At 43.8% G+C, this 142,806-nt stretch overlaps 5 protein-coding genes across 15 annotated transcripts; 4 read left to right on the plus strand and 1 right to left on the minus strand.

Annotated features, from left to right (window-relative positions):
* Window positions 1–6,254: 6,254 nt before the first annotated feature.
* On the minus strand, window positions 6,255–27,522 carry FBXO9 (F-box protein 9). 3 transcript variants are annotated; one of them, XM_055571207.1, is made up of 13 exons: window positions 27,258–27,522; window positions 23,762–23,851; window positions 22,401–22,556; window positions 20,141–20,198; window positions 18,341–18,440; window positions 16,217–16,347; window positions 15,308–15,422; window positions 12,617–12,735; window positions 12,328–12,418; window positions 11,565–11,660; window positions 11,011–11,104; window positions 8,573–8,724; window positions 6,255–6,870 (listed from the first exon to the last, which is right to left on the minus strand). In XM_055571207.1, exons 1-13 carry the CDS (start codon window positions 27,258–27,260, stop codon window positions 6,762–6,764), a joined length of 1,314 nt encoding a protein of 437 aa, XP_055427182.1. In that variant the 5' UTR covers window positions 27,261–27,522; the 3' UTR covers window positions 6,255–6,761. The 3 variants fall into 3 exon arrangements, with proteins under 3 accessions (XP_055427182.1, XP_055427181.1, XP_055427183.1); XM_055571206.1 differs by lacking the exon at window positions 27,258–27,522 and adding an exon at window positions 25,745–26,892; XM_055571208.1 differs by lacking the exons at window positions 11,565–11,660; window positions 27,258–27,522 and adding an exon at window positions 25,745–26,895.
* Window positions 27,523–28,308: 786 nt separating this feature from the next.
* Window positions 28,309–47,582, plus strand: LOC129645799 (uncharacterized). 3 transcript variants are annotated; one of them, XM_055571209.1, is made up of 2 exons: window positions 28,309–30,963; window positions 47,440–47,582. In XM_055571209.1, exon 2 carries the CDS (start codon window positions 47,463–47,465, stop codon window positions 47,580–47,582), a length of 120 nt encoding a protein of 39 aa, XP_055427184.1. In that variant the 5' UTR covers window positions 28,309–30,963; window positions 47,440–47,462. The 3 variants fall into 3 exon arrangements, with proteins under 3 accessions (XP_055427184.1, XP_055427185.1, XP_055427186.1); XM_055571210.1 differs by having other exon boundaries at window positions 28,309–28,630; XM_055571211.1 differs by having other exon boundaries at window positions 28,309–28,514.
* Window positions 47,576–77,735, plus strand: CILK1 (ciliogenesis associated kinase 1). Of its 4 annotated transcripts, none has more exons than XM_055571204.1 (13): window positions 47,576–47,712; window positions 49,627–49,681; window positions 54,351–54,472; window positions 55,491–55,570; window positions 62,203–62,335; window positions 63,162–63,333; window positions 63,746–63,913; window positions 66,149–66,460; window positions 67,534–67,721; window positions 67,833–67,981; window positions 70,147–70,275; window positions 73,277–73,399; window positions 74,154–77,735. In XM_055571204.1, the coding sequence occupies exons 1-13, from the start codon at window positions 47,612–47,614 to the stop codon at window positions 74,306–74,308; spliced, it is 1,887 nt and encodes a 628-aa protein (XP_055427179.1). In that variant the 5' UTR covers window positions 47,576–47,611; the 3' UTR covers window positions 74,309–77,735. The 4 variants fall into 4 exon arrangements, 2 of the variants coding, with proteins under 2 accessions (XP_055427179.1, XP_055427180.1); XM_055571205.1 differs by lacking the exon at window positions 74,154–77,735 and adding an exon at window positions 72,084–72,180 and having other exon boundaries at window positions 73,277–73,400; XR_008711494.1 differs by lacking the exon at window positions 74,154–77,735 and having other exon boundaries at window positions 67,833–67,970.
* A 3,503-nt stretch (window positions 77,736–81,238) lies between these two features.
* On the plus strand, window positions 81,239–95,412 carry GSTA4 (glutathione S-transferase alpha 4). Of its 4 annotated transcripts, XM_055571212.1 has the most exons (7): window positions 81,239–81,335; window positions 82,292–82,396; window positions 88,190–88,241; window positions 89,817–89,949; window positions 90,808–90,949; window positions 92,937–93,068; window positions 94,810–95,412. In XM_055571212.1, exons 2-7 carry the CDS (start codon window positions 82,310–82,312, stop codon window positions 94,930–94,932), a joined length of 669 nt encoding a protein of 222 aa, XP_055427187.1. In that variant the 5' UTR covers window positions 81,239–81,335; window positions 82,292–82,309; the 3' UTR covers window positions 94,933–95,412. The 4 variants fall into 4 exon arrangements, with proteins under 4 accessions (XP_055427187.1, XP_055427189.1, XP_055427188.1 ...); XM_055571214.1 differs by lacking the exon at window positions 88,190–88,241; XM_055571213.1 differs by lacking the exons at window positions 81,239–81,335; window positions 82,292–82,396 and adding an exon at window positions 87,206–87,287.
* Window positions 95,413–96,727: 1,315 nt separating this feature from the next.
* LOC129647564 (glutathione S-transferase A4-like) lies at window positions 96,728–123,748 on the plus strand. Its single transcript, XM_055574644.1, has 7 exons — window positions 96,728–97,045; window positions 110,980–111,085; window positions 113,153–113,204; window positions 115,779–115,911; window positions 118,734–118,875; window positions 120,275–120,406; window positions 123,341–123,748. Exons 2-7 carry the CDS (start codon window positions 110,999–111,001, stop codon window positions 123,461–123,463), a joined length of 669 nt encoding a protein of 222 aa, XP_055430619.1. The 5' UTR covers window positions 96,728–97,045; window positions 110,980–110,998; the 3' UTR covers window positions 123,464–123,748.
* Window positions 123,749–142,806: the final 19,058 nt, after the last annotated feature.

Below are 142,806 nucleotides of genomic sequence, written 5' to 3' on the forward strand. Positions count from 1 at the left end.
CACTTCTTCCTTATCTGAATGTTCCCAGGGAAACATGGCAAGATGTGATGGAGAGCAGAACAAGACTCATCACAACATAATACTTGGGAGCATTTTCTCATTTTGTCCACTCTTGTGACCAAGGTTTGGCTCAGAGTTTGGACCATGTGGATGCAGACACGCCACACTCATATCCCTTCTGGTAAGGAGATGGCCCAAAGCACGGGGCGGGGGGGATGGCTGGGACAGCACAGGTTACTCTCCAAACGCTCCATTCACCAAGGCCAGAAGGCAAACCAGTGTCCCAGCTTTGCACAGCTGCAGAATGGACTCTTTGGAAAATGTGGCCTTGAAATATCTCACTTGTGTTTTTATCAGAACGTTTCAAACATTAGTGGCAAATTCTGGCTTAGCGGAAAACAGTCCTCAAGTTTGGAGTTAGGCATCCTGGATTCTCTTGAAGACATTCTCTGCCTTGTCCTCCTTCAAGCAAGCCACACTTCTCTGGGCCTCAGTTTCTTCCTTTGATCTTAATGTCTAGGGCCCTCTGGGTCCAATTTTTTTTGGTTGCGCTGTATCTTCGTTGCTGCCCGTGGGCTCTCTCTAGTTGCAGCCGGGGGGCTACTCTTCATTGCAGTGCATAGACTTCTCACTGTGGTAGCTTCTCTTGTTGCAGAGAACAGGCTCTAGGTGCACAGGTTCAGTAGTTGTGGTGTGCGGGTTTAGTTGCTCCAGCAAATGTGGAATCTTCCCAGACCAGGGATTGAACCCACATCCCTGTGTTGGCAGGCGGATTCTTATCCATGGTACCACGGAAGTCCAGGTGTAATGCTTTAAGGTGGTTGCATCAGTACTAATTTGAATGAACCAAATCCAGGATCTGCTCCCTCAGGCATCTCTTCCAGTTCCCCGATGATGCTGGTGTCCCACCATCAGTTCAGCAGGACTGGCACCTGGATCTACTTCCTGGGGTGGGGGGTGGTGCTTTGTTCAATCACCTTCCCTGGCCTGAGCCCCCGAGTGACCAAGGACACAGCTAAGAGATGCTGGCCATGCTGAGGGAGAGTGGAACACTGCGGAGGAATGGCAGAGAGATGGGGTGGAGGGGGTGACCAGTGAGGCAATCAGCCATGGTCTTCCAGGTTCAAGTTCAGCCTGGCTGGGATAAACTCAGTTTAGTCCCTCAAAGTCGAAGCTATCAAGAAGACTTGACATTCATCTGGCACTCACATGGCAGATCTTGGGGTTTAATGGTGGTGGTGGTGGTTGGTGGGGTGAGCTGGAAAAGGGAGCTCTGCCCATAAGTCGCTTATAATTATCAAACCTTTTCTGAAGCGTTCTTATGGGTAGGTCATGCCTGAATGATAGAAACTACAACAGAGATGAAATATAACCCTTTGAGAGCATCCAGCACAAGCAGATTGTGTGTAATTATTCATTGGCTGGAGGCAAATCAGAGAAGACTTCCAGGAAGAGGAATAGAACTTTCAAGGTGGAGCTGCAGGAGCTGGGAGAAAAGGCGTTCCAGAGCCAGCAGAGCAGAGATACAGAGGAAGGGAGCTGCCTCGAGTGTCCTGGGAACCAGAACTACTCTTGGCTGGCCGAGGATGTAAGCAGGAAGGGCTCCTGGAAAGGTAGGTCACTGTGAAGTCATCTGAGCCTAGAGTGCAAAGCTCATGATTTTGGATTTAGCCCCGAAGGTCAAATACTGGTTGCTTGCATTCATCCTGCAGATGGTTTTTGTTTGTGTGTGTCTTTTTAATTTGATACAAATTTTTAAGGTGTAGATATTTCACAAATAACCCAGCTTCTTTAGACATGGGAAGATCTGGCCTCTTGGAGACAGTCAGCAGGAGTCCAGTAGCTGATTCCTTTCAGACAAGCCACCCAGAGACCCGCTAGCCACTATATGCCCACCTGGCCCACTGTGGCTCATTCATGCCCTCTCTGGGATCCTGCCAGAGAGAGGAGAGCCAAGCAAGTTTGCATGATGCCGGCTGGTATCATGGGTGCTAAACATGTTTTTTCTTTTCTCTCCCAGGTCTCAGGTTCTTCTGCCTACCTCATTGGGCTGCTCCTGGGTAGAATTAGGAAACCACTGAAAATTTGCCCAGTACACTATCAAGGATTTCCTATGATCTTCACACCATTCCTTTTCTATCAGCCTCTGGAGCATCACGGCCTTCCATTTACTTCTCCTGAGCTGCCTAAAGCCTGAGTGCTGCTCTAGATGTCCAGACTCTTGCCTGTGTTAAGAGCATTTTTATGCATCAGTCAGTGAGGAACAGTGGGTAACCACATGCCCCCCAGTCCTGCACCCAGGCAGGCATCACTAATCAATCAGTCACGACATGCTTCCGAGTTCAGACTCAGCATCAAAATCTTTCTCCACCACGCTCCAGGAAACCCTACCAACTGATCAAGTCTAGTCATGGATTTGTCACAAGCTGACTTCCCGTAGGATAAGAGGATTTTTTATATAAACTGCCCAGTCTAGATTAGGTCACAAGTATAGTCTTTGGGCTTTATTTGTTTGCTTGTTTCAAGATTGATGGTTTCAGAATCTTTCTGGGGGCTCACAATTGCAGAGCTATTTTCCCCGCCTATGTGAGTGTTACTGTTCTTTTAGATAATCCTAGGTAATAATAGTTTCCATTTATAAAAGCCTATTTTGTGCCAAGACTTAAGATGTGTAGTACTTCATTGTCATGGCAACCCTGCAGGTTAGTTACCATTATCCCTAGTTTACAAATATGGCTCTAGGTGTTAAGTGTCTTTGACTAAGATAATAAATGCTGGTAAGAGTGATGTTCAAACTCAGAGCTATCCAGCTCCAAAGTCCAGGGCATTTCTACTGTTTTATGCTATTTCCTTACTTCTTCCTTTCAGTTCTGAATTAGGGAGAAACATAATGCCTTCACATTTGATGGAATAAGATCCTTTCTCTCCTGTTGAGACCCCAGGGACCCAAAGCAATCATTTAAGTCTGAAGGATACTTAACCAAAAGACCCTTAATCTAAGAAGCCTGGGTGTTTGTAACTATCACTTGCTCTGAATGGTACAAGCATCTATTCCTGAAGGCTTGACTTGGGGGCCCTGGGCAGGGAACTCGTCCTCTGACATGGTGCTGGTAGAGATGCCAGAGAGGCCACCCCTCCCCTGCTCCCCGGTCCTGCAGTGACGAGGGTGGTCGTCTGTGGGAGTCGGCTGTCGAGCACCTACATGCCTCAGGCTCTGCGCCAGGTGCTCTGAGCTCAAGTCCTTCATCCAGTCTGTGGTCTGTGCTCCACACTATGTCACAGCGCTCCCAATAAACCCACTCCTCCCGATGGTCATGCAGAGAAGGTGCGCACAGATGGGAACAAAGGGAGAAGGAGGCAGGGACAAGGCAGGAAACCTGGCTTCTAGCCGGACACTTGGAGGGAATTCGAGACACAAGGCAAAAAGAAGACATCTTTTGGCAGCCGTCCACAGTAACCTGGGATTCCGAACAGAATCCTAGATGTGAGAAAAGTAGAAATGGACAAACAGACTCAGCACTTTTTCACGCGGTCAGTGATTCCTGCCCATCAATCAAATGCAGGCATTGGTGACATTCTGAGGAAAGTTATTAGAGCCCAAAGCGGTCACTTCACATACTAGGAAACCATTAGCATCTTTTCTGTCAAGAGGAAGAAAAAGAGATAAGGACAAATAAGCTCATTACAAGTGAAATCTGATGAAAAGCTGGTGGAAGAGCCTTGGCAATGCCTGGTATGTAGAATGACTGTCCATCCCCACTTACCCAGAACAGTCTCGAGTTAGCTGGTTCTCAGCGTAATTACAAAACACATTCTCCTTTCCCCTGAAAAGTGTCCTGATTTTGACGATAAAATGACTATATAGTTACCTTTGCTCCCATAGCAGGTTTCAACTTCCTGCCCCTTTGGCCTGTGCACAGTTAACTGGGTTGAATGTATTTCCAGCGTTGCAATAAAAGTTAGTCTGCACAGAAATCCATTTCATTAGAAAGAAGCCTCGGGGACTTCTCTGATGGCCCAGTGGTTAAGACTACACGCGTCCACTGCAGGGGGCATGGGTTTGAGCCCTGGTCGGAGAACTAAGACCCCACACACCGTGTGGTGCAACCAAAATAAATGTATATTTAAAAAAAAAAAACCCATAAAGGAGAATAACAAAGGTCTGACCTAGGGAGTTAACATCATTAAACACTAAACACACACACACACACAGAGAAGCCTATACTGTTGAGGAAATTTTCACACTATCCCCCTCACTCTGCTGCAACTCCCCCCCCCCTCCACCACCACACAGACTCTGGCATCAGTCAAATCTTAGATCAGTCTTGCAAGCTTCTGTGAATCTGAATTCCACAATCACACGTCTATCAGAGTCAGAAGCAGAAGGTGCAGCTATGGAAGCTTTGAGTGGATTTAGGGGTGATGCACTGGGCAGAAGACTTTGGCAAGTAGGGCTCAGGGCCTCCCAAGCACGCAATAATTATCAATCAGGCCCTTTGTGTGTGAAATGGGGATAGGCTGGCCACCCTGTGCCCCTTCCCATCTTGCCTACCCCCCTAACCTGCCTCATGATGATTCATCCCAGGATCCTTTTTGTATTCATTCCAAATAGAATATTCAGTTTCCTCCAACAGCCAAGACAAACTGCCAGATAAACACTAGCCAAGAAAACTGGGGGTTCTTGGTTGGTGATTGAGGAGCTGTGCATAGCCGGAGTCAGGGCTCTGTCCTCAGGATGGAGTTTCATTCTGGACACACCCCTTAAGTCTTAGCTCCTATCTCATGAAGCTTTGGAGGCCAATCAGAAGGATTTGGGATGCCCCCGTTTTCCTGTGAATGTGTAAACCAGCTCCCTCCCTCACCCTGACTAGGGAAAAAAACTAACAAAACAATGGGACAAGAGCGCCCCCTAGTGTCAAAAAGTGCATTCATTCAGTTGAAAGATCTAGAGCCCCATTGAGAGCTCCATTGGAATGTGTACCGTTTTTTAGGGATTATTTCATTTAATGTTCACAGCACAGGGGTGCTTTGGGATCAGGAATTTAAGAGAAATAGCCCTCTGTTCTCAAACAACCCAGTTTTATGGAGGGAGGCTGACATGTTTAAAAAAAAACAAAACTGTGATAACTGCTGGGATAGGGGGAATATGGGGTATTTTGGGAAAACAAAAAAGGGACACGCCCTGGAGGAATCAGGGAATGTGTCACCAAGGCAGTGAGCCTAACTAAGTGTTAATTAGCTCCAGTGTTGGCTCACCCATTCCTGTGGAGGTTGAGCTTGGCACAGAATTCACTGGCTTGCACTTGCTTGCAATGTGCCTGCATTCCTCATCTCTCACACCGCTGCAGAAAGCCAACCTAAATGGAATGCTTTTCCCTAAACACATACTGGATGGATGGTTTTCATCTTTTTTTCGGTTGTGCCTTGCAGCATGATCATCTCAGTTCCCTGACCAGGGATTGAACCTGCATTGGAAGCATGAAGTCTCTGAACCACTGAACGGGCAGGGAAGTCCGGTTTTCACGTTTAATATTACATTAGCTTCTTAAAAGACCGTCCCCACACTGAATTGTAGAACTTACGAAGAATCTTTTAATGCCACTCTGAACTTGGAAAGCAACCGTGGTGGCAGGTGTCAACTTCTGAAAGTACACAATACTAGACTTGAGCTGTATTTGAGTCAAAACCAAATCTGAACCTGGTAGAACTGTGCCAGACACAAACTCTGAAATGAAATACTCAGCATTGCAGCTAGGGTGCTAACATACAGGTCAAGGCTGGTTCTTTTCTCAGCTTGAGATCTGGAGGAGCTAGCCCTGGGTTTATAGGATACATTCCTGCTCTTTCCCTGGTGCCTCAGACGGTACAGAACCTGTCTGCAATGCAGGAGACCTAGGTTCGATCCCTGGGTTGGGAAGATCCCCTGGAGAAGGAAGTGGCTACGTACTCCAGTATTCTTGCCTGGAGAATTCCATGGATAGAGCCTGGTGGGCTACAGTCCGTGGGTTGCAGAGTCTGGACACGGCTGAGCAACTTTCACTTCACTTTCTGTTCTTTCAGAGTTTTGGCCCCGAGGGCTTCCTCCCTTCTCACCTAATGTCACACACATGTAGGGGGCCTGGATGGGGTCCCGGTACAGACACGACAGACTAGCTGCCTATAAAGACTGAGATGACTCCTTTATCTGTGAGCCTTCGCTGGCTGCCTTAGGACCGTTCATTACTCTGACGTTTGAAAAAGGCTATCCAAATACATTTTCTTGAAAGAAACCTTTTATTTATGATCTTCACTGGTCAAACAGTATCAAACAAATTCAGAACAGGGGTTCACATTTTGAGCTTTTAGTTAAAAGACGCTATGTCATGCGTGAAATAGATGCTGATCCCATGGGGGTGCTCCCCTGACACGTTTCAGTACTGGGCTGATCGGTCAGAAGACAGCCTATGGGACAGAAGCCTGCTCTGAGGTCTGCTTGCAAAAGGGCATGATTTAAAACCTCATGTGGTTTTTCACAATATAAGTGTCCTGAAACTTAAAATAATTTCAACTTAATTTCAAAACAAACACCCCAAGAATCAACTTTCCCTTTAAATAAAAAAAATAATCAATTTAATACTCTTCTTGAAAGAACTCCGACAATGTAAAATAAGTTCCAATTCCATATATATATATATCATATATATATATACATTTATAACTTAGGTTGCTCTGCTTCTCTATATACTTTTACTCATGCAACGCGGTGGGGGTGGACGTGAGGGCTACAGCGGCCTCTCGGAGAACGCGGTGTAGCTCCTCACCCTGGCGAACAGCAGCGGCGTGTACATCTTGTCGATTTCGAACGCTGTGACCGCAGTCTCTCCTGTAGATCTGGAAAGAGAGCCCACAGTCACTCATCACAAGGAGATTTCAGCTCATTTAAAATTCTTGTCTACATGTAGGGGGGGAGTTTAATTTTAGGCATTAGCCTTTTTTTTAATTTTTAGTTCATTTCAGTCAATTCTAAATAAAATAGGTGCATTGTGGAAAATTCGAAAAATACTAGAAAAGTGTAAAGAAAAATCACTCATTCCCACTCAGATAGGGCCTCAACCTTGATACTGAGCTTCACTGCTGAGGTGAAGCTGCTTTATACATCATGACATAAAGCATTGCCTCACATCATTAAATCTTCTTCAGGAGCCATTTTTGTGGCTGCATATTTCACTGTCTGCTTTTACTACATTTACTTAATTCCCCCTTTGCTGGAGGATTTAGTTTTCAGTGTTGGGCAATTGTAAATGATTTTCATATCTTTCATTATGCCCTTTGAAAAGATTCCCAAGGAACAATTTCTAAGTCAAAGGCTCTAGATATTTTATGGTTCTTATTAAAACATATTTTAGAAAGAATTATAATCCTAGAAGAGAATTTAATGATTTAATATTTGCATAATCAACAGCATAATTTCAGGTTGAGGGGGAAGCAGGTGATATATTACCACAGCCTTTTATTTTTCTCCTAAAAAAAAAAAAAAAAAAGAAATAAACAAAAACAGAAAATTCCAGTGACTTCATATCATTTGCTTGGCTCTACTTCTGGGTTTGGTTTCTTTGGAAAGGAAAAAAAAAAGAATTCTACTTCGCAATTATTCAGAGAAGCAGAAAGAAGACAGGAGGACCAGTAGATAACGGAGAGAAGCAAGAAAAAATGGTCTTTCTGTCAAGACCTCCCAGATGAGTGGGAAGAGTTACTCCTAATGTGGAAACGTGACTGAGGAAGCTTTCAGCAACCTGAATGAGGTCGTCAGAGAGGCTGATGGAAGGCGACCGACCTACAACGTGCCTCTCAGAACTCTGGACTCAACTGGCATGGAATGACCCTTGGGCACACACCAATATTCTTCCAAACCTCACAACAGCTAACATCAGTATCTACATGAACTGAAATTTCACTTTCCTAATTCTTTCATTTTACTCATTTCAGTACTGTTCCTTTCTCACACATTCTCATCTGTTCATTCACTGTTTCACACTAGTAAATCCTAGCTCACAGGATAAAAAGTTTAACATAGGAACCATTAATGGCTTTAAACAGGAACCACTAATTTGGCTTTGAAACACTGGTGATCATCTCAGCAGACTTCCTTTCCTAGCTACAATTTACTTTAAAATCTGTGTATAATCCCTGGGGATAAACCAAAGGGAAATAAGGTGAAAAATGATGAGGCTGAAACATGGAGAAGAAAATAGTTCTGGTGTTTCACAACTGCCTTGGAAAGCCAATGACTGCAGTCACACTCGTGCAGCTTAGTGGCCAGGCACCGACAGACTCATGGGGGCTGCTCTCAACCTCACAGGGGAGGTGCCCACCTACGTGTCCATGGACCCTTACGGGAGCTCTGGACACTCCACCAGGCCCACTTTTAGTTTTCTTCGGGTTGGCTATTTCTTTGGTTTGCAGAAGATTACACTGTGGTTTTCCTTGGTGATCGAACATTAACTCTGAGGAATCAAACCCTACCTGAGTCCTCAGCTGGACAGGAAGGGCACACGGAATCTGTACCCTTGAGGTTTTTATGGCATTCACCTACTTGTAAGTAATGTGACAAGAATGGTGTATCCAGATGAGTTTGTTGAAGCTCTGGTGGCCACTGGAACACAGCTGTAGCCCCACATGAAAGTTCTGATCGGCTTCTTGCACAGGGGCACGGCGAAAATACCGGTATTTATGGTCAAGTGCTTTCTGTAAGAGGGAGATGCGTGAGCAACAGTGGGGCCTCACTTCGAGGACAGACAGAGACGGATGGAGCTGCATCTATACGGAAATACCTGAGCAATGTGTTAAGTCACATAGTTATCTGCACACAGGATAGACAGCTATACTGGTTATCAACTGCCAACGTTTATCAGTTTGGTTCAGTCGCTCAGTCGTGTCTGACTCTGTGACTTCACGGACTGCAGCATGCCAGGTTTCCCTGTCCATCACCAACTCCCGGAGCTTGCTCAAACTCATGTCCATCAAGTCAGTGATACCACCCAACCATCTCATCCTCTGTCATCCCCTTCTCCTCCTGCCTTCAATCTTTCCCAGCATCAGGGTCTTTTCAAATGAGTCAATTCTACATATCAGGTGGCCAAAGTATTGGAGCTTCAGCTTCAGTCCTTCCAATGAATATTCAGGACTGATTTCCTTTAGAATTGACTGGTTGGATCTCCTTGCAGTCCAAGGGACTCTCAGGAGGCTTCTCCAACACCACAGTTCAAAAGCATCAATTCTTCGGTGCTCAGCATTCCTTATGGTCCAACTCTCACATCCATACATGGCTACTGGAAAAACCATAGCTTTGACTAGACAGACCTTTGTGTATGAGTGTATATGTATGAGTGCCTGGAAATACATGAGAGCCTCTAAAAGCAGAAGGCTTTTGCCTCCATCACATTATCTCAATCGGGATGACGACGTTAGGTATGACATGTAATCGCATGTAGCTGTGTGACGGTTGAGGGGATGAGGGTCCAGGATGGGCAGCCCAGGGTCAGTGTCGGAGATGGGAACTCAAACTCCCGTCCATCTCTAGGCCTAATATTTCCTTCTACTCGAAAACAGTGGGGCAGAAAGAACACAGAGTATGACTTATCTTTTGCAATAACAGAAAACTAGTCTACAGAGAAACAGACGTGACAAGGTTCACTGGAACCACACTTTTGTGAATGTTGCTAAAACATAAGAATGTTGACACTACACACGGTTTCACTGCGCCACAGTCTGGAGTGAAAACTGGGCGTCAGCATGCGAGTGCCTAAACTCTCTTATTAGGTAACATTTTAACAGTGGGGGCCTCACAACTCCCCAGCTCTGATCTCAAGAAACTCAAGGCCATGATCACCGTGATAGTAAGAATCTCTGCCCTTCAGATTGTAGCCCCTGATTCCAGGAGCCAGAGGGAGCTGGAGAAGCCACAGCCAAGGGCCACAGGACTCACAGATGAAGGACTAACTATTCCCATTGGAAGGACTGATGCTGCAGCTCCAATACTTTGGCCACCTGATCCGAAGAGCTGACTCACTGGAAAAGACCCCGTTGCTGGGAAAGATTGAGGGCAGGAGGAGAAGGGGGTGACAAAGGATGAGATGGTTGGATGGCATCACTGACTTAACGGACACGAGTCTAAGCAAACGCCAGGAGACAGTGAAGGGCAGGGAAGCTTGAAGTCCATGGGGTCGCAGAGTTGGACACAACTGAGCAATTGAACAAAAAACAACAACTTTCCCGGGAATGGGACTTAACATAAGACAAACTTCGTTCAAAAACTATATTCATTATAAGAACAACACAGAAATATTTATTCCAACTACCTCACAACTTCTTGGGTCCACACTGTGGTTTTTAACTAGGGTTAAAAAAAATGTTCATGGAGAAAAGCTGGAAAATATCAGTCCCTTAATCTGATAAGAGAGTTTAAAATACTCTGGAATGTCATGATTCTGCCATTGTATTTGCTTGGCATTTTTTTTTCCTTTTGCAAGAACAAGAAGAAGGAAATTATCTCACTTTAGCTTATTTCCAAGAGAAACTGAAATTCTAAAAATATCTCTGAAAGAATTATCCATATGAGACAATTTAGAAAGAAAATCTCCTATGATTCAAAATGAGAAAAGCCAAAAATACAGTCATATATAATCGTTCTAGTTATTTCACAGGAAATCCTGGCTTTACATTTTCACGTGTAAAAAACCTGGGCCAAAAAAGGAAACTTGGAGGACAAATAAGTTGATCTGATAAAAAATAACCACATTTTAGAAACCTTCCAGTTCTCTTCAGAGATATGCTGTTAAGTCAACCCCCGTTTTGTGTAACAGTATAATTTATAAAAGAGTACGTTTCATCCTTTCTAATTGAGAATGCTTGAATGATTAAATACAACATTGTAAATCAACTATACTTTAAGAAAAAAATTTTAAGAAGACTCTTGAATGAGCAGGGTATGGAAATTAAAAGAAAACTGCCAATTCTGCCTTGCATACTTACTTCTTCTTTTTTCTTAGTTATCACAGCAAATACTTTGGTCTGATTGTCTGTATCTTGTGACAAGCGATAATGACCCAGTAGAATTGCATCCGTTCTAAAAGTAAAAACAAAAAAAACACTTTAAATCTATTTATCCGTTATGTATATTTAAGTAACTGAGAAAGTAATGGGTTAGAAGTATTCACTCAATTAGCCTGAGGACAATCAGGTACAATGTGAGTAAACTTAGTTTCCAAGGCCCCAGACTTACTGAAGGAGGCCTTTAGGGAGAGGCCCAGGGATTGGTATTTGTTGTTGTTTTGGGGGCGGGAGGTGGTGGGGAGCTACACTGTGCCGTCTGTGGGATCCTAGCTCCCTGACCAGGGATCGAACACAGGCCCTCAGCAGTGAAAACACCAAGTCCCAGCCACAGGACTGCCAGGTAAGTCCAGGATCAGTTACTTTTCACAAGTGCCCCAGTTGACTGCTTCTTTAATCATCCAGTATTAAGTTACATAATCTGCAAGCTACCACCCAGAACATGAAGCGGACAGGAAACTGCAGAGGGCCACCACCTGGTATTCCTGGTGCGTAAGCGCGGAACAATGGACTGGGGCTCCTCGGGCGTGGTGAGCATCATCACATGGCCATCCGGGAAGAACCTTACGTACCTGCGGGACAAGGCAGACACCGGAACACCACGCGCGAATGTGAAACGTGTCCCTACTTCCCGGTCCCCAGACCTACTTATGCACGGCTGTGAAACCAAAAGGGAGATGCCGCAGGCCAGAGGACTGCAGACATCACTAACGCGGACGTGGCCCGTGAGGCCAGCAGCAGAGAAACAGAGCAAGTTTGTTACCTTCCTTAGAGGGAACCATGGAACTTTTAGTGTCACCCACCGAATAGAAATAAAGTGGATTAAACACTGCTCTGTTAAAGTTCTGCGTGTTTCTCCCTAAAGCACTGCCTAATGTCATACAAGACTGAGGCCCAATGCTGTCCACTCCACGTAGTCAGCACAGCCGACTTGTTCCTCAGTGACATGGATATCTGGTGAGGATGAGCCTGAATAGCAGCCCAAGCGCTCTGGTAAGACAGAAGACAAGGAGGAGCTCCAAAACACAAAGTAATTCTAGATCTAGAGGCCAAGGGGAATTCCCTGATCTATCTTAATCTGTTGGCTCTTTGACTGCAGTTCCTATTATAAACTGGATAAAAACACCAAGGGCCATTTTGTCTATAAATGCAAAAGCCACGTGAAATCAATGTCTGATAACTAATGCACTAACACTTGGAGAGAGAAAATTTTCACTCACTGAGTTATTACAGTTGTACCTGTAATATTCCACTTGGTGCCAGGCTCTATAGAAACCATCAAGAGACTGCTCCCCTTGACGAATATAGGTGGTTTTACTGATATACACGCCTACAGAAAGAAACAGATTTTTAAAAAAGAACTTAATAAAAAACTTTTACCATCATGTAACATGTTTCCAGCTTTATTTTTATTGAGGTTTCCTCTAAATATGCTGACAGTACTCAGGTCTGGTATAAAAAATGAAGACTTACGTATTCATCAAAATCAGCACAACAGATCTCTGTTGCTCTAAAGAGTTCAACTCACCATCAAATCGAACACGGGGCCTTTCCAAAAACATCTCTCTCCAGGATGTGTATGGAACAAGTTTAATACAGCTTCTGCCCCAAACTTTCAAGCAGGCCAAACGCCATATTTCAGGGTCTCTAGGGAATAAAAGCACACCATTAATATATTTAACAGGTAAGCCCTATCTGCACTCAGACAAGAGAAGCATTTCTGCCAACAGGCATCTTCTATTCAGCAACTTCAGCTGCGCACCAGCCAGGCACTGTGCTGAGCACTGGGACAGATGGATGGGCAGGGCAGAGGCCCTGCTTTTTTACAGGGAAAGCAAACAAAAAACAAGAAAATGAGAGAAACGTTTTAGGCAGTGTGCTCAGTGTGAGAAAAAACAAAGCTGGGTAAAGGACAAAGACAAGGCGGGTAGGGAACAGACTCTCTTTTCCGGACAGGTGTCTACAGTGACAAGGAAGGGTATCCTGGCAGACGCCACAGCAGGCGAGGCCCAAGGGCTGGAGTGTGGCCAGCGTGCTCAACAAGGGGCAAGAAGGATGGTGTGGTTGCAGCAAAGTGATCGGGTGAAGTGCAGACTGCACCTGTGGAGAGGTGTTGGGGACAGGTGAGGTGGAGGTTTTGCAAGTGGCAGTGGCTGTCTGAGTGAAGAGGAGGCCACTAGACGGTTCTAAGCACCACTGATGGTTTTAAAAGATGACTCTGCTGGTCTATGGAGAATGAGCCCAAGTGTAAGAGTGGAAGTTCAGAGACCACACCGGATGCCAATGCCATAATCCAGAGCAGGCCTAACGGTGGCTGAGCCAAAATGGTACTTAGAGAAACAGTGAAACAATCAGACCGGAGGTAGATTTTGAAGATGGCACCAACCCTAACCGTAACAAGACTTTGTTACAGGATTACTGCAAAAAGCAAAGCAACTGACTTGATTCTAACACAACACAAAATAATTTTAAATTCATCTGTAACTTGAAATAAGACAGAGGAACTATTTATACGGAAGCCAGACTGCAAAAACAGACATCCCCCAAACACACACGGCAATGTATTTTTTTTTTAATGAATACTTCTGCAACCAAGTTTTATCCTACCCATGAAGATCTGTTTTAATTCCCTTTTTACAATGTTTTCTCATGTATAATTAAAAGAAAAATTAATGGAGTAACTAGAGAGCTTGACAGGTACTTGTTAAATAGAAATACACACAGAACTATCAAAAAACAAAGCCTTCAAGCAATTCAAATATTTTACCCAAAAGACAGGACTTCAACTGAAATTAGGTTATTTTAAAACAATGCATCTGAATTTTAAGAACCAAAATTATAAAAAGTTCTAGGGATTTCTTGGTGATCCAGTGGCTAAGACTCTGAGCTCTCAATGCAGGGGGCCCAGGATTGATCCCTGGTCAGGGAACTAGATCCACATGCTTCAACTAACACCTGGCATGGCCAAATAAATAAAGTAAAATAAATAAATATCTAAAAAATGTTCTAGATGCTAAGGATAAAGTATATATTTTTATATAAGGCACTCAGCCCTCATAAAAGATTACCTGTCTTAAATGTTATACTAAACTACAATTATTCTTCACATGCAAGATTTTAAATGTATAGGATAACTTTTCCCCAGTTTCATTGAAAAGTATTTGACATATATCACTGTAAATATTTAAGGTATACAGCATGATGGTTTGATTAACATCTATTGTGAAATAAACCACCATTGGTTTAGTGACCATCCATCATCTCATAGAGCTACAAGGAAAAGAAAAGGTCTCCTGTGATTACAACTCTTAGGGTCCCCTCTCTTAACAGCCTTCTCTCATAGAGTGATGGTAACCACAGCCATCAGGCTGTACTTCACATCCCTAGTACTTACCTTCAAACTGGAAGCTTGTACCTTTTAACCATCTTCCTCTAATCCCTATCCCCTCACCTCTGGTAGCCACAAATCCACAAATTCTCTTTTTCTATGTAGATTACTATACGTAAGATCATATAGTATTTGTCTTTCTCTGTCTGACTTAATTTCACTTAACATAAAGCCTTAGAAGTCCATCCATGACCACATATGGTGGCTCAATAATATTCCATTTTATATATGTGGATATTCTTTATCCATTCATCCATCCATGCACACTTCGGTTGTTTCCAAGTCTTGGTTACTATAAATAATGTTTCTATGAACAAGAGGTGCAGACACCTTTTAGAATTAGTGTTTTCATTTCCTTTTTATATATACTCAGAAGTGGAATTGCTGGCTCACATGGTAAATCTATTTTTAATTTTTTGAGGAACTTCCATACTGTTTCCCATAGTAGCTATACCAACTTACAATCGCACCAACATCCATATTTATCTCTTGTCTTTTGAATGATGGCCATTCAAACAGGCGTGAACTAATATCTCACTATGGTTTTGACTTGCATTTCCCTAATGACTAATGATGTTGAGCAACTTCTCGTATACCTGTTGGCCATGGAATATCTTTTTTTGAAAAAAACATCTAAGGTCTTTTGTCTATTTTTTAATTAGGTTCCTTGGGGATTTTTGCAACTCTTGTATGAGTTCTTCATATGTTTTGGATATCAATCCCCATTAGATATCTGGTGTGAAAATATTTTTCCCCAGTTCACTGGTTGCTTTTTCATGGTTTCCACCACAGCCAGAGTTGCTTAAATAAAAGAAGAAAAAAAGTAAATACCTGGCACAGATATAGAATCCCCTGCACACCTGTGACAACTGCTCTAATGATCTGAGGTCCAGGTCGCTGGACACCACCCAACGGAAGACGTACATCAGGACCTCCATCGGCAGAGCTGCAAAGGAAACCATCCTCAGTGACTCTCCTTCTCGCCTTCCTACCTGTCACTTGACTGTCACATTCTCAGTGCAGATATTTTTATTCCTCAAATTTTATAAACCACCCTTCAGATCATCTCAGAGGTGAGAAGCGTATTTAAATACCCAAAAGAAATAATGGCTCCTAACATCAAAACACAAATATCTTTGTCTTTTCAGTACAAAACATCTCGGAAGCTACTTTCCCCTTTCCCGTGGAAGATCATTTGATTGTCAAGATATATAAAAACACTAGAAAAAATAATCTAGTATGTATACATATGTATGATCTGCACTGCATATGCTAACATTAAAAAATTATTTTCATATCCTTGAAAATTTTCAATTGACCTCCTTTGAAAAGTTCCCAGAGCAAATTAAACAACACTAAACACATGAAAAGAAAGAGAAAACATTCATTTTTAAACACTCAGCCTGTTTCAGGACTACTGTCCAACTTGGCTGAAGTGCCTGAAGATACCCGCATTTCTCCAGTTTTCTTAGGGCTGCCCCACCAACTCAAGATATTCACCCTCTTAGACCATCACTGTAAAGAGGATGGCATCCTCGACCAACTACACGACAAATTCCACTCTACTTCAGACCCTGAGAAGCTTGTCTACACAAATTAATTATAATTAGACGCCCCCCCCCCCCCCCCCCCCACTATACTTGGAACTAAAGCAACTGTATGACAGTTATCTGACCTTATAAGTTTGGAAAAAAATCTAAGGAAAAGTATTTCTGAGTTACAGGGAGCAAGAAGTCACACCTGATATATGAGTCTGACTGCTCTCGAGTTCAGGCTGACACAGTTTGAGCACAGACTCCTGAAACGTGAGCTGCTGTTGGAAGTAGGACAGGAGGTCTGCCATCTTGCTGTCATCATCAGTATCTTCAATGCTAAGAAAAGAAGCGAGGTGAATAAACCCAGTGCCCCAGTCTATGCAACACAGCTTTGAAACTGATTTTTCACAGTACTTTCAAATTTGCTTTAGAAAAAGTCATCTAAAAGCAAACTTCTTACTACTCTTTTTCAAAAATATGGTAAAAGTTTACCCTGCCCTGCAAAGGGGTACCATACCAACTTTTTGAAGGAAAAAGCTTCAGCAATTTTAATTCCCACAGAGGAAGAATTAAAACTTTTTGGGTATAGGTGTTGAGATTTAATTAATTAGTTTTATGATAAGGTAGAGATTTCATGAATCAGTAAAAAAGATAATTTCAAATGATTTTTTAAAAATCATATGTAAATATATCCTTTCAAGTGACCATAATCCACTCTAATTGAATAAAAATAAAATATACAGATGTCATCTGAGGTACTTACTTACCAAGAAGGCTTTCTAATATATGTACCTTATAACCCTTCCTTTAGAGGAAAATACATAATCTTAAAAAGCAGGGTCCATGAGTAATCTATCAGCATAAACAAATGTGTAGTTAAGAGTTCTAGAAAAGTATCTAGCGTTCCAGTTTTGCTGAGGGTAACATTAAAAATGATCAGACTTACAAAAAAGCTGGATGAGGATGAAGTTAGAAAACCAGGAAGGGCTTATTAAAAGACAACAAAATGGACATGTGGCTGAGGCTGGAGGGACTGCAGGGCTCTGCTACCAGCTCTTTACAGGAGGCAAAAAACCAGAGGAGGCTTTTAGAGCCTATTAGGTCTGATAAGAAACAACTATTATTTTGAAAGAATTTTCAGAATATCTGGGTCTGTATGACAGGATGGGAGAGGAAGAAATGCTGTTTTAATACAACCTTTTCTTAACAGCACCTGGCGTCTATTTATAAAACTGACTAGGACCTGGGTCTAAACGACTCTCCCTAAATTTCAAGAAGGTTTAGAAAATCCTTGAACAAGTCTTTTTGAGTATGAACTACCTCATGTTGTTAAATCTAATTTGGTGAACAATTATTATTAGCACCAAAGTTCAAACAGGCAACAAGTGCTGACTTCAATGGGATATTTTTAATATGGCTTAGTCAAAGCTTAAGTGTTAATACTATAAGCAGTTAAAAAAGGCAGTCAGCATAAGTTATCGATAAAGGTAACTTCTTAACTGTTTCATGCCAGAGGTAATGTAAGACTGACTGATATAATATTACAAAAATTCTACTTTTCTAGGTTTCTTTTATGAGCAATGTCAAAGTATTGGCTTAAAAAATACGTTAATTTACTCCTTTCAGTAATTACTGCTTTTATTACAAGAAAAAAGAAAAAAAAACTCTTTCATCACCTTATTTTTGTTATATCTGTTTAAAATGTACATTTCTATATTTTAATCTTAAAATTTCCCTAATTAAAAAATTTCTACAACTTTATAAACAAGTCTTCATACTAAAGCACCTATATCTGGCCCTTGTGCTTTTAAAGAGATGTTAGTCTTAACAATATTCCATCTACAACCAAGTCTGACTAGAGTCTAGCATTCTCCTAATAAAAAACCTTTTTAAAAATGTATGGTTTCAAACAGACACAAAAGGAGAAAGACTAGTGTAATAAAACCCCATGTACCCAATTTCAACCATTATTAACCTTTTTCAGCTTTGGCCTGATTACATTTTAATCATTTGACTTTATAGATTTCAGAAAGTTGAAACATGTCCATTAATTTACTCTTTTCAGTAATCACTGCTTTTATTAAAAGAAAAAAAACCTCTTTCATTACCTTATTTTTGTTGTATTTAAAATGTGCATTTCTATACTTTAATCTTAAAATTTCCCTAATTAAAAAATGTCTACAACTTTATAAACAAGTCTTCATATTAAAGACCATGAAACTTAACAGAATTAGCACAAGACTGTCTTATCATGTTAAGAGTCAACAGGGCAAAGACGCTTAACTTTAACAAATTCTATATATTACTGTCTATCAAATTATATACGCACTAGCTGTTTCCAACGCCATCACCATCTGGAGACCGGGTATAAGTAATCTTGAACTCTATATCAGGTACAAGTTGCATAGCCCTACGATAAAACTTGATGGCTAAAAGAAGAAATAAAGCTAAATTAGCTATGACCACACATTTTCGTCATTTCCTTTGATTACGCTAACCATGGTTTAATTTGGTAACTTTCTTTACAAATAACCAAATTCCCCTTTTCTATATGCAACATGAGCAGTGAGCAAACTCATTTTCAAACCCTACTGGTTCAGAAATAGTCTTTTTCTGAAGCACTCACGTTACAGAAACTTAAGATGTTGCATTTTACCCTTATCTTTTAGCCCATCTTTTTCCTCAGCCTCTCACATATTGTCAGAAGTGATTTTATATGTAGTTGTCTTTCTCTGGGCTTTGAAAATGCCACTGCTGCAGCCCCAGCAAAAACAACTTGAAGCAAACTTCTTTCTGGTGTGCAGAGCTTAGGAAAATCAAATGCTTCCTCCTGAGTGGAATAAGGTTTCTTTTTTTTTTTTTTGGAATTTATCCTTCAACTTCATCTTCCTTTACTCCAGCTGCCTGTTACTTAGCTGCTGCTGCGTCGCTTCAGTCGTGTCCGACTCTGTGTGACCCCATAGACGGCAGCCCACCAGGCTCCCCTGTCCCTGGGATTCTCCAGGCAAGAACACTGGAGTGGGTTGCCATTTCCTTCTCCAATGCACGAAAGTGAAAAGTGAAAGTGAAGTCGCTCAGTTGTGTCTGACTCTTAGCGACTCCATGGACTGCAGCCCACCAGGCTCCTCTACCCATGGGATTTTCCAGGCAAGAGTACTGGAGTGGGCTGCCATTGCCTTCTCCAAATAACCTATAAAACTTGTTTTTAAATAAATCTCCTGGCCAGGTGGTTTAGAACTAGACCAGTGAGAGATCATATAACTTGGGGCTGCAGAAGCTGATTAGTTCTTTTCCCTCAGACCAAGCCCATTCAGTCCATCCACTCTGCTGTGTTCTGCCACTTGGGGTGAGTTACGGAACACTACATGGAGACAGGACTCTCACAGGCTAATAAAGACTGATGAGGATGTCATCATTTGGGCCCTTTTCGAATGTCAGAGTAAAAACACCACTAGAAGAAACTTGCAAATAAATGCAACAATTCTGAAAATGTTATCCGAGGGGCATTTTCCAACGACTCAAGCACTAGCATTTTTTCCATGCCCCAATTAATAGCTTTTCTATCACAAAATGAAAGCCGAATTATAAACCTAATCTGGTAAACAGTCTCATCTCTTGGTTTACTTACATATTTCTACGGACCCAACAAAACAGACAATAAAAGCTGAAGGGTATTCCTTCTTGTATAATGTAAATTAAAATTGAGAAAAAATGTACATATTCTTCAACCTGTCCTGTATATTCTCCTCCTCCGAAGAAACACTGACCTATAAAAGGAGCATATCCTATTTTTCAGTGAGTAACAGTATTTTTAAGACTTTAATAATTAATAAATGTTAAACTCTAAATTAGAAAAGGTTATTTTACTCATTCTACCCCCATGACAATGTTTCTTAGCAATATTTTTTGGAAAGAGATGGGTTATATAAAAATACAATTTTTATTTTTCATGCCTTAAAAAAACAATCTCAGATTTACAGACTGATGTTCTCATATATTCCAGTTTTTTAAAAAACTGGTCAGTAACGAAGAGCAAATATATTCCAGTTTTTTAAAAAACTGGTCAGTAATGAACAGATGTTATTCAGAAATGTCATGACAAGATGACCTGGGATCTGAGTTTTTTTACCTTCATAAAGAGCTCCATTTTGTTCTTCTTCTACTGCTTTTAGGAAGAGTTCTCGCGCCTATAAAAACAGTGAAAAACAATATTTGAAAATCTGTATTAAAAATGAGTTTGAGTAGTGTATGGATGGCCTTTTCAACAATCATGCTACAGCAGTTACATATCTACTAGCAAAACAGTAAATTTCAACCTCAACTTCATAGCTTACAGAAAAAAGTAACTCAAAAATGGATCAAGGACTCAAAAGTAAAACTTTAAAAACCTTTAGAAAGAAAAAGAAAAAAAAAAAAAAAACCTGGGAGACTTGGGCGAGAAGTTCTTATACTTGGACACCAAAAGCACAATCCATAAAAGGAAAAGTTGATAAATTGAACCTCATCAAAATTAAAACCTTTTGCTCTGTGAGGCTCTCTTAAGAAAATGAAAAGACAAGCTACCGAGTGAAAGAACTTACAAGCCACATATTCAACAAAGGACTTGTATTTGGCATACATAAAGAACTCTTAAAATCCAACAGTAAAAACATGAGCAAATCTGATTAGAAAAGACAAACATTTTCCACAGAGGGGCCTATAAAGATGGGAAACAGCACATGAAAAGTTTTGTAACATCATTAGCCATTAGGGAGACACAAGGACCTATCAGAAAGACTACTATTAAAAAGTAATGACAACAAAGGGTGATGGGGATGCGGAGACACCGAGTCACTCATACACTGCTGGAGGGAACACAAAATGGTGCAGAAGCCCTGGAAAACAGTGCACTTTCTTTTCACCAAATAGGCACTTACCGTGAAACTCAGCAACTGCACTTACTTAGGCCAGAGAGATGAAACCTTATGTTCATGCAAAAACCTGCATATGAATATTCACAGTGGCTCCAGTAAGAGCAGCCCCCAACTGGAAACCCACGAGTCCCTCAACAGGTGAGTGGTCCCACAAAGTGGGGTATGTACACACCATGCAACACGAGCGAGCAGTAAAAAAGAGACAAACTACTGACACACACAACAACTGGGAGGGATCTCAAAGGAATTGCACGTTTTCTTGAATATCATGAATATTACAGAAATAGAGGCCAGAGTAGAGGTTGCCAATGGTTAGGAAGGGCTATGGAGGAGGTGAGGAAGAGAGCATATAACTGAGGAGGTAGGGAAAGGGGGCCCTGTGGTGACAGAACAGTTCTGTATCTTGATTTTGATGGTAGCTACATCAAGCGACATGTGTAATAAAGTTGCAGAGAACTGTTTATATACACTCCCAAGTCAAGTGCCTGGAAATCTGAATAAGCTCTGGATTGTGCCAAGGTTCTACCTACTTTCAAAAAGTCTAGCTGAGGAAGGCATCATCGTCAAGGGAGGATGGGAGGCATGCACAAGGCTCTCCTGGGTCATGAACCTGTGAGTATGTCCAAACTAAACTGAAATAAAGCAAATATGGACGTCTTTTGTTGTCACGGTAATGTCCATTATTTAACGGCAAATTTTTGTAAATGAAAACTTGGGTCTAATGGTGTGAAAATGACAGCCCCTGTGGAGTAAAGGATATAGTAACCTCCCCACATCCCTGGGCTCAGCATTCTCAGGCTCAACCATCTGCAGATCAGAAATGTTTGAAAAGAATTCCAGAAAGTTTTGAAAGGCAAGACTTGAATTTGCTGTGCACTAGCAACTATTTATGTAGCGCTGACATTGTACTTGTGACTATTTACAGAGCATTCATATTGCACTGGGTATTACAAGTCAGCTAGAAAGGATTTAACGTATACTAGAGGATGTACAAGCTTACACACAAACACTACACTGTATCATACAAGGAAGGTGAGCAACCAAGGACACAGAGGGACCAACGTGGTGAAATCTGAAACGGTGGGCTGTGTGTGCTTTGTGTGATCAAGTATGAGAAAGAGGTGAACCACTAGAAAGCATCTGAAATTTTCCAGGATAAGGAAGTAATCACTGCATCACTAAAGTTATTCAACTCAAAATATAACCAAATACTATATTAAGGCTTTTGGGAAAGTGTTAACATTTGAACAAATTTCTCCTCTTTTGGGCTTCTATTAATAAATTCAAAGGAATGTATCTTTTAGAGACCAAATGAACCTCAGGGGTGTATGCATTACTAAAGAGTCCCAGCAAGACTGTGTACCTGTAGCAAAGGAGGAGTAACATATCATCCAAAGACCTATAAGAAGTCCTGAGGGATGGAGACACTGGCATACTTGTCCACATCTTTCCATGTACAACGCCCATAACACTTAACTTTTCTTCTTTCGCCAGCTCCTGCTTTCCTCTGGTGTCCGCTGCCCTCAGCAAAGAGCCTCGCGCTGCTCTGCACGGTCGAGATTCTAAATTGCCTGAGCCTCCACCCGGGGCAAGTTCAAACATCCACTGAGCTCGGAACCTCTGGAGTTGTGCCTGGGAGGGGGAGAAGGATGCCTTAAGACCTGCCAAGGAAGAGGACCTCACCTCTGGAACAATCTGTCAATAGTCCAACACCAATGTCCACACACATACATATTCTTGGATGAGAAAACACGGTCTTTAAATTACTACCACCAAATACTTGTTATCTTCCAAGATAATTTTTGCTTAAGACTCTGAAGAAATAGTGAAAGTTTGCTAAAATAAGATTTTCTATACAGGAGAAATCTAATGGTACAGGGAAATCAAATTTTAACTGGAATTGAAAATATAAGCCATCACTTAAGAGTCTAAACTTAGATGTTTTCAAGCTTTCTACTTGGAATACATCATCTCAAAATTCTGTGGGTAAGCCTCAACTCTGTAATAACCATTCTTTTTTTTTTTTTTTTTTAAGAAATTATTTTTTTCTAAATATGCATCATTAAAAAATTTTTAAAATACAGAATAAGTGAAGCCTTCCAGTGTGGTGGGCTCTGGTGTGCTGCTTAGATACCCACCGCCACAGCTGAACTGTAGGCAGTGCTACCAAACAGCCTTCAGCTGTCTGCCCTGTGGTTCAGGCCTCAGCAAGACCACACTTGCTTCCCAGGTGGGCCCCACCCAAAGACTAATCAATAAAAGTGATCAGTGACTGATAAAATTCTTCTTGTGGCTGATTATCTCTTCAAATGTTTAATTAATAAATGTTTAATATATTACTTATATATTATATATATTATAAATTAATTATAAATTAATTTTTTCCATTAGTTGTCCATTTTTATCTATCTTATGTTCTTACTAATTTTATAAGGATATTATATTTACATGAGAGATATCAACCCTCTCTCTCTACATGGTAAATAGTTTTCCCAGCTAATTATTTCTCTTGATTTAGAAGATCTTTTGCGATACATAGGTCTCAAACTTTTAGACGGTCAAATCTGTCCATTTTTTTAAGGTGATGGGTGTTACTCATGCTTATGCCTTGAACACTTTAAATCCATAACTGAATGACATAGTAGCCACTGATATTCCTTTTTACAGGAAAAGAAAGCCATAACATAGTTATAATTGAAGCATTTCAAAAACCAGTATGAAAACACAGCTATAGTCAATGTAAATAAGGACCTAAGAATCTTCGTAAGTATGACCAACTCCTGCTTATGTATGGCAACCAACAGAATAAGAACTGAAGCACAAATGAAGAAACATACCTGCAAATCCGTCTCAGCAGGGCTTTCATTTTCATCATCATCATCTCCTTCCCTGACAGCTTCGGAATGACAATCTTCCTCAGCTTCTGCCTAAGGAGAAGGGAAACAAACAAAAGCTGAAGAACACGCAGACACCAGTTTCCCTGGGTAACCTACACTGCTTACTGAGCTGCCTGCCCAGCGAAACACATAGTTGTCTCTCTCTAAATTCTTCACAGATGAGGAAAATGATTCCAGTTGGAAAAATCTGGTACTTTAACTTTTTAATACTGTAGAATAAACTACTTCACTCATCTCCAGCTTAAAATGTTTGGTAGGTGGTTAAAAAGAACACTTTGTTTCAGATTTGTTTCAGAAAGTAACAGTGAGTGGCAGGACAGAGTTCAAATAGCTTTTGTTTCATGGATCATTTAAAAGAGGATATATAGCCCTCCGATATTTTGATCATCTGAGGCAAAGAGCCAACTCATTGGAAAAGACCCTGATGCTGGGAAAGATTGAGGGCAGAAGGAGAAGAGGGCATTAGAGGATGAGATGGCTGGATGGCATCCTTGACGCAATGGACATGAACTTGGGCAAACTCCAGGAGATGGTGAAGGACAGGGAGGCCTGTTGTGCTGCAGTCCACAGGGTCGCGAAGAGTCAGACACCACTGGGTGACTGGACAACAACATATAGCCCATATATGACTGTCCTTTCTTTATATAAACGGGAATGTTATTAATGTGTGAATGACTGTTAATATCTTCAATGTACTAGAAAAACTCATTAAAATCAAAGACATGTTAACAGTGAAGGTTTTTATAAAGAAGTCCCTTCCTTTTTAAAAAAAATAAATCCAGGTTTTTTTATATATTGGATTGACTTAAAGTGGAATAAAGGGCTGGAATTACTGTGCATGGCTTAAGACTTAATAGAGGCCCCAGGTCAGTATCCTTCCATTTTATCCTTTTAGTCTCCATAAACGTTTGCTAAATAAAACTGAATCCTACCTTCCACTGAAAATGAAATGCTGCCCAGGTGCAGTCTGTTACCTAACACACCTCTTAGCAAATAAGACTTGCTCAACACTTTAAGTGTTCAATCCTATAAAGAAATGCCGCAATCAGGGAAGTGATCTAGAAGGTTAGTTAGAAATAAAAATAATACAATCTATTTAATGTTACTCATTCCAAACACAGGAAGTTTTACAGTTGACAGTTTGGGTTCTAATTTGCTCCTGGGACTAAGATGTTTGTATTAGCACCTATCTTTAAGCACAGCAACTAGATATAGTTGTACTACTTCACAGCACAACACAAACAAGCCTGGCTTCCCATCTTATCTCTTGCAAGCAGACTTACCACAGAGGGGCCTGTAAGAGGTGAACTAGTTAGTATATGCTAAAGTGTTTGGCACTCTGGGAAGGCTGAGTCGGTGAAGAAATAAATGCGAAAGGCCAGAGACTCAGATGAACTTCCAGAAAACTGGAAAATATAAGTATTGTCAAATACTTTTTTTTTTTTTGTCTCTTTAAGCTGAGAACTTGCTCAGTTATGTCCGACTCTTTGCGATCCCCTGGACTGTAGTCTACCAGGCTTCTCTGTCCATGGGATTTTCCAGGCAAGAGTACTGGAGTGGGTTGCCATTTCCTTCTCCAGGGGATCTTTCTGACCCAGGGATCAAACTCAGGTCTCCTGCATTGCAGGCAGACGCTTTACCCTCTGAGCCACCAGGGAAGCCCCTTAGTAAGAACATCACTAATGCAAATTACACAATAAAAGAGTTTGAATTTATAGATCTAACAAGTGTATTTCTCACCCAAATAAGGGTCTGCTTTATTACTGTAAACTTTAAGGACAGCTAATGGAAGGGGACCTTAGTCCCTGGTGTATCTCAGTAATTCAGCCTCCACCTCTAAACCAACAGTCCTCCCAAACTGCCCTCAAGAGCTCCCCCTGCTCTCTCTCCTGCCACCTCCCACCCAATTTTTGCACATGCTACTTCTCTCAGCATCTGGAATGCCAGTGTCCTCTTCCTCCCACTTGGCGACTGCTGCTCATCCTTCAAGACTCAGCTCAGGGACCACCCCAGAAGGAAACATTTTCTGACCCCTTTACTTGCCTCTTTTGTTTTCCCATTACACATGTGCTGGTATCACAGCACTGAAGAATTTTGTTGAGCTTTCATCTCTTTCACTAGAATTAGTGCACTGGCAACAAGATCTGGGGTCTGGCTCTATCCCAGGCTGATAAGTGCTCAAAAAATTGGCTGAATTAACAAATAAAATGCTATGATAATATATAATGCATATCTCAAGGATGAGGTAAGGAGACAGGAAATGGATAATACAGACAGCATCTTTCTTCTTCCCTGAGTTGTGTGATAATAGAGCTCTAATCCACTGTGACTTTGATTTTGACACTACGATGACAAAAACAAATCAAATTTGGGGTTTTACTGCATTTTTCAACTCAAATACCACTTGAAATAAGTAGGTCTTCGGCTGTCATGCAGAGATTTTCACTTTGTTTTACATAATTGAGTTTGACCTACACCACTTTTTACCAGAGTAGCTTCAAGTGTTCATCATTTTACTGTTTCACAGATGGAGTTAATACCCAAAGTTAAGTGCTTAATCCTGGTCAGAGAACTCTAAAAGTTTAGAAGCAGAGTTAATTAGTGTTTTTTACTCTCCAAATTGACTTAATAAACTCATTCAACCATTCATACATTCATATACACTTGGGTGTTTACTATAAACTAATGAGTTTGGCATCATTTCACTCTTGAAGATTCAACTTGGCCAGAGATTAGTTTCTCGCATCGACAATTTATTGGAAGCCAAAGCAAAGTAGCAGGGGGCACAGACTACCTGTGCCAGCACGCAATAGCTCCACAGAACCTGCTTTATCAATTTCTGGAGCTTTTCAGTCTCTCCACTTGGACCACTCGGGCTTTCAGGGCCCTGAAATGCGACAGAATCCCTCAAACCGCCAGCCAAAACCCTGCCCCGGGCACCGCCACGTCCTGGGACAAGTGCGTCCTAAACTCAAGACGCCTTAAAAGGCCAGGACGGCGGCTCCCTGGGCAGGTTTTGTTTTTGGTTTTTTGCGGGGATAGGCGGCGATCAACAAGTGTCTCCACTTGCCAAAGCTCCCTCCCGATTTCAAATACTGCGACGGCTCACCTCAGTCTATGTTCGCTGCTCTTAATAAAGGCAAGAGATTGGTTAAATATCCTCAGAAGGCCGAAGAGAGGCATTTTTCTCGGCCGTCCAGCAATCCCTCTCTGCTAAACTGGAGCCCCCACCGGGGGTGGGGGTGGGCGGTCCTCGGGAAGTAACTCCGGGGATCCGGCAAGGTTGGCACCATCCTCTCCCTCAGGCCAGGACGGCAGGATGGTGGTAGCCTTGCAGACCCCACCCCTCGCAGGTTCCTCCTCCCCACTTCCCCAGGGCTCCCCGCAGGCCCGGGTCTTCCCTTCCGCCGCTCGCCCGAGCCCCTCGGCGCTTTACCATGCTGGCTGGCCGGCCGGCCGCGGCCGAGGGGCTTTCGGCGCCCCCTCGGCACCGCCCCCGCGAGGAGGTGCGCTGGGAGTCCGGTGTCTACTCCTGCCGTCTGCTGCAGCGGGGCTTAGCAGAGTTCTCGGTCGGAGAAGCGCACCAGGCATCGGCAGTAACTGCGGGCCCGGCGTACGGCAGCCATCTTCGCGGGGCAGAGGGCCAGATCGTGGCGCGCTGGGCGGCGGCCGGGGACTCGCGGAGCGCAGGGACGCCGGGGGCCCGCCGAGAGGCCAAGGACTCTGCGCGAACCGGAGCTCCGGCCCTGCTGGAAACCCCGGACGCCGCAGCGGAGCTGCTAGTCTGCTGCGGAAACCTGCGCCGGCGCGGCGAGCATGCGCACTGCCGACCCGCCGTCGCACGGCTCCGCTGCCCCCTCGCTGCCCGGTGGAGGGCGAGGGACATTCACTTGGTTTGCGCGCGAGGCACAGCCCGGGTTAGGTCATCGGGTGTCCGAAGGCCAAACTCGACCTAGTGTTCGGTTCAGTGAACTTATGCAAACTTGCTGCTGCTAAGTCGCTTCAGTCGTGTCTGACTCTATGCGACCCCATAGGCGGCAGCCCACCAGGCTCCCCAGTCCCTGGGATTCTCAAGGCAAGAACACTGGAGTGGGTTGCCATTTTCTTCTCCAATGCGTGAAAGTGAAGTCGCTCAGTCGTGTCCGACTCTTAGCGACCCCATGGACTGTAACTCATCAGGCTCCTCCATCCATGGGATTTTCCAGGCAAGAGTACTGGAGTGGGGTGCTCAAACTTCGAGTTAAGACCCTCGGGCAAGCGGTCCTAAGGTATCGAATTGGGTGCTCGGGATGGTCGCTACACGGTTCTCGTCGACAGTGGCTAGAATCCCAATCCAGGACTGCAAGGAAACAGTGGAATTCCACTATCGTAAGGCTGTCATAATTACTAAGCTTCTCAAAAACACGGTTCTGGAGGTTGAGAAAAAGAGGCGCTCAGGAAAAAGCAGGAGAGAAAACTTAGCCCCCGACCCCCTGCAACGCAAGTCGCACTGCAAACCCCATCATGCAACGCGAGGAGGACGCTGGGGCTCTACGGCCTCGATAGACTGCGGCGACGGCTCCCGTGGCACACTGGGATTTGTAGTCAGCCGTTCCACGTAGAGCGCCGGTACTCACACGCTGTTCTGGCCCCGCCTCTTAAAGCCCAAACATCTGATTTCACTTCCGCAGAAGGCATTCCGGTTTATCTGGCGGTATATTACTTTCCAACACTGGACATTGTTTTAAATACTGACTTTGGCATGCTATGTGTAAACCTAGCCTTGGAGCTTCTTACCTTCTTTCAGCAAACATTTATGGAGATTTCTAGGTGTGGGTTACTAATAGTCACCAGGTTTTCAAGACCCTACCCGTGATTCCACGAATTCACAAGAGTTTAAATCTCTTATCCCTTATTTTATTCTGTTTATTTAGATCTTAGTAATGCAGTACATTTTTCTGTAGAAAAACAAAGGCAAAAGAAAGGGAGGGGTGCAGAACGGTGAGCTATATTATGGAAGCCCCAAGTACTATCTTTTAATATTAGGATCCATCGTTCTCATGGCTATATTTTCATTTGCCTAAGTCAGCTACCTGTAAAAAGTACATTCTTACTTAAGGGAGACTAAAAATTTACCAGTTTGTAGTTTTTAAAGGAGACTGTAGAGCTTGGGTCTTTTAATGATGATTTTCCTCCCAATGGCCTCTTCTAAATCATATTTTGAAATTAAAACGGGAGAAAGACTAGATGTAGTCTAAAAGTAGAAGGAAATGCTATATGTGATTCATGAATACAAAAGATCGGTTTTGCAAATGAGGAATAGGGTATTGAAATATTTTCAGAACTAGTCTATTTCATTAAACTGGTTGAATGCTCATGACATTATTTCTATTATTCTAGTAAATGAACAACAAAGTTTAATAAAATAATAATTAGTATTTGTAACAATAAATTGAGCATCTACTTTATTAAAATGCTGTTATGTTATCTAAAATTTTAGATAAGTATCCACTCTATCCACTGGACCTTTTTACAGGGTTGTATTATTTCATCATATTATGTAATACTCACATGGTTATAATTTTCCCTAGGCTAGGACTACTGACCTAAGCCACTTACTAGCCCAGTGGACCCTTGTTAAAGGTAGATCAGGACAGTCCATTTGCCAATTGCTTGATCAACTGAGTTTGACTAAAACTGATCATTTTAAATACTTCAAAAATCACTTTTCATAGGGGTGATTATATGATTTGTTAGGCTGCTTCCTGTCTCCATATCTTTTCATTGATAATGACTTTCAATTCTCATTTGCCATATGGTTTGGGTGTTATGTAGGTAAACATGAATGTAGATAAATGTTATACAATTGCCAAGCGGACAGATGACCCTTTCCCATTTGGGACAGGAAGTCTAAGGAAGCTTGGCAGTCTTGTATCTTGTTTCTTCAACAGAAGCAAGGGAAAAGAGGGATTCGGGCCTTTTGCATAGATTCTTTTTGGAAATAATTTTTTCAGTTCTTAGAATTTAAAAACAAAGACAGTGAGAGAAAACTGGTATGAGCTGGGAGATCTAAACTCAGAGAAAGGATTACTGCTTTATTAATTTAAATTGTGTTGTTTAGGGCAATGTGTTTCTCCTGACCAGTAGTATTAGCACCAGAATTCTGGGGAGAGGCCCCAGCAATCTGTTTTCACAAGCTCTTGGGGGTGATTCTGATGCCTCCAGCTAAAGTGTGAGAACCCTTGGCTTGGGGCAATTATGTGAATTTAAATCGAGGACCTCGATGCAATTTCTTTTTTCAAAGTGGTTCAGAGCCAGGCCTCATAGGGATGATTTACCTTTGCAATATAACTAAGGACACAAGTGATGGCGTTTAAGCAGTGTTACATTTCAAATAACTAGTTACACCCTGAGACCGATCTGTAGAGCGTTACCTAGAGTGTTCTCCACCTGAGTAACAATCCAGTTTTCCAAACTAAAGTTGCTCACAACATAAAAACTCTTGAAGTTCCAATGGATGCTAACACGCAGTCTGGTTTTTATTTTAAATATTTTTTATTATGGTTAAGTATGATGCAATTTGCCATCTTTAACCACGTTTCGGTGGCATTACAGATATGTTTTTTAAAGCCAGGAAAGCGTGTCCACCATGATCATCTGTAATGGGATGTTCTCAGAACGTGCATCCTCGGCCTGCATCTCTCCATCCTGATGCCCTAGACGGCCGTGTGGAGCTGGAGAGCTCCTTGGCGGTAGGCGGGACACAGGGCCCCTGGGCTACCGCGGCCCGGGGTGGAGAGCCGAGCGCGGGGCTCGGCGCCCCAGGCGGTCCGGCCGCGGTGCAGGGACGCGCGGGGCCAGCGAGGGGAGCTGCAGGGTAACTTTTCCCAGGGAAAGCGACCGGTCGTCCCCACCACAAGCCTCTCAGCCTTTTGTTTGTTTTCCTGCCGGAGGCTGGAGAGCGGCCGGATCCCCGCTGCTCACCATGCGCCGGGCGGCCCGCGCCCCTCGCCGGCGCCCCCGGGCGTCTCTGCGCGGACCCCTCGGCCCGTCCTAGCGGGGGTCGCCCTGCCCCGGCTTCAGCTCCCTGGCCGGCCCCGTGCCCGCCCTCCGAGGAACCGCGCTCCCCGCAGGGGCGGGCCCTCGCCTGTGCCGCGGCGCCGGTAAGTGGGGTCGGGGATGAGGGGCTTCCGCCGGGTGACCTGTCACTGGGGGTGATGGACCCGAGCCGCGAGGGTCCCCCCCCACCCCCTGCGGTGGCCCCACGAGGGAATGGAGGGCGAGAAGGAGGCTCTCGGGTTGTAGTTTCTCTCGGCGGTCCTGTGGGTCTCTCCTTGGCAGAAAAACTCCCATTTCCTCCGAGTCGGGAAGATTTTGCTGGCTGTTTACCTTTTAGCGTTAAAGGAGGGGAAAGATCCCGGCCGGATTTGAAGCCCCTGTAGTAGAAGGTGGAGGGACTTGGCTTTTGGAATTTACCCGACTAGGCCTTTGGCTGTCCCGCAAGGGGTCTGAGCAAATCTTCACACATTTCTGTGCAACCATTTTTCACTGGGTTTCTTTCTGCTCTGATTTTCTTACTAATCTGAGTAGATGTTATGAGAGAGATGTTGAAGGATTTTTCAGAACCGCCGTTTCTTTTGTAATGCACCTTTTAAAGTTTGACAGTGGCATTGAGGGCTTTTACTTTTAAATATAAAAGTGGCTGAATGCCTTATTTTTCGGAAAAGAGTATTCGTTTCCACTTATAACTAAATAAAGAACTGCTCTTGCTGAAGCTGAATTATAGAGAGAAAATATCACCCTGAATTTTGCATCCAGGGCTAGATTTCTCTAAGGTATTGGCACTTGTGTTCTTTATTTTAGCCTGGAGCACTTTTTGTACTGTTTGATAGCTAGTTTTCATTTCTCACATTTTCCAGTGAGTGGGTTTTCAGGATGTGCCTCCAAAGTGAATTGTACTATTGCCGAATATAAAATTAAACCGAGTTTTAAATTTGTGTAGTTAACATATAAATTATTAAGAAGAATTTGTGCCTCAACCATATGTTAGCTGTTCTAGAAGTTAATGTATTCATAAATATGCACATTTGAAATAGTTTCCGAACAAAGCACTGCAATTTGGTAAAGAATTTGGCCTTCCTGTCTGTTTAAGAACAAGTAATTGTGGGTGTAGAAATAAGAATATGTTGGGATTCTTTATTTAAAATAATATACCACTGCTTGTTCCCTAAGGTCCAGCCCTCTACAGTGACCCTGCCTGTCCATTTTGCCTTGTCCCCTTCTCCAAAGTTAAAACTAGTGGCAGGGCAGGAATGGGCAGCCACATTTCTAAGTGAGACCAGTTTAATTTTAGATGATGGAAGGATGTGTTGGAGGGTTGATGGAGCCTTTCTGAGTGGGCAGAGGTCTGTCCTAGCTAAGGGAACTCAACATTCAGTCACAGAGAAATGCTTTTTCTCACTGAGACTTCTTACCTATAGACTGTGTGTAAAGAAGCTAAAAAAACCCCCAGCCTTTGGGGGTTTTATTTGTTGACTGTTTCACATCATCAAAGCTCTTTTTTCTATTTTCATTGTTTTCTTCTCGTTGTTTTTTGAGGTTCCTAGTAATGGTGGAAATCCTGTCAGTCTTGAACCTTTGGACTTATCTTTAGCCATCTTTTCCTTCCTTTCCTTCATCCTTTCTATCAGTGAGTCATCAAGACCTTTGACCTGTGGTTTACGTAGAACCCTTCCTGCATATTCTAATCCAGAGCCTCACCCTTCTACCCCACAGTTAGGGGCAGCCTCCCAAGCTGGCTCAGTAAAGTAAAAGTGAGAGTCGCTCAGTCGACTCTCTGCAACCCCATGGACTATACAGTCCATGGAATTTTCCAGGCCAGAATACTGGAGTGGGTAGCCTTTCCCTTCTCCACAGGATCTCCCCAACCCAGGGATTGAACCCAGGTCTCCCACATTACAGGCGGGTTCTTTACCAGCGGAGCCACAAGGGAAGCCTGGCTCTTAGTAAGTCCTCATTAAATGTTTGCTGAGTGAGTGGATGGATAGGTGGGTGGATGGATAAATGAATGAATGAATGAATGAGACACACCACCCCCTTTCTGGTCTCTTCAGCTTCTTGTCCATCTAGTCTCTTAAAACTATCACTTCCTCATGTCTCTCCTTGCCTTGCAACCTTCAGGTTCTCTCCCTTCTCAACTATCCCAAGTCTAAAATAATTTGCCTGATTTTTTGAAGCCTTTCATTACCAGGCCTCACCCCTCCCATCTAAGTCTAATTTTCAGGTCAGCATACATCTTTGCACTCTGTGGATGTAGTCTTCTTGCTGGCCTGTTCTACTAAAGGGGGCCAGGATGGTCCCTGCTCAGATCACTGACCTAGAAACCCCCACACTTCTCCCCTCTCTCCTGTGAAAATCTTACCCTTCTTCGGGGAAAGAACCTAAGTCCTCACTTCTTTTATAACATCTTCTCTGTTCATTTCTCTAGCAAGTTTCCAGATATTTGTTTGTTAGGCCCTCGTTATTTTAACTGTATTGATCTCTAATTGATTTAGGTTATTTTAAGCCTCTTTAGGGTTAGTTTTAGTTTAGTCACTCAGTCATGTCCAACTCGTTGCAACCTCATGGACTGTAGCCTACCAGGCTCCTCCGTCCATGGGATTTTCCAGGCAAGAATATTGGAGTGGGTTGCCACTTCTTTCTCCAGAGAATCTTCCCCACCTAGGAATCGAACCCGGGTCTCCCACGTTGTAGGCAGATGCTTTACCGTCTGAGCCACCAGGGAAGTCTCTTTAGGGTTGGAGTGGTATTTTTCTGCATGGTAATGTGGGGTTGTGGGCTTTGAACTCAAGCAGAATTGAGATTGGGGCTCATCCTCTGTACTCATGTGGCCTTATGGATTCTTCAAGCATTAGGTTGCATGTTCATGCTCAATCGCTAAGTTGTGTTGGACTCTGTGACTTCATGGGCTGTAGCCCTCCAGGCTCTCCTGTCCCTGGGATTTTCCTGGCAAGAATACAGGAGCAGGTTGCCATTTCTTCCTCCACGGGATCTTCTGGACACAGGGATCAAACCCGGGTCTCCTGCGTCTCCTGCCCTGGCAGGCAGATTCTTTATCACTGAGCTACCTGGGAAGCTGGTCGTCGTATGTAAGATAGGGGAGATACCTCCCCATCTGGCTGCAGTATGGAGATGGTCTAGGTACCTGAACAGTGCCTGGAACACACCTGACAAAAAATCTACTCATCCCTCCAGAGTGACTAGAAGAGCCCTGAACACATTGCAGATATTTGGTAGATGTTTGTCAACTGACTTGGAGTCAAGTCATGGCTCGGCTTGGAGGCCTAGATGATGGCAACCATGTAGAATCCTTAGTAAGTGTTATCCTGCCCTTACTTAAAACGGCTAGAGCTTGGGTTATTCCTGGCTACAGCTCTGCTTCTGGGATCTGCTGCTGTTTTTCCATGTGAACCTTGCCAGGAACAAGGACGCCTTTAAATTTTTTTCTTCTTTTTCACTGCTTCTTTGCAGCAAGCTCCTCCATTTCATTTTGCAGGATCTTGCTGAGTTGGAATTGTACATAGCACTTCTGTCTTTCTGATCGTGGGGGTATGTGTGAGTGTGTGTATTTATGGAAGGACGAGTTGCCTGGTGGTTTCTGGGCAGAATTCTGGGCACAGTGACCTTTCTGTGCATGTTGATCTGTCAGCCTGTGGATAGTGTCTTACTTAATCATAAATTGTTTCATCAGCTCTCTTGGATGACCATGGCCTTCTGAGAAAGGCCTGTAACTAGAGCATCAGAAACCTCCTATCTGTGGACCTCAGTGCTTGTGGTTTCTGTGGGTGCCTGGGAAAATGTACAGAGATGTGTGCCAGGTGACTTACACACATATCTACAGTGTAACTGGGTCCTAGACTGACTGTGCTTACCTTGAAACACTTTTAACATCTTTATGTGTACAGAGTGTTTGAGAAAATTACCTAGTGAAAACAATTTACTGAAGCAAATCAATTTCAGGGGCAAATTACATTGAAGTGCTAAGTGTTATGGCAGGTAGAAATCAGAAACACCTTTACCGGTAGCCAAGAAGTAGAAGCAGCAGCAGAAGGTCCTCTCAAGATGGTAACCAAGGCTGATGTAAAATTCACACTCACTGTCTCTGCTCTTCGTGAGGTGCTGTCTGATGCTAAGAAAATTCTGCTGCTTACTAAAATCCAGAGGAAATACTCAGTCCAAGCAGAGAGCTTCCTTTCTTGATTCCTTCCAAGGAAACAAGCATCCTTGCACATTAAGTACCTGGCTCGCTGTGCTTTTAGAGTTGACACTTTCATAGAAAGGGTGCCTGGGTTTGAACTCACATGTGCCGCTGGCTTCAGACCCTGGGAGCGCTGACTTGTGAAGCCAACTCAGAGTTTGAAAAAAGCACATCTTTGGAGAGCTGTTACTTTTTTTGTATGTCATTTCAGGGTTAGTAGCCTTCCTATCCAGAGAAGGCAATGGCAACCCACTCCGGTACTCTTGCCTGGAAAATCCCATGGATGGAGGAGCCGGGAAGGCTGCAGTCCATGGGATTGCTGAGGGTCGGACACAACTGAGCGACTTCACTTTCAATTTTCACTTTCATGCATTGGAGAAGGAAATGTAACCCACTCCAGTGTTCTTGCCTGGAGAATCCCAGGGATGTGGGAGCCTGGTGGGCTGCCATCTGTGGGGTCGCACAGAGTCGGACACGACTGAAGTGACTTAGCAGTAGTAGCAGCAGCAGCCTTCCTATCGGAGAAGGCAATGGCAACCCACTCCAGTCCTCTTCCCTGGGAAATCCCATGGACGGATGAGCCTGGTAGGCTACAGTCCATGGGGTCTCACCGAGTTGGACACGACTGACATGACTTAGCAGCAGCAGCAGCCTTCCTATACTTTTTACAAAAGGGGAAGTGGGCATCTTTAATCACATATGGAAACAGTGTCCAAGTGTTCTCCTGGACACCCTTTGCTTTGAAAGTGAATTTATTAATGATTGATTTAACTCACAAAAGTGAGTGAGGAAAAAGTAAGCCATATATACCAACATATTACCTTGGCTGTTAAAAAGCACATGTTTTCCTAAATTGTTGTTAAACTTTTGAGAAGGATTCATAATCTTTATGCCCTGGTCTCTATAGAGCTGTTCAGTTTTGCAAATTATATATGAGGGATGGCGGCAGAAGTGGGGTTGATGGTATAGGAAAATTGTGTTAAGTCGCTTCAGTCGTGTCCAACTCTTCGACAGCCAACTCTTTGAGACTCTTATGGATTGTAGTCCACCAGGCTCCTCTGTCCACAGGACTCTCCAGGCAAGAATACTGGAGTGGGTTGCCATTTCCTCCTCCAGGGGAATCTCCCTGACCCAGGGATTGAACCCTCATCTCTTACGTCTCCTGCAGGGGCTGGAGGGTTCTTTACCACTGTGACCTGTGCTTGGTCACTCATTGTGTCCAACTCTTTGCGACACCATGGATTGTACCCCTCCAGGTTCCTCTGTCCATGGGGATTTTTCAAGCAAAAATACTGGAGTGGGTTGCCATGCCCTCCTCCAGGGGATCTTCCCAACCCAGGGATCAAACCAGGTCTCCCACACTGCAGGCAGATTCTTTACTGTCTGAGCCACCAGGGAAGCCACTAGCGCCCCCAAATTGACAACAGTCAAAATGACCCTTTACAAACCCATAAGTTACTCATTCATTCATTAATTCATTCAACACATCTTTATTATGGGCACCTATTCAGGCCAACTGGATGCCAGGTATCTATCAGGGTGCTAGGAATACAGTTGTGAAAGGAACAAAACCTCTGCCCTTAGGGAGCTTGTATTCCCAAGATACACACAGTCTGTATATGTAACCCTGTGACTCAGGGGTAAATGTGGGTTATGCAAAAAAGGCTCAAGTGCTTCTGCCTCCTTGCAGGGTTTCCCTGTGTTTAAAGGGTCCACACACCATGCCCTGCCTGTCCTGCCTGCCGCCTGTTTTTGAAAACAGACTTGTACTGGATGTAGCCATGCCCATTGGTTTGCGTGTCATCTGTGATGGCTTTTGTGCTACAGCAGAGGACTTGAGTAGTTGTGACAGAGACATGTCACCCTCACAGCCCAACGAGTTTGCTGGCCCTTCACAGAAAACATTTGCTGACCACTGCTCTGTTTTATTTTTATGTTAAGCATTTTCTTCCTTAATGTGTCATTGATTTGTTTTGTTATTATGCATGATTGTGAAGCATCTTAATGTTGCATGAGCTCTGCTGTGTTTTAAATGTGCGCTGATATTTGAGTAGTGCTTGAATATGAGACATGTTATGACTCCCTCCCTCATCTTCACCTCAACCTCTCTTGCCCACCCTTAGAACAGAGGGTGGTCAACAGGTGAGCAGCTGAGGCCCAGACCACGACCACCGCCTCCATGAAGCTGGGAGACTCTCACCCGGGCTCATATGCAATTTCCCATTAGTCAGGGGCAAGTTATTCTTCCTCTGGGTCTTCAATATTTCCTTTCTCTTTGGTTCTTCACAGCCCTCAACCTACATAGAATGAAGATTCCTGTTGTTCAGTTGCTAAGTCATGTCTGACTCTTTGCAACCCTATGGACTGCATCACACCAGGCTCCTTTTTCTTTCACTGTCTTCCAGAGTTTGCTTAGATTCATGTCCATTGGGTAGGTGATGCCATCCAACCATCCCATCCTCTGCTGCCCTCTTCTCCTTTTGCCTTCAATCTTTCCCAGCATCAGGGTCTTTTCCAATGAGTTGGCTCTTTGCATCAGGTGGCCAAAGTATTGGAGCTTCTATGGGTCCTAGTCTAGAAATAATCTACAAGCAGGGGAAGACTTTCCTTTGGTATCAAGGCATCTGGCCCTTTGCAGGAGAAGTGATAGAAGGTTCTAGAACTTTCTCCTGGGACCCAAGACCTGGTGTGTGAGTTCTTCTCTCAGGAGCTCAGGTTGAAGGAGGAGAGGGAGGTCAGGGTATGAAACAGCCTCTGTGGAATAGCAGAGGGCAATCCAGGTAACAGTTTTCTTCTTCCATCCTTCCAGTTAAAGGCAGTGCGTGCATGATTGGTCGCTCAGTCATGTCTGACTTTTGTGACCTCATGGACTGGAGCTCACAAAGCTTCTCTGTCCATGGGATTTTCCAGGCAAGGATACTGGAGTAGGTTCCCATTTCCTTCTCCAGGGGATCTTCCCAACCTAGATATCGAACCCACATCTCCTGCACTGTAGGTGGATTCTTTACCACTGAGCCACCAGGGAGGCCCAAGACAGTAGCCAAAAGCATCTCTAATATGCTCCTTGGCACAGGAATGGCACAGCAAGACCTACAATAAAGAAGGCTCTTTTGGCCTTGTAGCTGCTGCCCCCAGTGCAGAAAAAAGCACTAGTCCAAGAGGCCAAATACTCAAAGGACATTTTTGCTTGAAATATATATGGGGAGCAGAATTAGGTCCCAGAAAAAAGAAAAAAAAGAAAGAAATAGATGTACTACTTTTAGTACCCTTTTAAAAGAAGTATAACAGTATTAACTTTACTCTTGTAAAGTTAGGACACCTGTGAACCTAGATTTCATGCCACTTGAGGTAAAACGGAACTCAGAGATACCAGGAGAAGGGCCCTTGAGTTATTTTGCACATGATCCAGTTTTCCTATGAGGACAGGTGAAAGCAGTGGCATCTTTTCAGTGGAAAACAATCAAGGCTCAGAGAGACAAGCGTGCCATACAAGTCTGAATGGGGGAAGAGGGGCTGGTAAACTGCAATTTCCAAAGATGCCCACTTGTGCATACAATTATGGGAATACCAGACCACCTGATCTGCCTCTTGAGAAATTTGTATGCAGGTCAGGAAGCAACAGTTAGAACTGGACATGGAACAACAGACTGGTTCCAAATAGGAAAAGGAGTTCGTCAAGGCTGTATATTGTCACCCTGTTTATTTAACTTATATGCAGAGTACATCATGAGAAACGCTGGACTGGAAGAAACACAAGCTGGAATCAAGATTGCCGGGAGAAATATCAATAACCTCAGATATGCAGATGACACCACCCTTATGGCAGAAAGTGAAGAGGAACTAAAAAGCCTCTTGATGAAAGTGAAAGTGGAGAGTGAAAAAGTTGGCTTAAAGCTCAACATTCAGAAAACGAAGATCATGGCATCCGGTCCTACCACTTCATGGGAAATAGATGGGGAAACAGTGTCAGACTTTATTTTTCTGGGCTCCAAAATCACTGCAGATGGTGACTGCAGCCATGAAATTAAAAGACGCTTACTCCTTGGAAGGAAAGTTATGACCAACCTAGATAGCATATTCAAAAGCAGAGACATTACTTTGCCAACAAAGGTTTGTCTAGTCAAGGCTGTGGTTTTTCCAGTGGTCATGTATGGATGTGAGAGTTGGACTGTGAAGAAGGCTGAGCGCCAAAGAATTGATGCTTTTGAACTGTGGTGTTGCAGAAGACTCTTGAGAGTCCCTTGGACTGCAAGGAGATCCAACCAGTCCATTCTGAAGGAGATCAGTCCTGGGTGTTCTTTGGAAGGACTGATGCTAAAGCTGAAACTCCAGTACTTTGGCCACCTCATGTGAAGAGTTGACTCATTGGAAAAGACTCTGATGCTGGGAGGGATTGGGGGCAAGAGGAGAAGGGGACGACAGAGGATGAGATGGCTGGATGGCATCACTGACTCGATGGACGTGAGTCTCAGTGAACTCCCAGAGTTTGTGATGGACAGGGCGGCCTGGGATGCTGTGATTCATGGGGTCGCAAAGAGTCAGACACGACTGAGCCACTGATCTGATCTGATCTTTAAAAAAGTAATTGTGTCATTTACTCAGTGGCTCTCAAGTTTTCAAAAATAAAGAGTGGACCACCCTGTGTCCAGACAGGTTCCCAGGCTGGGGATGAGCAGGGCACCCGGCATGCACTGCTGGCCGTGAGCAGATGGGAGTGCTCTGAGGACGGAACCGGGAGTGAGGGGCAATTGGGACAGACTGCAGGGAGGTTTCCCCAAAGTCACCTAGCCCCCAGATCCATAGCATTCATTTCAAAGTTTGACTGGAACCCTTTGAAATTGAAATATAGCTCTATCACTCTTGGGTACAGCCTAGCCCAGAGGCCACAGGCCTGATCTGACTACCCTGCGGGGGCTTTGCTGTGATTCTCTGTGACCCAGTAATTCCAGCACTGTGGTGGGAGGTCTCAGGCAGCCTGCCTGCTTTAATCTTTCTGCAGTATTTACTATTCTCCTGTCTCAGAACTTCAGAACATTTCTGCTCAGGGCAGACCCTCTGGTTGCCATGACTTTGCACATGAAGAAATAGAAGCACTGTGTTTTGAGGTACTTACCAAGGGTGGTATAAGACATACCTAGCAACAACTGAAATTCATATTCTGACCATTCAAACCATGAGAACCTGCTGGTGAAAGCAAACCAGGAGGTGTGAGAACAGAGATGAAGGGAGTATGGTGAGTGTCTGGGGTGGGGCTGTGTGTCACTGACCTTGAGGAGGTGGGGGACAGGGCGCTGTGACCTCTCGTGGAGAGAGCTGTTGGTTGTGTCTGTGTGGGTTAGGACAGGAGGCCCTGAGGAGGTGATGTAAACAGTTCACCTGCAATGCAGAAGACGCAGTAGACGTGGGTTTGATCCCTGGGTTGGGAAGATCCTCTGGAGAAGGAAATGGCAACCCGCTGCAGTATTTTTGCCTGGAGAATCCCATGGACAGAGGAGCCTGGCAGGCTACCATCCATGGGGTCGCAAAGAGTCAGACACAACTGAGCTACTAAGCATGAACATCTCAAAGTTCATTCATGTTGTAGCATATGACAGGAGTCTCAGGACTCAGAGGGAGAGAAAGAGTAGATTCGGAGCTTTGGGGTCTGGCTGAGGCAGTGGGACTCTTGTCCCGCTCTGGGCGGGAGATGATGTACAGCACATGGGGTCCCTCTGGGGAATCATCTGCCCTTCGCTAGCTTTTGTGCGTGTGATTGGAAAGGTGGAAATGTCGATCCTTTTTTTTTCCCCCTAGCCAAGTGCTAGCTTGATTCCTGACCCAGAGAGTCACAGAACCACAGAGCATTAGAGCAGGAAACAACCTCACTTCATCAAGTCTCTCTTCCTAACCTCACAGAAATTAACCCGAGGACCGAGAGATGCTCTGAGGCACAGGGGGTCTGAGCCGAGTGCAAACTGGGACTTGGTCCCTCTTTGTCCACAATCAGTCGCCTCCGCTGTAGGCAGTGGGTGCAGGCAAGGTCCCCGCTGGGTCCGCCGAAGCTTGATTGTAGAATGAGGCCAACTGGAGCATGGCCACATCAGTGGTTTCCGTATTTGAACTTTGAGCTACAAAGTACTCCTTTTAATTCCTCTCGTTTTCAGATCCTCAAAAGATTTCATGACCTTTGGATCTTTTGCAATCGCTCCCTTGAGTTTGGTGCAGTGGGCCTGGGTTCCTGTCTCAATGCCATCGCTGATTAGTTGCATAACCTTGAACAAGTAGCTGTGTCTCCGGTTCCTTATCTGTAAAATAGGGTAATAATAATAGTACCTACTTGGCACCATTGTGAGGACTGAATAGATTAATATATACAAAGCACTTATCATACTACTGTGTACATAGTAAGTTCTAGAATTATTATTCCCACCTTTTTGGCTTATTTGAAGATGTGATTAAATTATTTGAGATGGGGAGATAAACCTCAGTTATCTGAGTGGGTGACTGTGTGTGCTTAGTTGCTTCAGTCATGTCCGACTCTTTGCAACCCTATGGGCTGTAGCCCTCCAGGCTTCTCTGACTATGGGATTCTCCAGGCAAAAATACAGTGGAGTGGGTTGCCAAGCCCTCCTCCAGGGGACCTTCCTGATCCAGGGATCGAACCTGCCTCTCCTGTGTCTCCTGCACTGGCAGGCAGATTCGTTACCACTGGGCCACCGAAGAAGCCCTACCCGAGTGAGCCCTAAATGCAAACACTAGTCTTCATAAGAGAGAAGCAAAGAGATTTGACACAGAGTGAAGGCAGTGTGGCCACAGAAGCAGGGATTGGCTGATGTGGCCATGTGCTGAGGAGCACCAGAAGCCATCAGTCACCGGAAGAGACAATGAATGAATTCCTCCTTGAGCCTCTAGAGAAAGTGCTAATACCTTGACCTCAGTCCAGTGATCCTGGTTGCAGCCTTTGGCCTCCAGAAACGTGAGAGAATACATTTCTGTTGTTTTAAGTCACCAAATTTATGTTAATTTGAGAACAGCCGCTGTGGGAAACTAACGTCATTGGTAAGGAAAATTTTTAAAACTTGGTTTTTGTCAGTGATGCATGGATCAGTAACTGACATGTCCTTGACAAGAGAAATTAGCCATTATTTAGAAATCAGCGGCCCTGAGCCTTCCTTGAGATTCCTGGCCAGTGGTCCACACGGTGACTTCTTCCTCGTGCAGCTGTAGCACTGTGGTCGTCTCCACCCCGCCAGGAACTTAGCCCAGCTGCGTGCCCTGCTCACTGTACGTGTTCCACAGGAATGCTTTCATTTGTCCTTGATGGAATACCCGATGTTGGCTTTAGCACCAAGACTTTTGAGTAGGTCATAGGACAAGAAATCTACAGCAGATATTTTCAGGGATCGTGCAGCAGCCCAGTGATGTCATCCAGGACTCAGCTTCTTTCTTTGCGTCCATCCTCAGCAGTTGGGATTCTCATCTTGAGAGCTGGCATCTCATCATCACCAGAAGACTGTCTCAGCTCTAAACATCACAGCTTTATACAACCATGTTCAAGGCAGAAACACAGGGCAACCTCTTGGCCAACTGCCTCTGCTGCTGCTGCTGCTTAATCACTTCAGTCGTGTCCAACTCTGTGCAACCCCATGGACTGCAGCCCGCCAGGCTCCTCTGTCCATGGGGATTCTCCAGGCAAGAAGACTGGAGTGGGTTGCCATGCCCTCCTCCAGGGGATCTTCCTGACCCAGGGATCAAACCCGGGTCTCCTGCATTGCAAGCAGATTCTTTACCACTGAGCCACCAGGGAAGCCCCAACTGTGTCTATCAGGGAGTAGACTCCCCCTCAGAAGACGTTATCTTCCCTCGCCGGCTCACTTTTCCCTTCCCATCGTCCCACTCCTAAACAGTATTCAGTAGGAAGTAGAATTGCTTGGCTTGGCTTCGACTGATCCTAGTTCATACCTTGAGGCTGTAGTAGGTGGCTGCCATCTCTGATTATACTGAATCCTGAATAAATCAGAGCTCTATAAATTAAGCAGCAAGAGGAGCATGGCTTTTGGGCATTGGCATCTCATACGGTCCTTCTTTCTCCTAGCATGTTGTCCATCACCCTGTTGCTTTCCCAGAGCAGCAGTGAGTTTTTGTCATTTCCTTTCAGAGCATAACATGAGTCATTACATTCAGGCCACCACAAAAATGATGAACAACCGAACAATACTGATCTCAAATGTCATTAACCACTTCTTGCTAGGTTATGTTCAGAATTGACTGTGGTCGAGTGATACTTTTTGTCTAATGTTAATTTGCATAAAGCCACTTCTTTTTTTTTTTTTAGGCTAGGAAATAATTTACTAGAGCATAGACAACTCAGATAGCTGTCATGGTTCTGTCCTCTGGATTCATATATAATGTAACTAATCCTTCTCTCCAGTACCCCTCTGTATACTTGAAATAATCAACATGGCTTCCTAAGTCTCCTTTTCTTCCTGTATTCTGTTGTTTTTTCAGCTACTCTTCTTATGCTTTCATTTAGACCCTTAGTATGTTCTTTAATATCTTTCTTGAAGTTTGTCATCCAGAGTTGAACAGTAATTCAGGTGCATGTTGAGACTGTCCCACGTCCCTTATTCTGGATGCACAGCTGCCATGTTGCAAAACTCTAGTGGACACCATTCATGTAGTGTTCTATGATACCCCAGAGTTTTGCAATATATTAGCCTTGTCTGAATGCTGTCCTCCTAATAAGAACTCCAATAATGCACTATCTTTGGAGGAAAAAAATAGAACAGCCTTAGAGCATCTCCAATGAGAGGTTTTGTACACACTTCAAATTCAACACCATGGAAAACAGATCCCATAGTGTCTCCTACTCTAACTTGCATCCTGTCTAGTACCTTTGTTCAGACCTTCCACATAGTTCACCTAACTATTGCAGTACTCTCAAACTTGGCTGTCTGCCTCAAGTCTCTTTATTCTAACATCAGTTTGAATAGTCAGGGGGGATCTTCCTCATGTGATTTCCCTGCTTAAAAACCCCAGAGAGTTCCCATGTCGCAGGGTAAAGACCAAATTCCTGCATGACAAATATACCTTTTCACAACTAGACCCCACTCAAAGTGGCCTGCATTTCCTTACTGCCCTCCATGGCTTTTATGCCCTAGCCTTGTACTTCACAGTTGGGCTGCACATTGGAATCCCCTGGAGGGCTTTCGAAACTACCAGAACTCAGCCCCTACCGTTGACCTTCTCTTAGAAATGGGACTTGGGCATCAACATCTGTTAAAAATTTCCCAAGTGATTCCACAGTTTACACAGGGTAGGAACGACTAGGCATTTGCCCTCTTGTGAGCATAGCAAGCTCTTATACCCACCAACCTTTGGCAGTTTTTTTTCCATCTGTAAGTCCTTTCTCTCCCTTTTCTGTATAATAAAACTTCACTCATTGTTCAAACCTCAATACTGCTTTTGCTCTGAAGGGTTGTCAGATCTCTCCCTCCTCCCAAGAATTGGCTGCTCTCTCTACTGTGGGCTCGTAGTGTTTCCTGCAACTTCCACGTATGTGACCGCTGTAAGTCATTTAAAGGAAGGACCTTTCCCTTATCCATAATGTACCCCAGAAGCCTTGCATAGTGCTTGGCATCTCGGTATGAATACAATTAGACATTTCAACCTGACTTCAGTGCCTGAAGAGACTAGTCCGATCCATTTTACAACAGTATGTGATTACTCGAAATAAAATTAAAAAGCAACTGCTATGGTGTGTTGAGGGTCAAATCTTGCCAGAGTAATTGAGTTTTGTTCTATGATAATGTGACTGATGGTAGCAAGGAGGAACCATAGGGTGACTGTATACTGAATGAATGACCCACTCTATCATGATTTTGATAAAGCTCTTAATTTTTTCCAGAGAGCTTTCTCAATGGTAATCTAGGAAGACATTTTCCCAATTATATAATTTTAGTAGATGAGGAAGTAACTATCAAAGAAAGGCTTCTATGATTAATAATAGATATGAATTATTATTATTATAGTATAATGCCCATTGGCCTCCCACCCCCCCCCCAAAAAAAAGGGAAAGCCCACATGCTACTGGAATGTAGATCGTTATTAAATTTTGGTTACCATAGTTCATCAAGGAGATGGAAAAATGTGTGAGGATTCAGAGATGAATGCCAAAGATAATTAAAGGAGTGGAAAAATGGGTCCTATGAGGAAAGGTTGTGTAATTACAGCAAGAGGAGGCTGAGAGATATACATCTGATTACTAATTTGATGATCATACACATTTTCATGAGATAGTTTTTTTATGTCCACAAAAAATGCAGCATGAAGAAATTGGAATAGTCAGGTTTAAGTTGGACATTAAGAAGAATATTCTAACTAACTAGATTACTAAATGCAGATCTGATCATGTTATTTTCTTGTTAAAAAAAATGACTTCCCACTGTCTCTAGGTCAAAGCCTACTTTAAAAAAAAATAAAGCATGTAATTTATTAGCTGATTTTTGACAGATCAAAGTTCCAGTGATTTTTTTTTTTTTTAAGGAAGATGACATACAACAATGGTTTGGGAATTTTAACTTGGAAAATGAAATTATGAATCATGCAAAAACCATATTGTCATATCAAAAATGTTGTCTAGTCTCTAAGTTGTATCTGACTCTTTGTGACCCCATGGACTGTAGAATGCCAGTCTTCTCTGTCTTGATGGGATTCTCCAAGCAAGAATACTGGAGTGGGTTGCCATTCCCTTCACCAGGGGATCTGGTTAGTTCACCCAACCCAGGGATTGAACTAGAGTCTCATGCATCTCCTGCATTGACAGGCAGATTCTTTATATGGGAAACCCCATATAAAAAACAGATGGAGATAAATATAAAAAAGAAGGAAAAACACAGAGCCCCAAATTGCTTATGTTGTGGCCCAAATGCTGTTTCTATGTTGAGACACAGCTTGAATCCAAAATAGTCCACAGTGCACTAATCGTGAAGTGGAGAAGCCGTAATGTGTGATGTGTTCTGTCTTATGAACAAGTTCATATTAGGTTTTATTAAGTAAATCCGCATTAAAATATTTTAGGCTGAAAAAATGCTTAAGATACATACTATCTTTTTAAAGATTTCCTTCCTCTACCATTTTGAGAATTTTTTTCAACTTTTAGTCTATAATAATTCAAACATACTACAGAGTTGCCAGAACAGTACAAGGAATACATAGACACCTTTTCCCTGATTCACCTTAAGTGATATCATACAGTATTTATCTTTCTCGGACTTATTTCACCTGACTTTATGTTCCCTGTTTCTCCCCAAACATTCATTGACCAATATTTGCATCCATCCATGAATCTTGTCTGTAACAAATTGTGAAGTTTGCTTAATAGTGAATTTCTTAATTCCTTCTTTCCTTCTACATTTATTGACTGGAATTCTTTTGGAAGGAGAAGTTGCATTGACTGGATTTAGTTGCAGAATATCACGTATTTCTAACCATTCTTTTCTGATCTTTTAACTTTTCAGATTATTAGTTTGACAGATGTATTTTTAATGCCTTTAGTGTTCTTATTTAAAGGATTTACATTTTATTAATGTTTGCCTAAAGGCATTGCAATCACTTAAGTTATGTACTACATTTTCTTCATTATAGGCAGACTGAATGACACTTAGTTTTATAAATGAAAAAAATCAATGACTTATCTTTTTAAAAAAACACAAGTGAATGACTTTAAAAGAGACACACCCTACATGCAGGCCTTAAAAAAATTAGTTCTTTGTTTAGCTTCCGAATGTCTAGTAATAAAAATATTAAAATACTGTCTTTGCTTAGCCACAAACAGTTCATGGAGCACATGTAAGTTCTATATCAGGAGAACCTTAATTTAAACATTTCTTGGCTTTGGTGTGTTTACATTGTTAAGTCTAGCTAAATTACACAGAACACAGCATATTTAGCATGGATTTTTGTAGCTCAGCAATTTCCATCGGCCATAGTTATCATGTAGTGTTTGCCTACAGTGGTTTAGTCAGCAGAAAGGTATCGAATTGCAGCTGATTAATTTCTGAGTCAGTGGTGAAATCACTTTACAAGAATTCTCTCTCTCGTTTTATACAAAATTAGAAAAGAGCATTATTTAGACCAGAAGTGGACAAACATTTTTTTGTAAAGGGCACAGTAATACGTCCCTTAGGCTTTGTGGACCATACAGTCCATGTCACATCTACTTGGCTGTGTAGCATGAAAAGGGCTGCCAATAATATGCAAGTGAGTGGGCAGGACTGTGTGCCAATAAAACTTTATTTACAAATCACGGATGGTGAGCTGGGGGGTTACAGCCGGCTCCTGATTTAGATAGACTCAGAAACGTCCATTAACATTTATCCTTGTCTCTTATCGTTCTCTACAGGCAGAAGACTCATCTTTGAAAATATGTATTTGGAAGATAGTCGCGTTCTATTGGATACCTTGTGCTGGTGCTGCCATAGAAAAATCTGGTTACACTCTGGGGAGGTCGGCTGCGGCTGCAGGACTGAACCGCCTCGGCCCTGAGATGAGTGTGCGGCCTGAGCGGGCACACCATGAATAGATACACAACCATCAAGCAACTCGGGGATGGAACCTACGGTTCCGTCCTGCTGGGAAGAAGCATCGAGTCTGGGGAACTGATTGCTATTAAAAAGTGAGTTTTATCCTTCATACTTGTGGTTCTTAGCTCAGCTGTCTGTTCTTAGATTCCCTGCTCCCTGCCCTGGTTTCCTGGAATTAACTTCCCAGTAAACTCCCTGCATCCAAGTCCTTACCTCAGACTGTGCTTTCAAAGAACCCAAACTAGGAGCTTTTAATCTCTTCCTATCAGATGTAAGACCAAGCCCCCAGTTTTACAGATCGGCCCCTTCCTGTTTTCTTTGGTGTATTTCCTCCCACTAACCATGTGTCTACTTCATCCCAGCCACTCTGGCCTTTGGCTTCTTGAACTCACCAGATGGCTTTCTGCCCTGTGCCTTCCTATGCAACTCCCTACCCCACGCCTCCAACTGGGCCAAATTCCCCTGGTCCTTCAGGTCTTGGTTTAGTACCACTTCCCTGGACAACTGTTCCATGATACCTTAGACAAGGTTAGGTCGCTTTGGGGCCCAGTTTCACGATGCCCTGACCGTCTCCTCCATAGCACTCAACACAGAAGATGGTTGATCACCTGCCTTTCTGTTCCAAGGTCGGTGCCATGAGGAATGTCTCTTTAGTGCCTGGGCCTCTGCCACATAGCAGGGGCTAAAAAAATACCTAGGGCATGAATAAAGGGACTGGTCACTCAACTGAGGAGCAATGTGACATTGGGGACAGACTTGTCAGAGTGAGAAGGAGAGATGAGAGTTGGTCTCTCAGTAGCCAGCGATGAGACCTTGGGGAAATGGCATAACTTCTCTGTTTCTTAGTTTCCTCCCATCCCATCTGTCTCATGGGGCTGCCATAAGATTCAAATGAGAGGATGTGGTTGAAGTGCTGTGAAAGCGGGAACCCTTAGCTTTCTGGCCAGCTCACCAGGCTCTGTCTCTCTCCTCAGGCTCTGGGCCAGGGGTTGGCACACTTTTCCTGCAAAGGGCCAAGCAGTAAATATTTTGGGCTTTGTAGGCCATACGGTCTCCATCACAACCTAGCTCTGCTGTTGTAGTGGGAAGGCAGCCACAGATCATATAGAAACAAACGGGTGTGATTGTGTTCCAGCAAAACTTCATTTGTGGAAACTGAAGCTTGAATTTCAGATCACTTTCACATGTCATGATTTACTATTTTTCTTTTGTTTTCTGCAACCATTTAGAAACATCGGTGAGGGACTTCCCTGGTGGGTCAGTGGCTAAGACTCCATGCTCCCAATGCAAGTTCAATCCCTGGTCAGGGAACTAGGTCCCACATGCCACAGTGAGGAGTGAAGGTCCCATGTGCAGCAACTAAGACCCAAAAAAATAAATATTTTTACAATAAAATAAAACAAAAGATAAGTGCCCTTCTTGTCTTGTGGGCTGTATCAAATCAGATGGTCGGGGGGAGCTGGCCCATGGGTCATAGTTTGCCAACCCCTGTACCAGAGGCCTGTCCTTGTGCAGTCCAACATGGCAGCAAGTAATCATGTGTCATTTAAATTTAAAATTTAAATTAAGAATTCAGTTTCTGTGCTGCACTAGCCTCATTCCAACTGCTCAGTAGTCACGTGCATCTAATGGCTCCCATACTGGACAGCACAGAACATTCCCACCAATACAGAAAGTTCGATTGGACAGCTCTGGTCTAGATAAAATAAGCCCATGGAATTTTCCCATGGTCAGCTAATTAGTGACAGAGCAAGACATCAGTCCGGACCTCTTTGCAGTACCCTGTGCTAACTCTCCTGGGGAATTTTTGTGCTGCAAAATTGATTGCACTGCCAGGTTTCTAAGTAGAGTGCTGTTTTGGATAGTATAATATTTGGTAGAAATTGGAACCCACTTTAAGCACTGTTCATTAGGTCCAGAATGAAAACTTTTTTTTTTTTTTTAAAGATAAAGCGTAGCCTGTTACTGGGAGTAAGCATGCTGTTTGTTTTTCTCTTCTCTTTTAGAATGAAAAGAAAGTTTTATTCCTGGGAAGAATGCATGAACCTTCGGGAGGTCAAGGTATTTATTAACACATGAGGTTACATATGTTTATATGTATATACATATGGTTGCTTAAAATTGCTTTATACACGGTAGATTTATAGTTGATACAGTTAGAATTGTTTCACTGAAGCTGAAAGAGGAGGCAGATGATAACAATACAGTTAAAAGCTAAGAGAAGAAGATTGTGGTGTTATATTAGTGCGTGTACTTTTTGTAAAAGTTTTTTTCATGTGTATTCATGTACTTTATTTAAATCTTGGTAATAGACTGTTAACCACAGATTCATTCAGCTTTCACTTGTTTCTCACTAATGTCCCTTTTCTTTCAAGTTATGATGAAATGTACATAATATTTACCTTTTTAAACACTTTTTAAAAGATTTATACCACTTTGTTTACATAGTAAACTAAACGGTATTAGAAAATCTGTCGTACCATCCAGAAATTGAAATATGCAGTAATCATATTGTATAGTCATCTCTGAGGAAAGCTTTTTTGCACATTTTCCACAAACAATGCCTGTGCATTAAGGTTAACAGAAACTCAAAGGAAAATGGCAGGTTGCCAGGTAGATAGTCGGAGAAATAGTGGACGCTATTGGAATGACAAAGGTGTCCCATGCTAGAACCCAGAGGGCTCAAAATAGATTCAGAATTGTGTATTTGACCTAAAAATGGTACAGTTCAATGGCATTAAATATATACATTATTATACTGCCATCAGCAGCATCCATCTCCGGGACTCTTTTCATCTTGCAAAGCTGAAACTCTTTATCCATTAAACAGAAATTCCCCATGAATCCCTCCCCCCAGTCCCTGGCCAGCACCATCCTACATTCTATCTGTATGAATTCACCTACACTAGGTGCCTCATATAAGTGCAAACATACAGTATTTGTCTTTTTTGTGACTGGCTTATTTCACTTAGAATGTCTTCAAGATTCATCTCCGTGTCACGATTTCCTTACTTTTTAAGGCTGATTAACAGTCCACTGTGTGGATCTATTATATATTGTTTATCCATTCATCCATCGATGGACACTGAGACTCCTTTGGCTATTATGAACCTTCCCATATCTTTAAACTCCTTTCCACTGGCTCCTTGTCTTCCATCCATCAATGTGCCCATTGTTCTCTCTAACCAGACTCAACCCTCCCTCCCCTGGACCTCCCACCCATCCCTCTTCCTGACCTCACTTTCCAGGCTCTCCCTCTGCCATCACTTCCCCCCACCACTGACTTGCCACTTTACTGTATCAGGCGTTCTGCTGAAGCTGCTCTCCTAGCAGCCACAAGCTGCTCTCCTAGCTGCCAAGTCCAGGATCATTTTCTCAGGCATTTTCTTGTCTGTGGACTACTTCCTCCTCTCCTCCCCTCCTCTCCCATGTCTGTGGACTCTGCTTTGACCCACCTCTTCTTCTTTCTTGCCTTTCACCAATGGTTGTATGGGTTCACGCTTTAAATAATGATGATTTCTCACACTCTCTTTTCAGCAGTTTTTTCCTTTGCTTTGACTTCTCCTTCCAAGGGATTTTATTCGTTCCCCTTCCTTCAGCAGCCCCTTTCACATCTTTTATCTTACTTATGCATTTAGATCAGGGGTCAATAAATAGCCTACTGCCTGTTTTTACTTTTAAAAAACTGTTGGAATGCAGCCATGTCCATTTGTTTGCATATTATCTATGGCTGGTTTGATGCTACACTGGCCAAACTGAGTGGTTGCAGGAGGGACTATATATGACCAGGAAAGCCTAAGATTTATACTGTCTGTCCCTTGACAGAAAAGTTTGCCAACCCCTGCTTCAGGTCCATATATCCAACTGCTTAGTGGACACGAGTGCCTGAATTTTCTAGATTGTCTGCCTCCCCCAGGGCTCATCATTGCTCCCTCTTCTGTCATAATTACCATTTACCCTCCACTCAGAAACCACAGCTCATGGCAGTGGCCTGTGTGACCCCACTCCCCACACATCTCATCTCCCCAGCACTCAGCTATTCACACACCATCTACCATTTACTGAGTAGCTGTTACGGGCCAGGCAGCACCTTAGGTGCTCTACACGCTTGGTCTTATTTCATCCCCACAACCACCTGATGAGGAAACTCTTAGCATCTTGAGTTTCATGATGACAAGACCTGAGACCCAGAGACTCAGTAATTTGCTGGAGGGAAACACAGCTCTAGGCAGCAAGGCTTGGTCTCAAGCCCAAGGTCTGGCATCCAGACAGTTCTCTTCCTTCAGACACTGGGTGGCCACTTGCTCTCTCACCCAACCTCTGAGGGTCTCCCTCCTGACACACGGTTGCTCCCCGGACCTAGCTTGTCTGCGCCTGACTTTCTTTAAGTGACGTGGATGAGACTCACTGACCGACCACTCAGAGCCTGCAGGTTACTTACTCCTCCCTGAAGCATCTCTGTTGTGCTCCTTCTTCTCTGCCTGATGCAGCTGAGCTGCCTCTCTTTGGAAGCCTTTGCCAAGCCAAAATAAGATGCCTTCTTTCTGGAAGTATGTCTCTCGAAATTGAGTCACGTAAGGTCCTCCACAAAATTGGTCCTTTTTTTTATATTACTTCTTTTCTATTAAACTGATAGAGACTTTAATTGGCCCCTGAACCTCACTTAGATGCGAGAGCTGCAGCCACTCTCAGACTTGGACTGGTAATTCATGCTCAAAGCAAACATCTGGCTAAGAGTGGAAGGTACCCTACTCCTTGCCTGGAAGTCTCTTCTCTCAAAGCTCTAAAACCGACTTCGTCTTCCTCCGAATGAATCTGCCCAGTTCATCCTGCTGCTCGTCCACCAGATGCCTCAGCCATGGCTGGTGGTGCATTTTAAGCAAAGAGACAGGAAAGACGACTGCAGTCCATGAGAGTCTGGTGAATGCTTACAAGTTAGCAGTGTTTGCTACTCATGAAGAACCAGAAATCCAACCCAACTAGAAGCAGTAATCAGGATCTGGCCATTTGGCCAAAACAGCTGAGGATTTCCTGCCAGAGAGGCCTTGGCAAAGGCTTGTCTTTCAGGGAAGAGGTTCCAGACGTCTTATTTTGTTCCTATTCACTGGCCATATTTCCTCCCTCTTCCCAGCTGCTGAAGTAACTCGGTCACATTACACATTCCCCTTGGGGGCTTGTTATCGAGTGTCCTTCCAGGTTTGGACACTCGCGTTAACACTTTCATCTTCAAACATTCTGGTTGTTTGTTTTATAGAAGGAATCTTGTTTTGAAGGAAGTTCAGAGATAAAGAGGGCTTTACAATTTATTATTGTCAGACTCACGTCTCCATGAGGAAAAGGCTTTTTGAGTTAAAGGGCTTAACCCACTGCCACAGTGACTCCTTGAGGCATTCTTGAAAGAGACGTTCTGTCAAATTCTGATCAGCTGGTGAGCAAACCTGCAGCTGGGTGTCTGGTCCTCACACATGAACTGGATTGCTGCTCACTGTTATGAAAGCGTATTTGTTCACTGTGGACAGAGCTAGTGATGCAAACAGAAAATAGCTTGCACATGGCTGCACTCATATGTATATTCCAGGAAGAGGAAAACCACACGTGTGCATGGGGAATAATCAGAAGGTCACTCACCATCTTCTGAGCTGCCCACTCTGTTTCTCATCCCCCGCTTGACTTTTTTGCCTTTGCTGTTCTTGGAAGCAAAGGTCTCTCTCATCTCACTTCATGGTCTTTCCATTGAAATTTCTCCTCCTTCTCCCCTCCTTCTTTGCTTTCTTCTTTAACACTTACCTTGTAAGAAGAGCTATATGTCCCAGGGACACACATGAGTCAGAAGAAAGTTGAGAGAACTGGGCTGTCAGCCTCTGTCTATTTGAGTGGTTTCCTGCTCAGCATATCTGCAGACTGCTGGCTGGGGACCTCAGCTCCCAGCAGCTGCCTCTCCAATATCAATCAAAGCCTCAGTCGTTTCCTCTCTGGTCACTTTCATGGCGTGAATTGCATCACCTGGAGGGAGTACACCTAAAATAGCCCTGGCCCCATACCTCGTGCTAGGGGAAGCCAGCAGCTCCAGTTATGGTCATGTTCTTACCCCCTGGTTCATTAATTGAAATAGTTTTTCTATGTGAAGTTACTACCAATTCAGAGAAATACCGTTTATTAAAATATTGTCAGTATAATATGAATTGTGCCACTTTGCTGCAGTTCTAGAATTAGGGGCTTCTTCCTGTTTGTGGTATTCAATTCAGTTCAGTTGCTCAGTCGTGTCCGACTCTGCGACCCCATGAACTGCAGCACAGCCAGGCCTCCCTGTCCATCACCAACTCCCGGAGTCCACCCAGACCCATGTCCATTGAGTTGATGATGTCATCCAACCATCTCATCCTCTGTCGTCCCCTTCTCCTACTGCCTTCAATCTTGCCCAGCATCAGGGTCTTTTCCAGTGAGTCAGCTCTTCGCATCACATGGGCCAAAGTATTAGAGTTTCAGCTTCAACATCAGTCCTTCCAATGAACACCCAGGACTGATCTCCTTTAGGATGGACTGGTTGGATCTCCTTGCCGTCCAAGGGACTCTCAAGAGTCTTCTCCAACACCACAGTTCAAAAGCATCAATTCTTTGGTGCTCAGCTTTCTTTATAGTCCAACTCTGGTTTTGATTTGTGGGATTGCTTTTCTTTTTTCAACAACAGACTTAACTCTAATTTTTATGTTTTTTTTTCATTGCCTTTCAGTCTTTAAAGAAGCTCAACCATGCCAATGTAGTAAAATTAAAAGAAGTTATCAGGGAAAATGATCATCTTTATTTTATCTTTGAGTACATGAAGGAGAATCTTTACCAGCTCATTAAAGAAAGGTACATATGATGACCACCATATTCTTAGAAATAAATCATATTCTTAGAAATAAATGTTGCAACGTGCATGTGTTTTCTTTCTGCTTTTGTTTATTGTGGGCATGCTGCTTGAGCTTGGCTGTTTAAAACTGCCAGGAGATGAGGGGCCGCCACCTGCAGTCCTGCTTGGGAGGCCCTGGGATAGCTGGGGAGAAAACTGCTTTCAGAGCAGTCATTATGAATGTCTTAATGGGTGATTCACCCAAACAGACTCCGAGGTTTTGCAGATAACTCTGCAGGTCTCCTTTCCACGGGACAGTATGGGATGAGTGACTACAGGTGAAAAGTGCAGCGGATTCATTCATTCTGAGCCATCCATCGGATACTTCCAGGTCTCTTACAGTGCCTGTCTTGCTACAGTGCTCAGGGCTCGCATACTGAGAAGACAAAGAAACAAATAAAAAATTTACCTGCAGTGGTCATTTTGAACTTTTAAAGTGAACCATGTGGAACCTGTTGGGCACATTTTCTTGGTAGCAGGTGAATGCTATTTGGAGCATCCCTCTGAGTAATTTCAGTGAACAAATATCATTTTCATTGTCAGGAATAGCAGTGAAGCTGTATGGCTTGCACAACCAAGGGAAAATGTTACTATCCATTGTATCTCCTAAAGACCTTCGTGTGAAAGACCTCAGATTTTCCCCATCAAAAATTTGTTACTCTTTAATTATGGAGAGAGGTGATTTTTTATAAGATATCTTGGAGGGAATTTTTCTAGGTTTATTATTAAATGTTTAATCGTTTCTTCTTTGTAACATAACTGAATATATTTGGTACTTATAAGGTATGCTTTATTACATGGATAAGCAGTTGCTTTTCTTTGGTCTTTATGATCCAAGGATCTGATCAAATTAGCATGTAAGCAAGTGTTTTCTTATGTTCTTTTGGTTATGCTAAGAATTTGAGGACAGGGAATTTGTTTTGATAAACAAATTTCATAAATTGAGATTTATAACTTTTTTTCCTCTGCCCCACACAGAAATAAGTTGTTTCCCGAGTCTGCTATAAGAAATATCATGTATCAGATACTGCAAGGACTTGCATTTATTCACAAACATGGTAGGTGATTGGAGTATTGTGCTTTTGAATAACAATGAAATGCTGTCCTCAGGTAGAAGGTGTAGGATGCATCAGTGTCTTTTGTAATTGACTCCGAGAAAAAAATTGAAGAGTTGTGAGGCTGATAATGGATTTTGGAATATGTTATCTTCTGTGGCTTGATTTCTGAATTTCCCTCATTATTTATCATTTCCGCATGTTCTTATTCTCTAGGCTTTAACATCAAGCTTGTTAGTTATATGTTGAAGAATTATACCTGACCATTAACGGGTGTATTAATGAGAAGCCTCATTTAGAATTCAGACAAGCTCCATCCACAGATGATGTTTAACCCCTGTTAACTAGCACTGTTTTGCTGTGGTTTCTCATTTTCTTAGTATATTTAATTTCAGCTTGTTCAGAAGGGTGCAAAGTGGTCTAATAAGATTTATGCAATCCAGGAAAATAAAATACACTTAAAATAAGCAAAGAAAAAGGAAAACAAGGCATGGATATAGCCAGGGGCGAGGTTACTCCATGAAATACATGTCAGCAAGTCTTATTTAAGTAGAAGAAACAGGCTACAGATGTGAGTCTGCGTTTGTTGTCAGACAATGCAGAACATGAAACACGACTTGGAACCTACTTGGTTCCAATTGCAACCTACCTGGTCTCTCAATGTATGAACAGTTCAGTTGCCCAAGAGAAGCAGAGCTATTCCTGGTACTGATACCAGAGAGGTTTCTCATGGATCTTTACATAACGTTACCCTCACAGTAAACACAGCAATGGGTTACATGAGATAGTTCCAGGTCCTCTCCCTCAACATAGGCCAATTACATCACCTGATCAGAGAAAATGGTCCTACTGGGGCCCAGTATGACTCACTCTAGGGATGGTCTGGTTAGTCCAGGGAGAGATTTAGAGCATCCAGAGGAATGGATGGTCACATACCCATCAGGAAATCCTCTATCACTGTTGTTCTTAGCTGGGCTTTTGTACAGTACTGAGTAGGATTAGTAATCATTAGTAGGCATTACTAGTCTGGGTTACTAACTGGCCACAGACCCAACTGAGGTTGGGTTGATACCTTCTTATGAGCACAGAGCCTCGGGATGGACATATGTGTCTACCAGGGGAGTAAGGAGTCCCTCAGGAGGCCATTTGGGGTGGCTTTGACATCCAGACAGATGGACAAGCTGATATTACACAGGCAGAAATCTGTTCCCTCCCAGTCTAAAGGTATCACTGCCTTTGCAAATATTGCACCAGCAAATGCAGTATTACTGATTCATTACCCAATTCATTACCCAACAAGGAAGCTGGGCAGAAGCCCATTGATGTTGTCAGTTCAGATTTGATGCAAATTGGCAGCGAGGGGAAAAGACACTGTGCCACATGATAAGTCTGGGACCCTTCCCAGTCTTCTCTGTGACCCTAAGCAGCACCTCACACTTAGAGGCCAAACGAAACAGACAGACAGAGGCTGTCCATCCGTGGAAGCCGTGGGTATGTGCTGAATAATGCAAGAGTGATATGCAAGCCCGTGAACCAATTCTATAAAAACTCTTCGGTAAAAGGTATCATCTCTGATTCCACTGACACAGGTTGAAGGAACACTTTTGACACAAGAATTCCCAAGGGATGGTATGAGTTTGCAAAATGCTGAAAACTTCTGGTGTGGTGTCTTACAGACAGATAGGAGGACTAGGAGCACTTACTAGATTTGAGAGTTCAGGAGAAAGATATGGTGAGAAATCAAAGGGAATCTCCAAAGAGAAAGGTCAACTAGACATGTTCCAATAGGGACCCATCATAGTGTCTCAGTTACCGGGGCTCTTTGCTCAGAGGACTGCGTGGTGGGTCTGTAAGAAAGTTAATATGTGTTAGCTTTCTCTTCCTTTCCTTTTTGTTGCTTTTTGTGAGGCTCGGTTGTTGCCAGGAAGAACTTATATCCTTTTATTCAAGTCTCCACCAAATCCCATCAAATCAACCCACATATGCTCACACATACATGCACCCATATGTGCACACACATGGACACATGCATCTACATATATACTCTCCCCCAACACCCACCAGGGCACATATATGCACACACACACAATGCATATTCATATCCAGTAATTTAGCATCCATAAATGGTTGTGTGACAACAGCTCTTGGGAACCTTGCATTATCAGTCTCCCTTGCATGCCTTACACGCTTGGATTGTACTCGGAAATGGTGCAAGAGAAGGCTCAGTTTATGGTGGTCAGACCTCCTTTGCTCTTCTAATCCCAGCACCATGCTTCTTCCTCAGATTCTCGTGGACACTCTCCCCCAGCTAAGTGCCCGTTCTGGTTTGAGCTTAATGTTATTTCATCCATTGCCTTTTGTGTTTCCTTGCCAGGTTCTCAGGTAGAGAGAACAGATGGTGTCTTTTCCTTTCAAAGAAGAGGAAGAGGTTCAGAGAGGTTTAAAGACCTGCCAAAGGCCCCACTGCCTTAGAGCAGTAGAGTGGAGACTAGTTCCCATATCTGTGTCCATTTGCCATGCTTCTCTAGAAAAACCTGTCTGTTCTTACAGAGAGCAGAGAATCAGAGGTGAAGAAAGTCGTGATGATGATTAGAAAGTCGTGAACTTCCCCAGGGGTCCTGTGGTAAAGAATCCATCTGCCATGCAGGGGACACAGTTCAATCCCTGACTTGGAAAGATTCCATATGCCACGGGGCAGCTAAGACCACATATCTGCTGAGCTGGCTGTCTAGAACCAGTGCTCTGCAACAAGAGAAGTCTCCACAGTGAGAAGCCCATGAACCGCAACTAGAGAGTAGCCGCTGCTCGCTGCAATTGGAGAAAGCCCACACGCAGCAACAAAGACCCAGTGCAGCCAAAAATAAATAGTAAAATCAATTAATTAATTTTTAAAACTAATTAAAAATAATTGGAGGTGGGATAGATACTTATTTTGCGGGTTCTATCTCATTTTCATTCATAAAGGATTTTTGAAAACTTTTGAATGGTTTTGTATGGTGTTGACTGAACTTTGGAGCTTTATACTGTTCCTTTCGTCCAGTCGTGGAAAAAAAATAATTGAAAGCACTTCACAGGTTTGTTCTGTGAGTTCCAGGCTCTTCCCTGCTGGCTGGTTCTCACTGTGTGAAGGTGCTGTCTGTCCCTGGGAGCAGACTCCTTGGGGAGCAGAGCACAGAGCCGCAGGTGGTTGCCATGGCCATGGCTAATGTCAGTGACTACCTCCCCCTACTGGGAATGAAAAGACAGCTCCATTGGTGCTAAGAGCAATGCCAAAGCATATGTACTTTGCAGAAGTTAAATAATGAATGCAAAGTGTGTTTCATCCTTGCCCTGCACTTAAAAATATCCATGCAGGAAATCTGAAGTGCAGTAGGTGGCGTAAAGGAAAATGTTTGGCCCAAAGAGGTGGTTCTCTGCTTCGTGTTTCTCCCCTGTCTTGCTGTACATGTCCTTGAGACAGCCCTTGGCCTTTCTGTGTTGCTGTCCCTCCCGGCTTTCTTGATAAAAGCGCTGTCGGTTTAAATTCAGTAATATCTGTGAAATTACAACTTCCCCAGTAGGAAGGTGCACTGTAGAAATCCATAGTGTTTAAGTATTCTCTGGTTATTTCCATGTATTCCTATCAGATTCCTCATGAACAGAATGTGGAGCCTTCTTTGTGGCTTGATGTTTTTCTTGCCCAAGGGTTGTTAGTGAAAAAGAAAGCACAACACATTTTCTGCCAGGATGAAAGAGAAAATCCCTCTGTTATTCGACTGGCATGGGGTACCCTGAAATTAAATTGAAGGTCTGTTCCTGTGTTCTGAAAGCCAAACAGTTTCGAACAGGAAGATTCTGTGTTAACAGCACTTTGCTGTTTCATAATCTGTGAACAACCCAGCTATAAGGGTTTTCATTGTGAATCAGAAGCACAGAGGAAGACGTGGGCTCATTGTTATAAGCCCGAGTGCACACATCAGCAGACCATGGATTGGGCCAGGAATCAGATCAGAGCTTAGCGCCACCTCCTCACAGGTGGTGGTGGTGGAGGCGGGGGGATGGTGCGGCACATCACCAGCTTCATGAACTTTAATTCTTTTTGCAAAAAAATGGAGCTAGGGTGTCTGCCTGCCCCCTTTGCCAGGTTGTCGAGACTATGAAATGAGAGGAGAGGTACTACGAACAATGACAAGCTCCTGCAAGGTGCTGATGTGCCAAGCACTGCACTAAAAGCTCTGCAAAATATTACCATGTGAATCCTGCAAAACAACCCCACAAGGTAGATGCTGTTACGTCCCCATTTTATAGGGGGCAACTCATTTGCCAGCCAGTGAATAGAACTGGGATTTGAAATCAGGCAACCCAATCAGTCTGCCTACTTAACTATTACGAAGCATTACCTCTCGTAGTGATAAAATAGTGATGCTTTGTTAAAATAGAGATGAAAAGTAAGGTACGTGACAAGAGGGCCTTAGACCTTTAATTAATGAATAGAACTCATGAGTTTAAGGTTGATCATAGTTGTTGCTATTACTCAGGCTAGATATTCTACAAACATATTCACAAATGCTTCCTAGTTATAAAGGCTTATCCTCAAATACCGTATGACAGATGACATATGTCAACTGACAAATACAGTTTTCATTAGTCATTTTTAAGAGTCTGTTTGCAATTAAACTTTTTCCCTAGCCATTTTTTCTCTGATACTTTATTTGGGGCCTGAAGTTCGATCCTTCAGGATCAAAGGAAAGCTGCTTAGAGGGAGATATGAGGAACCAGAATCTTACCCCTCCTCATTTCATTAGTGCCCACCTTCTCTGTGGAAGTAGGATTAAAGACCAGTTAGCAGGAAAGGATAAAGCTTGACTGATGGGAGCAGTTTGTCGGTGTGTACCGGAGCATGACCTGGGTGGAAGCAAGCTACAGGGTCTGGAGTGCAGGGATGATGCTTGTATCTGAGTACAGTTGATGTGATAGGATGGACTGGACAAGAGAAGATGCAGGATTGTTGAGTGAGTGTTATGGCTGGTGGCAGGGAAGGTGGCAGTGGCACCTGGATGTGGAGGACATTTCAGTGTCAGAGAAATGTCACTTAAGTTTGGAAATAACAATATAGCCCAACTAGAAGAGAAAAGGGCAGTCTAAGAGGAGAAACAGGGTTAATCTGGACTTGAAAGGACCAGCCCCACAAATCAAGGTTTTGCCATCTGGATTGAGAGGGACAGAACAGAGCCAGAAAGTACAAGAGCTCTGACACACTGCTTGGTGGGATTGTGACTAATTCAGCCCTCATCCCCTTGTGACTCACTTTCCCCATCTGTTCGGTAAGAAAATGATGTTTGTGGTCTCTTTTTTTCATGCTTTTGATGCTCTGAGTGTTTAGGAAGAGAAACCATTATCTATAGATCGTATGTTTCAGGGGTCATGAAGGCTTCCTGGGTGCACTGGCAAAAGATCCCATTCTCATAACTGCATGCATATTTACACATTTTTAAGTCAGAGAAAGGGCAGAAAGGACCCAAAGGAAGTACTTTGATGAAAACTGTGAGCCAAGTCTGTTACTCTCTGGGGAACAATGGATCCAACATAACTACAAGCTACCTGGATATCATATCAAAAGTTTGAGAATGAGAGATGATTTGGGAGAGGAGAAGAGTGGTTTGGGACAGGTTAATATGGGGGTGACACCAGCTGTTGTCCCTCCTGTCAGAGATAGGAATCTGGAGAGGGGCAGCAGGCACATTAGAGATGCAGACGTGATCGCATGAGCACAGAGATAGTTGAGGAACAGTCAGCATGTCAAGGATGGCTCTTACTTCTTCCCATAATGTGCTACTTTGAATCCAGCTTCACAGCATTGGTTGTGATCGTAGATGACATATAACCCCATCAGCAGTACTGACAGAGTTGTATTCCCTGTTTTGGTGACCCATTCAGGTTTAGACTCATGCAGAATGATGTCTGCCAGTGATACTCTCCGCAGGAGGAAGGCATGTGATGCTCATCAGTGGGTGTTTAGGTCTCTCGTGCATGTACCCCTGAAGCCCTGCTGTGGCTGAGACAGGCTTCCCACTTGATGAGTTATCTCTGCCTTTCACAGTGTGGATTACAGGTCCACAATGTGCTTTTCACTGGGCAAAGTAATCAGTGTTTGACATTTAAACATATTTGCAATACACATCATGATCTCAGATATGAGTAGGTCATATTCATAAATCCCTTGTTTCTTAAACAAAAGTTATAATTGTGTTTCTGGAGCAGTGTAAACTCCTAGTATCCCAGTACCATGTTTTAATGGTTTTAATCTCATATTCTTTCCACTGACTTGAACTACGTATGCATGGTATTTTTTCCTAGCGTGACAATTTCTTTTTGCCAGGTTATCTCAGCCCATAATGGAGTTTTGGTATTTAAAAGAAGTTTGTTCTCTTGGGAAAAAAAAAAAATTATGAAGACAACTTTAAAGGACTTGACATTTTGAATTCAAAGGAAAATGAATGGCCCAAAGGGCTTTGTATTATCATTATCATTGGGATGAATGTACAGACCCTTCAGTGTCATACCAGACTGTCACTGTCATGAAAAGAGCAATACAGCTGCAAAGAGTGATGCAGACACGATCTTGCCTCTGAATTCCTTTTCCACTTCCTCTGCAGGCTTTTTCCATCGGGACTTAAAGCCAGAGAACCTCCTCTGTATGGGACCCGAACTTGTGAAAATTGCAGACTTTGGATTGGCCCGAGAAATCCGATCAAGACCTCCATACACAGACTACGTATCTACCAGATGGTGAGTACAATTTTCCTCAAGAGGATTTAATTGGATTTCTTATATTTAAAGACCATGCGATTATACTGAGGAGAGTATTAATGTCACAAATACTAACTTTCCACCAAGAGCACCATTTGAAAACACCTATGTGTAGGAATGTTGATATTGTACAAGCTTTAAAAGCTCGTGTTGTAAATAATTTTAGAAGCAAGTTCAACAGGGAACTATATTCAGGATCTTGTAGTAAACTATAATAGAAAAGAATCTGAAAAAGAATGTATATGTATCTGAATCACTTTGCTGTATACCAGAAACTAACACAACATTGTAAATGAACTGTACTTAAATAAAAAATATTCTAGGAAATCCATTATGCTTTTCTATAATCTAAATATTTTGTATATAGAGCTTCCTAAAGACTGTTTCCTAAAAGAGTTGTGTAAAAGATTCTCCAAAGGCCTGTTGGAAAATCAGGTAACTGGCATTATTAAAATTTTCAGACCCTAAGCATTTGATTTAAGCAGTTGGCCATGACCAAGAAGAGCCTACAGATGACGAGCTCTGTATTCTATCGAGCTCGCTCTCTGCCTGCTCTCTCTCACTATTTGTATTTCTCAAAGATGCTGTAGAGAAGAGACCTGTTGAGAAGTGCTCAACAGAAAATTCTGTGATATGGAAGAGCCCAGCTTTATGCTGCAGCCACAGCTGTTGGCTTTACAAATTAACACACCACCCTGAACAAGACAGAAAACAGAAATACACAAACGTTCTCCTAGAGAGCTCATTGTGTGTTTAGTTTTCTTCTGGCCATTGGGTGGGAACTAGCTTCTCCTCCTTCCTGCAGGTACCGGGCTCCAGAGGTGCTCCTGCGGTCCACCAGCTACAGCTCGCCCATCGACATCTGGGCCGTGGGCTGCATCATGGCAGAGGTGTACACCCTCCGGCCGCTCTTCCCCGGGGCCAGTGAGATCGATACTATCTTCAAAATCTGCCAAGTACTGGGGACACCCAAAAAGGTAAATGATGTGGGCCAAAGCAGCAGCTTCCCGTGGTCCCGGCCACCTCCCTGGGCAGCACAGGCTCGTTCTGGAATCTTCCTCGCCCTGGTAGTCTTCCACACCGTCCTCCTACCCTGCAGTGGAAAACTTCCTGGCTCCTTCTGCTTTTCTCCCTACGCCTCTCTGCTCCCTTCTGTGCTCTCATGGCTACAACTCTTACCCATGCAGAAGTCCCCTGATGTGATCCGTAGCCCTCCTCTGCTCCTTTATAACCCCAGTCACAAATTTACACCTACCTCTGGGATGGTCCACCATAGTGAGTAGGGATGTGGTAATGACAAGTCACCCTTCTGTTATGGGCACATGTGCCGGAATATAAAGTCCTATTTCAGCAGTTGGCTGGGGAACACTCTCTATCTTTTCATTTCAGACTGACTGGCCTGAAGGCTACCAACTGTCAAATGCGATGAACTTCCGCTGGCCCCAGTGTGTGCCCAATAACTTGAAGACCCTCATTCCAAATGCCAGCAGCGAAGCAGTTCAGCTCCTGAGAGACATGCTACAGTGGGATCCCAAGAAACGGCCAACAGCTAGTCAGGTTTCCTTCCATTTTCTTCTGATGCATTCCTCATGAAGTTCATGTCTAGTTGTGAATGATTCCTATATAGATTATGGGAACTATTTTATTAGGTAATATGGGTGAAAAATAGTACTGAATACCACTAATCATGAACTATATAAGGTGTAAGAATTCAAAATAGTTTGAGACTCTTTATGTCTAAAGCAGTAAAGGTTTAAACAACATAGTTCCTTTGAAAATTGCTGTACAGTTCACATCATCTATCAATAATACTTGGAAATGAAAACAGATATATCCACCTGTCTTTGGAAAATGTTTTCAAATATATTCTGAGTTAGGGTGATATGTAACAGTGTGTTTATCAGGCAGTACTGGTTGTTGAAAGGTAGTTTGAAAATACCTTGTAAGATCCATATCACTCATTTTATAGATGACAGAGGGAGAGAGCTAGGAAAATAACTGTAATTAGCATTTTATAGCACTTGACAGTTTGCAGATGCTTTTGTTTGTTTTTTATGTGATATTAATCCCATGAAGGCTCCATGAGATAGGTGTTACTGGTTTCATTCTATAAATGAGAAAATTAAATCTCAGAAAGTTTAAGTGATTTGCAAAAAAAAAAAAAGGAAGTTAATGTGATTTGCCTTATTAACTCCACCAGTAGCTGATACAGACAGTGTACCGTCAACAACAGTTCTGCCATGTGGCTGACATGCCTTCTGGCTCCTGTTTTTCCAACCTGTCCTCCTTCAGGCCAATTTGACTTAGATTCTAAAGCACACCCAAAGGAAGCATGTGGTGCTGTGGCCTTCAACCACTCCTGGACCCCCTGCCAGCCTCTGTTTGTGTTGTACCTGGCCCCTTCTCAGCTTGTCTCACTGATAAATCCATTACCCAGAGGATGAAAAAGGAGACCAGTTGTAATCTGAGTCAACGACTTGGCTGAGCAGAAGTGACGGATGGAGTCACTTGAGGACAGGGCCCATGTGATGTTAGAATTTGCAAGAGCTGAGAGCTGACAGTTGCGGGCGATTAAGGTATGGGGGGAAAGCAGCTTTCCAGTGGTTCAAAGAAGAAAGAGCCAAGACTCTAGATGGCTCAAGAAGGTTAGAGAGTGCTCAGAAATGCACTTCTGGTGATGAAATTCACAGGTATTTTCAGGCCACAAAAGGACGCTGTCTGATGAACCCAGTTTTCTAAAGAATACACAGGGGCTATGAAAATAAAAAGGTTCAGCAACAAGGAACCAAGAGAGAATGTTTACTTTTTAGGAACAGTATCAGAAAAGCTAAAAATACCCCGAATTCAGTTGAGACTTGCAAAAAATACCTGGGACTAAAGAGAAGACTTCCTGAGCTAGATGTCAGAGTCCAGGACCTCTGTGGGAGTGTCCACGTTATCTGCGTCTATATCTACACTTCCTTATCATCATTACAGGTGTTTATGGCTAGGTCCCAGTCACTGAGAAAGGTTATGTTATATTCAGTGACTTCCACTCAAAAAGACTAGGGAATATTTCAGAGAGAATTGCAAACCCCAGCACTTTATGATTTATTCCTTGGTGATGCAGAAAGCACAATTATCTTGATGGACAAGGTTTAACTATAGTATGTTTGACACTTTTGGCATTTTTGATGTTAAAGCAGATGTACCTGCTTATTTTTATTTTTATTAAAGTATAGCTGATTTACAGTATTGTGTTAATTTCAGGTATACAGCCAAGTGATAGTTTTGCGTATTTTTTTCTCAATTCTTTTCCATGACAGGTTGTTACAGGATACTGGAGATAGTTCCCTGTGATACACAGCAAACCCTTGTTGTCTGCTGTATCTTCTTATTTTATATTTGATTTTTCAGAGTCCTCTTAGATCATTATATTGGCTCTCTCCATCTTATTTGTTTTCTTTCTATGGAATGAAGAAATGGACTTAGAATGGTGAAATACTGTATTTAAGACACCAAGCAAATAAGTTACAAAGCCAGAATATTGGCAGAAGTAGCAAAGGGCATAGCAATGAACCTGGCTGCTTTACCCAAATAATTTTGAGTGTGGCAACCAGTCCATACATTTTACACTATTTGGGACAAGGAGAATCCCAAGGGGTGTGACAGATTCAGGATGCTGTTTTCTAGTTGGTTTGGGCAAGCTACTGCAGCAGACTGGTTAATGTGAAACCTAGCCTGTGACCCTGAATGGTGTCAACCTTCCCAGCCAGATTCTTCTTCTGAAACAGCCTCATGTGTCATTTCCAGGCTCTTCGATATCCTTACTTCCAGGTGGGGCACCCCCTGGGCAGCACCGCGCACAGCCTCCAGGAGTCAGGAAAATCTCAGAAGGACGTTCTGGAAAAGGCAGCCGCACCGCCTCACGTAAAGCCGGTCCCTCCTGCCCAGCCCCCAGCCAAGCCACACACACGCATTTCTTCCAGACAGCATCAAGCCGGCCAGCCCCCTCAGCATCTCGTGTACCCCTATAAAGCCGAGGCTCCCAGGACGGACCACCTACCAGAGGACAAGCCCAGCCCTTTGCTCTTGCCATCACTCCACCCCAAGCATCCTCAGGCAGTAAGCAGGACAGTTCACTCAGGAGCCCTGTCTGGCTGTTCCTTTGCTGACCCCACTTCTTCTTCTTCTTCTTCTTTTTTTAATAATTTTATTTATTTATTTTGACTGTACTGGGTCTTCATTGCTTATGTGGGCTTTTCTCTAGTTGCAGTGCCTGGGCTTCTCACTGCAGTGGCTTCTCTGTAGAGCACAGTCTCTAGGCACACAGGCTCAGTAGTTGCAGCTCCCAGGCTCTAGAGCACAGGCTCAATAGTTGTGGTGCACGGCTTAGTTGCTCTGTGACATGTGGGATCTTCCCAGATCAGAGATCCAACCCATGTCTCCTGCATTGGCAGGCAGATTCTTCATCACTGAGCTACCAGGGAAGGCCCTGACCGTACTTCTTGTGTACTATTTTCTTTTCAGCATAAAAGGTCTAATTATAATAGATTGGCCTTTTTGATATCATGGAATTGTGAAAGGAGCCTTGGCTTTGTAGTTAAAGGTCTAAATTCAGGTTCTAGCTCTCCCTGTGAATTATGGGGGTGGTGTCTCCAGACTGTCCACTTGACCCCAACCCACCTAAAGCAGCAGTATGTGTTTATAAATTTCCTATTGTAGCTAATTCTGTAGTTAAATAGGATCCAGGTCTGCTGACAAGGCAAATAAGGTATTAATTGCATTGTTTTCTATAAAAGAGCAGGTGATTGACACTTTAGTTACATTCTCTTATATTCTATTTAGGACAGTGTCAATCATGCTAACTTTCAGAAATGAGCCCTGGATGAGAATCCAGCTACCTTCCTCATATGCAAGAAGTACCCTAAAGGTCCTTTTTTAAAGCCTTACTTACACAGCTTAGTGTCCCTATTGAATGGAAACTGATGTAACCTGTGCAGGATAAGTGAGAGAAGTCGGGGACTGTTTCCCACCATTGCCTTTTCCAATAAGCAGTGTATATTGGGGAAGACTACACCCCAGGACCCTCCTCTACACAACCGAGGAAGTTCAGAATGGGGCTTACTTATGGGTGAGCTTCACTAATGCCAAGTATTACTTCTCCTCCCCACCCGGCTACCCCCTTGTATACACAGAAAATTCTCACTGGCCTGGAGCACAAAAATGGTGAGATCAAGCCAAAGAGTAGGAGAAGATGGGGTCTCGTTTCCAGGTCAACGAAAGATTCCGATGACTGGGCTGACTTGGATGACTCGGACTTCAGTCCATCCTTCACCAGGATTGACCTAAAAAACAAAAGACAGAGCGATGAGACGCTGTGCAGGCAAGTGTGGGCTCCCATCTGCGCACGGACTGCCTCTGGGTTTCTGAGGTTGTCTTCACATCCCATGCACTGCCAGCTCGTGCTGACCAGAACCTTCTTTTCCCCGTTCAGATTCGAGAGCATTCTGGACCTGAAGCCCTCGGAGCCTGTGGGCACCGGAAATAGCGCCCCCACCCAGACGTCCTATCCCCGGCGCGACACGCCCACCCTGCGGTCGGCGGCCAAGCAACACTATCTGAAGCACTCTCGGTACCTGCCTGGTAATAACACTTCCTGCCTGTGCTCTGGTCCCTGATGAGAAATCGTGTCCCCGGAATCTCGAGTTTTGCAAAGCTTCTGCTTTGGACGGTGGTGGCACCACCACAGAAATATTTGCTGGGCTTTCCAAGTACTGCTAGTAGTAAAGAACCCGCTTGCCAGTGCAGGAGATGTAAGAGACGCGGGTTCGATCCCTGGAGTGGGGAAGGTCTCCTGGAGGAGGGCACAGTCAACCCAGCTTCAGTATTCAGGCCTGGAGGATCCCATGGACAGAGAGGCCTGGCGGGCTATAGTCCATAGGGCCACAAAGAGACGGACACGACCGAAGCCACTTAGTACACACAGGCTTTTTGGCTGCACCTCGCTGCATGTGGGATCTTAGTTCCCTGACCAGGGATGGAATCCGTGTCCTCTGCAGTGGAAACTCAGAGTCCTATCCACTAGCCCGCCAGGGAAGTCCCAGGCTTCACATTCTTTTCTTGCCTAAGATGAGAAATTTGGTAGAGGAAATGGGGTCCAGTCCGAGGGAGTGAGGAACCAGGAAGAGCCAGGCAACTCGCCTGGGGTCTCTCCAGCCCTGTATGCTCTCAGGAAGCCAGATGGGAGCTTAGCACCCCCATCTGACTTTATGTACCACAGGGGTTAAGTGAAGACACTCTAGTTGGAGAGTGCCCAAGCATCTCTCCAGGTTCTCTGTATTCTAAGCATATAGCATCAGCCCACTGTTCATTCACAGATTCATTCCATCAGTCAATCTGTATTGACATCATTTTGTGCGGGGTGCTGAGAATATAGTGGACAAAACAGCCAATTGGGGCCACTGGGTTGCCCATCTTCCAGGGTCTCTGTTCGCATCACAGTCTGTGCAGTGACTTTAGCCAGCAACCTGTAGACAGTACCCTCATCCTCATATTTTCTAGTGGTGGGAGGCAGACCCTAAATAAGTGGGCACACAGTAGTTGCAGATGGCAACAGCGGTTGTTAAGGGTGGTGTAATGGTGGCAGGAGCTGGGCCCCAGAGATTGGGAGGGAGCTCCATGTGCAGAGCGATGTGAGCACAGCATGCCCGGCAGAGGGAATGGCCAGTGCAAAGGCCAGGAGGCAGGAAAGGGCTTGGCTTGTGAGAGGCCGCATAGCCTGATCACTGTCAGAGGTGGAGGATGGTTTAGGACATAGGAGGCATCTTTGGGGTCTTGTAAGAAATTTGGATTTTATTTCATGAGCAACAGGAAGCTCTTGAAGGGTTGTAACTGGAGGAGTGACACGGTGTTAGCAACACCTGTGTGCTGTGTGGGCGAGGGATGCACAGGTTGTCACTGTCATCCAGGTGGGGGCAGTGGTGCTCAGGTTGAGGGGGTGGAGTCCCAGGGCAGGGGATGGAGGCCCGGCTGACTCACTGCTTCCCCCCTGCCTTCTGCCTTGATTGGGAACAGGCCTCCTAAATACTGCCAGACCTCGTCAGGGATGGCACTGTGGCCTTAGGAGACTGGACTGAAGGGAGACCTATTTCTTCTTGACTCTAGAGGAAGAAGAAGGATAAAGGATGGATTCAGTCTTTCTGTTCTGAAAGATGGCCGTGATGCCCGATGGCCATGGGAAGTGGGTGGTCCGGGGGTGGGGAGGCAGTGGTTTGTCTTGCAGTTGAGATCAAGGCAGCCTGAGAAGTGAGGGAGTCAGTGACGGTTGTTGGTAGAGACCAGAATCAGCACTGTGACGATGGTCCATGTGAGGTAAGGGGATGGAATCTCAGAATTCAGAAAGAGGCGAGCAGAGGGCTGCAGAGCTAGGCATGGGGTTCTGGAGGGACACAGAAGAACTTGTGCAGCTGATGGAAAGGCAGTGGTCTGCAAAGGTGGGTGAGTAGGAAGGCCAAGGGGCACTGAAGCCCAGGAAGGCACCAAGAGGTCAAGACATCAGATGTGGACAGATCTGTTGGTAGATGGTGAAGACACTTCTGTCAGGCCACCCACCAGTGAGACAACCCATTCACCCCAGAGACAGCATCTTTCCTCTGCCACCTATCCAGTGGCGTCATCACGGTCAGTTTTTGATTGTTGAACCATAGGAGGTCTTTGACAAATTGGACTCTGCATTCATCTCATCTCTGACATGTGGTATAAGACTGAATATAAATTTTGCATTTGAAAAAACATTTTTGCCCTATTAGGAATAAATATAAGAAACGGTGTACTCCCGAATCCAGGCAAGGATTTTATTCCACCTAATCCATGGTCCAGTTCTGGTTTGTCTGGAAAATCTTCAGGGACCGTATCAGTGATCAGCAAAATAACTTCAGGTGAGTAATGACATTTACTCCCTAAATGATAAGAAGCAGGTTCTCCAGGTGTGGCTGGGTGAGTGCAGAGAGACAGGGGATGACAAGCTGTGGAACCATGAGGGCCTCTCTGGTGTGGAAACCCTGACCTTTTTTCCAGGCCTGTGACCCTTTCTCTCACATGGTAGCAGGCCCTGGGGGCTTGACCAGCTCCCTTGGGCTCTGCCATCAGGAGTAGAAGGGGAGGACAGCAGAATTCCCTGGCTTTAGGGAAAAACAGTCTTACAGATTCTGGTGGGCTTCCCAGGTGGCGCTAGTGATAAAGAACCTACCTACCCATGCAGGAGACATAAGAGACTCAGGTTTGATCCCTGGGTCAGGAAGATCCCCTGGAGGAGGGCATGGCAACCCACTCTAGTATTCTTGCTTGGAGAATCCCAATGGACAGAGGAGTCTGGCAGGCTACAGTCGATAGGGTCACAAAGAGTCAAAGGTGACTGAAGCAACTTACATGCACACACGCAGAATCTGGTTTCTGAGGTCCTGCTCTATGGTCTGCGACCTCTGGGTATCACAGGGTCTGCCTTGTTCTGGCTTGTCCCTTCCATCTCACGGCTCAGCCTCAGTCCAGGGCATCGTTGGAAGTGGGACAGTTTGGAAGGAGCTGCCCACGCTTTTTCAGTAGATGAATGAATTTCAGATGCACCCCACACAGGCAGCCCCTACCATGCGTGGCTTCCCCTTCCACATGCCAAGTAAACCCCTGGGCATCTCTTCTCTCTGCCTTTGTCCATTCCGTGTTCATGTATTTTAAGGAGTTCGAAAGGGAAAGAAAGAACATATCCACACCCACGTACTCACCACCCAGCATATAAAGTCAGACTCTGCAAACACACACGATTGCCTTTCCTTCCCTTGTGGCCTTCCCCTCCACCCCCAACCATGTCCAAATTGGGTGTTTATTATTTCCACAACTTTTTTTTTTTAGAATACAAGAAATACCTAGCATGGTTTGGATGTTTTAAAATTTATATGCATATAATCCTGGATCTCCACTCATGTTAATAATGCATATATGCATTAATAATATATACAGCAATTATACACACATAGAATATATTTCACATTTGTGTAGGATGACATATGCAATGTATATGTATATGATACCATTTATTATTTATACTAGAATATAACTTTTTTAAAGTTCAAGTATAGTTGCTGATCAATATTATGTAAGTTACAGGTGTGTGATATAGTGATTCACAATTTTTAAAGGTTATGTTCCTTTTATAGTTATAAAATATTGCATATATTTTCTGTCATGTACAATATATCCTTGTGACTTATTTTATACTTAATAATTTATACTCCTTAATCCTCTGCCACTCTCTTGTCCCTTTCCTCTTTCCTCTCTCCATTGGCAATGATTAGTTCTCTATATCTGTCATTCTGCTTTTTTGTTATATTCACTAGTTTGCTTTATTTTTTTATATTCCATGTGTAAGTGATATCATAAAGTATTTGTCTTTCTCTGACTTAGCATAATGCCCTCCAAGTCCATCCATGTTGCCACAAATGGCAAGATTTTGTTCTTTTTTATGGCCAAGTAATATTCTATGGTGTATATGTACCATATCTTTATCCATTCATCTGTTGATGGACACTTAGAGCATTTAATTTATTCATACGGTCTCTTCTTGAACATGAAGGCTATTGATCATTTTTACAGTTAGAAAGAGTGCTGGAGTGAATACTGATGCCCCCTACAGGTGTGCACATGTGATATGATCACGTTAGGTTAAAGGCTGTGCTCATCTTTGACTTCACAGATTTTGCCCAACTGCTGTCTGGCAGGGTGCAGGAGTTGTGCCGTGTCCTTGATGCCTCTTGATACCGTCAAGATTGCAGATGTGTGCTCATCTGAGGGTGTGCAATGGCATCTTACTGTGGCTTCCACCCGCATGCCCCATTGCTAATGAGGGTTGAGCATTTTCTCTTGTGTTTACTGACTCTACCTTTTCTCTGTCTGTGATTTCCTTGTTCTGATCCTCTTTCCATTTTTCTTATTTAGTCACCAAAGTTGCAAAAGGTGCTTCAGCTGACCAACACAGCTCCTGATACATGAGCTCCAGACTGTTTTTTCCACTCTGCCTTAAGTCGTTGCCAAGAATGCTCTGTGTTGGGAAGACACAGAACAACTCTTCCTCTCATGTGCTCTTCCTAACCAAGGAAGTTAGGTCTAACTTCCTAATGGATCTGTGTTATTTGTATAACATCCTTCAGTATTCCACATGCACCTTTAAGCCGTGGTAATAAGGCTCATTATAGATACTCACCCATACAGCATGTATGGATTACTTGCTATGAGTAAGGCTTTCCATGGACCTCCTGGAACACTAAGATGAGTAGGACCCAGTTCCTGCCCTTAAAACACTCTCAAGGCAGAAATGACATAAAAAGTGAATATATTTAGTGAATTTTAATAATGACTAATTTTCTGGTTCTGGACAAGAATATCTCTGGTGTTGAATTATTTATGATGGCTAAACAATTAACATAACCTGTATGCTAATCAATAAGAGAAACCTATATGCTGATCAATAAGAGAATGGTTAAATGAGTTATGGTTTAACCATACTCTGAAATTCATCCATACTAACATGGAAGGCTAACTCTTCTATATTATTGAGTGGAAAAAAGAAAATTCCAGAACAGGTTAAACTGATTATTACAAACAGAAAGACAATTCTAAATGTCTCCTTTTTTTAACAAACAAACCTACCAGCCTCCTTGTGGGTGCAGGCTACAGTCTCAACACTGTCTGTACACCTCGCACCCCATCCCCCTGTCTTTCTAACAGTGTGGTGTGGTGGAATGTTCTGCTCCGAATTCCCTCTTTCCTAATGCTTTTCCCCCTGAAAATCAAAACCCAGTTCTCTGTTGCCCTGTGCCCCTGTCCTTTACCCTTGTCGGTGTCCTGTGCATGTCTTTGCAGTAATGAGCTTTTTCTTTTGCAAATCAGTTGGTTCCAGCTCTACAAGTTCTAGTGGACTGGCTGGAAACTATATCCCTTCCTTTCTGAAAAAAGAAATCAGTTCTGCTCTGCAGAGGGTCCACTTGGCACCTATTCCCGACCCTTCCCCGGGTAAGTTCTATTTGGGATTATTATTATTTGTGAATTTATTCAAAAATAGTTATTAAACAAGTGCCTTGTGTCAAACGTGGTAGGCCTAGGGTCCACAAATGAAGGAGACAACAAAATTCCTTGTCCTCCTGGAACCTGTACTCCACAGACAGCAAGTAAACCAAATAAGATGCTCCAAAGTGCTAAGGGGAAAATAAAGCGGGGAGCAGGGAGCATGGGGGCAGGAGTGTAGGGTACAGACGGGCATTTTACACAGGACAACCGAAGGAGACCTCACTGCAGAGCAGCCATCGGGTAAAGATCTACAGGAGATGAACAAGCAAACTCTGTATTTTGGGCTCATAGTGCGTGGGCCTGCAGGCAGAATGGGCCTGGCAGATGCAAGGAAATGGCAACCCACTTACAGTATTCTTGCCTGGAAAATTCCATGGGCAGAGGAGCCTGAGTGTCCAAGGGTTTGCAAGAGTTGGACACAACTCAGCGACTAAACCACCACGAATTCCATGGGCAGAGGAGCCTGGGGAGCTACCGTCCATTGAGCCGCAAAGAGCTGGACATGACTGAGCACACACCGGAATGACACGAGTGTCTCTGGCCTGCCTGATACAGGATGAGGGTGTCCTTAATTGGGAGGGCCAACTCCAAGGGCGTGGCTTCTCTTGAGCTCTGCTTTTCTGATATTTATGTCACCAAGATGCTCTTTGCTGTACTTTGGGCCCAAATCAATCAGACCCACCCTTCTCTTTCCCTACAGGCTATTCTTCCTTGAAGGCTGTGAGACCTCATCCTGGACGACCGTTTTTCCACACCCAGCCTAGAAGCACTCCTGGGTTGCTGCCCCGGCCTCCAGCCGCCCAGCCTGTACATGGCAGGACGGACTGGATCGCTAAGTATGCGTCTCGGCGATGACTGTCACAAAACCTTTTGTAGGGCACAGTAGGACCCTGTCCCTTGGCCAGCTGGTATTCCACCTGCAAGAGACTTTCAGTTGGTGGAAAAGCAAACACTTTATAGTTATTCTTCTGAACTGAGACATTTCAATATTCTTTTTTAAAGTTTTTTTTTTAATATTGATTTGAATGCAGTACTTTTTTTTTGTACAAAGTTATTTTATTCTAAAACTGGGTCCCATTATTTTCTTAAACAGCAGCATTTTGTATATATGGATTATGTTTTAGCATTTTATACAGTCAACTTTGTAAGGAACTTTTTAAAGATTAATTGATTTTCCTTTGGGGTTCCAGATAATATTTTATACAGATTTTTAAAAATATAATAATATTGATGCAGTATTGCAACAGGGGTGCAATTTACAGCTACGCGATAAAGGGTTATTTCCTCAATGTGTGTGGATATTTGTGAAGTGGTTAAATTTTAAATGTGGCATATTCGGTACTTTAAGCTTTTCTGGACTGACATCAGCGCTAGAAAACTGACCATCTGCCGTTTCTCAGTACCGTGTTATTGGTTTGACTTTTTAATACCGCTGTGCTGTTCTGAAAGTACTATTACATAATTCACTTTGTTTTCTTTTTACTCCCCAGATGAAAAAACTCTAAGTAAATATTTTTAGAAATGTTTACAACACGTTTTTTGGTGGCTGGTGATAATCCAGCTGAAACCAAGCTATGCCATCACATTCTGTTTTCTTCCATTTTTGAAGTCACTTTCTATAAGTACCCATAAAAGGGAAGCTTTTGAAGCCAAAAGGTTCTCCACATAAAGGTTAACACAGTGACTTAAACTTATATCCCTGCCAAGATACATGACCCAAAAGCAAAGTTTCAAAGTAGCACAACCCTTAGAATGTTGCATTTAGCTCAGTCCTCCAGGCCTGGCCAGAGATAGACGATGAATAGTCATTGTCTGCCCTCTGGTCCAATTATCAGGGCAATTTGGGGAGCAAGAAAAAAATAGATGGCAGAGGTCCCACTGGTCTGTGAAGCCACAGTTACCATGATGTCAAGTGTCCGTCACATGCCACATTTGAAGAACTCTAAACCCTTGTGTAGTTTCTTTCAACAGTGAGAACTCCATTGGGCAGAGGCTGTTCCATTGAGAGGAATGTTTACAGCAGTTTTGAAAATGACAAAGCTAGTTTGGAGACAGAAAAAGGAAGTCCACTCTGATCCACCTCTGTCAGGCACGCTCACCTCCACTCGTGATTACCTGAAAGACAAGAAAGAAGGTCACTGCCAGTGAACGTGACATCATCTCTAGAGTGTATAGACTCACTTTCTCCCAGGGCTCAAGTCACTTTTGTTTGGTTCTAGGATATAGCAAGTGGAGTCAATGAAATGGTCATTTTTGTAAGTTAAAATGATAGGTGAAAATGAATATTGGTACTTTAATATGGCTCAGCCTAATAAGTGGATAAATTTCTGTGTTGATGTATTAATAATATGTTGCAGCCCATGGTTCCCAAAGGGCCCTCACCAAAAATCAGGGAGCAATTTGTGTCTTCGAGAATCTGACTCAAAAAGGTACTTGACCAAGCACCATGATTGCTGGGGGCATGAGAAAAGCAAATGATGGATGTGGATTTGAGAGGTCATATTTTCCTGTTAACAAACTGGCAGCAAAGCTTCAGGAAATAAATATGTATATGTAAGCACAACTTGAAGCTGAATTTATTTCTGTATTATATTCTCATTATCTCAATCAACAGAGAATGTGTTTTCAGAGATGAGTCCTTTACTATGCGGTTAATATTTATTTCCCCTTTCTGTATTAGGAATAAAAAGTAAGTTAATCTGAAAGCTTACCCACCTTGCTAGAAAGCTGGTTTAAAATCGTAAATACCCTCTAGAGAACCAGATGGATTATGAATGCCATATTCTTGGTCCTCTAGCTTATGTTAAGGTCATTACATTTTAATTGAAAAACCTACTTACCTGGTTACTATACATTATAAAATTGTTTTTGTATTACTTTTGTAGGGCCTCAATACAGAAAATATTTCTCTTTTCATCCTCTTCCTCTTTCCTTTGTTTATCAGCAGACAATTTCCCTTATTCATTTGAAAGTCGAGAAGCTGACACTGCATTGAGTAAAATAGAAGGCTGAAAAAAACAAGATCAGTTCTAAAGAACTAGCAAAATCCTCTAAAGTTCTCTTTTATTCTCACCCTGAAATGGGTAAAGGATGCACTGAGCATACAAGCTGTTTACTGTAGAAAGGGAAAAGTCACCAATACTTTGTTAAGTAAAAAGAAAATACTGCCTGTTGCTTGTATTTTTAGTTACTATAAGATTATAAAATCTACTACAAGACACCAAGAGGACTGATAAGTTTAACTATACCTACCCACGACTGTACCTCATGTCAGGCATAAAGTTTTAGGGGACTTCAGGAGATGGTATAGTGCCCAAGAGTTCAGTGACGGTGATTATGCCAAAGGGTATGCGTGTGAACTGCAGGGAAAGTCGCATGAGCCTAAAAGCTATTCTTCGTGTGATTGTTCATTTCACAGTAAGCTGCCATTAATTACTAAGCCCTCAGCCAGCTCATATATGATTTAAATAGGAAGGAAACCGATTTTCTCAAGCAGTTTCTTACAGATCTCTTGCTTCAAGGACCATAAACGTCTAGTAAACGGATGCTGTGTCATATTCTGGAATGATAAAAAATTAAACACTTGACTCCAGACAAGCCATGTAAAACAGAATTGTTTTTAAGTACGAATCACCAATACTGTTGGAGTTCACAGGCACCATGTTTTCTTACGAAGTGGCATCAAGCCATTGTTTTGTGCCATTTAGGAGAGAAAAAGAATACAGGCTGTATGTTTTAGCTCAGTGTGTGATCCAAAGCAATATGTTTATAAGAAAATGTTTGATGTACTAATTATTTTCTATCATTTAAAGCATACTGTAGCAACTTGTTTAAGATATGTGGTTAATTTTTAGAATTATTTTTACAATTTCCAACCAAAGTACTGTATTTTATATAATTTATTGTGAGGACCTTCTCATGGAAACCAACAGAAGACAAACTGGGGGGGCAAATATCACATTAATCTGTATTATCAGTTTCTTACAGACACTGCTAATGTGAATTTAAAATGGCCTGAATAGTCTTCTGATCTTGGATAGTTCAGTACTGACAGCAATTTCGTCACCTGATTTGATTACAAGGGAGCAACTAAGAATATATTTAATTATAAAGCAAATATTCATAATGATGAGAAGATAGGAGGACCGAAAACTATTTACTCAAGCCCCTTCTGAAATAAAAATGTTCCTTTTTGAATAGTTTGTCCTAAGGTGTTTAAAAATGTTAACTTTACTTAAGGAAAATTCTGCTCCGAATAAAGTTACAGTTTAAGAAAAATTGATTTGAGTGTTCTGTTTTTGTTGTTATGTTCTTCCATCAAACAATAACATTACTATTTCCTAATTTGAAATTTTTATATTTTATAATTTCTTAACACCTACTAGAGTGTTTACTGCTGTGAAATTGGTAGCATATACTTAGGCCAGCAGTAGGAAGCGGTATTTTGCAATGTGGAGACTATTTAAATTTAGCTTTTAGCAAATTAGGTGACTAGGAATATTTTAACAAAACAAAAAGCACATCAAAACAGTTTCTTATTGCTGATTTCATCATGACAAATACCTACCTTGTATTTTTCTAGCTTTTACAGTATAGTCACATGTACAATATAAACATGTACAGTATAAACCTTCAAAAGAAGCTCATACCTTCATGAATTCCACACAGGATTCCACAGGGAATTCATTTACCAAACATTCTTTGAGTCCTTGAAAGAATTTTGAGGGAAAATGATTTACCAATCAACCTTGTATTGGTGAATCCATAAATGTGCCCTAGCCTATCAGAACACCCCCAACCTGAGTGTGTCATCCACCCTGTGAATCCACAGATGTGCCCTAGCCCACGAGAACACCCCCAACCTGAGTGTCATCACCCCGTTCGTCTAATGACCCCCCATCTCCCCTCAGCCCTTCTTCCACCTCTTCAGATGCCCCACAGATTCAAGCTCTCAGTCTTCCTTCCTGCTATCAAAGCCTGCTGTTAGAACAGCTGAGACTGAATTTAAACCATTGTGACTCTCTTTCTGGAATGTTTACTTACAAAGCTCCTCTTAAACTGATTTTTAAAGCTCTTGATTTTTGTTAAGGCAATTTTACCTGCTACTGAGTGGGTTGGGGGAAGGGTCAAAGGCTGAGACAAGTTCCCATGGCCTCTGAATATAAATATATATATCCAGTAGGTAGACACCGAGAAGAAGACTGTCCCAAGTTGAGAGCAACTCCAAGGGTCTTCAGGAATAAAATAATTTCAGGGGCTTCCAAGGAGCAGAATGACCTAAGGGTACTTTCATAGAATGGCAGAATTATAACAGGATTTTTTTTTATTTCTCCACAAGCCTGTTTAATGAGAGTCTTACGACACTGCCTTAGTTTCTCTTTCAGGTAAACAAGATTGCTAGGATGATGTAACTTCTATTAGGTTGGACATAGAAGTGTCCTTTTTTTTTTTTTTAAAGAAAATAGTAAAATACCAGCAATTTGATATGGTTTAACCAATTAGAAGAAGCAAATAGATATAGAGATTTAACTGATCAACAAAGTTGATAATAGTGCTTTTCCTGTATAGTTCAATGAAAGTGAATCTTTGCAGAAAGGTGAGCTGGAAAAAACTGATAAAGATCACCACCTCCAGCAGGTTTGAAAAATATGGCTTGCCTACCTATGTCAAAATGAGTAATGTCTGTGTTAAGTCAGAATTAGAAAGATGAAATTGAATATATACTATTACTCCTGTTTGAAAATGACTTCCAGTTCTAGGGGTGCCCAGCTGTTCTTGTTTGCTTTTCTTCTTACTTTACATACTTGGCTCTGGATACTTTCTTTTACTGCCAGATTAATCCATCTCAGTCCTCTCTTCTGAGTTGTCACTGGCCTCTCTTTAAACTAAAAAAAAAAAAGAATTTTATTTTTTTAGTCGAAGTATAGTTGATTCATAGTATTATGTTAATTTCTGCTATACAGCAAAGTGCTTCAGTTATACATAATTCTTATTTACTATTCTTTTCCCTTACGGTTTATCACAGGACATTGAATATAGTTCTCTGTGCTGTACTGTAGGACCTCGTTGTTTATCCATTCTATATGTAACAGCTTATATCTGCTAACCCTAACCTCCCACTGGCCTTTCAACTGTCTAGTGACATTTACAAGTGTGTGGCTTGTGAGAATAAAAGACAAACCCATTCATTATGTCCCCCAAATCTCTATGGAGCTAGAAACCAAAGCATCGTTCATTGTTTGTTTCCGCAAGTGTTCTCTGAATGTCTTCTCTGCCCTAAGCATTATTCTAGGATCAGGGTATACAAAGGTACATTTTAAGAAATATGAAAACCCCCTAACCTGTTGGAATTTACATTCTATCAAAATTCCAGATAGATAACAAAATAAATATATAGTATATTATATGACAATAAATGTTCAGAAAAGTAAATAAGGAGGATGGAAAAGAAAGTGTGTGTGTGCTTAGGGAGAGGGCATCAGTTTAGACTTCTCTTCCTCCCATCCACCCCCTTAATATCTTACCTTTTCTTATCTATCTTCTTCTAATTTATGATGCTATACTATAATACACACGGATATTTCCAGGTTTCTCTTTCCCCACCCTGAACAGTCCCAGTTCATTCTCCCTGTTTCTGCCAGAGAAATCTACAGAAAATAAAATCTGATCTTGTCAGTTGCTGTAATTGATCAGCAGCACAGGCTTCTCAAGCCAGGTAATTTCAAGAACCCCTCCTGGGTGAAAACAATAATCAACATCTATAGTCTGCGAAATAGGAGAGGCTGCCTCAGGAAACAAGAAACAGGCCTTTTGGAGGCATATATTTTTAACCTTAAAATTTGTGTGAATTTTTCTATAATAATTTTGATAGTCTTAAAACGTTTTTTAAAGCTCTAGCTTAATTACCACCCAGATTATAGTTGTAGCCCCACTGACACCTCTATCCCAAGGCCCCCACTTCCTCCCATCCAAGAAGGTGCTGTGGATTAAACCAGTTTTGTCGAAAATGAAGGCGAGTCAAGGAAGAAAGGAGGGAAGAGGAAATATATATATAAATTAAAAATACATGAAGAATAAGCTATATACAATCATGTATTAATTGTATTATATGCAAGTATGTATAAATATTCATTATACACGTTATTATTCATTAAGAAAAATTGTAAAATTGTCAAAAGAAAGGCAGACTGCCACGTGCAGCGCCTCATTTGGATGTGTCTGGAGTCTTGGAAGCTTGACTACCCTACGTTCTCCTACAAATGGACCTTGAGAGCTTGTTTGGAGGTTCTAGCAGGGGAGCGCAGCTACTCGTATACCCTTGACCGAAGACCGGTCCTCCTCTAGCGGGGATGGTCGTCCTCTTCGACCGAGCGCGCAGCTTCGGGAGGGACGCACATGGAGCGGTGAGGGAGGAAGGGGACACCCGCCTAGCCAGCCAGATCAGCCGAATCAACCCTGGCGATCAATGGGGTGACAGATGTCGCAACCAGATCGCCCTCACATCCGAGACACTCTGGTAGTGTGCACAGTATATAAACTACAAGAAATTTCGGTCTTTTAGCATATGTCGACTTTTTCTTGCTTTCTAAATGCTGGATCTCTAAAATATATCTTAAACTAAGGTCCAAACCTAACTAACACTTAAAAATTACTCCCTCAAATTGCAAAAATTGCTATTAAAATGGGCTTGATTTGGAGTTGTTTGCGTATTATCCAGCATGCTTTGCAGATGGGTGGAGCATGCTAAATATTGCCGTCTCTATTGGTGAAATATTCTGGAGCCTCGCCCACCGAGGGCGCCTCGGACCGCCCACGGGTGCCCCGGCTGCAGACCGCTCGCTGGGCGCCTTTGTGCGGTTCTGGTCACTCTGAGTGGAGCCAGGTCTGTCTCCCTCTTGTCACTCCCACCTCCCCTTCCCCCCTCTTCTTGTTTCTCCCGGCTCCGAGTCTCTCACGCTCCTTCCTCATCCTGGAATCACCCCGCATTCATCCTATCTATCCCTGTCTCCCTCCCGCGGCCCTGTTCCTATCCGGGCAGACAGGGACCCCTGGGTTGGGGTGAGGGGTCTTGCTTGGTCGGCGTGCGTATCCTTATTAACCCGTTCTGTGCAGTCCAGAGCCCTGGGTGGAAAGCAAGCTCTGATGGTCTCCCAGCGCGGACTGAGCGGCCGCGCGGAGCGCTGAGAGCCTGTCTCGGGTGCCGAGCGGTGGCCTGGGCGCAAGAAGGGCCTGGGGGCTTCTGTCCAGGCGGGGCGGGGGTGTGCAGGGCCCGGGGCCACCACCCCGGGCCCTGCCCGCAGACGCACGTCTTGCGGACAATAGTAATAATTGACCCCTCCTTCTTCTGTTGCTGTGAGGCTCGAATCTGATGCGTGTGAAAGTGAATTTTTGCAGAGGTTCCATGGGTGTGGACGTCTCTTCCGCGGTCCTTGGTCTGGCCTGTACAGGCCGAATTTGGGAAATCTCAGATTTTCAAGGTCAAAGTATATGATGATGTGATTCTGTGAAGTCCTGCGCTGCTAGCCCAAATGTCTTTACAGGAAATAGCCCCTCGCTTCCCAAGATCCAGAATAAAAAATCATAAAGCTATGAAACTATTTGAAAGGCAAAGGTGGTGGTTGTTTTTTAAGGTTTTAAAATGGTGGTCTGTTTTTATTGACTGAGGGAAAACGCAGTTTAAAAACAAAAAACAGAAACCCACAAAATCCCTCCTCCCCCAACCCCCACAGAACCCCCCAGTTTGTCAAAACCCTGAATATTCAGTTAGCCCTGAATACTGGACTGAGAACGCGAAATTGAGGCTGTTCTTTTGCGAGGAGTGCTGCGTTTGTATTTCAGAAAACCTGAAAGGCCCTGATGGCCACGAAACCCAAGCTCCACTATCCCAACGGACGAGGCCGGATGGAATCTGTGCGATGGGTGTTAGCTGCTGCCGGAGTCGAGGTACCCTAGCTATACTGGTGTTTCTGCACAGATTTGTCTTACAATGTTGAGCTCTGTCCTCTCCCGGTAATATTACAGACCTGCTTCAGTGAGTCAGAAGAGTCCTTCCTCTCAAGAATTTTTCTTTTTCTAAATGGAATGTAGTTGATGAAATTCTCTTTTACTTTAAGCCTTAATCATTTGCTTCTGATCTACCACCAGTAAGTATTTATAATGAGGAAAACAGGCATGAACCTGCAATTTGCCAGTTACACCCAGAACTTGATGACTATAAAATCTCTAGATTTAGATTTGTTTCCTATTCACTTTAGTGGCTTCAGGCTTGAAGCTCCTGCACGCCCATATCCTTTGGCCCACGGTGGTTTTGGTCTTGTTTTTGCTCCGTTCTTGGAGCTGCTTCTTGATAGAAACATAAAACAGGTATTAGTAGTCACGATTTGGGTGCGTGTCTGTGGTTGTTCCTGGGGCCACTTGTGGAAGTAACTGCTTGTCGAATGCCCCTCATTCTGAATTTGATGGATTTACTCTCATTTTAACCTATTCCCCTCTTCTGTCTGTTTCCTGTAAACTACTAATTGGATCCAGAAGTCTGATCAAATCCAGGCTCCTTTTTCTCCTTCTCTTTTTTTTTTCCCTGCCAGACTGCAGCAAAAGTGGTAGTGTGAACATATTTCTCATATGCGACATCACGGGCACGTGAAGTCAGCCTGTCTCGTTTTCAGCGTTGCTGAGTGTGATCACTGTATTTCCATGACATCAGCCTGTTCCCACAGTATGAAGTTTTCCTGTTACCCTTTCAAACACCGTCTTTACAGCCTTGATCATCACCGTTGTTAGGGGTTACAAAATGGTGATTTTTCTATTTCTGTTATTTCACCTAAGTTTAACCATGATTCTCTTATACAGAGTATTTGTTCACTGGTTATGTTCTTAATTACCTTGAAGCACATTACAGTTCACTTAAGTAAGGCAGGATAAATGCTTGATTCTTTCTATCAATTTTCAGAATAATGAGTCATTACCCTACCAACCTCCAAAGGTGATAAATGAACATAGCTGGGTTTGGGGTTTTGTTTTTTATTTGTTGGTTTGGTTAGGCTTTGGTTTCCTTGCCTGTCATTATATCTCACCACACAGCATTTTACAGTTTTCTAAGTTAGTTGATACCATTTTTATATACAGATTCTAATTTCTGACTTCTCTTGAAGAAGTTGGAAGATCTGATGCTCCTAGGGCCTCATTTTCATAGGGCAGCCATTGCTGACTCTAAGAGGGACAGCCCCTGCAGATGGACCTTTCTAGTTTACGTAGTCTCCACCATTCCCTATGATCTCAGAACACTTTCTCTAATTGTGTTAAGAAGAGAGGGCAACAGTTCTTGATCCCTTGACTTGAGCCTGTTCGGCTTGTTTATGTCACCTGTCTGACCCTGTGTGCTTCTGAGCTTGCAGTTGTTGTCCTGTATGCGTAGATATTGGAAGCCCTTGTCCGAATCCCTTCCTCCCTAGCTTCATTCTGTGCTTCCTTCTCAGCTGTGGGTCAGGATTCTTGGTTACACTCATAGCAACCCAACCCTAAGTAAGTTAAACAAAAGGGAGCATGAGTCCTATGATCCACCTCCCCCAGACCAGGCAGGCAGGTAGGGTAGGGTACTTACTTAGCCCAGCATGGGGCATGGGTCTCAAGTCCTCTCTGACCAGGTTCTCTAACCAGGAGAAAGACTGGCCTCCCTCATGAGGGCTGACCACCTGGTTTACAGGAGCAATGCCTCAAAGTTGGTACCGGGGATCCCTCCCATGTCTGTGCCCAAAGACATTTTCAGCCACATCTGTGTTCAGTCAGATCTGCAATAGTCAGGAGGGCCGGGCTACAGCAGCTGGGTGAGTTCGTGTTTTCCAGGGTCACAGTGTCAGGTAGAGCCTGATGTGTAAAGCACACACATCCCAGTAACCAGGCGCCTCACACCTGCTGAGAGGCAGCCTGGCCTAGTTCCAGGAGTCAGCATCTTCCAACTCATACTTGGTTTGAGTCCTCAGACCCTGCTGTGTGCTGGATGCTGCGTCTTAGCAGCTTGGAGCTTCATTTGCCCAAAGACCCCCCAAACCCAGTCAGATCCTCCTTGTGAAGAGGGGGAATGAACAGTGTAAAAGAGAAGACATAAAGAGACACAGATGTATAGAACAGTCTTTTGGACTCTGTGGGAGAGGGTGAGGGTGGGATGATTTGGGAGAATGGCATTGAAACATGTATAATATCATATGTGAAACGAATCGCCAGTCCAGGTTTGATGCAGGATACAGGATGCTCGGGGCTGGTGCACTGGGATGACCCAGAGGGATGGTATGGGGAGGGAGGTGGGAAGGAGATTCAGGATGGGGAACACGTGTACACCTGTGGCAGATTCATGTTGATGTATGGCCAAACTAATACAATATTGTAATTAGCCTCCAATTAAAATAAATAAATTTATATAAAAAAAATAACAAAAAAAAAGAGAGAGAGGACATGAAGTCCACACACTCCTCATTCAGGACTTCTGGGCAGTTTGCTCAGAAGAAGGGGGTGTGTGGAGAAGGAGGGAGTACATGATGTGGATGGGGGCACTTCTCCAGAGGATCCCCTGGGGGACCAGCACCCCGTCAGGGAACAGAGACCGCTGATTGTGTGGACAGAAACCACACACTGTCTGTCCTTACAGCCCCAGGGCAGCCCCGGACAGTCGCCAGCTCCTCCAAGCTCTGCCTCGTGCGCTTTTTACCTTCCTCCGTCTCCCGCCGTCTCATCTCCTGTTCTGGTGCCAGTTTCTTCTTACAGACCAATAGTTTTGACACGAGTTTCTCTAGTGAGAGAGAGCATGCATTTTGTTACATGTTCCCAGGAGTCAAAAACCAGAATTGGAACCATTTGGAAGGAATTAAAAAAAATTTATATTGAAGTATATTTGATTTATACTATTTCAGGTGTACAGCAAAGTGATTCAGTTATAAATATTTTTGAGATTCTTTTCCGATATAGGTTACTATACGATACTGAATGTAGTTCTCTGCACTATACATTAGATCCTTGTTGTTTATCTATTTTGTATATCTGCTAATACTACTAATATTTTGTATATCTGCTAATCCCAAACCCGTAATGTGTCCCTCCTGCGCCCTCTTCCCTCACGCTGGTAACCATAAGTTTGTGTACTATGTCTGAACGTCTGTTTCTATTTTATAAACAGGTTCATTTGTGGCATTTTTTTTTTCAAGATTTCACATATAAATGATGTCAGATGATATTTTTCTTTGACTTACTTCATTTAGTATGTTAATCTCTAGGTCCATCCATGTTGCTTGGAAAGGCTTGTTTTTTTTTTTAATGTACATTCCTGGTCTCTCCCAGCTACTGGAGGTGAATCTTCGAGGGATGGGCCTGGGGTCTGGCACATACACACGCTTTCTCATGTGCTTTATACATGATCAGGGTCATAAAAGTGTGAGAGCAATGGTGCAGTGGAAACACCTTGGCATCACAGCTGACCGGCTGGGTATTCAAACGCCCAGAACATTCTTACCCTGAAGCTACTGTTTCCTGGGCCCCAGATGGAGTGCCTCTAGAGGCACTGAGGCCCTCTCCTCTTACAGGAGGGCTGGGAATAGGAGAAGCCATGCCTTCACCCCATCATCTTGATGCCCCTCTGGTCGACTAAATGAGGTAGAAGAAAGAATGGCCAGGCCTGTGCTGTGGCTCTGTCCTTCCTGGGATGACATGGGGTGAGGGGCAGTGCAGGGCACAGGCTCGACTGGGAACCACCCAGGGACTTGGGGCCTCAGTGGGCATGAGAAGGACATTAGTGTATTCGAGCGTGTTGTATATGTCACAAGAAAAGGGACTTTCCAGTGTTTCTTTTCCTCCCAAACTTTTAGTTTGGAAACTTTAAAACTTACAGAAAAGTTATAATAGTAAAATGGATATCTATCAACTAAACTCACCAGGTGCTAACATTTTGCTGTTTGCCTCCTTCCTTCTGTCTCTGCTTTTTTTATTATTAATCATTTGAAAGTAAGTTGCAGACTTCAGCATGTGTCTTCCTGTTAAGAAAAAAATAAAATTGTCCCCATAACTGTAATATCATTGTCACAACTAAGAAAATAATATCAGTTTTACAACATCTTATATACAACCCAAATTCAGAAGTTGCCTCTTGTGCCCCAAATGTCTATATAACTGTTAAATGTATCTCTTTAGTAGTTATAACTACCACTCCCCCATCCAAGATCTAATCAAGATTTAGACACTTGGTGGTTATGTCTCTAGTCTCTTTTCATCTAGAGCAGAATCTACATTTTGTTCTTTTCTTTCATACTCTTCACTTAATAGAGAAGGAATGTGTGAAGGAGGAATTTAATCTCTTGCATGAATTTCTGCCAAGAGAAATAAAGAGTCAGTAATGTGACTTGGAGGCCAAATGGCCTAAAGAGTTTTCAGAGGAGGTTTACCTGGCTACAGTCGAATCCCTTGTAAATAAAGATTTGCCCTTGAGAGCAGGGCTCATGCTTTCAGTTGGGAAGTGGATGGATGTCTAGGAAAACGGGAGCCAGACAAGTGATGAAGACCACAGAATGGGAGCCGCAAAGGCAGAAAGTCTGTCCCCCCCAACTGGCTTCCAAACCTGCCCATCCTGGAGGAGCTTAAAAACAACAGTTCTGTAGGTTGGAAAGAGTGCAGACCGTTTGTATACTGCAGAGTGTCGCACATTATGGATACGCCCCCGGCTCACCTTGCAGCTCCGTCCAGGTTAAACTGGTTGGGATGCTGTTTCTGCAGGTCACTGTGTCTTCACTGTCCTAGCAGGAAGCGTGGGATGCCTCAAGGTGGCCCCAGTGGGGAACTGACCTTGACCACTTGGGTAGGTGGATGGTGGGATTCCCACATCGGCAGAGACATTTTTTCTTTGTCATAATAAGTAACCTGCGGGATGATGCTTTGTGTAAATATTCTATGCCCAATGACCCAACGATTTCAGCATCTTGATCCTTATCAGAGTCAGTTATTACATTATAGGGTGAAAATTGGTGATTTTCTAATTTTATCATTAATTAGGAACAGTTCTGCATTAATTAGTGTTAATTCTGGAAAACGGAGCTTTCTTTCTTCTTCTTTTTTTTTTTGAATCATCACTTATGGACACAAGGATTTTTTTGGTTGATCCTTGGACTGCAAGGAGATCCAACCAGTCCATTCTGAAGGAGATCAGCCCTGGGATTTCTTTGGAAGGAATGATGCTAAAACTGAAACTCCAGTACTTTGGCCACCTCATGCTAAGAGTTGAGTCATTGGAAAAGACTCTGATGCTGGGAGGGATTGGGGGCAGGAGGAGAAGGGGACGACAGAGGATGAGATGGCTGGATGGCATCACTGACTCTATGGATGTGAGTCTCAATGAACTCCGGGAGTTGGTGATGGACAGGGAGGCCTGGCGTGCTGCGATTCATGGGGTTGCAAAGAGTCAGACACAACTGAGCGACTGATCTGATCTGATTCTCATCTATGCGTGATATCACCTGAATTGTCCCAAATGTGGCTAGGGCTTTGACATATATCTGTTAGTCTTTGAGTACATCCTCACTTTTTGACATAACAGAATCAAATTTTACTCCTGGGAGCCCAGGGATATTTAGAAACCAAGATATGGGTACTGAGTATGTTCTTTCTGTCTGTTTTTCGGGCAGTTTAACTTGGTATTTTCGGTCCTAAAACCATAATGACATTTCCCTTCTTTTTTTTGGGGGGGTGTCTTTTTTAATTTAGTTTGACGAAGAATTTTTAGAAACAAAAGAACAGTTGCAGAAGTTGCAGGATGGTGAGTATGAAAATGTATTACTGTCGATAATGCTGATTTTTTAATGTCGATAATGCTGATTTAAGTGGAAGGACAAAGATTCAGCTGACACTAAACGTCCAGAACAGTATCCTAAAACCAGACAAGCAAGAGGGAACAGTGGCCAAAGTTGCTAGAAAGTCACTTGATTTTCAGTAGTTCTATAAAAGCCAATCAGAGGGGGAGTAGTTCTTCCCTCTGTCCACTGGGCAGCCCTTCTCCATCTCTCTCTCCTCCCCGACCTTCGTCTATCTTTTTCCCTCTTTCTTCCACTCCCTCATCCCTTCCCTCCTCAATTTCCACCTCCTACGTATTACCTGAGGCATCTGCTTGAAGTGTGCAGATAAAAGTCCCCGTTTACACTGGGCTGCTTTCTCAAGTAAGTACCAAACAGATGAGACAGCAATGAAAGGCCTGCCTTTAACTCCTGGTCCCACCCTCCCTCCACACCCAGACCCCTGTAAGCAGCCTCCTTCCTTGCCATCAGCAGGGTCCTGAGGCCCAACTCAAGGATCGCTGGAGAGGGACCAGCTCTGCAGGGCTGTGATGTCTCCATCAGGAGTGACACTGCGCATGTGCTGAGTATACATCTGCCCTCAACCCGCCTCGAGCCCTCCAGGACTGGGCTGTGTGCTATGCTTGTGACTCTTCCTGAAGTTTGGTGTAGGTTAAGTGAGACAGTCTTCTTGAAGAAAGTAAGGGGTGACTTTTTGACCGGTGACTGCGTATTTGGCAGTAGGTGGGCTGTGGCAGTGGATGCCTGTACGTTGGTATCAGTCGGTGTCTTGGGCTTCATCATCAGACTGACCAAGTGACACAGTCATAGACGTTCTACACGGATGGGTTGTTGTGTTCTACACTGGCCGTTGCAGGAGCCACCAGCCATACGTGACTCCTGAGCACTTGTGTCCATGGGGACGAAGGAAGTGACTTAAATTTTTCAAAAGTTTTAGGACTTTGCTGGTGACTCAGTGGTTAAGACTCTGCACTTCCACTGCAGTGGGGCTTGGAATCAATCCCCACTCAGGGAGCTAAGATTCTGCATGCCCCATGGCACAGGCACAGCCAAAAAAAATATTAAGCTTTAAAATTTTTAATTGATTTAGAGTTCCCTGGTGGCTTAGTGGTTAGGATTCTAGGCTTTCAATCTTGTGGGCCCAGGGTCAATCCCTAATCAGGGAACTAAGATCCTACAAGCCGCATGCCTCAGCCACAAAAAAAAAAAAAAAAAAAAAGTTCAATTTAAATTTAGGCTTCACTATACGCATGCCACTACTGGCTACTGTATTGGCCAGCACAGCTCTGTAAAGAGATGTCTTCACTGTGTTACCCCTCACCCTTTACACTGAGACTAAGTGTTTTTCCTGGGGTGAAAATTGAAAAGTTTATATCCATGCTAGTTTTAAGTCTTGTTTTATGGCTAAATCAGCACCCCTGAATGAAGTTGGGGGAGCTTTACACTATTTCTTAAGGCTGTGGCCCCATTCAGCAGAGCATTTTTTTGAGGGATGGGGGAAAGGGGAGAGAGCACGTCTAACTCCGGGCTTCTGTTCCCAGGTAACCACCTGCTGTTTCAGCAAGTGCCAATGGTTGAAATTGACGGGATGAAGCTGGTGCAGACCCGGAGCATCCTCCACTACATAGCAGACAAGCACCATCTCTTTGGCAAAGACCTCAAGGAGAGAACCCTGTACTGTGGCTCCTCTGGGGTGTTCTCAGTTGTACCTCTACCAATGCTTAGCTCATTAGCCATCCTCCACAGCCCCCTGGTCCACTGCATGTCCTGTATCGTTAGTGTGAACATGGAACAAACCTCCAGAAAGGTCATCAAGACCACTGGAAAGTCAGTACAGAGAGTCTGAGTAAAATTAGAGGAAAGGATTGCGTTTGGGTATTAGAGACTGTGTCTAGGGTGTGGTGAGGTTTCTGCATCCTTAAATGCCTTGATATTATTTTTTTTACCGTTCTTGCAAATCTATTATCACTGAGTGTTAGGAATTGGAAGCTGCTGTGACATTGAAGGCCCAGAATACTGTGCACTGGCTTATAATTTGAACTCAGAGCCTGGTCTTTGTACCTCCTGGATCATGTCCCTGGGCAAAGTGTTAGGCTCCAGTGTCCTGATGAGTTTCCAGTGTGATGGGGATACTAATAGTATATTCCTCATAACGCTGTAGGATTCAATGAAATATTAGATGTAGGGTATTTAGCACCACTCCTCGTACACAACAAGTATTCTGTAAATGGTACCCACTATTTTTACAAATGTGAAGTTGTACCCATACTGAGCATGGGTGCTGGAGTGAGGGGCCAGGAGAAAGGACATCCATGACTCTGGCACTTCGAGATTTGTGATGGGTTTCTCTGAAGAACTTTTCTGATTTATAACTAGAATTGACTTTGCATCTTTGCTGTTAAGGGACAGGTGGAGATGAATGCTTCTTGATACTTAAGTAGCCCGAGCTGTAAGAGAAAAGCACTCTGGATATTTAGCTGTGGGAGCCAATGAGGGGCCACTGAGAAAATGCTTTGTGTGTGTGTTTTGAAGGATTGACATGTATGTGGAGGGGACCCTGGATCTTCTGGAACTGCTTATCATGCATCCTTTCCTCAAACCAGACGATCAGCAAAAGGAAGTGGCTAATATGGCCCAGAAGGCTATAATTAGATACTTTCCTGTGTTCGAAAAGGTAGGTGGCAGCTAAGCCTGTGGAGACAGCATCACCAGACCACAAAACACCCCTCTTCTGCTCAGGCAGAGTAAAAGCTGAGCCCTGCTAGACCAGCCTTCTGGGTTCCAAAGAGCTGACGGTTGCGTCAGCACAAAGCCAGCATGTCTTGGAGCCTCCCCAACTCTTCCAGAGTCTTCCATGCTCTCTGGCAAAGATACAGGCTCACCTCTGTGTGCACTGCCATTGCTTGCCTTTGCCAGGTGCCACCCTGTACAGGACACAGGAGAGCAGAAGCCAGCTCCTTCCTTCCTTCTTTCGTTCCATCCTACTTGATAGTTGGATATGAAGAGAAGAACCGTGGCTGTTTTGTTTCTCTTCCTTTTTGTTCTCTTTCTTGTCTCATTATGGTATCTGTTTTTCTGAACTTCAACTCCTCCTCTCTTTTCCTCAATGGAGGATTATTTTAAATGCCTCAGTTAAAAAACAAGAGCAAGTAAAAGCCGGGAATTGGCAGATTTCCTCTGGCCATTGACGTGGAAGTAGATAAGAAGGAAGAGAGGTGCTTTCTGAGTGTTTCTGCCCTTGGTTTCATGGTCTCTTGCCTGCAGGAACTTTGTGAATGTAAAATAGGATGATGCAGAAATGGGCTGTGGTGAGGGAGGAACAGGTGTCTCGGATAAGGGTCACTGCCAGCTTCTGTCTCCCTGTGAGTCAGACTGCGTCAGAACTCCGCCAAACATACGCGCTAAAAGTTATTACTTTCTTATTTATTTAGTTATTTATAGCTGCACTGGGTATTTGTAGCTGCACACCGGCTTTCTCAGGTTGTGGTGAATGAGGGCTACTCTCTAGGTGTAGCGCGTGGGCTTATCATCATGGTGGTTTCTCCCGTTGCCGAGCTCTAGGGTACGTGGGCTTCAGTAGTTGAGACAAGAGGGCTTAGTTGCTCTGCAGCATGTGGAAACTTCCCAGACCAGGGATCAAACTCGTGTCGCCTTCATTGACAGGCAGATTCTTACCCACTGGACCACCGATCCTGTTACCTTCTTTTTACACATAATGAAATAGAACCACAGCGAGACTGGGTGACATGCCTAAGGTGGGAGCCAGGACTGGAACTCTGGCCTCTGACTACAGTTCCAGACTCTCTGTCTTTCTCCAGTCTGGCTCCAGTCGCTCTGTTTGATTTGGAATCATCTTAGAGTCCCTCTCTCTCTCTCATACACACACACATGCACGCACATACACATATCTGCAAAGGGGCTCTCCCCTGGTCTCCCCCTGTTCCTTGCTTCTTTCCAATCGCCATCTATTCCTGTGAATCTCCGCACCTAACCCTCAATATGGGAGTCAGGATGAATTCTCATTCTTTTAATTTTCTTGGTCTTGAAAGTGAAGTGAAAATATTAGTCGCTCCATCGTGTCTGACTCTTTCTGACTCCACAGACTGCAGCCTCTGTCCATGGGATTCTCCAGGCAAGAATACCGGAGTAGGCAGCCACTCCCTTCTCCAGGTGATCTTAGATGTTAAAGGAAGCCTGCTTTTTTTTGTTTTACTGTCGTGTCTAGTTTACGACTGTGAGTCCTGACAGTCGTAGAAACACAGAACTGGGAAATAGATTAGACTCCTTGGACAGGACCAATGGCTTACTTCTTACATCCTTCCCACCATCTCCTGAATGCATCAGGACTAATTCTTTTCTGTAGTCAGGTTTATAGAATAGCTGTATCCTTTTAAAGCACCAGATGCTAAATCTAGAATTAATACTTTCTCCTGCTTTTCAGGGTCTCATTCTGTTATAAAGCAGAGACCTATGGATGCTGTCATTCTACACCTTTTTTGCTCATTCTCTCTTAGGGAACTTCCTCTTAGTTGATGTTATTTGTAAAAAGATAAAAGAAAAAGGCCATGGTTTCAGCTCTTAGATGCTGCACTGATTCCATAGCTATATTAGTTTCTCCATGTCGACCATTGTAACCGATGTAAAACATTTATACCCTGCAGGTTTTACGGGGTCATGGACAAAGGTTTCTTGTTGGTAATCAGCTGAGTCTTGCAGACATAATTCTACTCCAGACCATTTTGGCTCTAGAAGAGAAAATTCCTAATATCCTGTCTGCCTTCCCTCACCTCCAGGTAAATAAACTAATGTTTTAGAAGATTGACCCACAACTCTTAGGCCTTCCTTCAATGTCTGTTGATTGATTGGCTCTGTGTTTGTGTGTGTGTATGTAATATTTTTGGTTCTCATTATGGTGGTGGTGGTGTGCAGATCTCTGAGTTGTGTCCAACTGTTTTGTGACCTCATAAACTGTACCCCGCCAGGTTCCTCTGTCCATGGGATTTCCCAGGCAAGAATCCTGGAGTGGGTTGCTATTTCCTTTCCTTCTCCAGTGGATCTTCCAGATCCAGGGATCAAACCTGCTTCTGGCAGGCAGGTTCTTTACCACCAAGCTATCGGGGAAGCTAGATTCTAGTTACTAAAATGAAACCAAAGTACAGACTTGAAATTGGTTTTCTGGTTCCCAGGCCCTTAGAGCTGAGCAGTTGTTTACACATGAAAGAAGTTGTCTCTCAACTTTGCTGCATGACTACACTCTTGGAACAAATTCCATACTAGAGTTTTTGTTAATATTAGTGACATATGTGTGAATACTTCTGTGTAATGTTTGTACACATGCTTAATTAAGGCTGTGCTTTGTACACAGGAGACATTTGGTAAATGGTAGCTTTTTAAGTAAATGACCTCTTTATTTTGAAAGATTTTATTAGAATAATTACAGACAATGGATGTTCAGTTCCCATATAATTTAGAATTTTTACCAGATCAAATGGATTTTTCCTCTCAATTACTGAAAATTGTTAAGATTTGACTCTATGAATGAAAACAGATTTCTTTTTCTTCCATTGCAGTTTACATGAATATCTGGTGTCTGAACCCTAGGCTACAAAAATGCAACTGGCCGTCTTCCACACATAGCTGGAAAGAGAATTCATTTGTTAATAGGAGTAAAAATGTCCAAGGAAGCTGAACCTTAAAATGTAACTTGTACTGTCTGATGAATTTTAAAAGTATTTTTATTTAAACTTTTTTCTTAGACCAATACATTTGAGGTACTTAAATGGCACCCAACTCCAGTACTCTTGCCTGGAAAATCCCATGGACGGAGGAGCCTGGTAGGCTGCAGTCCATGGGGTCGCGAAGAGTCGGACACGACCGAGCAACTTCACTTTCACTTTTCACTTTCATGCATTGGAGAAGGAAATGGCAACCCACTCCAGTGTTCTTGCCTGGAGAATCCCAGGGACGGCGGAGCCTGGTGGGCTGCCGTCTATGGGGTCACACAGAGTCGGACACGACTGAAGCGACTTAGCAGCAGCATGTCTTTTTTGTCCTTCTTTTTTCTTTAAGCAAGTATAATCCCATTCTAAGTATCTTTTTTATTTTGCTGTCTCTGAAAAGAGTTGACATCGTGGTGTGGATTTGCATAAAGCCTGGTCTAGATCCCAGCCACTGTGGCATATTGTAAATAATCATACCAACAGATCAGCCCCTGAACAGATGTTGGATTATGGCTCTGTTTGGATCCCTGTAACAAATATTTATTGCAGACACTTTGATGGGCCATTTTGCAGCACCGTATTTTCATAGAATGGCTCAGCCGGTAAAGAATCCACCTACAGTGCAGGAGACCTGGGTTTGATACCTGGGTTGGGAAGATACCTTGGAGAAGGGAACAGCTACCCACTCCAGTATTCTGGCCTGGAGATTTCCATGGACTACAGTCCATGGGGTTGCAAAGAGTTGGACATGACTGAGCAACTTTGAAGTTCAAGTTCAATTTTAGCCTTGAACTTTTGCATTTTCTCCTTTCAGGAGTACACAGTGAAAATCAGTAATATCCCTACAATTAAGAAGTTCCTTGAACCTGGCAGCAAGAAGAAACCTCCTCCCGATGACATCTACGTGAGAACCGTGTACAACATCTTCATGCCATAGGACAGCAGTACAGCTGTGAGTGAGCACTGCCCCCGGAGATTGATGTGTCCACAGTAGTGTCTTAATTGAAGCCAGGCTGCCGTGATCCAGCTCTGTCGTGGTGCTGTGTATATTGTTCCTAAGTTGGTCTTTCATGTCCTAATATCTCTTTGAGAAACATCGACCTGTTTTTTTTGTCCAGTGAGTGATTGTTACAGGACCTCTTCTGAAAAACTTTTGGAGAGGTCAGGCTTTAAGTTAGATCTGCTCTGTCTGTTCATTTCCTGGTACAAGGATGAGTAGGACCTTGTATCGTCTGTCCCCTGAGCTTTTGTCCTCTCCTTATCCCATTCTAAACCCCCTCCAGTCTCTTCCTGTTTTTAGTGTCTAATAACAATGGAGTTTTTACTAGATAGTGAGTAACTCTCCTCTGAGCTATAATAGATCCGTGGTAGTGATGAATGCCTTTGATATTCACTAAAATAAAGGATTTACAAATCATTGCCCTGCTGCTAGAATTTTTAAGTTAAATTATTTGGAATATATAATGCATTCACATGGTTCAAAAATCTAAAATATACGAAAGGCTATACAAGAACTTCCATGGTGGCCCAGTGGTTAAGAGTCTGCCTACCAATGAAGGGGACACAGGTTTGATCCCTGGTCCCGGACCTAAAATCCCACATGCCATGGAGCAACTAAGCCCACGCACCACAACTACTGAAGCCTACGTGCTCTAGAGCCCGTGCTCCACAACGAGAGGAGCCACCTCAGTGAGAATCTCACCCACCGCAACCAGAGTAGCCCCTGCTCGCTGCACCTAGAGAAATCCCGTGCGCAGCAACAAAGACCCAGCACAGCCAAAAATAAATAAACTTATATTGTTGGAAGTGTTTCCAGCTCTGCCTCCCAGTTCTTTTCAGTTCTGCTCTCTGCAGGTAAACATCATTATCATTTGTATATCCTTCCAGTTATATTTGACATAAGTATAAGAAAATATGAATATATATAACTTTTATCCTGTTATTACCCAAATGGTTATTTAGAGACTTCTAGTTTTTTTTGCACTTCAGAACTAAAAGTATGACTTATTAGTACTGTTTTAAACATGTGCTGACTTGCAGCTTAAATATTAATTGAGCTCCTATTATGTGCCAGGCAGGGTGCCAGAAGGCAGAACCCTAAAACAGAGCCCTACTTTAGAAAAAAGTCACCACGCAGTAGGCAAGATAGATGCATCAATAGCAGAAGTAATTTTAGAAAAGAAAAAATTGCCACTCGAGAGTAGCTAATACTTGGGAATTTAAAAACTGGAGAAAGGCAAGTATTTGATCTGCGTCTCATAAAGAAAACACACTCATTTCTTACTGCAAGAGGGATTTCTGCCCAGATGTAAAGAAACAGTCCCAAGGTGACCCTTCATGCCTGTCACAATCAATGCAAGCCCCTTGGAGTTTTATTAGAGGAAAATCCAGCACAGATGTGGAGATGGTTTTCTGCCTTCACATTTTTACAATTTGAACACTCAGTCATCACTCAGATACTTAGAACTGCTGAAGGAGCAAGGGCTGGCAGCAGGTGCATCACTGGGCAGGCCGGGGGAGCACTGGTGTCCAGGCTGATGCTCCCACCAGCCTCCTGGGAGCAAAGGAACAAAAAGAAGAAACTCAATGGGTGTGGGGGTGGGGATGCGGAAAGAATCACCTTCCCCACATACAGGTCTGGCCTTGGCTTCAGGAAGCTGATCTCTAAGCCTTGGAATCTCTCTTACCGTTTACTATTCGGAGACATGCCTGATAGGAGTATCTTTGTTTGCCAGGGGCCCTGGGCCAGGTAGATAACAACGGCTATATGATTTCAAGCATAGGCTTTGAGCCACAGCAACCATGCGATGGAGGGTGGGGCTCTGGGTCATGTGGTGTCAGCCCCACTCTGGAGGGGGCTGGAGACAGATCAGCCACGTGGGTGGTCAGTCATGCCCACGTGATGGAGCTCCAGTAAAACCCTGGACTTCCGGTTCTGCCGAATGAGGACATCTGGACACTCTGAGCCTGGGACCCTTTTGGACTCAGTCCTGTGCATCTCTTCCCTTGGCAGATTTTCATCTGTGTCCTCTCCGTAGTAAACCGTTGCTGTGAGTATAACCATTTTCTGTGAGTTCTGTGAGTCTTTCCAGCAGACTGTTCGGGCATGAGGCCATTTGGGGGACACTCCGAGGGCTTTCCAGGTGGCACTAGTGGTAAAGAACCTACCTGCAAGTGCAGGGGAAGTAAGAGACATGGGTGTGCTCCCCGGGTCAGGAAGATCCCCTGGAGTAGGAAATGGCAACCCACTCCAGTATTCTTGCCTGGAGAATTCCATGGACAGAGGAACCTAGCGGGCTACAGTCCGTGGGGGTCACAAGAGTCGGACACGACTGAACACTTAAACCACCACCACCGTGAACCTGCAGTTGGTGTCAGAGCGAGGGCGGTCTTGGATTGCTCCCTTCCAATGCTTCAGTGAGGGCAAACACTTTACCCTTACTTGGAGATTAATTTACACATGGGAGCAGACACTGACTTGGTAACAAGATCTCTGTCGTTGAGTTCTGTAAGACAGCAGGAAATGGGAGCTGTTATATGACTGGGTGGGATTTCAATACCCAGGGCCATTGCCTGATAATATTATTCGAGCAGACCAGAAGCCATTGTGCCAAACAGTGCTTTGGGGGTTTTAACTCTCTCAGACACAAGGGGGCCCTCAAGGCTGGCTCTTGGAGAAGACAACCAGTGAGGAAGTTAGGTCTGTGCTGAATTGGAGGATTAGTGAAAATAAAAGCCAAGCTGCCTCCAGTGAAGACAGGTTCCCACACCGCTCTGCTCACGGTTATACGACCTTAAATCATTCAGTTCATTTCCCGTGTTGGAGACAAGCTCCCCCTCCCCCATCCTGCACAAGTGCAGTTTCCTGTCCTTGTCACAACCTTTTTGAGGGGTCCAGACCTTTTAGTCTCAACAGCCTCCACCATCCCATCTTCACGAGCCACCAGACTCTGGTAAAAGAGCCAGGAGGTCAGGCAGCGGATGGTTGTCCTCAAAGATGTCAGCATGCTGTGTTCAGGAAGGAATCAGACGTGTGAGGCAGGGAGACAGGGCAGAGGGGGCCCATGAGGCTCACGGGCTAGACCCCACAGCAGCTGAGCCAACGGGGTGAAAGGGCACCCCGCGGGTAAACAGGGCAGTTGTGGGGGCTCCAGTGTCCTCTGGGACAAAAGGAGGAGCTGAACGGTGTGGGGTTCTGATGTCTGTCAGAGGAGGAGGTGCAGCACCTAATGAGCCCAGGACCCAACATAAGCTGCTTAGAGGGCTTTGGTAGACTGGGTGCCCAAAGGAACACGTGACACTCCTGCCTGGGTCCCTGAGGAGGGTGGATATGGAAGGGCCCATGGACGGAACAGCAGAAGGTGAATTCCAGGGGGCAGGGTCTGCAGCAAATGGCCACCAGCCCAGGCCCTCGTACTTGCTGGTGTTCCCACTTTGTTGTATGTGCATTTTATTCCTTTACCCAACTTGTCTGCCCAGAAGATTCCGTGGCGGGATCCTTGTTCCATCAGCTTCAATGTTCCCGCTAAGGGAATCTTCTGATCGTGAACTCTGTGGCCCAACCCCACACCCCATGTTTCTTTCTCATCATCCATCGCATCTCTCATCTTTCTCATCATTTTATTTTCTTCAAAGCACTTGACACCCACCATCAATCTCTCTGTTTAATCAATCTGTGTCTTTAAAGTGGGTTTCTTGCAGAAAACCAAAAATAGGATCTTGTTTTAAAATCCACTCATGAATGTTTACAACATTCATATGGAGCTCTGTATCATGGTCACAGGTGTAAAGCCTTATATGGAGGCCACAGAGGTGGAGCCCTGCACCAAGTCCCACGAACTGACCAAGTCGCACAGTAACCATTGCCATGAGCCTCCCCTAAACTGGCCAGCTCCCTGACCCCATATTAGGAAAATATACTCACCCAATTACCCACCCTATAGCACCCTAACTAACTACCTAATGCCACCCTCCCAGCAGGAATTTTCTTTGTCTTGAGACTATAAAAATTGGCTACTAATCCATAAAAGGAGTCAGCTCTTCCTTGAGCCAGCCTGCTGTTCTAACAATGTCTCCTGCTTTAATAAACTCTATACTTCTCTCATTCTGCCTCATGTCTGGAGATTCTTTTCCAACTTGTGCGCAGACCATGACAATTCACATTTAAACTGATTATTGATGTGGTTGCATTAATCTCTACTCTTTTCTTTTTTGTGTGACTCTTTTCTATTTGTTGCCTTGGTTCTTCGCCCCCCCCACTGTTTTAGCTTTGTCTTCTACTCTTTTTCCAGAGAAGGCAATGGCACCCCACTCCAGTACTCTTGCCTGGAAAATCCCATGGATGGAGAAGCCTGGTAGACTGCAGTCCATGGGGTCGCTAGGAGTCAGACACGACTGAGCGACTTCACTTTCACTTTTCACTTTCATGCATTGGAGATGGAAATGGCAACCCACTCCAGTGTTCTTGCCTGGAGAATCCCAGGGACGGGGGAGCCTGGTGGGCTGCTGTCTATGGGGTCGCACAGAGTCGGACACGACTGAAGCGACTTAGCAGCAGCAGCAGCAGCTACTCTTTTTCTCCCCTTTCTGTTTTAATTGAACATGTTATATAATTCTATTTTTTTCTCCTTTCTTAGCATGTCAATTATAGTTTGTATTTTTCTGGTTTTAGTAGTTGTTCTGAAGTTTGTAGTATTTATATACAACAACACTAAGGCCTCTTCCACCAACACTATATCACTTCACAGATGATGCAGGTACCTTATCAGTTCCGTTCAGTTGCTCAGTCATGTCCAACTCTTTGCAACCGCAAGGACTGCAGCACGCCAGGATTCCCTGTCCATCACCAACTCCTGAAGCTTACTCAAACTCATGTCCATCAAGTCAGTGATGCCATCCAACCATCTCATCCTCTGTCGTCCCCTTCTCCAGCCTTCAATCTTTCCCAGCATCAGGGTCTTTTCCAATGAGTCAGTGCTTCAAATCAGGTGGCCAAAGTATTGGAGTTTCAGCTTCAGCATCAATCCTTCCAATGAATATTCAGGACTGATTTCCTTTAGGATGGACTGGTTGGATCTCCTTACAGTCCAAGGGACTCTCAAGAGTCTTCTCCAACGCCACAGTTCAAAAGTGTCAATTCTTTATCGCTCAGCTTTCTTTATAGTCCAACTCTCACATCCATACATGACTACTGGAAAAACCATAGCCTTGACTAGATGGACCTTTGTTGGCAAAGTAATGTCTCTGCTTTTTAATATGCTGTCTAGATTGGTCATAACTTTTCTTCCAAGGAGTGTCTTTAAATTTCATGGCTGCAGTCACCATCTGCAGTGATTTTGGAGCTCCCAAAAATAAAGTCTGTCACTCTTTCCACTGTTTCTCCATCTATTTGCCATGAAGTGATGGGACCGGATGCCATGATCTTAGTTTTCTGAATGTTGAGCTTTAAGCCAACTTTTTCACTCCCCTCTTTCACTTTCATCAAGAGGCTCTTTAGTTCTTCGCTTTCTGCCATAAAGGTGGTGTCATCTGCGTATCTAAGGTTATTGATATTTCTCCTGGCAATCTTGATTCCAGCTTGTGCTTCATCCAGCCTGGCATTTCGCATAATGTATTCTGCACATAAGTTTAAATAAGCAGGATGACAATATACAGCTTTGACGTACTCCTTTCCCAATTTGTAACCAGTCTGTTGTTCTATTTCCAGTTCTAACGGTTGCTTCTTGACCTGCATATGGATTTCTCAGGTACCTTATAACTGCTTCTAATTCCTCCGTCCTATCCCTTATAACACTGTTGTCATAGATTTCTTTTATCCATAAGTTATAATCATCTGATACATTGTTGGCATTATTATTTTGAACACCAGGCACTTATTTGCTTATACATTCATACAGCCTGTTTTCCCCAACTAGAATGTAAGTACTACCACCAGGGCAGGAATTGAGTCTGACATGTGTAACATCGTAGACCCTGGGACTAAAACAGTACCTGGCACAGAGTGCTGCTGCTAAGTCACTTCAGTCGTGTCCGACTCTGTGTGACCCCATAGACGGCAGCCACCAGGTTCCCCATCCCTGGGATTCTCCAGGCAAGAACACTGGAGTGGGTTGCCATTTCCTTCCCAATGCATGAAAGTGAAGTCGCTCAGTCGTGTCTGACTCTTAGCAACCCCATGGACTGCAGCCTACCAGGCTCCTCCATCCATGGGATTTTCCAGGCAAGAGTACTGGAGTGGGGTGCCATCGCCTTCTCCGTGGCACAGAGTGGTACTCAGTAAATATTTGTTGAATGAGCCAGTGGAATCTTTCTTTCTACTTATTCGAGTAACTTGATCAAACATCCAAACAACGGATGTAAAGTGAAGCCCTAGAGGTGTATACAAACTGGAATGCTCATTGGCCAATCCCTTGAGGGGGTAGAGCTTTCAATTAGAAAGGAAAGGATTATAAATCCTCACTTAATCCCCCTGAAGCACCCCAGAGAGGAGATCCAGGAAAAGATAAGGTTAGTGGTGAAGTTGTTATCTGTTCTTTTTAGGCTTGGTTGGATAGTTTATTTTGTGACCAAATTTGTCACTTGTAGTCAGAAATTTTTGTAATCTTATGGTTAACTTAATGACTATTATTTACTTTTATTTTTGTTGAAGTATAGTTGATTTAAAATGCTGTTCCGTGGCGGATTCATTTTGATATTTGGCAAATCTAATATAGTTATGTTAAGTTTAAAAATAAAATAAAATTAAAAAAAATAATAATAATAATAAAATAAAATGCTGTTCCATTCTCTGCTCTACAATAATGACTATTTCTAAACTTGCTTATGTCAAACAAAAGGAATGGGTATTTTTTTCTGCAGAGTAGATACACAAATGAAAATGAAATAGCAAATGTACATCTAAACAAGGCCTTTGAAGACTATCATTTCGATGCATGAAATGTGCATAATGTCAGACATACAAATGCCCTCAAAACTGTGTTACATATTAAGTGTAATTTCAAAAATAGTATGTAAGAGTCAAGTGGTATTTCAGGTGATTGGTGGACATAACGCCCTTGGTGGAACTTAAGCGTTTGTTAATTTTTGAGCCATTACATTTTTTCCTCCTTGGCCAAATTGCATTGTTTTGAACACAGCTGGAAAGAACACAGAAATCACCCACTCTGTGCCGGGTGCCTACAGGTAAACTCAATCTCCTGCATCCCTTGTATGCGTGGAAGATTCAGTTCAAATGATCTGACACTGGGGTCTTCCCCTGGGTTCTTGCTTCCTCAGGGGATGGCGCCAAGTTGAAAGCAGGAGTCTCTAAGTCAAACCCTGACACAGATTTTTCTAGAATTTGCCCCAGTTTTTAACAGCAGTGGGCCATGTTGTGGTTTACTTTGTTTATCCTCCAAGGAGCCTGGGATGAAAGTCTCCTTATACTTTTCATTTATGTCTTGTTTGTTTCTTTTAATTTGTTTGTTTCTTTCAATTTGTTAACCTTGTGGGGATAAGTCAACATGAATCAATCTGTTAGACTTTAATGTAAAGGAAATTTCATTTCTGTAACTGAAATATAGAAGATGCTTACTTAGCATGTGAACTTAGAACAAAATTACCTCCCTCATCATCCTATAAGTAATCCCCACTCCCACCCCACCCAGGAATAGGGTTCAGCTATTTGTGTCTTTAAAATGTCATGTAAACACTGCTGCTGATGCTGCTGCTAAGTCGCTTCAGTCGTGTCCGACTCTGTGCGACCCCATAGACAGCAGCCCACCAGGCTCCCCCGTCCCTGGGATTCTCCAGGCAAGAACACTGGAGTGGGTTGCCATTTCCTTCTCCAATGCATGAAAGTGAAAAGTGAAAGGGAAGTTGCTCAGTCATGTCCAACTCTTAGCGACCCCATGGACTGCAGCCTACCAGGCTCCTCCGTCCATGGGATTTTCCAGGCAAGAGTACTGGAGTGGGGTGCCATTGCCTTCTCCACATGTAAACACTAACGCAGCTCTTTTGGTGAGGGTGGGGCGGCGGTGGGGGCTCCATGTAGGAGACTTTCCCTCTGATAGCATGTCAAATCCAACTAATTAAGGTGTCAGATCCAGGAACTTCCCTAGGGGTCCAGTGTTCAAGACTCTGTGCTCCCAGTACAGGGGGCACAGGTTCGATCCCTGGCTGGGAAACTAAGATCCCACGCGCTGCTCTGCTTTGTCATGAAGGCAGATGGTTCTGATCCACTGGAGAAGCAGAATAAATGTCAAGGATATTTCTAGTGATGATAGATTTAAAATTCGCCTCTTGTATTCTGGCCCAAAACATCTGCTAAAACTGGTAACTTCTTTAGTTAATCTCTCAAAACTTTCATTATCTTGAAAATTCAATAAAAGCCTGCTTTTTGCCTAACTGAAATCAAGGAAAATGTGCATTGATATGCCTAAATTACCCAGAACAACTGTTAACATTGTCAGCAGAATTTCACACCCATTGCCCCCAAAAGACTGGCTGATTTCCCAACATGTATGTTCAGCAGATAGGAGCAGAGGGCGAATGAATATAGGGGAAAAGAAGTAAGATCAGAAAGACTGTTAAAGCTGAGAAAAGGAAGATGATTGAACTCTGAACCAACTCCTCATTTTACAGTTGAAGAAACTGACATCTGTTTTTCCAGATCTGCCCAAGAGCTTGAATCTACACACCTGGTACTTGGTTAATCTTGGAGATTGGAGGAGGCCTTGCATCCTAGGAATTCCTCTCTTTAAGGGGGTCAGTGTAAATGATTCAACATAGGAAATAGAATTCTGCCTGATTCCCTCTCCCCTTCCCTTTCTCTGTTCTGGCCCCACACCCTCCTGCACATCAGCCTGCTTTTTAAACATCAGATTCTGTATTTTGTGCCTGTCCAGCAAACCCTGGGAGAACCTGGGGCCACACCCTGAGTCCCAGGTGTAGCGTAGTTGGGCTTTCACTCTAGATCTGGCTTCTCAAGCTTAATTTTAGTACAGGCACATCTCGTTTTATTGTGCTCTGCAGCTATTGCGCTGTTCTTTGTTTTACTTTTTTTTCACAAATAGTAGTTTTGTGAAACCCTGCTTCAAGCAAGTTTGTCAGCCTCATTTTTCCAATTAGCATTTGTTCACTTTGTGTCTCTGTATCACATTTTGGTAAATATCATGATATTTCAATTTTTTTCATTATTATTAACTTGTTATGGTGATAAGTGATCTTTGATGTTACTATTGCAAGAAGATTATGACTTGCTGAAAGTTCAGGTGATGGCAAGCATTTTTTAGCAATAAAGTATTTTCTAATTAAGCTATGTACATTTTTTTAGACATAATGGTACAGCACAGTTAAAAAATACAGTATAGTACGAGCATAACTTTTATATGCACTGCTGCTGCTAATGCTGCTGCTAAGTCTCTTCAGTCGTGTCCGACTCTGTGCGACCTCATAGACGGCAACCCACCAGGCTCCCCCGTCCCTGGGATTTTCCAGGCAAGAACACTGGAGTGGTTTGCCATTTCCTTCTCCAATGCATGAAAGTGAAAAGTGAAAGGGAAGTCGCTCGGTCGTGTCTGACTCTTAGCAACCCCATGGACTGCAGCGTTCCAGGCTCCTCCGTCCATGGGATTTTCTAGGCAAGAGTACTGGAGTGGGGTGCCACTGCCTTCTCCACTAGATGGGGTCTAAAAGTTCTTCCAGATATAATTCCACAGACTCAAGTCGGCAAAAGCACCCTGAGCTCCAGGGACATCCTAAGGAAATCATAATGTCTTTACCTTGAAAATGAGGACTGGGGAGGTGGTAGTTTTTCAGAGAGGAAATGTCACTGGGTCCTTCCTGCACTGGGAGCTGCACTAGGAAACAAACAAACAAAAAAAGTGTGACTCACTTTATTCCAATATTCACTTTATTGCCGTGGTCTGGAACCAAATCCGCAATTTCTCCGGGCTCTGCCTGTGTTCAAATGAATCCCCTTGGGGGGTCTTGTGAAAAATGCAGCCTTTGATTCAGTAGATCTGGCCCAGGAACTGAGATTCTGCATTTCTAACAAGTTCCTTGACAAAGCTGATGCTGCTGGTCCAGTGTTTAGGTCTCTATGCTTCCACAGCAGGGGGCATGGTTCAGTCCCTAGTCAGGGAACTACGATCCCACATGCCACACAGCCAAAGAAACAAAGCAGAAAACAACAACAAATACACTTCTAAAGAGCGCCTTCCACTTCCACTGATTTTTTTTTTCTCACATGTGACTGTTGCTACAATCTGGAGATATAGGTGTGTGTATGCGTGTGTGGGGGGGGGACGCAGGTGCCATTTTTTGAGTCCTTACTATGTTCAGCAGTTTGCACACTATCACATTTCTGCTGCTGCTGCTAAGTCGCGTCAGTTGTGTCCGACTCTGTGAGACCCCATAGATGGCAGCCCACCAGGCTCCCCCGTCCCTGGGATTCTCCAGGCAAGAACACTGGAGTGGGTTGCCATCACATTTCTACCACTAACCAAATGATTTAGGGACTATAAGGAAACTGTAGCTGAGAGAGGTTTAAAAAACTTACTCAAGTGAGAAGAGGAGCTGAAATCTTGACATAGGTCTTTGCTTTTCCTGGTATCCAGGGCCTGACTCAGATACATGTTCTTCCACATTTTCTAAAATTTTTTTTTTTAATTTTAGTTTTATCTGCTCAAATTTTTGCCCACTGGGTTTTTTTTTGTTTTGTTTTTGTTTTTGTCCACTGGTTTTAAGTGTTGGTTTTTATTTTTTATTATTGAGGTACAAGTGTTCTTTATACATTCTAGATGAGTTCCTTAAATCAGGTATGCTTTGTAAATAATTTCTCCCAATATTTGATTTGCCTTTTCTTTTTGTTAAAAAATACCTTTTGAAAAGCAAAGTTTTAAATACTGGTAAGTGCAATTTTTTAAAATTTGTGGGTTTTGTTTTCTGTTTTTTATCACATAAGTCATTGCTTAATTTATGGTTACAAAAAAAAAAAAAAAGAAAAAGAAATTTAGAGCATGCTTATTACTGAAAGACCACACACCAAATATCCAAAGGCTGTCATACCATCATGGCTGCTTTCTGCCCACCTTGCCTTGGGCACCTGGGATTCTAAGTGGGATGTGCATAATCCTGCTCACCTCAGGTAAAGCCGCACACAGGAGAAGTTCAACACCCCTGAGTGATGAGTGTCAATTTCCAATGTCAAAAGAGTCATGTGCGGAGGGCTTCCCTGGTGGCTCAGCAGTAAAGAATCCGCCTGCCAATGCAGGAGACATAGGTTCGATCCCTGATCCAGGAGGATCCCACATGCCGCGGAGCAACTAAGCCCGTGTGCCACAACTACTGAGCCCACATGCTGCAACTGCTGAAGCCCACATGCCCTAGAGTCTGGAGACGCCACCACAATGAGAAGCCTTCACACCACAACTCTAGAGTAGCCCCCACTCCCTGCAACTAGAGAAAAGCTCACATAGCAACAAAGACTCAGCACAGCCAAAATAAATAAATAAATAAAATGATTTTTGTAAAAGGAGTCAGGCAAGGAGTCTACTTTGGGAACAAGGTGTATTTAATTCAGGACCCAGCTGTTGGTCAAGGTCAACATAAAAAGCAGACTTGAAGAGATGCGAGTGAATTTATACTCAGCATGACCCCTCAGGCTCTTGTTCTTCCAGCAAGCTGTGTTCTCAGAGCTGTTTGCATTTGGGATGAAATCCAGAAAGAATTCTTTTGTTCTTGGCTTCTTTGTTTCCCACAAGCAGGATGAATATTTCCATCACACCTGTTCTTTCAAGCTTTGACAATGTACTTTTTTTTAAACAATGAGAATGGGGTTTAATTTCTGAAGCATGAACTTGGGCCTCTGTGTTACCAAGTTGTGGTTTGAAATTAATCTTTGTTGAAATTCATTACAGGTCAAGGATAAAGGACTAAAGAAGTTGGTTTAGGCCATTAATTTATAATGCCTTGGGAGTAGGGAGAGGTGGGGGCTCAAGGAACCAAACATATTTATATATACACCTAATCTGTAAGGCTCTGTCCCTGTAATGCTATATCATGCTTTTCTTAAACACTTATTCTGACTTACCTCTTCATGGTCTGGATATTTCCATCACTAGATATAAGGTTTTCAATGGCAGAAACCACATCTTATTTATCTTTGTATGACTGGAGGGTATAGCCTAGGACTATAGCCATAGAAGGAGATCCATAAACATTTAATGTTGAAAGAATGAAAGATCAAACACAGAAATCTTAACAAATGAAAAAACTGGTCTCTGTATGTGGCTCATTGAGGTAATAGCTGCCATGTGTCTAGGATAATGCTGGGTTGGTTCTGCAGGAGATGGAAGAACTATGTCACGACTCCTGCCTACCAGGAGCTTAATATATTGTGGTGTTGAATCCAGGGGAGCAGTTCATCCTGGGCTATGGTGTGAGATTGTAAGATGTACTGGGCCCCTTGTCTGTCTCTGCTATTCTAGAAGGAACAGCTCCTCCTGGGAGGGGTTGAGTGGGGACCAGAGTCCTGTTGAGACTCCATCATTCACCTGAGAGCCCAATTCAGAACGTTGTGGAGCGCGGGCTGAGAGGTGAGGAAGAGCGGCTAGTTGGCTAGAGGCAGCCATCAGTGGGGCACATGAACACTTGCTGGGATTTTTATAAGAAGTGGTGGCTGGTTACTAACAACTAGAAAAAAAGTTTTATTTCTTTTGGACTGGAAGGTAAAATTGCAGGCTATGGTCCTGTTTATCTGAAATGAGTTCTCCTTCATTGTAACCCTGGGCTTTGGGGGCTCCCTTGGGCACCAGGGAAGACTTGGAGGTAGTGGTGGGGAGGGGAGTTGATTCATCCTTTAACTTCCTACACATCTTGAGAATGTTTGTGGGTCAGGCAGAAGTAAGTGGGTGGGGGAGGGAAATTGTGAACACAAAGGGTCACATTAAATTCCCAAATACGCTTCCTTACAGCAGCAAACCGTGCACGTGCTCCAGTTACCCTCATAACCACAAACGAAGGCAAAAACCATGCCAGGTTTTACATTTTAAATGTCTTCTATTGAATATCTGATCAACTTTCCAAAAGTTTTAGCTCTCTTTTACAAGTATCAGTCGCATTTGTGACAAACATAAATCATGTGTAAAACAAGCCAATCTTAGCATAAAAAATTCTAAGAAAATACCATATCCACCTGTAATTTGATTAAAGAAGCATGGAAGACTCTAGTTGATATGGGTGAGACATTATGGTATGTATTTTATCTATTAATTTTTTTCAATCCTTGGTCTTCACAACAAGTCTCTGAGGCAGGGAGTACAACCACTACCCCCATCTTAAGGATTAGGAGACAGAGGCCTAGAGAGATGGAATAAGGTTGTACAATAGTCAGGACTCATGACTCTAAAGCGCAGATCCCCCAGCCTTTGAAGGATGGGAGTAGTCACACTCACTTATCACTTCTGTTTGAGCATCCAACCCCAGGTCTAACACAGAGCAAGCTGTACCTGAACAGAATCAGGTCCAAACTTGGGTCCACTTGCCTATGTTCAATAAAGCCATTCTACTGACACTGGGCTGTGGTAACGGAAAGAGTAGCACTTATTGCAGGGTACCAAGCAAGGCGTCCAGGACAGCTAGTGCTCAAAAAGCGCAAACTCTCCGATGGATTTCAGCAAGGCATTTTTAAAGGCCAGGTGAGGGTGGGGGCTGGTATCACGTTATCAATCCTCAGGCTCTGATAGGTCTGGGGCCTATGTGCTCGTGATCGTCAAGTAGTTAGTTTCTCCCATTTGGTGGTGGTTTTAGCATCTGTAAAACAACTCGGGAATGTCCATCAGATGCTGTTAACTAGGTACTTCAGAAAGGAGTGACAACAGAGGACAGGAGAAAAGGGATCTGTTCCCAGAAGTCCCCACAAAGTCCTACAGTGAATCACAAGCTTTCTCACCGTTCATTCTCTTGGACGGGCCCAAGGGGTTGTTAGCCACATCCAGGAGGTTGTACTCAACGGAGCCCAGGCCTCCCTCTCACTCAGTGACTCTCCCCTCATTCCATTCCTGATGCCAGACTGCTCTCCACTTGTCCAATGTTTGCAGCTTCTCACTGATTCCACCTCGAAAGCACGTATCTCTACATCCCTTCGAATATCAACTGCCATGCCAACAAGAAGCTTGTCCCATTCTTAATATGTTTAGAATGGCATTTTGTTTACAGTCCTTTTGTCTGAGAGTTCTGTATCATTGGCACCATTGGTAGCTCACTCTTGACAAGAACTAATACATAATCTGGAGCCTCCAAGTCATGACACTCAGTGGCCACATGAGGTGCCCATCTCCTATGAGCAGTCCAGGGCTGTGAGTGTTCATCTCACTAAGAGAATAACCAGACAGAAGAAAGACTATTCAGCCTACACTTTAGCATCCACTGCTCAGAAACAGCTTTCTGGAAGCTACCAGAGATGCCTGTATTTAGATCCATGGTTTCTAAACCAAAGGGTAACTTTCAACTTTGGCTAACTAGGGAAGCAGAATAGAATCACTATAAAAAGAGTCCCATTGGGTTTATTTCAAACAGAATTTGGACCAAACATTTCAGGGAGACAGAATGACAGGAAGCAACCTCAGAGCAGCCCCAGTTTGACTTACATCCTCATCCCTGTTTCTCAGGGCAGGTAGAGAGGGGTCAAATAGTGGGAGCCCTGTGCACCCAAGAGAGAGGAAGATGGAGCTTCCCAAGTGAGACACCAGCATTTGACTTCACCAGTATTGCTTGATTTTTATCTGAAAGCTGCAGAATGCCTGCAGACCTGGAGGGGGTCCTCTGAGCCAGGACCCATTTGTCAGTTGCCAGTTTCATTTGCCTCCTGACACATGACCAGGACTGGAAGCTGGCCATCTGGATGTGAATGTCCCAGGCACAGGAACCAACTGTATGTATTTGGCTGCACCTTCCTCCTTTTGATTTCTAAGAGTATGAGGGGCTGCTTCTATCTGGTCCTTAATCATCCTATAAGGGATGCTCCAGGAGATCAGAGGATTCAGGAGTTATCTTGTTGGAGAGAGGTTAAGAAGAAGACAGTCACTCTCTCCTCTTCTCATATTTTCTCCACATTCAGTTTATTGCACAATTCGTTTCAAGGTTTGTTAGTAGTGAGCTGCTGGACCTAGGCATAGTTTCTCTAATCAGAGAACTGTGGTACCTTTTTAATCATTGTGTCTCCCAGGACAATACAGTGGTGGGTTTTCAAGAAGCTCTTGAAATTGTCATGCAGGAGCTAACCAGGCAGTTTAAAAGGAATAAATCTTGACAACCAAACATAGGCAGTGCCCAGGAAGTGGCAAGACAGCAGGAAAGGAATCAAACTTCCCCAAGAGTTAAACTGTAAATCCAGTGCAGAGGAGAAGTGGCTGGCTGTGGGGGAAATAGCTTCAAAAACCTCAAGGCTTGAGAACCCAAGTGACTCCGTTCGCATATGATTGTGGGTATTAACAGTTACGTTTCTCATCATAAACTGACTACTGTTATTCTGATTTTTTTACTTCCTTGCGAGTTTTGTTAGCATAAGCAGCCACTTAAAGTGGGATCCTGGCTAGCATGTAATGCAGGGCAGTTTGGGGCTTAACTGGTTTGTTTGTTCTTTTCCTATTTCTTAAATTGTGAGACAGAGCATACACACAGGAAAGTGCAAAAGTATTTCTATACAGTTTAAAGATTAATTATAAAGGCTAATTACTAATTCTGTTTCAGAAACAGAACGTTATTAGCATCCCAGAACCCCCATACCCTGATCCAATCACAGCCCCCATTTCTCCTCACTAGAGGTAACCACCATCTTGTGTCTGTCATAATTATTTCCTTGCTTCTCTTCATACTTTTGCCTCCTATATATGCATCCCTAAATAATAGTTTTGTTTCACCAATTTTGGAATTAAGGGGAGATACACCATATAGTCTGTGCTAGTTTGTTCTTTTAAACATATTTGCTTATTTTGCCCTTCAGAAAACCCAAGCCAGCAGTCATGGCGGCCAAACCCAAGCTCTGGTACTTCCACGGCCGAGGCAGGATGGAGTCTATCCGCTGGCTGCTGGCTGCAGCTGGTGTGGAGGTTGGTTCCCGATTGCAAAATGGAAGTGGGGCGGGTAATCTGGGTGAGACTGAAGTGGTCCTCTTCACCTTTCAAAAGTCAGGATGGTGCCTTTCAATCTGTATCCACTCTTTCCCTTTCCAACTGCCTTCTCGAGGTGAAGGTGGGCTCATAGTCTTCTGCTTAAACAGGAGTAGGAAGGGAGAAGCCTAGGGAGGTGTTCTGGAAGCTTCCTGAGCCTAGAAAGATCTTCACTTCAGTTCAGTCACTCAGTCATGTCCGACTCTTTGCGACCCCATGAATCGCAGCACTCCAGGCCTCCCTGTCCATCACCAACTCCCAGAATTCACTCAAACTCATGTCCATCGGGTTGGTGATGTCATCCAGCCATCTCATCCTCTGCCGTCCCCTTCTCCTCCTGCCCCCAATCCCTCCCAGCATCAGGGTCTTTTCCAATGAGTCAACTCTTTGCATGAGGTGGCCAAAGTACTGGAGTTTCAGCCTCAGCATCATTCCTTCCCATGAACACCCAGGACTGGTCTCCTTTAGAATGGACTGGTTGGATCCCCCTGCAGTCCAAGGGACTCTCAAGAGTCTTCTCCAACACCAAAGTTCAAAAGCATCAATTCTTCAGTGCTCAGCTTTCTTCACAGTCCAACTCTCATATCCATACATGACCACTGGAAAAACCATAGCCTTGACTAGATGGACCTTTGTTGGCAAAGTAACGTCTCTGCTTTTGAATATGCTATCTAGGTTGGTCATAACTTTCCTTCCAAGGAGTAAGTGTCTTTTAACTTCATGGCTGCAATCACCATCTGCAGTGATTTTGGAGCCCCCAAAATAAAGTCTGACACTGTTTCCACTGTTTCCCCATCTATTTGCCAGGAAGTGATGGAACCAGATGCCATGATCTTAGTTTTCTGAATGTTGAGCTTTAAGCCAACTTTTTTATTCTCCTCTTTCACTTTCATCAAGAGGCCTTTTAGTTCCTCTTCACTTTCTGCCATAATCTTGGTGGATCACAAATTGAGGAGATAGAAGAGACTCACATTTGACTCATTCTCTCAGTCGAGACCAGCTCATTTCCCAGGGTCTTTCCAACTCTGGTCAGCACTTCAGTCCTGCTCTACCCATGGCTGTCCACTGGAACCTCAGGCCCAGCTGCAGCTTGCCCACCACCCCTTGACCCTTCTCCTAAAGGCCTACCCCACAGGGATCTTTCCCTAACTTCAGTATTTTTTCTTAACCCTTTCTCTGACTTTTTCATAGATTTTTTACAAGTGCTTTGGAATTGTTCTGTTTCATGCTGGTGTAGACGCCCTTGTCCCTGACTGAATGCCACCTCCTCTAGAACATGGACTTAGGATCTTCTTTGTTTTGCTTTATTTACTCCCCTATCTTAAGCCCCATTTCAAGGTTTGGTGTACAAAAAGTCACTCTGTCCCACAAAAGCTCTTGGAAACTCCATCAGTAAATGATGATACTCCCACCTGAGTAATGATCTTTGGGTCCTTTTCACTGAGTATGTGAGCAAAAAGAAATGCCTAATTTGACCTGATATGGAGGGAGGAGGATGCAGAAGAGAGAGAAGAAAAAAAGAGAAGAAAGGGAAGAGGAGAAATCAGGGGGCAATTGGAGGAGAGGGCAAGAGTTTGGAGAGAAGGTAGAGCTAAGATGAGGACAAGGAAATATATGAATGGGGCCTTGGGGATATCCTTTAATTAGGAAGGGGTGCCTGTCCCATGTTAGCCTAAGCTACTCTTACATGCATAGTCTGTCAGAGTTTTCAGCTACATGGTAATTGATAACTTTGTGGTCTTTTTGGGGGGGGGGGGTTCAAGGTGATTTTTTATTTGAAAATGAATATGTATGTTTATGCAGGAGATGAAAACACACTTATCCACTTAAAGGAGGGACAGATCCTCTCAGTAACAAATTCTTGAACAGGTGCTAATTTTTTAAACTAATTTTTATAATATTTTCATTCTGGAAGATGTTGGGAATTTTATACTATAAGCATTTCTTTTCTTTCTCTCACCTTAAGTTTATAACAATGTATCCTGGTTTGTTTGTTTTTTTTTTTAGTTTGAAGAAGAATTTCTTGAAACAAGAGAACAATATGAGAAGTTGCAGAAGGGTGAGCCTAGATTTATTCAATGTTATCTTATGGGAAAAATAAAATATGTTCCCAGAAATATTTATTTCAGCACAGAACTCTAGAATGACAACCATTAGAAAAGGCAAACAGCATGATTGCTAATAGTAACTGTTCACTTTGCCCCCAGCGTAGAGCTAAAGGTGTCATCCGCTCTGCCTCCTTAGCCTCATAAAAAGGTATCGAGTAGGTTATGACTCTGGCCTCAACTTGGCAACAGCCTGGGTTGATCCAGTGCCAACTGGTTCAATAATCCCCATCCCACCAGAGAAGCCTTCAAGGATTCTTCACAATGATCCAGTGGGCCAGAGGAGAGGGAAAAAAAGGGCAGGTGAATTAGATCTAAAATATTCCCTGGTTCTCGTGGTTCATATTCACTTTTTCTTAGTGGTTTTAGCAGATTAACAGAGATAATTTTACCAGCTCACAACTGTAGAATCAAAACTATAAAAAAGTCCAAATTTGATTACATTCAGAAGAAGTTCTTAATCCCTACAATTCCCTGATTTTCTCCCACTAAGAGAGAAGACTGATATTTCTCCAGTCCTACTTCTCACAGCCATAATGTTATTTTTTTTAATCTAAGGAAACCCAGGGTCCCTATCATTGCTGATAAGCAGTCATGAAATTACCACAGATTATTTTTTAAGAAAGACTTTCAGCGAATCATCAGCAGACCTGCCATTTACAAACTGCATGGCTTTGGTCAAGACCTTTCATTTCTCTTCATCCTGTCTTCTTGCCATACAATAAGAGAATCTTTCTTGTCTTGACTGCAGAGTACCAGGAAATGTCATGGAGAGGGAAGACCTGCTTAACCCCTCCCCAGTTTTCATCCAGGACCTTTATTATCTAGAATCCCTCTGAAGCGCCTCTTCCCCTCTTCCTCTTCATTTCTGCCCCATTTTACTCTAAATAAGGACAGTCACACAATAGTGGTTAAATACCTATGCATTGAATAAATAAATGGATGTTGTTGTATAAACTCTTCCATGATCAATCTGGCAGGAAATGCCAGGGATTTCCCTAGCACTCCTAGTATTCCCTAGAAATGCAGGAAATCCTAGGGAACCCTCCATCCCTCGCTGGGTCTGTGAGGCTGTTGAGGACAGCCTCCTGGGCGTTGCTGCCATCTGTGAGCGGTCCAGAGAGAGCACTGGACTGGGAGTCAGGAGGCCCCCTTCTGCTGGCTTAGCTGTCCCCTCTGGGTCCGAGCAAGTCGCTTTGCCCCACTGGCCTCCACAGTGCATTGTCCATAATATGAACAAACTGAACTAAAAGATCTCAAAGGTCCTCTCCTGTGTTCTTGATCTGAGATTTTCTTCAATTCTTCCGAAGAGGATCCTCAGCTCCTAGAAGCAGGGATCATTTCTAATGGCTGTTTGCATCATTCATAAACAGCAACACAGAGCTCAGCTTTAGATGTTTATTCAGTTTTGGACAAATGTAGAACTGTCTCAGGAAATGGAGGTTTAGTAGTCTCTCTGCTAAAAATAGTATTGATATTTCTGAAGTACGATCTTGCCCAAAGAAACTCAGTAAAATGGGCAGGACAGATACTGTTACAGATCAGAAAACAGGCTCGGAGAAGTTAAAGATGTGTCTAAAGTCCTCCATTACCCCACAAGACAGGGACACTGGCTCCCTGGAAAGCTGCCAGTGGCGCCTGTGCTAGCTTTCTGCCACCACATTCCCATGTCTCATTAGGTCAATTATTGGAAGCTGGGGAGAGTAACTGTGGCCTTTGCCAGTGCACTAGTGAAACCTGACTCCTATTCTGGGTAAAATTCCTATTCTCATTAATGTACAGGTGTTTATGAAAATTTAAAGGCTATTCATTCCTTCAAGACCCCATGAAAAAGTACATCTTTAAATGCATTATTTATACAGGCAGTTCACTCAGAAAGAAGAAAAATTTGATTTTACTGAACCTTGATTGTTGACAGTATTCAGTGTTTTACTTATGTTATGATGTTTCATCTTTTCAAAATCCTGCTCGATGGATATTACAGCTATTTTAGAGAAAAGGAAACTGGAGCTCAGATAAGTCATTTATTTAAAGTCACAGGGCTTGAAGGGCCAAAGCTAACATGTGGGCCTGGGACCTGGGTTCTTGCTGTCACATCCATCCCATTGCCATGCAGACCTAGAGTGATACCTGTTGTACTTTTTAAAGAATTCAGACTCCATCCCTGAATCAGAGTGTCTGGAGGGTGGGGTGAGTATTTTTAACAACCACCTCTTCCAGGTGATTCTTACACACCTGAAACTTTGAAAACCAAAAAACACTGATACTATAATACAGTCAGAGCAAATGTAGAAAGCCTTAAATAACCATGATTAACCAACGTGCAAAAACCCATGTACCTATCAAGCAAATCTCACATTTTCCATTAAACAAATGGTAGGCATTTCCTCAACAACCGGGGTCTTAAACTCACCCCTTTGGATGAAAACTAAGAATTACTCAACAAAATCAGAAGTAGACCCTCCTGTAGGCTGACCACAACCATAGAGGGAGAGTCTCTTAACCTAATCTCTTCGCTCAAACCACAGACGGACGCCTGCTTTTCGGCCAGGTGCCTCTGGTTGAAATTGATGGAATGGAGCTGACACAGACAAGAGCCATCCTCAGCTACCTTGCTGCCAAGTACAACTTGCAGGGGAAGGACCCGAAGGAGACAGTCAGGTACCAGAGTGCCCGTGCCAATACTTGGTTCTTCTCCAAGCTCTGTCTTCCTATACCGAGACCCAGATCAGATGCAGCCTTTCAGCCTGGAGGGTGGGGAGGAGGCAAGGAGACAAGGGGAGATGCTTGTGCTACCCCAGTATATCTTGGGCACACTCTGAACACCTGCTCCTGGACGCCCCTTCTACTCTTCACAGTGGTCTGCATTTGACATTCTCATATTCTCTCCCCACTCCTAACAAAGTGTGTTTTCATAAAATGATCTCATAAACTACTCTGCACAACGGTGGCAATGACTGACTCAGCAGACAAATATAGAGCATTGTATCAATGACCTATTACTGCAAATAATGCTGTATAGCATGTCACCCTGAAGCCCAGGGACTTAAGTCAGCAAGGACTTGTTATTGCTCACTGGTCTATGGGGGAAGCCTTGGTGGCTCAGTAAAGAATCTGCTTGCCAATGCAGGAGACTTGGGTTTGATCCTTGGGCCAGGAAGATCCCCTGGAGAAGGAAATGACAACCCACTCCAGAATTCTTGCCTAGGAAATCCCATAGACAGAGAAGTGTGGCAGGCTACAGTCAATGGGGTCACAAAAGAGTTGGATACGACCGAGTGACTAAACAATGCCACCAGTCAACGGGTCATCTGGGTGTCAGCATTTTCAGGCCAGGCTTGATGTATCTTGGCTGGACTCACTCCTAGGTCTGTGGTCACCTGGTAGTCAGCAAGGAGAATCTGGTTGGGGTGCTAGCTGACCATCAGTTGGTGAGCAAGTGGCCACCTGTCTCTTGTCCTCTCTTCCCGAGCTTGTTCTGATTGCAGCCAGGTAGGGTTCTCAGAAAGCACACAGGCTGTTAGCTTCTGGCCTCAGAACTGGGACATCATTCTAGTGGTCAAATTGAGTCATGAGGTCAGCCCAAGCAGCAGACCCCATCTACTAAAGGAAGAGCTGCCAAGTTTTACCACAAATACTGAAGAGTGAAGATCTGTGGCCGTTTTTTTGCATTTCTACACCACAGGGATCCACTCTGTGCTATGCACTGTGCTAGGCCTGGCTGAGCATGGCTGGGTTCTTTCTCCCAGGAATAGTGCAGTTTTACAGGAAATTAGTAAACTTAAAATGAAGACTTGCAACAGTAAAAATTTTCCTGGATTTGTGGTCGGGGACCTGTTCAGGGGACCTATCACAAATTATACTCAATATTTTGTAATAACCTATAAGGAAAAAATAAATATATCTTATGTACTTATAACTGAATCACTTTTCTGTACACTTGAAACTAGCACAATACTGTAAATCAATTATACTTCAATAATTAAAAAAAAAAATAAGTCATCTGTTCCAATATCTCAGTTCAGTTCAGTTCAGTTGCTCAGTCATGTCTGACTCTTCGCGACTGCATGAACCATAGCACGCCAGGCCTCCCTGTCCATCACCAGCTCCTGGAGTCCACCCAAACCCATGTCCGTTGAGTTGATGATGCCATCCAACCATCTCATCCTCTGTCGTCCCCTTCTCTTCCTGCCCTCAATCTTTCCCAGTATCAGGGTCTTTTCCAATGAGGCAGGTCTTCACATCAGGTGGCCAAAGTATTGGAGTTTCAGCCTCAACATCAGTCCTTCCAATGAACACCCAGGACTGATCTCCTTTAGGATGGACTGGTTGGATCTCCTTGCAGTCCAAGGGACTCTCCAGAGTCTTCTCCAACACCACAGTTTAAAAGCATGAATTCTTCAGTGCTCAGCTTTCTTTATAGTCCAACTCTCACATCTATACATGACCACTGGAAAAACCATAGCCTTGACTAGACGGACCTTTGTAGGCAAAGTAATGTCTCTGCTTTTTAATATGCTGTCTAGGTTGGTCATAACTTTCCTTCCAAGGAGTAAGTGTCTTTTAATTTAATGGCTGCAATCACCATCTTCAGTGATTTTGGAGCCCAGAAAAATAAAGTCAGCCACTGTTTCCACTGTTTCCCCATCTATCTGCATTGAAATGATGGGACCGGATGCCATGATCCTTGTTTTCTGAATGTTGAGCTTTAAGCCAACTTTTTCACTCTCTTCTTTCACTTTCATCAAGAGGCTCTTTAGTTCTTCACTTTCTGCCGTAAGGGTGGTGTCATCTGCATATCTGAGGTTATTGATATTTCTCCTGGCAATCTTGATTCCAGCTTGTGCTTCCTCCAGCTCAGCATTTCTCATGATATACTCTGCATATAAGTTAAATAAGCAGGGTGACAATATACAGCCTTGACGTACTCCTTTTCCTATTTGGAAACAGTCTGTTGTTCCATGTCCAGTTCTAACTGTTGCTTCCTGACCTGCATACAGGTTTCTCAAGAGGCAGGTCAAGTGGTCTGGTGTGCCCATCTCTTTCAGAATTTTCCAGTTTATTGTGATCCACACAGTCAAAGGCTTTGGCATAGTCAATAAAGCAGAAATAGATGTTTTTCTGGAACTCTCTTGCTTTTTCGATGATCCATCGGATGTTGACAATTTGATCTCTGGTTCCTCTCTGCCTTTCCTAAAACCAGCTTGAACATCTGGAAGTTCACGGTTCACGTATTGCTGAAGCCTGGCTTGGAGAATTTTAAGCATTACTTTACTAGCGTGTGAGATGAGCGTAATTGTGCGGTAGTTTGAGCATTCTTTGGCATTGCCTTTCTTTAGGATTGGAATGAAAACTGACCTTTTCCAGTCCTGTGGCCACTGCTGAGTTTTCCATATTTGCTAGTCACACCAAAAAAAGGAGTGCATCAGGAAACCCCTCACACAAAGGTTTCTCTTGGATTGAGAGTTCCACTGTTTTGTCAGGATCGACATGTACGCCGACGGCACCCTGGACCTCATGCTGATGGTGGCGCTGGCTGCGTTCAAACCCCCGGAGGAAAAAGAGGAGAGCCTGGCTTTAGTCTTGAAGAAAGCTAAAACCCGGTACTTCCCCGTCTTTGAAAAGGTAGGCTGCGGGGATCCAGTTTGGCCGAGGCAGTGAGACCCAGCGTGAGGGTCTGCGACAGCTGGGAGTCAGATCCTCCAGGGGAGCAGGGCAGGGCTGACATCTACGAGGATGACCCTCCCAAGTCCCCGCCCCCCGGGTCCTGCCCCTGAGCCCAGGCGGCAGTTGGGGTGGGGGGCGGGCGAGAATTGGGGGAGGGGCGTACACAGCGCAGCAAGTCCCCTGGTCTACCTCCCAGGCTGCAGGGATCGGGGACAGTGACATTCCCTATTGCTGATAAGAGTAAAGACTGACATCTTAAAAGGCAGAAGCTGTGTTAGTGCTGTACTGCATCTGGACCAAAACTTTAATAAGGATTCCCAAATAAATGACCTAAAATTATGGAACCTCTAACCAAACGAAATTGGAATAAACCAAGGGGAGTGAAGGACTGATGCTGAAGCTGAAGCTTCAATACTTTGGCCACCTGATGCAAAGAGCAGACTCATTGGAAAAGACCCTGATGCTGGGAAACATTGAGGGCAGGAGGAGGTAGGGGACGACAGAGGATGGGATGGTTGGATGGCATCATCGATTCAGTGGATATGAGTTTGAGCAAACTCCAAGAGGTGGTGAAGGACAGGGAAGCCTGGCATGCTGCAGTCTATGGGGTCACAAAGAGTTGGACATGACTGAGCGACTGAATAACAACAAATTTACCTTTGTTCCTTATTTATGGAATAAAGTTGTGTTTTTTACATCTGCTACTCAAAGCAGCACCTGAGGAATTTTTATATTCATATTTCACTGGATGGTGAAAAGGCTCATGTTTGAGCTTCTGGTATCCCACTGGTACCTTATCTGTGGTGTAGTAGCCAGATTCTAGTTAATTATGACCTTTATGTCTTCTATGCTGGTGGGTACAGTTTTACTTAACCAGCTCTAGGCTCACAACAGGAGTTCCACTCCAGCACTTCACCACCCAAATTGTCTTGATCATCACTATCAAATTTCCAAGAAGATTGTGTGGATTACGATAATGTATAAGGGTGTTAGTCGTTCAGTCGTGTGATTCTCACAGATGTGGGTTCGATCCAGCAATCTTCCTGGGTCAGAAAGCTTCCCTGGAGAGGGGAATGGCTACCCACTCCAGTCTTCTTGCCTGCAGAATTCCGTGGACAGAGGAGCCTGGTAGGCTAAGTCCACGGGGTCCAAAGAGTCAGACACGACTTGAGTGACTAACACACACACATAAAGGTGTTAGTTTCATTCTCTCCTTGCAAGCATTCTTGGAGATTATCAAGAAAAAGATTCTTAAGTAAATTTGATCTGTACAAAAAACCCCATGCTTTTGTTAAGTGTTTAGCCAGGCAAAATAGTCTTTAGTTTTATTTGATATTCTTTATTTTTCTTTCTGCAGATTTTGAAAGACCACGGAGAGGATTTTCTCGTTGGCAACAAATTTAGCTGGGCAGACATACAGCTCCTGGAAGCTATTTTAACAATGGAAGAACTTGATGCTTCTGTTCTTTCCGATTTCCCTCTGCTAAAGGTAGAGTTTTAGCATCCACCCAGAGTCCAGGGAAACATGGACAGACACAAAGACGGAAACAAAATATGCCCCCTGGCCAATCTCAAAACAAAGTTTAAAAGGCTGTTTTAAAAATCATTACTTCACTCATTTTGGTAATTGTCTCCTGCTCACAGAATAGGATGATTAGGAAATAAAACCTTATAGAGGGAGAAGGAAGATTTTAATTTCTACCATTAACATTTAATCCTTTCCGTTTTTTGTGATGCTTTGAATGTTTTTCCTGGCTGATGGGTCTGCTTGTGTTGTTTTCCTCTCCAGCTCCTACCAGACCACTTTGTCCCCTTTCCTCCCCCTGATGCTATCTGTCCAGTCAGTTCAGTCACTCAATTGTGTCCGACTCTTTGCGACCCCATGGACTGCAGCACGCCAGGCTTCCCTGTCCATCACCAACTCCCAGAGCTTACTCAAACTCATGTCCATTGAGTTGGTGATGGCATCCAACCATCTCATCCTCTGTCATCCCCTTCTCCTCCTGCCTTCAAACTTTCCCAGCATCAGGGCCTTTTCCAATGAGTCAGTTCTTCACATCAGGTGGCCAAAGTATTGGAGTTTCAGCTCCAGCATCAGTCCTTCCAATGAATATTCAGGACTGATTTCCTTTAGGATGGACTGGTTGGCTCTCCTTGCAGCCCAAGGGACTCTCAAGAGTCTTCTCTGACACCACAGTTCGAAAGCATCAATTCTTTAGCACTCAGCTTCTTTATAGTCCAACTCTCACATCCATACATGACCACTGGAAAAACCATAGCTTTGACTAGATGGACCTTTGTTGGCAAAGTATGTCTCTGCTTTTTAATATGCTGTCTAGATTGGTCATAACTTTTCTTCCAAGGAGCAAGCATCTTTTAATTTCATGGCTATAGTCATCATCTGCAGTGATTTTGGAGCCCCCCAAAATAATGTCTGTCACTGTTTCTATTGTTTCCCCATCTATTTGCCATGAAGTGATGGGACCAGATGCCATGATCTTCATTTTATGAATGTTGAGTTTTAAGCCAACTTTTTCACTCTCCTTCACTTTCATCAAGAGGCTTTTTAGTTCTTCCTTGATTTCTGCCATAAGTGTGGTATCATCTGCATATCTGAGGTGATTGATATTTCTCACAGCAATCTTGATTTCAGCTTGTGCTTCATCCAGTCCAGCATTTCTCATGATGTATTCTGCATATAAGTTAAATAAACAGGGTGATAATATACAGTCTTGATGTGCTTCTTTCCTGATTTGGAACCAGTCTGTTGTTCCATGTCCAGTTCTAACTGTTTCTTCTTGACCTGCATACAGATTTCTCAGGAGGCAGGTCAGGTGGTCTGGTATTCCCATCTCCTGAAGAATTTTCCACAATTGTGATCCACACAGTCAAAGGCTTTGGCATAGTGAATAAAGCAGAAGTAGATGTTTTTCTGGAACTCTCTTGCTTTTTTAATGATCCAACAGATGTTGGCAATTTGATCTCTGGTTCCTCTGCCTTTTCTAAATCCAGCTTGAACACCTGATGCTATGCAGGCCCTCAATTGCTCAGAGCCTCTGCTCAGAGGGTACCACCTCTGCTCAGTCAGGACAACTGAGCGACTAACATACACACAAGGGTGTGTGTGTGTGTGTCTGTGTGTGTGTCTGTCTGCCTATGTGCCTGCCTCTCTCCTACCACACTGCTAGTCCTCAGACCTCTCTCTGAATCCTGACACTGCCAGACCTTACCTAGCTTCTGTTTCAGTTCCTTACAAAGATTTTCTCTAATAGGTGACCATAGGTTTTGTACTTCAAGAATAGCATTTTTTATTTTTTGGCTTTGCCGCACAACATGTGGGATCTCAGTTCCCCGACCAGGGATCGAACCTGTGCATTTGCAGTGCGTGCAAGGTCTTAACCACCGGACCACCAGGGAAGTTCCAGAGCAACATTTTTTAATAACAAAAAAAAGAACATACGACATTTGTATAAACCTCCCCCTCCCAAAAAAGACCTATAATCCTACCAACCAAATGGTTCTGCATTAGACTTCCCGACATCTTATTTTACATTTTCCCCCCAAATGGCGTCATGCTAAATATTGTTCTGTGGCCTGCTTGTAACATTTTTTAATTCATCATAAATATATTTACAGTCAATGCATATTCTTCTGCAATCTAATTTTATTTTCTTTTATTAGGCAGTAGAGTCACATCTTTTTGAAAAATCAGAACTTATACAATGAAATTTCATTCTCACCACTGCCCTCCTACATTCTCACCTCTAAAATCTCTTTTATTGGCTCCTGTGTGCCCATCCAGTGTTTATGCAGATACAAGAATTATATATTTGTCTCCCCTCCTCCCACTTTCTCACACAAAATGGAAAATTGTGAATATTATGTTCTACCCTGGGCTATTTTTTTTTAAACTAAACAATGCAATGCAGTTCAATCCCTGTCAGTACAGGGATCTTCCTCTTTTCTTATATATCTAAAACATCATTTTAAATTACTGACCTATTTCTTTTAGGGATATAACATAATTTATATACAGTTTTATTTTCTGAGAAATATAAATTATTTCCAGTTTTTCATTGTGGTAACATAGTTATCTCACACTCTTACTTATTCTCGTATAATTAATTTTTAGCAAGGAACTGATACTTCAAAAAATATGAATTTCTAGAGTTATTGATATGCACTACCTAATGGTGTTAATGATTTTTCACTAAGAAAATTTCACTTATGCCAAACAGGCCTGCAGTTGTATTACTTTCTCAGGAATACCCAGCAAACATGTTTCAAGGGATTGACTTGGATTCAACATTCTAGGCCTCACCAATTGAGGATCTAAGCTTTCCACCTCTTGTAACAAAGTTTTGGGCTCCCTTAAAGGTTGTGACTGCTCTTAAGAGCCTGATTTTACTATTTCTCATTTCAGGAATTTAAGACAAGAATCAGCAACATTCCTACCATTAAGAAGTTCCTGCAGCCTGGGAGTCAGAGGAAGCCGCCCCCGGATAGCCACTATGTTGAGGTTGTCAGGAACATCTTGCAGTTCTAAAGGCAGCAGGCTTACGATGGCAGAGTAATGAACCAGTTGCAGCATTGACTCCTGTCGTGAAGCAAAGCAAATGGTGTAGATTCTAGGAGCAATCTAAGTGTAGATTCTAAGTAATCCAAGTGTAGATTCTAGGAGTAACGTGTCCGAAAACAACAAAACCATATTGCCATCAGCAGCAAATGCCAAGTAAATGCAATTAAAAAAAAAGCTATTCTGATGTGTGATAAAATTTTAAGCTTGTCAATTGTGGATGATGGTTACAACTTTTATTAAATTACTACTCTGAGTAAATAAAGAGGAAGTTGATACAAAAAAACAAAAACAAAAAACAAGAGCTTCTCTGATGGCTCAGATGGTTAACAATCTGCCTTCTCAGTCAGACACAACTGAGTGATTAACATGGTCAACTCACCCTGATACAAAATTCTTTAGGCAGAGGCCTACAGAAGGCACTGTTCTTGCTGTCTGCATCTACACTGGGACCATTAAGGGAAGTGGAAGTCAAAGTCACTCAGTCGTGTCTGAGTCTTTGTGACCTCATGGAATTCTCCAGGCCAGAACACTGGAGTGGGTAGCCTTTCCCTTCTCCAGGGGATCTTCCCAACCCAGGTATCGAACCTAGGTCTCCCACATGGCAGGCCCATTCTTTACAAGTTGAACCGCAAGGGAAGAGGGCAGGATCTCTCCAACACCCACTATGATTATGAGTATTGGGGACAGAAAAAAGTGGCAAATGACAAATCAGGAGTAAGATGATGTTGACACTAGTTAATCCTAAGAGGAAGAAGCATGGGGGACAGAGAGGGTCCAGAAAACATTTTGCAGCCATGGAAAAATCGTGGACAATTAGACAACCTTATTCTACTTAACAGAGACCCTTGAGGCTAGGTTTTTCCTTGGTTGAACAATTTCAACTACAGTGACACTGAGATTAGATGCAGTGTTAGTTAAACTAGTTACTCAGTTGTGTCTGACTCTTTGTGACCCCATGGACTGTATGTAGTCCACGAGGCACCTCTGTCCATGGATTCTCCAGAGAATACTGGAGTGGGTTGCCATTCCCTTCTCCAGGGGATCTTCCTGATCCAGGGATTGGACCTGGGTCTCCCTCACTGGCAAGCAGATTTTTTACCGTCTGAGCCACACGGAAACATAACCGATGAATAATTACACAAATTGACCAAAGTTTCCCTAGCCTTGATATCCTTTCTTTAAAGGTGATTATTAAGTTCCCAAGTTGTGAAATTTGAAAATCAACCCCAGTCCAGGGCTCTGTTGAGGGAGGGATGAAGAGCTATTTAGTGTGATGTTCCAAGCCTTCCCGGTGGGGATGGGAGTCTCTGGTCTGGAGCAGGGCCCCTGCCAATGACTTTGGATAGACAACTTCACGAGTCTTAAACTGTTACTGGGATGTCTGCCCAGGCTACACACTGGATCTGTTTCTGCGTGTACACCTTGGTACATGACCTTACTTGTGAAATGACTTAATGACTCATCAGACTTCTTGCGATTTCCTCAGGACCACCACAGGACATCACCATTCCCATGCTACACCCTGTCCCTTCCTTTCCTCCTGCCCTTTCAGAGGACAGATTGCTCATCAGTTATGACAATCCAGGCCAGTCAGCACCCCCGCCCAGTCAGGGTGGAGCCTGAGACCCTGCTCCCTGTCAGTCAAAGTTCAACCTAAGGATCACATTTAGCAAATGGCCCCCTTCTCATCCCTGATCTGGGCAGCCATGGCCAAAAGATGGTGAAGAAGAGAGGGAACGAGGGGTGCTCAGGAGAAGCCTGGCCCTGTGTGTGTGGGATGACTTTTTCCTCTGACTTCCGCCAAAGCCAAGAGTCTAACCTGATAGAAATTAAGGAAAAAGAAAAATAAATTATGTGGGGAATATTCAAAACCATGACCCAGTTTCTTTTAATGATCATTGCACGGTCTTGATAAGTAATTCTATTTGGAAGGTTTTTACACTGAAAGATAAAATCCTTTCCTCATTAGATTGTTTTTAAAAACAACCACTTCCTGGGTCCTCATTCCTTGCCCTGGAACCTGCCTTGAGAAGCAGAGCATCGCGTGGTTGGGTTCCCTTGGCTCCAAGCTGGTTTTGCCTTGTTTTGCTTCATGGGTTTTGAACACAAGCCCTAGGCTTGAGCCCAACCTGGCATGTACCCCAAGGGTACTGACAAAAGCTCAGCCTTGATGCCAGAGCAATTTTCATTGCGTGGTAATCCCATTAAGTGCAACTTCATGGCTTTGTTGTAATTCCTTCCCTACAAGGCTCTCTTTGGGCCCAGCGCCTGCTACGCAAGCTAGTAGGGTAACTGGGTGCCCAAGCAAGTGAGCCTCGGAGATCACAACGACCCCCCGAGAAACATTCGAGATCCTACCTCTTCTCCCCCGACACCTGTGAGTCTTAGCTTCGGACAGAAAGAGAAGCGCAAGTGAAGGTCGTTGACTCAGCCTGTCCCCAGAGACAGAGGGCAGGGCCTTGTGGGTCCCTGTCCTCTCCCCCAGGGGATGCTGGTTGGAGATCCTGATACCAACCTCGCTCTCCCGTTTCAGGAGTCTGGAATTTTGACAAATGAGAATGTCTCCTCTGGGTGGCTATAAATCTCCCCTATTGCAGTTAAAGCCTATTTATTTGTTTGGGCCTCAGCATACAGAGAATCAGAACCATCACCATTATCCATTCCCAGAAAATTTTAATCATCCCAAACTGAAACTGTATACCCATTAATAACTCCCCATCTCCCTCGCCCCAGCCCTGGGGTATTATTAGAATTATTAATTATTAATAGAAATTAATAGTATTATTAATAGAAAACACTATTATGTTTTCTGTTTCCATGAGTTTTCCTATTCTAGGTGCCTCACTGCTGCTGCTGCTGCTGCTGCTGCTGTTGAGTCACTTCAGTCGTGTCCGACTCTGTGCGACCCCATAGATGGCAGCCCACCAGGCTCCCCCGTCCCTGGGATTCTCCAGGCAAGAACACTGTAGTGGGTTGCCATTTCCATCTCCAATGCATGAAAGTGAAAAGTGAAAGTGAAGTTGCTCAGTTGTGTCTGACCCCCAGCGACCCCATGGACCACAGCCTATCAGGCTCCTCCGTCCATGGGATTTTCCAGGCAAGAGTACTGGAGTGGGTTGTCATGGAGTGTGTAACAGAACAGGACCCTGTAGGGACTTCCCTGGACAGACACCCTCTCCCCCAGGTTCTCTGCTTAATTCCTATCTGAAGTAGCTAACTAATAGTTTCTGATGCATTTTTTCCTGAGTTGTTTTACAGATGCTAAAACCTTCACCAAATGGAAGACGTTAACTACTTATGACCATGAGCTCTTAATCCTGAGATTTACTGGAGGCTGAGGGTTGATAATGTTAATCCCTGTGACACAACCCTATATCTTACCATTAGTCAATCCGAAAATTGTACACGAGTTGATCACACACCTTGGGACTCTCCTTTCTCACCTGGCCTTTAAAAATGCCTCACTTTAGGATCTACTTTCTTGACCAGGAATCGAACCCTGGTGCCCGGCATTGGGAGCAGAGTCTTAACCACTGAGAGGCAGTGTGCTGCAGCTAAGACCCAGCACAGCCAAATTAATTTTTTTTTAAAAGCCTCCCTGAAACCCATTGGGGAGGCCAGGCCTTTAGAGCATGAGTTATCCTAGACTCCTCTGGTGCCTTAAAATAAGCACTGCACTTTTCTTCCCCACAACCCAGTGTCAGTAGATTGGCTTTACTGCTCAAAAGCCAGCCCATCCAAGTTTGGTTCAGTAACAGGTGGAATCATATATTATTTCTCCTTTTGAGTCTCTTTCACTTTGCATAATGTTCCCAAAGTTCATCCATGTTGCAACATGTGTCAGAATGTCATTCCTTTTCAAAGCTGTCTTGTTTTCTTTCCTGTTCTTTTGCAGGGCTGGGAGAGGGGGGGTTGTTTTTATTATTTATTTGTGTTTGGCCTCACAGTGCCACATATGGGATTTTAGTTTCCCCAACCAGGGATCAAACCCATGCCTCCTTCATTGGGAGCACGGGGTCTTAACCACTGGACTATCAGGGAAAATTCTGTCTTGTTTGTTTTTAACAAAGGTGAACTTCCCTCCTGCTGTGTGACCCCCAGAGGCACTTGACACAGGATGCAGCAGTGTTTCAGGACCCATGGAGCTGACACAGACCCTGGGTTGCAGGACCCTGTGCACACAGCCATCCATGTTGAAGAAGCCAGCTAGGATCCTGTGCTTCCTGGATTCTCTAACTACAGCCCTTTTCCCCTTCACAATTGGTTCTCAGATTTACGTTACCTCTCTCTGCAGTGTGTCCTTTATGCCTCATATTTAACTGTGGTAAAAGCATTATCCGATCAAAAAGGGATTTCAAGATCAGAAATAGGTACGGATGTATCAGGGATCAAGGGTCCCTCAGGGTCCAACTATACTGCCTCGAGATTAGAGATTGCTCTAGACAAAGGTCATGAGAAAAAAGAACACCTACCAGGCGTTTTCTGCAGACCAGGCTCTCTTCCAGGAGATCTATATCCATTAATGATTTTATCCTTTCAACAACCTTCCAAGAGACATATGATCATTTGCATCTGCCCAGGTGAGGAAATTCAGGCCCTGAGAAGCCCAAGGACCAAGATTCCCAGACCTGGGACTGGGTTGAGGGTGAGAAGCCAGGCTTGCTCCTGCCAGGGCCAAGACACTTTTTCTTCCAACGTTAACAACAAATGACATAAAACACAAGCACAAACACATTGTAAAACAGATCCAGATACTGTTGGGGAACGATTATCCCATCTCATTTCTCAGCATGGTCTCTGATAGCATTGAGTCCAGGCCTGCAGGGACCTCCTTGCTTGGCTCAGCCTCTGGTGAGGGAATTCTAACAAGCAGGTCCTCCAGACCTGTGGCCCAGGTTGGGAATGAAGCTGTGACAAGCCCCTGTGTCCTTGTCTTTTGAAGTAAAATGCTGAGCCAAGAGTTAATGATTGGGAAATGGGAAGATGTAGAAACAAAGAATAGCTATTAGACTAGGGAACTGGTAACAATTTGAACTATCATTCTGCCACATAGCAGAATCCCCAAACTCACAGCTCCCTGAAAGATTAGATAAAGGCCTGACACACATTCCTAAATTGTTTTTACAGGAAGCAGACCCCTCCAGGTGAAAACTGCTGACCACAAGAATGTAGACCCAAAACTGGTTGAAATCAGAAAATTGGTGATGCTTGAAACTTTACCTTGTGGCCAATCGATCCAAGAATTATCCATGAGCTTATTACTCCCTGATCCTTGAACACTATAAAACTCACTTCCCCCTCCAAGATGGGTCACACAGTCTTAAGGGTGTTAGCTAACTGTGGCCCCCTTTGCCTGGCAAAGCAATAAAAGCTACTCTTTTCTATTTCACCCAAAACTCTGACTCTGCATTTCTATTTGGCACTGGTGAACAGAGGCCGAATTTCAGCAGCAGGAAAAGGGGACTGATTCATTTTCCTAGTAGAGGTCATGGTGTTACTGTTATGTGTCAAGTTCCTATTGCTCACCCCACAACAGATCAATAAATCGAGAGATGAGGTGTTGGGGGCAAGGAACAGGGACTTTATTTGGAAAGCCAGCAGACCAGAAGATGGTGAACTATTTTCCCAAAGAACCATCTTATCTGAGTTAGATTGCAGGGTTCTTTTATTCTAAAGGAGGATGGGAGTGTGGCTGGTGATTGCAAACTCCTTGGTGCTGACCAGACCCCGAGAGGGAGGTAAAAGCCTTTGTTCTTGCAGCTGTCTATGTAGGTCTGGTCACAGTGTTCCCGTAAATCTCCAAGGAGACAAATGTTGTTCTCTGTTCTATAAAATTTTATCTCTGTGAATGGAAAATCATCATACTTTAAAGGTCAGAGCCTTGAGAATGGCCTATCCTGCGTACTTCATGTTACAGGCAACATTCTTTTATAGACGGTGCAGAACCAGCATGACTAAGCACAGGCTATAGAACACAAGGTTAGAGCTAAAGGAATAGAGCCCACCTGGAGTCAGATTTTGTGGAGTCCCATACTGAGGTCCTAGGTGCAAGGCCTTGTACCAAGATGCAGAGCCCACAGATGCAGAGCCCAGAACCAAAGTCATCTTCAGAACTGACTGAACCCCATTGTAACCAATGCCAAAATCCTCTGTGGCCATCACCAGCAGGTTTCCTGACCCCAAATTAGATAAACATACCCACCCTGGTATTCACCCCATAGCACCCTAACCAATCTTCTAACACCACCCTTCTAGCTTCCCTGGGCTTCCTTGGTGGCTCAGATGGTAAAGCATCTGCTTGTAATGCAGGAGACCCAGATTTGATCCCAGGGTGGGGAAGACGCCCGTGAGAAGGGCATGGCTACCCACTCCAGTATTCTTGCCTAGGAAATTCCATGGACAGAAGAGCCTGGCAGGCTACAGTTAGTGGGGTCACAAAGAGTTGGACATGACTGAGCAGCTAACATGGGCTTCCTAGGTGGCACTAGCGGTAAAGAACCCACCTGCCAATGCAAGAGATGTAAGAGATGGGAGCATAATCCCTGGGTCGGGAAGATCCCCTGGAGGAGGGCATGGCAACCCACTGAAGTATTCTTGCCTGGAGAATCCTAAGGACAGAGGAGCCCGGCAGGCTACAGTCCATGGGGTTGCAAAGACTCAGACACGATTGAAGGGACTTACCACACATGCACGTAACCTATGCGTCAGGTTTCCCTGCCTCCACTGCATTTGCAGTGCTTTCGTTATCTCTGCTTCTTGCTCTTAATAAACTCACTCCCTTCTCGAATACCGCATCTGGAAATTCTTTTCCAACCCGCGCTCAGACTACCACAACAGATTGGTCATCTGTTGTTCCCTTCTTGGTGAGTGTCAAACCAAAGGACACAATCAAGTGAAAGCCCGGGAGAAAGAAGAATTTATTACTTGCACCATCTCCCAGTAAGAAGAACACTGGAACACTAGGGATCTTTCCCATAGCAGTGTGTCCCTGAACTGCAATATTATGGATGTTTTAAGCTAAGGGTGCATACATGTTCATGAAGGGGCTTGAGCAGAAGATCATTCAGCATAGGATTGGGCAGAGGTTGCCAGAGACCAGGCTTTAGTTGATAGAAGTCATGAGGGTCAGAAAATATCAACATCGGGACTTTGCGATGTTGGGAATAGTTAAGACCGTTATTAGTTAAGACGGGTTAAGTTAAGATGGGTCCAATAGTTAAGATTCCACACTGCCAAGGCAAGGGGTAAGGCTTCAATCCCTGGTTGGGGAGCTAAGATCACATGCCCTACAGCATGGCCACACACACAAAAGTCACCATCATCATTTCTTAGGTTCCAACCGGTCTGGGCTCTCAGCAGGTAGTTATTATACCATCTTCCACCTGGGTGGAGGCCTTAGTTCTTGCAGAACTATAAGAAATGTATCAAAGTATAATATTTCATCCCTTAAGAAGGAACTGGGACTGTGTCTTATCGTTGAATTATTGTTTCTTGTCTGCTGTTCCTTTGTTTCTGCATTTACTTCCCCTAAGATTATTAATCACGGAAACCTGTTCAAGGGTAATCATTGTGGCTAAGCTTGGACCACAAAATGGTTTCGGCCCAAGATGGCATCTCTTATGTCAAGAAGAACATGTTTGGCTCTCTTTTCTGGGAATGTTCCCCTCCTTATCTGCTTAAAATAACAATTGTGGGAGTCCTCAGGGGGAGGTTATGTGGCTTGTTCTCCTTTGGGGTATCCCCAGTTCCTGCCTGGTAAACAGAGGTCAGCTTCTGGCTAGATTTCTATTTACTTGAGACAGTAGCCTTTTCAGAGGATATGGGGGCAATTGGCTTACCTCGCTTATCCCCACTTTGTGTTTTCTCTTGAATTCTCTTTCCATTGCCTCTGCTATTTACAATGACACAATAATCATAATAGCTAGTGTCTTTGAGTGCCTGCTGTGTTTCTAGCTCTGTTCTAGACAGTTTCCACTTCTTAACAACTGTCTGAGAAGGTAGGTCCCAGAGAAGTTAAAGTGATTTTCCGCAGTCATAGGGCAAATAAGAGGTTGAAAAGAATCTTGATCTGCTAGCCCAGGAATGCTTGTTGTCAGTCTCAGTAGCAGTTGTCAGTCGGTGGCAGAGGAGGCACAAGGATTGGGAAGTACCTGCATTGTCATCAGACTGTGAGTAACAAGGAACCAGTACAGTGAATGGGGGTGTGGAGAATGCCCCCCAAGTTCCGCTTCAAGCTGAATCACCTATTCACAGAGCTGTAATGTACACCTAGAAGTAGCTGCTCTTTCCCAATAGTCTAAATGCCTTTGTTGTCCCTTTACAATTGCAAAAGAATCTGATAATCTAGTTTAATTGGACTGTTTTTCCTTTTAGGTCTTTGTGGTTGAATTTACAACTACAATTTAGCTGCATTTATTACTTCCAGAAGGCGTCATAGAGAATGGCTTTAGGTACTCAGGTGTGAAGCAAGCAGACAGAAGGTCAGGGTTTGGAAGGAATGCCGGAGTTCAGTGAAGCGGATGATACCTCCAGGGACACATTTGCCAAAAGGGAGGGCCAGCCCCAGTCTCTCCTGGGAAATGGAATTACAAAGCCTTTTTCACATGAAAGATTATCTGAACAGTTTCCAAAATCATCTTCTGTTTAATCAGGGCATCCACATTAAGAAAAGTAAGAGGATACCCTTGCAGCGTCTGGTTTGTCTATAAACTCTAAAGACAGATGCTTATTCACACAAATGAAATGAATTTAACAAAAATTAAAAATTGGACAAGTGTGTGAATGCAATGGTGAATTCAGGCTAGTGACCTTTCATAAATTTCAGTTTTTCTCTCCTTCCAAACCTGGAAGGGGTAGAGAACTGAAGATGACATTTGCCTCCAAGTTGGCCAAATATGAGGTGTGAGGGCAAAAACAACAGAGACGCATTATCCATGGCAGCCTCATGGCTGGTCCTGGGCAGGGAAGCCTCTCTGCTCCCAAATGACCTCCTGGACCTCCCCCCGCAGGAGGGTCGGCCCCACAGTTCAGTCCTGCTCCCTGTAACTCAAAAAGAATTAAGCACTGAAAAGTGGGATTGTGGGAAAGGGGTCCCTTTACTTTAGAGGCAGAAACATGAAATGAATTCTCTGCATCTTTTAACACAGGTATCTGTGGGAACATAAATGTTCTGCCCCACCAGGCCACAAGTGCTCAGTTTGACCACTGCAGAAATCGCTGACAGAAAAGAGAGAACATCCCTGGTTCAACAATTCTGGCCGAATGGTGCTGTGTGTGTCTGTTGCCAAAAGTGAATGATTAAGACCAACAGCCTGACTGTAATTGTGGCAGAACACAGCAGATGGGTCTGAAGCACCGATTCTGAGACTTCAGCCATGGGCCCCCACTGCCTCCTGCTCATCGCGGTATGAATGACTCCATCTGCAGAGTGCTCTGAACTACCCACATGGTTCACGCATATCACTGAAGTGCAGCCCTGGGCCAGCAGCGTGGGCAGCCCCTGGGAGCTGAAATGTAGAGTCTTAAGCCCAGCCCCAGACCTGCTGAATTTAACCTGCATCTTAACAAGATCCCACATATCTATGTGCCCACTGACATTTTAGACACGGCCTTGTGTTCTTACTCATCTTTGCAAACAAACACACTCTTGGCTCCCCAAGACTGGGTCATAGAATGTGACCCTCGGCAGGTTTGAGAATGTTTTATCTCCTTTCACCCCCTATCTGCTGTCTATACCATATAGGAGCCATATAAACATATATCACACATATAAACATTTGCTTATTGAGGACAATTTCAAGACTCTGCCTCTGAGTCAAACTAACCAGACACAAAAGATACTCAGGAATAGGGTTGCAGATTTAGCCAATAAAAATCCAAAATGGCCAGTTCAATTTGCATTTCAGATTAGCAATGAATAGTTTTTTTGGTACAAGTAGGTCCCAAATGTTGCCCGTGTCCTGTGTCTTATCTACTCAGGAATCGAAGTCCCAGGCTGCCCTGTCCACCTCCCCCCTCTGTCTCTGCCTGTTTTGTCTGAGACCCTCTCTTGCTCCCAGTGGTGGTGGCCTTGCTACAAGTTTCAAACCCCAGTTCATGGTCTGCTTCCTTTCTTCCGTGAGGGTGAGAGGCACGTGGAGACTCTAGCACAGATTTCGGCATCAGAAAGACCAGGGATCTGGCTCTGCCAGCTGGATGACAAGCACATTTTATCTTTCTGAGTCTCTATCTCCTTAGCTGTAGAATGAGGGCCTTGGTCCTCTCAATGCCATGGAGATAGTGCCTGGAACAGAATGCCTCCACCGCCCCATCTCCCTGGCAGCCTTGGTTTCTTTTGATAACTGTTGTCCTTGGGTCCATACCCTTCTCCAGTTTCAACTCCAAAACAGGATGTGAACAGCACTTATGATACAAACCAACGCCGCCTCCACGTAGCATCTGCTACCGGTCTGCCTTCGGTTCTGATTTAGGCAGTTCCTAAGTTGCAAATTTAGGTTGAGATTCTTCTTCTGTTTTGTTTTGTTTTTGTTTTTGTTTTTTTTAGGTTGAGATTCTTTATTCAAGTTGCTTCCCAGGTAAAATGTTAAGGACATAGTTGTAATTTTTGCAACTATGGCAACCTTTTGTTTAAGAAGAATTCGTATTTAACTACCACCAATCAATAAGTTTTCGTGTCAGTGGCCTAAACTGCATTTCTAACTTACACATATTTGGGGCAATCCACACATTCCACAAGAAGTGTGTCCTTTTTTCCCTCTTCTATTTCCACCTGCTTTTTCTTTTCTTTTTAACCACGATCGCTGGTACCACTAGAGGTCAGCAAAGGCAAGAAGGCCCATTCTCTTCAGATGGGCAACTTGGTGAGAGGAAATTGAACTTTTCTGCAGTATTTTTTCCCAAATTGATGTATATATATATTTAATCTTTATTTTTATTAGGTATATTATACAAGTTGTATATATATTTAGTAATATCTGAATAATCAAAAAGGTAAAGAATACCAGTTTTATGAAGTGTGTCACTTCTGCAGTTTAATTTGATTTTAGGAAGTCAAATCAGTAGCAAGGCCAGTCCCTGTCCTTAATGTTGCAGATGCAGCTTAGGGGTCTAGGTTCCAATTAAGAAAACAATTTTTCAAGACAATAAGAAAGAAGAGCTTGGATTAAAATATCAAATCTACTTGCTTTTCCTCAGTCAAGATTTTGACCTTGGTTTTTGTTTTCCAGCTTGCCCAATTTCTCTTAACACAGACATCTTGACCTATAGGTTTGTATTCCACTCTGGGTCAGCTTGTTCCATTTACGCTTGTAGGCCTCTTTTACCCTCTGTGACCTCTTTTGTCCTCTGCATAGTTCCAAGCACTTTGTCCCAAGGAGGGAGGGGTGTCCTGCCAGGGGTCCAAATCTGGTGTGGTTCTTCTCAACCTAACAGCATTGGCGTCTGGCTTTAACAGAGACACCAATTTGATGACTGGAGAGATTCAAATTGTTTATTTCCACAGTAGAGCCGTGTAGCAGAAGGGAGAGATATTGAAATAGACGTTCTTTCTAGACTACTTTATTGAAATGAATTTGGAATTTCTAACCCTTGTTGTAAAACGAAAAAACTGGTTCTCTTTACATACTGGGCAGAAGCCAGCTGACTGGACGATTGTTTGCTTTGTCTCGGTCCGTGTCTCTAAGGGGGAGAAGTCCCCCTCCTGGGAATGTCACAGCTTTCCTTCTCCAATGACTGGACAGAAATACACATTCTTGGCTCCCCATACCTGAGCCAGCTAAAAAAGAACCTCTGCTCAAGGAGGCCCAACAATCTGTGCTTTTATAGCCCTTGGGGAATTCTTTCACAACCACAGGTGGAGGACCACTGCTCGGAGGAATGCCCGAGGGCGGACTTGCCTTCGATTGCATTTCTGATAGCCTCATCTTTGCCTTGGCTCTGCCCCTCTTTTTGTGAAATTCACCTGGAAAGTCTCTCCCAGCATTTCAAACACCCCCACCCCATCACCCTCTCTCCAACACTACCGCTTGAGCCCTGGAGGCAGAGACTTTTGCCATTAAGGCGCTACTTGTACGTATAGCTCCCCTCTACCCACACAAAATGCAGACATGCGATGATGATGATGATGGGCAATTTTGAGTAATTATATGCCAAGCATTTTACACATATTATCTTTTGAAGCCTCGCAGTAATCTTACTGATGAAGGATTAGGTTCAGAGATGGTAAGCCACTTTCCAAGTTTCCTTAGTGATTGAGACAATTTTTTGCCTAGAACTCAAAGCCCCACACTTCTTCATGTACAGTTACCATAACTGGTGAGCTACAAGGACATGCTAAGCTAATACAAGGCAATGCAAAGCCAAGCTAAAGCCTGCGCCCAGGATTGGGTGGGAATGGGGCCCATGCTAATGTGCGTTCTGCCCAGCACTAATGCGCTCAGTATATGGTGTGCTGTCCTGAAAAGCTGTGCCAGGCTCCATGACACAGGACGATGCTGGACTGTGCAGATCTGCGCCAAGGTAAAGTGAGTGCGGCTTCTGTTAACGGAGGAGAGTTTGGGGACGACTCCTCCCTTGGGCCTCAGTTCTTGGTAAGGATGCAAAGAAGAAGAATCTAAGGTCTTACCTACTGCAAGAAAGTTTACTGACAATACTGAAAGAAAGAATAGAGAGAACACCTCAAGAGAAAAGTGGGCCACACCAAGAGAGACAATGGTCCTGGAGGGCTTAGGTACAGAGTTTTTAAGGCAAGGTCATTTGCATAATCCAGGCGGTCATTGACTGACAGTCTTGATTGATAGTTGCAGGTTGTAAAACAAGGTGCTCTACTGTGCCTGTCCTGCCCATAATTCAGCCTGTTATAATTAGATGTATGTGTTCATGGAATATCTATGAGCAGTTAATGAGTCCAATGGCCACCAAAGGTTACTTTATTACATGATAATGTGAGGTGTGTGCATGTACAGGAGTAGGGAAATTTCTGCCTGTTGGCTGGTGGGGGACTTTTCTGGCCCCTTGACTATTTTGGAGTACTGTGGGGTAGGGGGCATGTTAGAAGGCGGGGCTGGTAAATTGCTTGGTGGGATTAGGCAGCCATTGGACGTTTAGCTGAAGGGGCCGCCTCTCCTTGCTCTCCTCACTAAAATTACATACATACTGACCTCCCCCCTTACCTCTTCAGAGCAGTTTGTCAGAGATCTCTGATAGACTGTCTCCTGGACTATGGTTTTCATTTTGCCCCAGATAAAACTTAACTCACAGCTCTCACGTTGTGGAATTTTTTCACTTGACGTGTCTCTCCCTTCTTCTCTTCTGTTTGTAGAGAAAGTTCCCTTTTGCTTCATGTCTGTTCTCCTGATTTTAATTAATTTATAAAGAAATGATAGTATACTAAAATTCCAGGACATTCTAAAAGAAAATTAATTTACTCACAATCTGCACCCCAATACACATTAGTTTTCTTGTTCTGCTCCTTTGTGTCTTTGCTTCTGTACATGTATTTGCAACCATAGTGTAGAAATAATTGAGTATTTTGATTCTTTTTAATAATTGCCCATCTAAAATATTTTATCACCTTTTTCTAAATGTCAAACACAGTATAGGCTTAATGCATAACACTTTTGAAAAAGCTACATAATGTGGTCACATACACATCCTGATTTCACAACCTAAAGATAATCATTGTTAATCAATAACATGTATATGCTTTCAGATATCCTCACACCCCTCCTATAATCTAATGGGGTTAAAGTTTTGGCATTTAGGAAGCAATGTGATAGGAGCAGAAATGTAATGATTAAGACATACATATCATGCTTTTTTACTGCTCTGACCTAAGCATTTTGCACATCAATCTCACAACGGACTTAGCTCTTGCATTCCCATTTAACAGATGGGAAAATTGAATTACAGAAAGAGAAGGTAGTTTACCCCAAGCCACATAGCATCAAGTGCAACAGTGAGTTTATCCGGGCAGTCTGTCTCCAAAGGCTGGGCCTATAAACCACCACCATGACCAGAAGTCAAGCGCTTACCCAGCCCTGGTCTGTGTGACTGAGTCAGAGAAAGCTCCCGGCAGGCAGTGACACTTTAGCAGGCCTCAGTATTGAGGAGGAGGGTAGCCAGGAAAAAGGAGGCAGAAGGAAGGCAGATATAAAGAGACACTTCTAAGAATCAAGAGCCCATGCAAAGGCAGGAGGGCAAAGAGAGCAGGAGAAAAGTATTAAGGTGAAGAGTGTAGGGTTGAGGGCGGAAGAGTGGCTGAAACAAGGCTTGACAACAGTGGGGGGCTCTGGGGAGGGGCTTTCTAAACTCTGTGTGAGAGTCCGATCTTTACCCATCACCCTTTTGTTCCCCTACTGCTGCTAAACAACTTTGTTTGTGAGCCCCGGGCATAGCCCAGGCATGTAAAGAGCCCAAAAGGAAAGAACAGGGTGTCACAGGGCATCTCCAGGCCAGCCCCCAGCCTGCCCTTGCCCCAGGTCCGTGGGTGTGCCCCAAGATGCAGCAGCTCAGGCAATCAATGGGCTGTGTCCCTGCCCCTCAGGCTCCAGAACAGGTTTGGGCCTGCTCACATGCTCCCTCCAACTGGGCCTCCAGGCTGGTCACAGACATCTCAGCAGCCAGAAGAGGCTCAGGGAAGGGTTTTAAGCCAGAAACTGATAGGATTCAATCTGCTTCTTAGAGATATCCCCTTGGCTGCTGCAAGGAGGGTAGAATGAAGGACCACAGGACACAAGCCTAGACAGTATATGAAGCCAAGCAGGACCCTTTGGGACCCTCTCAGGTATATGATCCCACTTCATCCCCTGTCGCTCCAACTCCTTGCAGTAAAAGACTTTGCGTTAGTCCCTTAGGCTGCCTCCAAGTTCTCGGAAAGTCAGCCTCAAGGATTGATCTCTGAAAAGGATGTGAACGTGCAGCAACAAAGAGTTGTAGTTGGGCCAGGAGAACTGGTGATAAATTGAAACAGTAGATCAACAATAGAGCAGAGTCACAGAACCTCTAGTTCCACCCAGAAGGACACAGATAACAAAATATGATGCACATTCTTGAATTGTTTTTATAGAAACCTGATCCCCACCAGAAAGAAACTGCTGACCACAAGCCCATCAGACCAGTTGGGACCAGTTGGTTGATGATATTGACTCCTGAAATATTACCCTGTTATCTCACCACTAATCAGTACAGAGGAATGAGAGTTGATAAGGCACCCTGTTACCCATATCCCTACTATTGCCTTTAATAACACTGCCCTGAAAGACCTGAGTTTGGGTAAACTCCAGCAGTTGATGATGGACAGGGAGGCCTGGCGTGCTGTGGTTCATGGGGTCACAAAGAGTCGGAAATGACTGAGCGACTGAACTGAACTGAACTGAAAGACCTCAGGGAGTTAGGGTTTTTGAGCATGAGCTGCCTTTTCTCCTTACTTGGCATCTGCAATAAACACTATATTTTCTGGCATCCACCGACCACCTCCTTGCTGCACCCCCAGCCCCCCAGAGTTCAGTCTCAGGCAATTTCCACAGGGTTCAAATTTGTTATTTTCTAGTTTTGGTTAATTCTTCCTACATAAATTCACCAGTGTGAAAATGAGAAAGACCATGATGGCAGTTAAGGATAAACCTCTCAGAACGACAACGAGGCAATGAAAATGGGACCTGACAGAAGACAGTTACGTTCAGCTTTGCTTTTCAGGTGTTTGGTTTGGTTTTGATTTTGAAACATCAGCTGGTGTTAAGAGTCTCCATTAGAGAACCAGGAAAAAGGAATCATCCTTCTTGGTTCCCCAAGATGGATCCAAGGATGAGAACAGTGTAACAGGAGAGTAGTGCTCAGATTCAACTTCCTACCTGGACCCTTCCTGTGGGATGGAGATACCAGGAGAAGGAGAGAAAATGTGGGGACAGGGAGCTGGCCACCTTCCTGCTGTGTCCAGTGGACTTTAGAAAAAAGCTACTTGTTTCCTCCTCAAGGTGATGTATTTGTGGCTGTTGACATGCTCAACAGCGCAGGAATCGAGGTTGTTAGCAGAACCTAGGACATGAAGAAACCAGAACATGAAAATAAAGCTCTTTGTTAACAACAACACAAACCCAAAACAAAACAAACAAATAAACAAAGAAAATGACTACACTTCACAGATGGCTCAGTGTTAGAGAATCCTCCTGGCAATGCAGGAGAAGTGGGTTCAATCCCTGGGTTGGGAAGATCCCCTGGAGAAGGAAATGGCAACCCACTCCAGTATTCTTGCCTGGAGAATCCCATGGACAGAGGAGCCTGGCAGGCTACAGTACGTGGGATCGCAAAAGAGTCAGATACAACTTCGTAACTAAACAACAAGAAAAACAACCACAGCCTAGAGTTGGTTCTATTGTGCGCAGGGAAAGCAGACCCAAATCCAGGTTGGGTAACACATTACAGGATGCTGTGGAAATTGTGCAAGAGATGATGACAGCCTGCATGGAAACAGGGTGGTGCCGAGAGAAGAGAGGGACTGGTGAGAGTGAGGGGGAAATTGGGAGATCTGGAGAGAGGAAGCTGGGTCAAGGAAGACAGGAAGCTTCCAGCCTGGGCAACAGTGTGAATCAACAGCATCAGTCTCAGATCTGGAACCTGATTTCTGCTTGGGCTTTGGTCAGGGTCTGAGTTACTGGAAGGACAGGCGGGTGGACATGTCCAGAAAGCAGATATACTCAGGCCACATGCCCAAGAGACAGATCCAGGCAGATCTCCTCCTGGACACCTGCCCATGGTATGAGGTTGCTGACTTTCCCCAAACCCTCAGGTTCCCCCCAAGTGAGTTGCCAGCCCTGTGTCTGCCTTGGGGAGAAGCGGGTGGGATGACATCTGAGGGACAGAGAATGTGAGTTGTGTTGCCTGTGCATGGGTTGGAAAAGAATTTCCAGACATGAGGCAGAATGAGAGGAGAATAGAGTTTATTAGAGTGGGAGACGCTGTTAGAGCAGTGGGCTCAAGGGAGAGCTGACACTTTCATGGGCTAGTCACTGCAGATGTTGACTGCATCCATTAAATTAAAAGACACTAGCTCCTTGGGAGGAAAGCTATGACAAACCTAGACACCATATTAAAAATCAGAGACATTACTTTGCTGACAAATGTCCATATAGTCAAAGCCGTGGTTTTTCCAACAGTCAAGTATGGATGTGAGAGTTGGACCATAAAGAAGGCTGTAAGTGGGTGAGTGTTAGTTGCTCCGTTTTGTCCAACTCTTTGTAATTCCATGGACTGTAGCTGCCAGGCTCCTTTGTTCATTGAAGTCTTCAGGCAAGAATAATGGAGTAGGCAGTTATTCTCTTCTGCAGGGGATCTTCCTGACCCAGACCTGGATAGAACCCAGGTCTCCTACGTTGCAAGCTGATTCGTTACCATCTGAGCTACCAGGGAAGCCAGCCACCAGGGAAGCCAAAGAAGACTGAGCACCAAAGAATTGATGCTTTCAAATTGTGGTGCTGGAGAAGACTCTTGAGAGTCTTTTGGACTGCAAGGAGATCACACCAGTCAATCCTAATGGAAATCAACCCTCAATATTCATTGGAATGACTGTTGCTGAATCCAAAGCTTCAATACTTTGGCCACCTGATGGGAAAAGCCAACTCATTGGAAAAGACCCTGATGCTGGGAAAGACTGGAGGCAAAAGGAAAGGGGGCAGCAGAGAATGAGATAGTAGATAGCAGAACCAACTTAATGAACAGGAATTTGAGCAAATTTTGGGACACAGTAAAGGACAGAGAAGACTGGCATGCTGCAGTCAGTCCATGGGGTCGAAGAGTTGGACATGACTTAGGGACTGAACAGCAACAACAAGCCAATTTTTATAACTTCAAGACAAAGAAAATTCCTGTAGGAAGGGTGGCATTAGGTGATTGGTTAGGTGCTATAGGGTGGGTATTTTTACCTAAAATGCAGTGAGGGAGCTGGCCAGTTTAGTAGATCAGGGAGGCTCGTGGTAATGGTGGCTATGGGGCTCCATCAGTTCTGGAGATGACCTTGGTGCAGGGTCATCTGTAGCCTTGGTACAAGGCTTTACCCCTGTGACCTTGGTATAGAGCTCCACAAGTTGCTTGCCTTGGGGCTGGTTCTGGGGATGGGAGGTGACACGAACCTGTTTCATCCCATGAGTGACACAGATCTGTGCTCCAGTTCACCTCTGCTCCCTTCCTGGCCAACTGTTCCCACCTGATGGCACTTAGCTCCTCACCTTAGTGCTACCCAGGGAGAGCTGGGTGCCCCTCTGGGCTTCTCCCAGAGCCCAGTAAGTCTCCAATAATCCTGAAAGCCACTGGCCTCCCCTGTTATCTGTGAGCTCCTGGTATGGGCATGGCCCTGCTGCACTCCCTGGGCTGCGCCATGAGCAGTCATGTGGTCATGTGAGATTTAACATCAGAGGAGACTGGGTAAAGGGTATTTGGAAACTCTGTACCACTTTTGCAATTTTTCTATAATGTAAGTAATTTCCTCAAAGCTTAAAAGACACATATTAAATCATGTATTGATTAAATAAAAATGAAACCTGCAGTTTGCATCAAACTATTGCTAACAATTGTTGAAGCAAGGTGATGGGTATGTCAGGGCTCCTTATAACTCTTTTCTACATTTATATATGTTAGAATTTTTTCCATTAGGAAAAGATAAATTATGAGAATTCCCTGGTGCTCCAGTGGTTAGGATTCCATGCTCTCACTGCTAAGGGCCCAGGTTTAATCCCTGTTCAGAGAACTAAAATTCCATAAGCTGCAAGGCAAGGCCATAAAAAGAAAAAGACATATTTTATGTATATTGATGAAGTCCCTTTCATGTGCCAGGCACTGTAGTCAACTGTGAGCCCTTGGCAGTCTTGCCCTCAAGGAGTTCACAGCATAAGGTTGAAACCTTCACAACATAAGGTTGAAATTGTGGTATGATAACAATTACTTTAAACGGGGTATAACCTATAAAAATATAGAACCACCATGCTATACACCTGAAACTAATATGACATTGTAAATCAACTATAGTGGGATGTTTAAAAAAACTTCAAAAATAAACAAACAAAATTAATATGTTAGAGGACACACGGGAATTGAGTGTTCCAAGCAGAAGAAACAGTGTGTGCAAAGGCCCTGGGGCTAGAGAGAAAAGCCAAGGTGCAGTCAAGAAGAGAATGGTCTGAAAATGACCCAGGTGATGTAGTGAGCCCTCTCACCCAGAGCGAGGGCAAACTGGGAAGGTTATTTGGGAGTGTATACAATCAGGGTTGCAATACCATTCCTCATGTAGTTCTTTTTACCACTTTAGATTGCTATCTCCCTAT

The sequence above is a fragment of the Bubalus kerabau genome, chromosome 3 (genome assembly GCF_029407905.1).
Source record: "Bubalus kerabau isolate K-KA32 ecotype Philippines breed swamp buffalo chromosome 3, PCC_UOA_SB_1v2, whole genome shotgun sequence".
Classification (NCBI taxonomy): Eukaryota; Metazoa; Chordata; class Mammalia; order Artiodactyla; family Bovidae; genus Bubalus; species Bubalus kerabau.

Excerpts from the sequence above, each read along its gene's own strand:
- FBXO9 (XM_055571206.1), bottom strand. Across the intron at positions 20,199-22,400 it reads AGCTGGCGAAAGAAGAAAAG|GCGCGAGAACTCTTCCTAAA; the intron begins TTAAGTGTTATG and ends CTGTTTTTATAG. Across the intron at positions 8,725-11,010 it reads TAACTAAGAAAAAAGAAGAA|AAAGCACTTGACCATAAATA; the intron begins GTAAGTATGCAA and ends TCCCTCTTACAG.
- LOC129645799 (XM_055571209.1), top strand. The coding sequence starts at position 47,463 with ATGTATTTGGAAGATAGTCGCGTTCTATTGGATACCTTGTGCTGGTGC.
- CILK1 (XM_055571204.1), top strand. The coding sequence starts at position 47,612 with ATGAATAGATACACAACCATCAAGCAACTCGGGGATGGAACCTACGGT. Across the intron at positions 63,334-63,745 it reads TACTGGGGACACCCAAAAAG|ACTGACTGGCCTGAAGGCTA; the intron begins GTAAATGATGTG and ends TTTTCATTTCAG. Across the intron at positions 70,276-73,276 it reads GATCAGCAAAATAACTTCAG|TTGGTTCCAGCTCTACAAGT; the intron begins GTGAGTAATGAC and ends TTTGCAAATCAG.
- GSTA4 (XM_055571212.1), top strand. The coding sequence starts at position 82,310 with ATGGCCACGAAACCCAAGCTCCACTATCCCAACGGACGAGGCCGGATG. Across the intron at positions 88,242-89,816 it reads GTTGCAGAAGTTGCAGGATG|GTAACCACCTGCTGTTTCAG; the intron begins GTGAGTATGAAA and ends TTCTGTTCCCAG. Across the intron at positions 93,069-94,809 it reads CTGCCTTCCCTCACCTCCAG|GAGTACACAGTGAAAATCAG; the intron begins GTAAATAAACTA and ends TTCTCCTTTCAG.
- LOC129647564 (XM_055574644.1), top strand. The coding sequence starts at position 110,999 with ATGGCGGCCAAACCCAAGCTCTGGTACTTCCACGGCCGAGGCAGGATG. Across the intron at positions 111,086-113,152 it reads TGGCTGCAGCTGGTGTGGAG|TTTGAAGAAGAATTTCTTGA; the intron begins GTTGGTTCCCGA and ends TTTTTTTTTTAG. Across the intron at positions 118,876-120,274 it reads ACTTCCCCGTCTTTGAAAAG|ATTTTGAAAGACCACGGAGA; the intron begins GTAGGCTGCGGG and ends TTCTTTCTGCAG.